This window comes from Barbus barbus (assembly GCF_936440315.1).
Source record: "Barbus barbus genome assembly, chromosome: 35".
NCBI classification, from domain to species: Eukaryota; Metazoa; Chordata; class Actinopteri; order Cypriniformes; family Cyprinidae; genus Barbus; species Barbus barbus.
The window spans coordinates 4628217-4772395 of NC_136763.1; the positions used below are offsets into that span (position 1 = coordinate 4628217).

The 144179-nt window shown below is 36.7% G+C and overlaps 1 protein-coding gene across 1 annotated transcript; it reads right to left on the minus strand.

Annotated features, from left to right (window-relative positions):
* Positions 1-17999: 17999 nt before the first annotated feature.
* LOC306855434 (ephrin type-A receptor 8-like) lies at positions 18000-98499 on the minus strand (the record flags this gene model as incomplete). The annotated part of the gene is made up of 17 exons (XM_079394158.1): positions 18000-18682; positions 21004-21159; positions 21665-21855; positions 22992-23141; positions 23253-23462; positions 23584-23645; positions 24877-25062; positions 25344-25469; positions 25653-25720; positions 26824-26929; positions 28459-28621; positions 29385-29509; positions 31566-32027; positions 32993-33148; positions 50118-50781; positions 75987-76051; positions 98412-98499. The coding sequence occupies 17 exons, from the start codon at positions 98497-98499 to the stop codon at positions 18568-18570; spliced, it is 3093 nt and encodes a 1030-aa protein (XP_079250284.1). The 3' UTR covers positions 18000-18567.
* Between the last annotated feature and the right edge of the window lie 45680 nt (positions 98500-144179).

Below are 144179 nucleotides of genomic sequence, written 5' to 3' on the forward strand. Positions count from 1 at the left end.
AACTAATTCTGGCAAATATTCTGTCATTTATTGCTAACATGACACACCATAAAAAATATATATTCTATCATTACTAGTGTATTTATGGGCTGAAGAGGAACAAGTGAAACTCAAATGAAAGAGTGCAGCAGGAGGGCGAGAGAGAGACAATCTAATTATGAAAAATCCACCTCAGATATACTCCAAATCATTGTTATGGTGCTAATAAGCTGTCAGAGGTGTCAACATAATTGTTATTAGCTAGACTTTTCAAAATAATGGGTTTCCTACCTGAACTTTTCTAAAAGAAATATGTAATTTTGTGTAATCTAAAAATGATCACTGGTTTCAAATGAACACTCCTCCAATCTGCTATTAGTAAGGCAAACAGATAGTCCCACCCCAAACTCACACCATTGGTTGAGTTGTGCTGGAATGCATAAAAGCGTGGAAGCTTGTTTCTGCCAAGTGATACAAAAAAAAAAAAAAAAAAGGTAATTGCGACTTTTTATTTCTCATATTTTTTTCTTGCAATACTGATTTTATATCTCAATTGATAAAATTGTTTATCTCATTGTTTATCCACATTTCGAGGAGAAATTAGTTTAACAGAAGTTTTTTTCCCTCACATCTCTGTGATATTTGAGTCTAGATATGGTATAAGGCCCTCTTTTAACGTCAAGTTTATTGTATTCTAGCTATCTGTTAGCATTCCCATTAACCTCAATGAGATTCTAATTCAGCAAATATAATAAATTCTAATGTATTGTAATATTCTTCCATTTCTTTAAAATATTCTGGCCGTTCTTTTGAGTTGTTTCTATACTTTGTATGGATTCTGGAGCAGTAAAGTCCTTGGTGTGATGATTGCACACAGCCAAGGTTGCTGTGATCTCCTTAAATGTAAGCTGTCAAACACTTTCTGTCCACCCTCACCACTGCTGTGGTTGTTTCTGTGCTGTGAAGGTCGACTGAAGTCTCAGACAGACCCTTCTCGAATAAAACATCTGGGAAAATTCACACTGAAAGTTTAAAGAGTACTGCACAACATTATTCTGGAACAGTGCTCGACTTATTAAATCATGTATATGTTTTCCTACTATAAGCATGTATAGTATACTTAACATGAAATCAGTTTTTTTTTTCTGTTCTGTCTTCTGACAGACTTAATATACAACCTATATTAATTTGCTGAAAGAAACAGTGGTCAGTTCAGCATCACTGCTGGCCATGATTATGTGCTATTAACCTGATTTGACGAGGCTTGAGGCACTGGTTATAAATAATATTTTATTAAAGATTTTAGTTTAAAGCAAATAGTTGCAAGTAAATAAGATGTCTCTGTATATTTACTAAATCACTTTTGATGCACACCAGTTTATTACCCACGCCTAAAAGTAACATAAAAACAAGCAATTAATAGTTTACTATGTGAATTTCATGGCCAATGCTTGTGCACAGTGATGCTGTTCATACTTAATGTGCATTCTCTCAGTCATGTAGGGGGGCGAAATAATTTCCTTTAAATGTATGTGCACCATTAAAGTGGATTGATATTGTTCAGCTAGCTAGCTATAAACATGCTAGCAATTTAGATTAGATTTTCAACTTAAATCCATTACAGTTCCAAAATTGTTTATTGCGTACAATTTAAATTTATCATCAATGCAAATGAACCCGTATTTCATGCAGTCTGGGTTGTATTTCTTTTAATTTGGATAGATTTGTTCATGGTTTTCGAGAATGAAGGTATATCACATGGCATCTGCATTAATTGACTAGACTGACTTAGTTCTAGGTCCAACTAACAGATTCATTTAAAAATAGTTTAATTGTTTAATTGGACTCACAGCAAACAAAGATTTTGTTGCTCACTCTATAAAAGATTTATATTTCAAATAAATGCTGCGTTTGATTTTCTTAACATCAAAGAATCCTAAAAAAAAAAATTGTATTACCATTTCGAACAAAATATTAAGCGGCATGACTGTTTTAAACAACTGATAATGATAATAAATATTTATTGAGCAACAAATCAGCATATTAGAATAATTTCTGCAGGATCATGTGACACTGCAGACTGGGTAATGACGCTGGAAATTTAGCTTTGCATCACAGGAATAAATTACATTTTAAAATATATTCAAATAGAAAATAGTTATTTGAAATTGTAAGAATATTTCACAAATATTACTGTTTTTTTATGGTGGCCCAGTAGTGCAATACACAACAAAACACGATGCAAAGGACTAATTTTGCTGTGTTGCGGCTTGTTTCAGTTGTGTTGTGCTAATTTCACTGTGTTGCGGCTTGTTTCAGTTGTGTTGTGCTAATTTCGCTGTGTTGCAGCTTGTTTCAGTTGTGTTGTGCTAATTTCGCTGTGTTGCGGCTTGTTTCAGTTGTGTTGTGCTAATTTTGCTGTGTTGCGGCTTGTTTCAGTTGTGTTGTGCTAATTTCGCTGTGTTGCGGCTTGTTTCAGTTGTGTTGTGCTAATTTCACTGTGTTGCGGCTTGTTTCAGTTGTGTTGTGCTAATTTCGCTGTGTTGCGGCTTGTTTCAGTTGTGTTATGCTAATTTTGCTGTGTTGCGGCTTGTTTCAATTGTGTTGTGCTAATTTTGCTGTGTTGCGGCTTGTTTCAGTTGTGTTGTGCTAATTTCGCTGTGTTGCGGCTTGTTTCAGTTGTGTTGTGCTAATTTTGCTGTGTTGCGGCTTGTTTCAGTTGTGTTGTGCTAATTTCGCTGTGTTGCGGCTTGTTTCAGTTGTGTTGTGCTATGTTGTGCTAATTTCACTGTGTTGCGGCTTGTTTCCATTGTGTTGTGCTAATTTCGCTGTGTTGCGGCTTGTTTCAGTTGTGTTGTGCTAATTTTGCTGTGTTGCGGCTTGTTTCAGTTGTGTTGTGCTAATTTCGCTGTGTTGCGGCTTGTTTCAGTTGTGTTGTGCTAATTTCGCTGTGTTGCGGCTTGTTTCCATTGTGTTGTGCTAATTTCACTGTGTTGCGGCTTGTTTCCATTGTGTTGTGCTAATTTCACTGTGTTGCGGCGTGTTTCCGTTGTGTTGTACTAATTTCACTGTGTTGCGGCTTGTTTCCGTTGTGTTGTGCTAATTTCACTGTGTTGCGGCTTGTTTCAGTTGTGTTGTACTAATTTCACTGTGTTGCGGCTTGTTTCCGTTGTGTTGTGCTAATTTCACTGTGTTGCGGCTTGTTTCCATTGTGTTGTGCTAATTTCACTGTGTTTCGACTTGTTTCAGTTGTGTTGTGCTAATTTCACTGTGTTGCGGCTTGTTTCCATTGTGTTGTGCTAATTTCTCTGTGTTGCGACTTGTTTCAGTTGTGTTGTGCTAATTTCACTGTGTTGCGGCTTGTTTCCATTGTGTTGTGCTAATTTCTCTGTGTTGCGACTTGTTCCGTTGTGTATTGCTAATTTCGCTGTGTTGTGGCTTGTTTCCATTGTGTTGTGCTAATTTCACTGTGTTGCGGCTTGTTTCCATTGTGTTGTGCTAATTTCACTGTGTTGCGACTTGTTTCAGTTGTGTTGTGCTAATTTCACTGTGTTGCGGCTTGTTTCCATTGTGTTGTGCTAATTTCTCTGTGTTGCGACTTGTTCCGTTGTGTATTGCTAATTTTGCTGTGTTGCGGCTTGTTTCAGTTGTGTTGTGCTAATTTTACTGTGTTGCGGCTTGTTTCCATTGTGTTGTGCTAATTTCTCTGTGTTGCGACTTGTTCCGTTGTGTATTGCTAATTTCGCTGTGTTGCGGCTTGTTTCAGTTGTGTTGTGCTAATTTCACTGTGTTGCGGCTTGTTTCCATTGTGTTGTGCTAATTTCTCTGTGTTGCGACTTGTTCCGTTGTGTTGTACTAATTTCACTGTGTTGCGGCTTGTTTCCATTGTGTTGTGCTAATTTCTCTGTGTTGCGACTTGTTCCGTTGTGTTGTACTAATTTCACTGTGTTGCGGCTTGTTTCCGTTGTGTTGTGCTAATTTCACTGTGTTGCGGCTTGTTTCCGTTGTGTTGTGCTAATTTCGCTGTGTTGCGACTTGTTCCATTGTGTTATGATAAATTTATTGTGTTGCGACTTGTTTCTATTATGTTGTACTAATTTCGCTGTGTTGCGACTTGTTCTGTTGTGTATTGCTAATTTCTCTGTGTTTTGCGGCTTGTTTTTATTATATTGTACTAATTTCATTGTGTTGCGGCTTGTTTCATTCCGTTTTGGGTTATTTCCATTGTGTTGCAGCTTGTTTCCTTTATGCTGTGCTAATAAAAACAACAAAATATGCTAAGGCTGGGTAAAAAAAAAAGAAAAAGATTTCTTTAAATACATTTTAATAGATTATAATTTGTATGACCAATATCTATTTCTTAAATCCCAATTGATGCTGTTTTCATTTGATAAATGGACAGTACATATAGTGCGCCCACATCAGTGATTGTGCCTCCCATCCAATAAATCACACAAGGCTAAGCTTTGTGCTTTGTTACTTTTTATATGAAACAAAGTCTCAGACTTCAAATTCTGTCCATTTTATTAGGAAATTCAAGAAATAGATACCGTTTTGGCGCTCTTTAATCTGGCGTGATAGATTGCTGTAGACACCTCAGATCAAGCGCAGCGGCAATGAACTGATCATCTCTTTCGCTTTACTAGTGGGTACTCGCCTGTGCGCAAAGATTCGTGACAGTTTTATTTTTGTTCTGGAGGCTGATGATCCTGTGCTCTGCTGCATCACTGGAGCGCACTCGCCACCAACTGGACAGGGATGGGAATTACAGTTATAAATTACAATAGATCACCCTTAGTGTAATCTGTCAAAGTGATGGACGGCCTTCAGATTTTTCCGTCACTGCAAAAAAAAATTCCCTCAATGAAGGTGAATTTTTGGTTAACGCGACCTCTGGTTTCGGCTTATTTCCATTGTGTTGCAGCTTTATGTTGTGCTAATTTTGCTGTGTTGCGACTTGTTTCCATTGTGTTATGCTAATTTCACTGTGTTGTGCACTACTTGGCCACCGTAGTTTTTACTTTATTTGTGATCAAATAAATAGACTTTAGAACAGTAGTGTAGTGCATTTTATATATAGCATTGTTTTCCCCAGCCTGCTGTCTATGACCCATTTCAGACCAGAAAACCGCTTGTGACCCATCAGTTAAGTATATTTTGGAAGTAACAGTCTTTGTCTAGCGAGAGCGACAGCTCGACTTGTTCATGAGATGTGAAGAAAACAATGTAAACTCAAAATTGGTTGTTTTCTCAGTGCAAGTACACTTTTCGTCCTTCCCTTGACACCTTCTTCGTCTCATTTGGATAACTATTAATATGACAAAGAGGTGAGAGTCGCCCCCACAAAATAAACATGCAGCACTGCGTGATTTATATCCAGTGCCAACACTCTTTATTAGACTGTCAATACATTACCTGTTGTCTATTTGCAGCTGTCGAGGCTGAATACACAGACAGGCCAAGAGGAGAATAAATGCGTCTGCGGCGGGTGAGAAAAGCCTCCGGTGATGAGACCCATGATGGACAGAGTGGTAATTGTGCGGTGGACTGGATGCGTTCCTGCATCTCGGCATGTCATGAGCGCTCTTTCCTCTGGATCTCTCCGTGTGTCTACACCCTGAGCCGATGTTTACCCTGCTCTGAGCTTGCTTTGCCTGTCGATCGGAGCGGGGAAGATATTGCGTGTCAAGTGCTCTCCTGGGCTAAACTATCATTTCAAAGTGTTATCACACAATCCTGACTCCCAGGGGCCGCCCTCCTGCCAGCCGTACGGAGGCGCTGGAGGAGCTCCAGACTTTTGCCAAGCAAAGCGTATGCTGGGAAGCAGCCAAAGCAATGGCATCTTAGCAAGAGCACAATAATGCAAATGAGGGATGTGCAGGTAACACTTCAATAAACCAAGTGATTAATCAGGCCTTGTATATTTACTGCAAAAAACAAGCTTGTTTCATCAAATTAATGTCTTGTTTTGCATCTCTTTGACAGTGGGAAGAATAGTGGAAGGAAGAGGGGAAATGTTTGGAAGAAGAGGGGGTGAATGAGATTGGTAAATCTTGTTTGATGGATTCAACATGTTGCATTATAAAAGCACACGCATTAAAAACTATGGCTATTATACATGAGTTTAAATTCAACATAAAATCAACAATGGACCACATTTACGGTTCGTCTTCATAATATTATATCAAAATGTAGTTTTCTGAGACAAAAATGTGTCTTTGAAACAGCAAGTCTCTAAAACAATATTTTGGTTGACGTGTCCCAAGCCACATGGGCGCTCAAGATAGCTATATATTTTCAAATATATGTTAAAATATACTTATATTTCTTCATATATTTGCTGACCGTTTTTAAATATATTTTGAATGTCAATATTTAAATTATCCTAAAGCTTTATATTAAAACCATGCTGTTTAAAACATTAAGCATATGCTCTACATACAGTATATTTTGCCACAAATTTTTTTTATTTTTTTTTAATGACACATTATGGAAGTGAAATGGGTTTATTATAAATTAAATTATAAATAATTGATATTGACTTTAAATGCTCAGGTACTGTAGGTGGATTAGATTCCAAAAGTTGACAGCTTGTTACTTATACATTTTAATAATATATTATGATGAAATGTATTATTGTTTATAGTGCAACCTTAAAATTAATTCTTCTATGTGTATCGCTATTGACAGCATAAACTCACTGTGGCTAATGGACCTTCAGGGTCAAAGTGCAAGAGGGCAAAGGTCAGTAAGTTGCATTTTAAATAACTGTTACTAATTGGTTCACCCCTAAATAGGGCAAATTCAAGCAAATTAATTTTGTAATCCTGGTGTCATTTCAAGGACGTCTCCAGCAGTGACATCTGTTGTTCTCAGCAGTCGACTCCAGTCAGTGTGTCTTCTTCACCACATGCTAATATTTGTCAGGCAAGTGTCTCGCTCTAAAACACATTCCTGTCGTCGACTTTGTGGGATCTAAAACTTACTGCCCAGTTAATGATCATATACTACATCAGGCTTAAGTCATAATATTAGTGTCTTGTCCTTTGGATTTTTACATATTATTTCAGATTATAATAAACAGATTTAAAATAAGCTGATTTTTAGAAGTGATAGGTATTGATGAAGATTTCCGGGATTTGAACCTACAACCATTGGGGTATCAGCCAGTATCATCAACCACAAAAGCACATAAAGCCTTTTAACTTGAAAAAAGCATTTGCAACACATTTAGTGTCATGTGAGGTATTACGAAGTAAGGATAAAGAATATTCAGTGAGATATAATGCAGGGCAGGCCTTGATTGGATTTTTTTTTTTTTTTTCAAAGTTTATAAATAAAATTAATAGTGCTGTCAAATGATTACTTGCGATTAATCGCATACAAAATCAAAGTTTTTGTTTACATAATTGTACTGTCTATATTTATTATGCATATATACAAACACAACATGCATGTATATATTTAAGAAAACTGTTGTTTATATATTAAACATATTTATAAATGATATAAATGATATGAGTATAAATATGTAAATATTTTCAAAATATATGCTGTATGTGTGTGTATTTATATATACAATAAATATACACAACACAGACACATATTATGCAAACAAATACTTTTATAGTGGATATGATTCATTGTGATCAGCACTAAAAATTAATTATAATATGTTTCACATGAAAATACTTAATTCAATGTGTAACTTGCCACTTCTTTATAATTAATTGTGAAATTTACTAGCAATTTAGTGAAAACTGTTTCTACATATTTTTTTTTTTATTATTGTAGGCTGTAAATATGGGCCATTTTCCCCATCTATGCAGCCTTCTAAATGTTAACACCTGTATATTTTGACAAAAATCACAAATATATATTTTTATGGACGTTCCTGGTGGTGTTTAGGGCTTGGGTTTCATTGCAGAAACAAAAACATTAAAACACCCAGGCAAAGTTGAGACTGTCAGAGCCCACCCAACATGGGGGCTGTTTCACTACTCTTTCTTAAGTAAAGGATTAGCTTGTCTAATTGCACACCAATAGCCAAACTCTTTTAGCTGATAAGGTGCCGCATAAGTAATGCATTTCTGTCTTCCTCCTAGTGCCGTATACACAGACGGGATTTACTTCTGCCTCAAATCTGTGCGAATAGACTCGAATAGATAGGGAACGTTCTGCCAGCTCTATCTACATAAGCAATCAAATCAAATGGCGCATTCACGTAGCCTCTTCAATTTAGCAGAACTACGCAGATGTGGCACTGCTGAAATTGTTTCTCCTATTCCCTCTTGTTGACTTTCTCATCATTTTGTCTCAGCTTGAAGGAAACAAATGACAAACAACATCTGGAACTTAGATTGTTGACTGAAGAAAGTTGGACGTGGTCACCTTTTAGGTTTGCCAGGTCAATACTTATACACTTTTTAAAATAATGGTCCTTAAAAAAAGGGGGAGTGATGCAATAGAAGAACCATTTTTGCTTCCCCAAAGAATCAAAGTCAGCTCTTTTTGTTTTTTCTTTTGTATTGTTTTTTAGTCAACTTTTTTGGGGGATTAAAATTACATAAATATAATTACATATTTACCAAGTTTAAAATGGTAAAATTCACAACCACAAAAAAATCAAATGCATCATGACTGAAAGGTTTAGTTGAATTGAGAGACTGTACACTGTAAAAAAAAAAAAAAAGATCAGTCATGGCAACTTTGCTTTAACTCATCAAAATAAGTTCAGCAATTTCAACTTCTATTTAAAAAGTTATATGAAATACAAGTAATTTTTTTAAGTTTTTAAGTTCTAATTTACTTATACAACCAAATTGAAATTATGGTAACTGAACTTGTGTTTTTGTTTTGAAATAGGTGACATTTTTTTTTAAAATGACTGTATTATTTACAAACTAAATGCAAAATATTTAATCTGAGACAGGACAGGTTTTAAAGGTATGTATGAATAATTGAATGAAACAAATTATGTATGTGTATGGATTAGAAAAATTACATTACTAAAATAATCAGTGTTATTTTGCTTATGTTTTTTAATTGATTTAATTATAATAATAATGTTCTGATTTGGATGATTACAGTTCATTTATTGTCATTTTGCGTTTTCCCTGTTTTTGGAAAGACTTGAAAATTGTGGTAGCTATGAATCCTGTTTACACGGTTTGTACCATGTGAATAAATGATATCTGTCTTTTAAAACATTCAAAACGTCTAATATTTAGAAAAATCTAATGTTTATAGCAATAATAATACTACAGACGAATGCTCTTCATCATATGGTCCATGAGCAGTCAAGGGAACTGACAGATGATGCTCTGGTCTAACAACATCAGCAAAGCTGTCATGGATTGAAGTGTTGTGTGTCTGAATTCGTTCCTGTTTGCATGTGCAGCTCGTTTCGTGACTCTGAGTCTTGCTGAGTGAAAAGCTCTCTCATGAATGAAACATCACGGCTAATGAAACAAACCGCTTCACTTCCACTGGCTACACACAGACTCAAACACGCTTCGCATGCAGCACAACATGCAAGGGCAGCCCCTCTATATGATGCTGAAAATAGTCATATTTTCTCTATTGCAAGGTGTGGTGGTGGCCAGAATATGGAATTAGTGAGGCTGGATGACAAGACCAGGTGATGGAGTGATGGCACTTGATCGTTTCCATGCAAAACCGGCACGGTCTGAATGTGCGTGCAGCTCCGTCAGTCTCACAGACCGAGCGGCCCATGAGGCCTTGTTGCGTGACTCAGATTGAATAAAGTTTAAAAGAAAAACAGACCATGCATGAGGAACAAACTCCAATCTCTGACCTCCACCTGGATTCATTTTTGAAGTGAATCAGTCCTCCATCTGTGTTTTTCTAATTAGAGACCCGAGCTCAACGGGACCTACATACAAACTGGTGGGTTTGGATCAGGTTTTCTAGGACTGCGTCAGATTCAGGTCTGAAAACTGAAAATAATATTCATATAAATAATTTATGTTTTAATCATTACCTAATACTGTACAAATAGAGAGTGCAAAAACTGTCTTATAATAGGGGTTGTGATGGACCTGCGGGGGTTTGAGAGATTGTAATGAATGGAATGCATTTTAACATTTACAGATTATTTTAATCATTTCAGACACTGAAATAAATCAAATTATTTAATTTTGAAATGTTGTCTTTATAGTGTAACATAGTATTTTTCACATTGCATGCAAGTACATAAAAATATAAATCTATTTTAACATTTCATACATATTTATTATATACACTGAAAATGTGGTTGTAGAAATAATTTTAACTCAGAAATTGCTAGTAAATTTCACAATTGCATAAAATGGCAAGTAACATGTTGAATTAAACATTACATTTAAATTAGAAAGTTTTCTTTTTTTCTTTATTTATCTACGACTTAAAAAAAAAATTTTTTTATATATAGCTGTCTTAACATAAAAAAAAATATTTTATTATTTAAATTAAATTAAAGTTAAAAGTAACCAAAGAATTAATTACATTTAAAATATATTTTATATAATAAAATATACAATATTTTTACTTTTAATGTATATATAAAGAAACCATAAAATCTAGTTAAATTTATTTATTGAAAAGCTAGAACATTACTTGAAATTCTAGGGACAGTTGAAGTAAATTATTTCGATGAAAGGGATTTGGCGGGGAACCCCTGTTTTAATATATACACAGTAAATTTCCTGGTGTTAAATCAACACAGAGCAGTGTTACACTGGGGAATTTAGTGTGTAGGACTACAGTATTCTAATATAAGCAGTATGGACAATAATTGTACAGACACATCAGTACATGCTACCATGCTGCCTAATTTATTTTGCTGCTGTGGTCGTCTATCTTGAGGACGTTTTCAGGTTTTGAAGGTGAGAAAGTTTTAGGGTTCAGACCTCGCACAGTGTGTTTCTAATTTGACTGAAGAACGAGTTTGCGTAAAGACAGAGGCGGTTCTCTTTCATCCAAAGAGCTGAACTTTCATTTCCCTTCAAACAGGCGAAGATGTTATCAGACACAAAGCGCTGATGCTCAAGCACCCATGAGGAAACACGCTGGCCTGTAGGTTGCACACGGGAGAGTCAGACCAGCGGTGAGAGGTTCAGCCAGCGAACACATGCGCCCAGAGGACGGACCGGAGGAGAAAATCAGGCTAGGGCACAACTGAGGCTCCAGGGGTTTGGAGATCAATGCACATAAATTCTGTGCTCCATTTTCACACATGTTTTTTTCATCTCTCTTCCTCATTGGAGTTCTTAATGAGAGCCGGATTGAAACGTGCTGATTCCCTAAAATGTATTTTTGGCATGGATATTAGTGTAATTTGCATAGAGTAATCAGACCGGTAATCAGTCTTGCTTAGTTGTTGTCCACACAAACATGCACGGCGATACAGGTGTGAAATTTTGCCAGCAACTCTCACTTGCCTTCTTTTTATCCATAACTACAGCCATATGTGGATTTACATCTATTAATTTATATTTGGGACACTGGATTGCAGTGTAATTCAACTATGTGGTGTGCATATGACAGTTTTGTCAAAAGCAAGACAAGCATCACTATTACTTTCACTGGTATGGATTTAAAGAGAGGTATGGCACTTTTCTAAGCAATCAAATCAAAGTAAATCAAATTAAAAGTCCCATATCTGACACGGTAAAAGAGGCCCATCATTAGAACACCTTAGAAATGGTATAGCAACACACTGGCTTAATGGCCGCAATGGGCAAGAATGTGTCTATTAACTCAAAAACTGTTCAAATGTCATGTTCTGTTTGATTTTTGAAAGTCTGAAACTTTTAGGTCACATCAATGGATCTGAATTTCAGAAATGTTGGAAGGAATAGACAGACACTGGAGTAACGTACCCATCGCTGCGCCTGCAAACATGCTGCTGCCCCCTTGTACTACAACGGTGGGGGAGCTACGGCATGCTGGGAAAACAAACCACAGGCAAGATCAGTTCCTGATAACTAGGACAGTTCCAAACTTTTCAAATAGTCACACTGCTTTCAAAACACACAGCTTCGGAAGAGAAAAGATGTTACCGAAGGGGACATTGTTAGGGTTTATGCATAAATTGTTATGGCCAAGTTTTTTTTTTAAAGGAAGTGTTTTTAGATTTTGTGGCCTACTACCTTAGATTTAAGAATGGATCTCAAAACCTGTGTGGGTCAAATATCACCCTAAAGCAAAACAAATAAAATAAATTACATTGTGCATTTTTTTATTTAATTATTTTTTTGACATTGTAGTTATTTTCACGACAAAATAACGAAAATCAACATGGAGTAGGCCTATAATATGAATCACAAATTTGAGGAATACCTACATTATATATATATATATATATATAGTCATGGCCAAGCTTCTGCTATGGCCATTCCAGTCATCTGACCTGAACCCTGTAGAAAATGAGTGAGGTGAACTGAAGAGAAGAAGCACCGTCATGGAGCTGGGAATCTGAAGGATCTGGAGTGTTTCTGGATGAAGGAATGGTCTCTGATCTCTTGTCAGGTTTTCTCTAACCTCATCAGGCATTATAGGAGAAAATGTAGATCTGGTAAACTGGCAAATGGAGGTTTCAAAAAGTACTGAATCAAAGGGTGCCGTTAATTGTGGCTAATATGTATTAGAGATAAACATTTATTTCATAATGATATTTACCCCCAATTTAAATTCTTATTATCCAATGAAAGGTTAGATTTTTGTGAATTTTTAAAATAAAAGATCAAAAGGATAATAAATTTTGCTGATAAATTTTCACAGCCTTCTTTGATCATATTTACCAAGGGTGGCGATATTATTGGCCATGACTGTATATATACAAATTATATAGATAGATATCGCTTTTGTACATCAAGAAGATAAAACTGAGTAACTTACTGTACATTTTAGATCCAATATCGCCAGTTATTTGCTCCACGAAAAACAGTTATCGCACCATTTCCTTACATTTACATTACATTTACTCATTTAGCTGACGCTTTTATCCAAAGCGACTTACAATTGCTATATATGTCAGAGGTCGCACGCCTCTGGAGCAAGTAGGGGTTAAGTGTCTTGCTCAGGGACACATTGGTGTCTCACAGTGGATTCGAACCCGGGTCTCTCACACCAAAGGCATGTGTCTTATCCACTGCGCCATCACCACCCCATCCTTCCTGAATGAATCAGCCTTTTGAACGAATCCTTTTAGTGAATGATAAATGACCCACTCACAAAGACTGTCACTAGTTAACCTTGAGAAAGAGCTTAATTGAAAAATCCAAAAATCTCTCAAAAACATAGACTGTCATGATCATTTCTTTATTGTCTGAATATTATATATATATATGATTTTTTATTATCTAAAGACTATATAATAAAAAATGATCTTGACATGTTTTTGAGAGATTTTTTTCTGACTTTATTGGAGCTTTATTGGTCTCTCTCTTTTTTTTTTCTTTTTTTTTTTGACCATGCTGGAATGAATAATATAATTTAGTTTTTGATGTGATGTGTTTTTATGTTGTCTTTTGAATCAACTACTGAGCCAGTTGTTATTTGTGCTTTGCGTGCAGACAGTACCCACAAGAACAATAAATAATTGATAATATCATTTTATTTTAGTGTTCAAAACAATCTCCTAGGATAACGACGACACTGGAATGCGTTCATTACTCATTGAATTAGCCCTCCAGAAAATTCAGCCGCAGTAAATCTGAGAACTGACGGAAACACTTTGAGCTCTATTGTGTGAATCTTTTTTTCGGTAATAAGCTCCGTGAAGTTGAATCTGCGGTCAGGCTTCTCTGTGACTAACAAGGTTTAATCTGGGCCAACAACACCACGGAACCACCTGATTCAGCATGTACCATATGCATTTTCTCGGCCCTTAAAATATCTTATCTTCGGAATTAGAGCTTAATTTCTCCTCTGTCTGGTTGATATCTCTGGGGGCGTGATAATTTGCACGGCACGGATTGTATCAGATTCATGCAAATAAGGATCATTGGTGACAGACTTTGCTTATAACATCAAAGGGAAAATTTGAGTGGTTAGGGTGCACGCCGAGGCCAGCAGAGTAAAGGTTTTGCATTGAAATGATGCCGATTTGCATATATGCTAATGAGGGCGCTATTACATTTTATTAGTAACTTATGAAAATCCTTATTCCACTCGTTCAGGTGATTAGGTCACTCACTGAGAATGTCTTTAATTCTTTATGCATGCAAGTATGAGAGTGTTATGCTATAGTCATGAGATTCATTAGGCTAATTAAGAGCCGCTTACATACAGTACGAATTCACAGAAGCATACAGAATATATTTGTAGCACATACATTTTTTAATTATTTGATCTTTTTCTTTTCTTACATTTATCGTTGCCACAAATTCACCTTTTCCATTGTACAAGTGGGTCATGTGGACTCATATGTAGTTATTCTTCTTTTTGAATGTATGCACTGAGACTACAACAACCCTGATGCAAGCACAACCACAAGCCCAAAAGAGTTTGTATAAATTGCACGTATCGCAATTGTTTGGGAAACAACAAGAACGCCACTGTTTGCATTTTGTTCCTTTGGATAACTGTGGACACTCATATTGAAATGTATTTGTCTTAAACCCAGTTGGTGACAAAAGTAATGTATGCTGTTGTTTACAGTGTCTAAATTAATATTGAATATGCTTTGCATCCTGATTTCTGACATCAGGATTGCAGTTGTGACATCCAAACAAAATATTATTTAGTTGTATTATTTTATTTTCATATATTATTTAACTCAGGGATGATAGGTACATATTAATATATTTATTTAAAGTCTTCTGTGGCATAATCTGACTCTAATAGTTTGTATTATGTTGTGTGGGAGGGCGGCACATTGCGGCACAGCTTGCTTTGTGACCTCCCGGTGTCCTATATGACTGTGCTCACTCAACAGGAATGAGAAAGTGATGGAGGACAAGTTTCGTACGTCGCCACAACACACATCCACGACAGTGAACTCTGTTATCTCCAACAGGCTGAGGCTGGGAAACGAGGCTGTCTTTGAATTGAACGCATCTCATCTAAGAGTTTTGTGGGACAGACTAATATTTGCCATCTAACTGCAGAAGAAAGTCACTTTAGCTGTCTGTGGGAAGTGCAAATCAGTTCAGTGTTGACAATTTGTTTCTTTATAGTCAAACAGAAGGCCTAAATGCATTTGGACACTTAAGTCAGACTTAAAAAGCCTGAAAGTCTATGCATTAAATAGCAAAGATATGTTGTTTACCTAAGTTTGCTTTCTTCATCATTTTACATCAATGACCTCAAAGTCTCCGAACACACATTTCTAACAAAATTTAATATAGTTATTTTATATTTATAAATTGCAAGCTAATCGTACTTAAAAAAGTTATTAAATCCATAAGTACATGACACTGAATGTTGCATGTACTGCAAAAAATATCTTTGAAAATATCTATGACACATTTACTTTAAATGCAAATTAATAATGAAATGAGTTTTTTCTTTGAATTAAGTTGATTTTTCTAAGCCGTTGGCAGGTATTTGTTCTTGTTTTAATGATAAATTCACTTAATTTTGATCAGTTTCTCAAAAAGAAGGCTTTGTATTTTAAGTAATTTTACTTAAATGTATCTTGATTTAAGGATCTTGAAATATTTTCACTGGAAAACAAGACAAAATAGTATTTTAGTTTAATATGTATTTATTTTTTATTAATTAAAATGGAGTTAAAAAGTAATGAAGAGTTGATTTTTTTATTTTCAAATTCTGAAGTGTTGCTATTAATAGGCATTTACATTTAAAACCATATTGACATACCATTCAATTTATTCCTCATATTCTCTTTATAAAGAGAACTTGGTCTTAAAAAGTCTGAAATGTAATCTCATAAAACCTGCAAAAACTTTATATTTTTATGCATTGAAGTGACATTGAGCCATTTTTTTTAACCTAAATTCTCGGACTGGTTTTGCAGTGTAATGACGTTTGTTGTGCATGTACAGGTTCTGTAAATGTGATCATTCACCTGATATGAATTCTGGGTATAATCCGTTTCAAGGTGACATTTGCGCATGGATGGTTTCGGCGTGCAGAGAACCATCCAAATGGGCACGTTATACTCTTGGCAAAGGCTAACACAGACAAAACAGTTGCTAAAATTTGGTCTCCACATAGATGACAACTTTCATAATGTGACAATGCAAGCTGACAGTGTCTTGATATATGCAATGTAGTCATGATAATTTTTAAGACATTAAATTCACAGCTTTATGTTAACGTAATGAAGAAACCTCTCAGAGGAAAGCGCTAAAGCCCAGTGGACATTAAAAGCAATTGCTCTGCTGTCACTGAAGTGCTGTCGGCTTGCAGTTCAGACCTGAGAGATGGGACAGAATATGCACATACACCTGATAATGCATGATAATCTTCCACCAAATACCTGTGGGTGAATGCTACAAAAACTGTCAAGAAGTGTCAAAATTTACCATATGATCAACAGAAAGAAAGAAAAGATGCATACTTAAAAAAATTGATTTTTTGCAATGCATAATTAATTTAATTGATAATTCATATTTATGAATTTAAAACAATGTTTGCGCAGTATTTTTTATTGATTTTTTTGCATTACCATAATTAATAATAATTAATAAAAATACATGAATTTGATAAAAAAAAATACAACAATGTCACAATGGAGAAAATAATAAATTATTAAAATTATTTGAGGTAAAATACTGTATGACTCAGATTCACTCATGTTGTGCTGATTGTTGTGATGACATGGATTATTTTGAATGGGGGGGATTTGATTTTGATGATGACATGCCACATTTAAATGCCTTCTCTGATTGGTTACATTTATTACAATATATGTTTTGTTTTTATTTGCACTCCAGGTTGCATATAGATATTGCTCTTTTTCAAAGAAACAGAGAGAGAGAGAGATATTTTTATTTTATTTTATTAATATTTACATAAATGATTCATGGGAAACTAACTCCATTAATCTTTGTCTTACAAACAAATGCACAATTAGGTAATTGAATAATTAAAACTGAATAATCATAATTTAATAAATAAAGATTAACATACAGACAATACCCTGTTTTCAAAAATTAAATGAGGTCCAGTGTTTTTGTAAAGTCAACATGAAATGGCATTCACGACCCATTTTACTTCTCTGGAAAGGAAATTCAACAAGGGAATGGGATCTTTTCTCCCACAGGATAAAAAATAAATACATAAATAAATAAAAAAAGGTATCTCTCACACTTTTATTTCACAAAGTTTATATCTTGGAATTCCGACGTTCCTTCTCAAAGAAAAGAGCTTATATTTCACAATGCTGACTTTATATACATTTTTAATTCTGAGTTTGTCTCACAATTCTGTCAGAATTATGAGCTACAAGCGTGAAAAAAATTCAAAATTGAGCGATAAAACGTTAATTGCAAATTCGAAGATTTTATTTATTTTTCTAGAAACAAGCTTCCATAGAATCATGAAAACTTGTTGGAGGAAAATGTCCTTTCAGCTGGTGAAAGAGGCAGAGAATATTTAATAATTTAAATATAAATTTATAAACCAGCAACATCTAGCCAAGTAAACAGGGTCAGTTTTGATTTCATGTTAACTTTAAATAAGTCAGTCCCACTATTTCAACATCCATACAATTATGTGCAATATGCCTTTTAGCACAACGCAAGTTCATTACTGTATCTTTAATGTGTTCGCATTTATTTGATGTAAAACATCCCAAACGCTGTTTTCTTAGGGTACCAATAAATATTTTAAAACTGGTCTGAGCTCTGAATCCAGCGGCACAGATTCCATTCAGACCGATTCCAAGAGGAAAAGTTAAAAGTGTTTCTGTTTTCCGCAGACCAACATTTACACATATTTATTCCTCCCATTTCCAGAGGGATCCGCCGCCGCTCTGCACACAATAAATAACAGCAGGTTGAGTTTCAGAGTGTTTAATCAAACACATGACATACATAATTGCCTTTTTCCCTTTTTATGACCACAGAGACAAAACAGAGACTAATTCAGCATTTGTCCGTATTCTTGTGCGCTCTGCAGCTTTTGTCAGGAGCCCAAATGTTTCCTCTTGAGGGTCTCGGTTCGTCGTAGATTATATGCTTGTAGCTTAACACGCATTCTCCTGTGGCGTCTCATTGTTTCGTCTTTTATTCAGCGTCATGTCTCAGCACTTGAGGCACTCGTGAAGTTTCATCCAGGCCGTTGTGCTGCTGCGGTGGGTATGTCGAAACTTGTACACTATGCATATTCATTTCCATCTTTTTAATATTCATGACTAGGTCCACTCTTTACATATTCATGACTCTATTATTCATAAAATCTTTATCCATGTACAACAATATTTAAATAATGTGGCATTTAAGGCAGTCCAAACATTTACAAAAGAAAGTAAAAGAGAAAAGGGATAATTGCAGAAAGTCCCGCCAAAGAAGAAACACCCCATCCTTATCCCAGTAACAATAGTCCATGTCCGGTTACACAAGACCCAAACACGTATCAGATCAATATGTACTTGTGTTCTGATGAGGTCCGTGATTATATGTGCACCGACGGCACACTCTGGTTCAGTACCTGGGCTCTCATCATCTGGACGCTGGTCATGATCTTCTTCTGATGGCCCATTAATGTGACTCCCAACCTCTGGATGTCGCTGAGACGGAAGTGGACAAAGACATGTGATTAGATGCTGGTTTTGGAGATTATGGTTTGTTTCCCTCATAATTGTGATTCATAGAATTTATTATGAATGTAAACATCCAAACGAGCTGAGGAATGTTCAGTGAACTTAAAACAAACTTTCATTATTTGTGGGCTACAGACAAATTTTATGCAGATATGTCTGTTATTTATTGAAGCCTGTTTCTGCCACAGGAAAAAAATATATTATACATACATGCATGTATATATTTAAGAAAAATATGTTATATTTGTATATTAAATAGATTTATAGATAATATAAATATATCTAAATATTTTCAAAAAATATACTGTATGTGTGTGTGTGTGTATTTATATATACATAATAAATATACACAGTACACACACATATATTTACATACAAAATATATTAAATTTTGTATGTGATTTATCGCGATTAATTGTTTGACAGCACATACATATATATATATATATATATATATATATATATATATATATATATAAATGAAAAAAGGTATTTACTTTTTAATCACAAAATTCCAAATTTTTCCCCCTCCGTTTTTGAGAGCAAAAATTACAAGAATAAATTTGCATTTCTGAGAGAAAAAAAAACAATTAAGAGATATTAACAATTTTAGAGTCTACACCCCTTAATTGAATTTTTTGCAAGACAATAAAAAATAAAAGAGGTATTTGCTATTTTTTATCTAACAATTCCGACTTATTTCCCTCCTATTCTGAAAGCAAGAAATGCAAGAAAAAGTCAGAATTTGCAATAAATTAACTATAGATATAAACTACCAATTCTGAGATAAATAAATAAATAAAAATCAGAATTGCAAGATATAAACATATCATTCTGAATTTATATGAATTTAATTTATTCTATGAATTCTGAGTCCACTTATGCTTTTTTTTAATTAAAAAAGTATCAGCAAATTTTTGTCTCAATTATTTTTTTATAAAATTATATATTGCAATTCTGACTTAACTCGGAAATGCAAGAAAAAAATTCTGAAAGGTGAAACAAAAAGTCACAATTACCTTTTTACTTTTTCATATTTAAATTGATCCCATGGCAGAAACAATCTTCCATAGTTACTGGATCCGATCCGTTAAATGCTACACAAACCTTTCTATTGCTGTAATTGACCCTTTTCAAGATTAGTTAATCACGGCCATTGTAACCATAAACATGATTAATTATGCAATTAACTGTGCAGTTCGAATTATAAGCTTTTTATGTTAAAAGATTCATTAAAAACATTTGAAACAAACAAATGATTTGCAAACAGCACGGTTGCAGCTGGTCAAGGAAGAATGCGTTTTATACACAACATAAACCCTGAAGACATTATGGCTGATTTTATGACCACATGTAATAAAGAAACTCTTAACAACATGATTTCCAGAAAGCTAGCTGCATTTTGTTGAGAAAAACGGCATTTGGTTCAAAATTGACCAACGGAGATAGCAAAGACACATTGCATAGTTAAGGAAATGTGGAGAAAATATGAAAAAATAGCCCTAAAAACCACAGAACTGCTTCCAATTAATTACTAATCAGTGTTATTTTATTATTATTTGAATGCTATTGTAGTAATTAATAAATTATGGATATTGTATTAATATTTTGAATTAGCTTTTATCTTTATTTTCTTTATTAAAATATATATATATATCAGTTGTAGCCTTAATTTTTCAATATTTCAACTTTATTCCTAACTCTATTTTCAATTATTTGCCAAGGCAATATTTCTATACTTCATTTAAGTTTTTTATTTTCATTTTTCATTAGACTAAAGTTTACATCTAATATTTTATAATATTCTATTTTAATTTAGTATTAGATAACAGTAACAACACTGAATTACCAAGCTTTTTTCCTCACATAAAGCTTTCAAAAGACTTGGAATATTGTGAAAAAGTAGGAAAATTTTTACATCTGGAACGAATCAAATCAGCAGCAGAGGTTTGAGAATGTGAAATCATCTGTTTAAACTATCGATTGAAGGCTGCAATAGCTACAAATCCACTAAAACTGGACCAATAGGCAGCATCGACTGACCCATTGGACAGGCAATAGACAGACAGTCCTGAAACTGCATCTAGTGCTCATTGATCATCTGACTTGAGGAGATGACGATCAATCAAAGGCTTAAAGCCACCTCCAATCTGTCCTCCATCTACCTCGGCGCTAAAATCCACGTAGCCAGCTGGAACCCTGCGAGGATGCATCTCATAGGCTTCATTTCTGCATTAGCAATCTGGAGCGATCCATGGTGTTACAGAGTAAGAACTCAATCAACTCACTGTTGTTTCATGCTCATCACATGTCCTAGAGTCAAATACCCTCCTGCAGCAAAGTGGTCCTTATAACGGCCCATCTTAATAGTGTTCAACCACTCGTCCACAGATCTGCAGCTGGTGAAATCAGGCATACTTCTGTTCATCAAAGGACTGTTTAGTCTGAAATGAGAGCAGGGGGAGATGTACGAGATGTACCTATGAAATGCGGTGAGCGTGGGCAGAAAATCAATACGAGTTCAAATGATAGAGAAGGGGGTGGGGGGTTGTAGATTTGGCCGGTTTGGGTAGATTAATACAGGGATGAAATCCCTATTTCTTCCCATCAGCGCATCTGGATATGCACCGGCAACTTGACAGGACATGCGCTCCGAGCTGAGCAATTTATACAAGTCCAATTGTGAAAGCAGAAGCATTCTTTTTCGGTTCTCGGCAGATCAATGTCAATATAGCGCAGAGGTCTTTTATTTAACAGCGAACACATCTATTTGAGATGAGCTTATTGGAAAATGTACACTTGCGTCTGCGACCCGCTGTATTCCCAGCCACTCGAATGAAACTTTCTCGTCAACTTTGCGAGAGTTTTAAAACGGATCGTATCTGACGCAGACAAAGTGCATTCGGATAAATCCCACCGAAGGAGGCGTATCGATTGCTGGCCGCTCACCTGCACAATGTGTCCAATGACTTGAGGGTCTCGGGGTTCCGGATCAGCTTGTCTAGGACCGTGACGATCTGGCAGAATCTGGGCCTTTCGTTGCGGTCTTTCTGCCAGCAGTCTAGCATTAGGGTGTGGAGGGCACCGGGGCAGCCCATGGGGGCCGGGAGCCGGTAGCCCTCCTCTACGGACTTGATCACCTGCAAAAAAAACAAACTGGATTAAAAGTTGGGCAATTCGACTGATTTGTCTGTTTGTCTTGCCAAAATGATTCCACTATGGCTGATGTTTCGCTACATTTGGAATATTACTATTACACAGACTGCTTGCTGCATACTGCCAAGTACACTAAATACTGCCTACCTACTATTTACAAAAAGCAGCATTCTGCATTGTGCAATGATAAATAATTAACAAAGAGCAGTACACTACATTGTTATCACATGATTGTATTATGCACATTTAAAAAAAAACAAAAAAAATTATATATATATATATATATATATATATATATATATATATGTGTGTGTGTGTGTTTAATCCAAATGTTATCAACATATGTCTCTAACTGGAAATCTGATCAAATAATGAGTCAAAATGCAATAAATTGCAGCTGATATTACTTCTGGATCATCCATTATTAATATTAATATTAATAATAATAATGATGATGATTTTAAAATTTAAAATTTTAAAATTTTAGTTGAAATATTCTAAAAATGTAAGATAAATTTACTACAACACTTTGCTACTTTACTTTACTACTATAGGATAATATAGTTTTTTTGCAGTTTATTAAGTGTTATTTTAGTATCTTTGAGATGCTATTATAGTTTTTATTCATATTTAATTATATAAATTCATTCTTACTTTCAATAATAATAATAATACATTTTACAAAATTTTTGAATTATAGCTGAAATATAAACAAATATCAACAATTCTAAAAATGTAAGATAAATTTACTTGCTACTTTTGAATTAGTTCTTTCTTTTAAAAGTTTCGTTTACATTTTAAAGTTTTAGTAATTTGTTTTGTCATTTTTAGCTTTTTTTTTGTACGTCTAAAATTTGAAAATGAAAGTTTATACTATATATATATATATATATATATATATATATATATATAGTACAACTTAAACTTATATAAACCTAAAATGACATTTTTTAGCATTCTTTTAAATGTCTAAAACATTTAAGTTTAAAGGCGTAAGTTCTTAGTTTATTTTGTTTCACAAAACTAACCCCCCCCCCCCCCCCCCATGGTTTTAGAATCTTTTTTTTTTTACTATAATGACTATAATGAACATATAGCCAGTAGTGTAGTTTAGACCCACATCTCTGTTGGTCAAGTTCCAATATGGCCGTTCTCCATATGACATCACTTCCCACATCACCACTCCATAACTCCATACATCACTGGAGGAGGAGAACTTCCGATAGGCGATGGCCTCCGGCGCCGTCCAGCGAATCGGGATCTTCCCTCCCTAAAATTCAATGAAGACAGAAGACGACAAAATTAGGGAGAAAACACAACCAAAGCGTGACTGAAAAAACACCAAGCATTGTAGAGTATGTTCCCGGATTCACAAACTCACGCTGGTGGTGTAGGCTGCGTCAGGGTCGTCCTCCAGCACGCGTGACAGACCGAAGTCTGAAATCTTGCACACCAGATTACTGTTTACCAGAACATTCCTGGCAGCCAGGTCCCGGTGGACGTACCCCAGATCAGCCAAGTAAGTCATGCCAGCTGCTATGCCACGCAGAATCCCAACCAGCTGAATCATGGTGAACTGACCGTCATGTCTCTGTTTCGAGGGAAGAAAACCAGAAGAGGGAGAGAAATCTGTGAAGTTTAGCTTCAGCTCACAGGAAGGCAATGCGAAACTACAGAGATATACGAGAACAAACACAAACATGTTTACACACCCTCAGGAAAGAGTCCAAAGAGCCGTTCTCCATGTACTCTGTGATGATCATTACCGGTTTGCCTTGGTAGAAAGATGTCAAGAGATTGGAGAGGTGATGCAAGTGTGAATCAAGAGGTTTTCTTTTCTTTTTATACCCAACTGTGGGTGAATTATTTACTGGGTGAAGTAGTGATGTACATTTATCCGATTGTTATTGTAAAATAAACCTTGACAGGGTGATCAGGACCCCAGTGTGAGGTGAAGTGGTCTATTATCAACTTCAACGGGTAGACTACTTACGAAATAAAGCAAGCAAATACACACAGATAAACTGGCTTGAGTTTGTGAGAATAAATATATATAAAAAAATTATTTAGAATATATATGCAGCATAAATATAATATTTTATATTTTAAACACACACACACATATATATATTATAACATATACTATATCTTATTCTAATAAGAAAATGTAATACAAAATATTCTAAAATTAGCTATTAATGGTATATACTATTGCATTTAATATCTTATAAATGATATAAAAAAATTTAGTTTGTTATTTTTATACATATTATATATGTATAATATATTTTAAATTAATTTGGTAAAAAGATACACTGATTTGAAAAACAAAAAGTATATATATATATATATATATATATAATTCTTATAAAATTTATATTAAAATGTGTATATAAAAAGGATTTCTAATTTTAACATGAATATTATTTGTAGATTATTCAATTTTTAGTAATTGTATATTATAGAATTATATTAAATATTTTAAAACTTTTTACTAATTAAACTTTTAAATCAATAACAAAAACTGAGTTAGTATAAAAATTATATTATATATGTTGGTCACAATTTATTTTAAGGTCCAGTTCTCGCTATTAACAAACCATTAATGATGACTGCTTATTTTTAGTTACTTTGCAACTTATTAATAGTTAGTAAGGTAGTTGTTAAGTTTAGGTATTGGGCAGGATTAGGGATGTAGAATATGGTCATAATATAAATAGAATATGTGCTTTATAAGCACTAATAAACAGCCAACATGTTAATAACAGGCATGCTAATAACCAACTTAATAGTGAGAATTGGTCAATATGCTAAAGTGTTAACCTTTATTCTTATAAAATCTATTTACATTTTATTCAATAATCAAAATCCAATAATGTGTTTGAGATGTAGAGTAAACATTCTGCTATATAAATGGTATGGAATATTTTTGAACACAAAATAATGTATTTCAAATATTTGACAATAATAAGTGCACTTCACTGACAGTCTTGTAAAGTGCTTACTGCGGGTAACGACTCCCTCCAGGTGGATGACGTTGGGGTGATCGAACTGTGCCATGATGCTGGCTTCTCCCAGGAAATCTCTCCTCTGTTTCTCGGTGTAGCCGGCTTTAAGAGTCTTCAGAGCCACCGGGATATCACGTTTCCCCGGGAGCTTCATCCGGCCATAACACACTTCCCCAAACTCTCCTGAAGTGTGCCAGAAAAGAAGATTAGACACTGGACAGTGTCCACTCATGCTGGATTTAAAATTCAAACACTTTCAACCATCACAATGAAATTCACATGATATCTTTAACATTAATACTAAACTGATACGAATAAACACAGTGCTTCTCACAAGATATTAGCATTTTTAAATACATTTTTTTAGCACCTGCAAATATATATAAGCATCTTGTTCCAAGAATTTCTCATGTATTCCCCAGATGCCCAGGTGTATTTCACGCAGTCAATGAGGACAGCTGTACCTGAACCGATGATTTTCTCTATTTTGATCCTGGACGCTTCAATTTCTCTGGCAAATTCGTGGACAGCCTGGCAGGGGTCCTCATATGTGTGGGGATCAATATAAAATCTGGCTTCTGGAAATGATACTAGAATAAACAGAATTAGCATTTGGTCACATATTGCAGCATGAAAGCAATTTTCAGTCACAGCCACAATCTCTGTAGGGCCCAGACAGCAGCTACAGCAAGATATTGGACCAAAAAAGCAATAGTTTCCTGCCTAAAATTCATTAAAAGAGAAATCATGGGGGAAAAGAGTGTCTCTCGTACCATGGCCATTTTGGTAGTGCATTTTCTCCTCGTCTGAGTCCTGGAAAGCTTTGCTGTACCCACAACGTCTGTAACGCAAACCAGAAGAAGAAACAGAAATATTGTGGGGTTTTTTAATGGGCCTTATGATATACAACCCACATGCTAATAATAAAGCATGTAAAACTTAATTAACTCAATGCTTAATTAACAAAGAACTTCAAGACATTTTTGCTTCACATGAGGATAACAAACGTCCTCTGTGTCTTAATCCACTGCCTTATAGATATCAAACAAACTGAGAAAGTGTCTGTTCATTGAAGTAAATTGCTGTCATCAAAAAGCAACAGAAACCACCCACTTTCCATTTTCTCCACTGAGATTCCAGAAACTTCTTCAATAGAGAGTTCAAGTCATGATCCAAATCAAGCAGCTCTGAGATGAATCATACCGAACATTTGTTTTTCGAACCAAAAAAGTTTTTGAAATGATGAAAGAAATGATTAAATCAGAAACAATGGCATAAAACAAAACCACTGAGCATAAGATAGCAAGTATGAAATACATTAGAACTTTACAACAAAATATTCAAACTTACGCAAACATTACTTCGGATCTTTCACAATGCTTCAGGAGTTTCATGATATTTTGCAGCTCTTTCTTTTTATATGGAGTCTTATTAGTCCAAAATCAATTAAATCACATTTCCATCGTGAGGTATGCGTTTCAGGGTGTACCTAAATATAGCCCCTCTTTCATAGATAATTACAGAGTGAGTCATAGAGGGGTTTGAGTGGGATTATTTCAAGAAGAAGCTGGCAAGAATATTCTCTTAAATGAATGATTCACCCAAAATTACATTAGTATTCACACTCATATTGTTCTAAACCTGTATGATCTAAAATCTAAACATCCACCCCTACTCTTCTTGGCACATTTATGATGTTTTATTTGTGAATGAATCATTATTTTGAGTCAAATAATTTTTTTAATGAATCATTTGCTTCAGTTCAGAATAATTCAACAATTCAGTTCATTCAGTCAGCGATTCAGTCACAGAAACAAATAAAGAAAGAAAGTCATACAGGTTTGGAAGATGTGAGAGTGAGTAAATGATGGCAGAATGTATTTATCCCTTTAACATTTGTAAGAGAATAAAGCTGGGAAAATGAATATAGGCAATTCAAAGTACTCCTCTTGCCGTTTTCTGCAGATGGCAACGGCCAGAAATGTCACCAGTCCTGTTACCGAAGCCATGCAGATCCAGATAATCGTCATGTTGGTATTTCGCAGGGGAGCTGGTGAAGAAAAACAGAACCCAAATATCAACACAAACGAGTCATTAAACGCTCTGAATCATCACCACTTTTCTCACTCCAGGAGACTTTCGGCCAGAAATGGCATTTTTGTGTACAACATGTGAAACCATCAGTGTAAGGTGCATCACGAATATGCAAACTGAAGGTATAATGTATTTTTATTTTTCAGATCATTTTTAGTGCCATAGAGATGCCATATACAGGACACTGATTTGAGACACTTTGAGATTAATGAGAGATACTAGGATTTTATTAACACAAATATACCATATAATAATTATAAATACAATTCTGACATTATATTAAAGCTCATTCTTCCAATATATATTCATGCCAAAACATATTTTTTTATATATATTTATATAAAATTCATATTTTTTTAAATATTACAAAAAATATAATTTAAAAATTATATTAAAAATAGTAATTAATTTATACGTGAATATATTTACATTTAGTCATTTTATCCAAAGCGACTTACAAACGAGGACAATGGAAGCAACCAAAATCAACAAAAGAGCAATGATATATATATAACAAGTCTCAGTTAGCTTAACACAGTACACGTAGCAAGGTTTTTTTTATTATGTAATAAATAAAAAGAAAACAGATAGAATAGAAAAAGAATAGAGCATGCTAGTGTTAGAGGCCTTTTTTGCTTTTGTTAATTGTATAATAAATAAAAAGAAAACAAATAGATAGAATACAAAAAGATTAGAAAAGCTAGATTTAGTTTTTTTTTTTTAAGAAAACAAGCAGTTAGTAAATGAATACAGTGCAAGTCTAAAAGTAGCAAGTTTAAAAAAATTATAGAATTAGAATAAATTTTGCTAGAGATAGAGGGTCAAATAATGATGGAAGAGATGTGTTTTTAGCCGATTCTTGAAGATTAAAACATTAAAATATATTAAATGAAAAATAATCGTAAACAAATATAAATAAGTACAAAAACAAATAACGCTGGTTAGGAAGAGATTAAATGTACCAAAATTAAATTAAATGTATTTTATTTGATTTCCTGTTTATTTCAGTAGAATTTGACTTAATTTTTATTATAACTCACTCTTTCTTACTCATTATTTCAAGTTTTCATTTGTCAGGTTTACGCATAAAAATATTAAACACATAATTATTAAGTTAATAAATAATCACTTTTCAAATTATATATACAGATAGATTCATATATATATATATATATATATATATATATACTGTATGTGTTTATATATATATATATATACTGTATGTGTTTATATATATAAACACATATATATTATATATGTGTATACATATATAAACATACATATATATAAATATGTAAAAGAACAAAAAACATCACAATCTTTTGTTTTCTCCTTGTGTTTTATTTACATTAACAACATCACTCTCTCTGGTGAAAATCCAATTGTCCAATCACTTTTGAAAAATAATGGCACGTCTCTCCTCAACACTCCACATGATTTAAGTATTATTCATGTCCGTAGCACTAGTAATAATTTAACACTCACGGGCTTTGCCGGTCTGTATCTCCACTGACTGGCTGAATCGTCCAGAACCAGCCGAGGTTCTGGCCCGAATCTGGAAGATGTAGCTCGTGCCGGGCTTCAGACCTGACACTTTAGCGCTGGTGTTCTTTGACTTCAGCGTAGCATAACTTTGCTGCTCATTCTCCTGTGAAAATGGGCCAATAAGTCAATGAGTGGTTATGTTCAAATAAAGATTCCATTTAAGGTCATTGAATTCACACCAGGACCTGACAAAATCATTGTTTTGAGACCCAGGCTGGAGGATTGGACCGATTAAACTGAAGTGCTCACTAATCTGTTAGCATTCTCTGCTTCACCCCACTGCGTCCGTGAACTCTGTCCCCTCCGAAGCATTCCGCTTTGTTAAAAAGTCTTTGATGCTCCTCTGTCCCTTGAGGAGACGACCATCACCGTATATCCATCAAAAACCACAGTGTGGTCTTTGTTAATCATCATTCCCCAGGAATCAGCACACGGGCAGCGGCTTGGCAAACAGGGAATGCACATAAATCATATTTACATAGCGGCATTGTTGACTAGGCACTGTATACTAATTCTCTGTCACAGCTGAGATCGCTTTTGTGCCATTAGGCATCAAAGCTCCCAGCTCACGCGACAATTAACTTCCCTCCAGTGTTTGGCAGGGCTCACAGTGTTTGCCTTCAATGTCACTTTAAATAATCTCGCCAAATCAGTCTGAGAGCACTATTGGTTGGTAATTTCCTTTCAATTAGCCTGAGCTGCCAATAAACCAAGTGGTTAAACTGAGATATCTGACTCCAGGCTAGTCTATAAAATGTGACCCTTCATTAACCGGTTAAGCCATTCGGTGATGAGACCTTCTCAGTTAATGAATAAATATCATTCTTTTGGGACCTGGAGTGTAATCACTAGGATAAAGAAATTACCTTTTCATAATATTTGATGTCATATTCTAATATGACTCCATTGGGTTGCGCTGGTTCGTGCCAGAAAAGAGTGACGCTGGTCTGACTGGCGTTTTCTTGTCGGATGGCCATCACTTGAGACGGAGCTGTGAAAACAAAGACATGAAGGGCCCTTTAGTAAAACAACCGATTCAATCTACAACAAAAATAATATTTATTATTATTGATATTATATGAGGAACAATAAAATGTACTGTATTATTCTTGCTGGAAAATACATATTACTAGCTTCTAGCTGATCAGAACTGGTTATTTATATTTATTAGCTAGTTAAAGATAGTTTAGGTGGTTGATTAGTAAGTGTGCTTGCTTGTGGAGTCAAGATTAATGTGTTTAGGATTAGCAGATTACCTTTAGATGATCAACTAGTCTAGTTTGCTGATGGCCAGAGGTCAACCTGGTTAGGTCTGGTGCCTAAACTTATACCTAAGCTAAACTGTTTAAAACTGGCTATTTATAGTCATAATGTGATTCAAACTAGTTTAGGTGGTTAATCGGCAAGACTAGCTTGCTGATGGAACATGGGTCATCCTGGTTAGGACTGGTAGACAACCTTGACTAAGCTGTTCAAAACTGTTTTTCAAACCAGCTTTAGATGGTTTCAAAACGAGTTATTTATGCGTATTAGTTGGTTCAAACTAGTTGTCGATCATCTAGACTAGCTGGTGGAATTGAGATTAATGTGTTTAGGGTTAGCAGACCACCTTCAGATGATCAGATAGACTGGTTTGCTGATGGCCAGAGGTTAACCTTGTTAGGGCTGGTGCCTAAACTGGTACCTAAACAAAACTGTTAGGTGGTTCAAACTAGTTTAGGTGGTTCATCAGCTAGACCAGCTTGCTGACAGGCCATAAGTCATTCTGGTTAGGACTGGCAGACAACCTTGACTAAGCTGTTCAAAACTGGTTATTTATCCCAGCTTTAGATGATTTTCTAGCTGTTTTAGATGATTTCAAAACTAGTTATTTATGCTTCTTAGCTGGTTCAGACTAGTTTAGGAGGATGGGCAGCTAGACTGGCTTGCTGATGGAGCAGAGGTCAACCTGCTTAGGGCTGATGCCTAAACTGGTACCTAAACTAAATTGTTTAAAACTTGCTAATTATAGGCATTATGTGATTTAAACTAGTTTAGGTGGTTAGGTGAAAAAAAAAAACAGCATATGCTGGTTAGGTTTGTTTTGAAGCATGTCAGCTGAGTTGAGCTGGTCCTTAATTGGTCATGAGCTGGTTACAGGCAGGTTATGAGGTGGTTCTGAACAAAACCTAGTTGCTAGGACCAGCTCAAACCAACTACCATGCTTCAAAACATACCTAACTAGCATATGCTGTTGTTGTTTTTTTCAACAGGGTAGTCAGCTAGACTAGTTTGCTCATGGACCATAGGTCATTCTGGTTAGGACTGGTAGACAACCTTGATTAAGCGGTTCAAAACTGTTTATTCATACCAGCTTTAGAGCTTTCTAGCTGTTCTTAGACGGTTTGAAAACTAGTGATTTATGCTTATTAGCTGGTTCAAACTACTTTAGGTTCAACGTTGTTAGGGCTGATGTCTAAACTGGTCCCTAAACTAAACTGGTACCTTAAAACTGGTAGACAACCTTGACTAAGCTGTTCAAAACTGGTTATTCATGATCTTTGGCTAGTTCAAACTTGTCTAGCTGGTAGATAAATTAGATGAATAGCTGGTTTAGTGAAGGTCAACCTGGTTAGGACTGGAAGACCACCTAGATTAAGCTGTTCAAAACTGGTCATTTAAGGTAGTTCTAAAAAGGAGGTTCATCAATTAGATTACTATAGCTGGTTTGGCTGAGATCAGCCTTGTTAGATTACATTGTCTATTCTATTTAAAACTGGTCAATATGGTCATTAGCAGGTTCAAATTAGTTTAGGTGGTTAATAAGTTAGATTACTAGCTGGTGGGGCCTATTTGAACCTTTTTAGAAAAATTTGACTGATGTTGACCAAGTTTCAAAAACACACCATGGACTAGTCAGCTAGGTTTTGACTAGGTGAGTAAGCTAAAGCCTAGACTTGACTAGACCTCATAGGCTAGTAAGATCTTGAATTTCAAGCAGCAGTGTTTTAGGAATTATGCGAATAATTAATGGAATAAAATTTTAATGAGCCAGTAGTGTCTCCTACCTGCCTGGTTTGTGGTGATATTGACCGTCACAGACTGTGGCAGCTCGTTGCTCAGGTGTGTGACTGCATTTAGAGCAACAATACGGAAGGTGTAGTTACTGTGAGCGGCAAGATTCAGCGCCGTCACCCATGGTTCTGTAAGTCCTGTCTGCTGAGGGATAAAACGCACTAGGGCCACTCCTGTCCGGGACACCACCACCCCATTCATGATTCCTCCTCCAACTGTCCCGCTAACAGCTCCATTGGTGTCTGCAACACCCCCATTGCCGTTCCCCACCCCGTTACCCCCTCCGGCACCCACCCGACAGTCCTCACACTGCGCCCCGTCTTTGTCACACTTCTGGCAAAGAACGTCATAGATGACATCACTGCGGCCTCCTGTGTCCAGAGGTGAACCCCACTCCAGACTGACCGAGGTGCCGTTCACAGATGAGATGATGTTTACTGGAGCTGACGGAGGTCCTGCGGGGAAGGTGAAGTTAGACAGTTCTTAATTATAGGTTAATTAGTGAGGTTGAGGGAATTGGTGGTTATCAGGCTAGCTGATCAAAAGAGAATGATTGAATTTGCACTTCAGTAACCACACAACCCCGGTTCAACAAGTAATCTTGCCTTATGAATTTTCCACTCACTAAAAGTAAAAAAAAAGTTAGAATTTTGGTACCAGAAAGTATTTGGAATCTTAAAGCAGTTTTAAAAAATACTATTATTTCTAATATTTGAAAATATTTACATTTGTTTTACAGATTCGACAAGAACACATTTGTTATGTAAAATATAAACTTCAAATAAATTAAAAATAAATTAAATTAAATAAAAAATAGGAAAGAAAATATTTTTTAATTCTACTTAATTTTTATCTCATCTATTTTATTTCATCTTATTTATTTTATCAGGCATGCTGATCAAAATTATTTATATAATAAGACATTTATATATTGTATAAAATAAAAGGAAATATAAATAAAAATAAAAGGAGATATATGCTTAATTTCATCTTTTCTATTTTATATCATTTTATTTCTTTGACCAGACATGCTGATAAAAAATATTAAAATGATAAAACATTTATATAATGTATAAAAAAATAACAAACATAATATAAGATAAAAATATTTTTTTATTTTACTTAATTTTATATGATCTATTTATTTCATTTTGTTTCTTTGATCAGGCTGATCAAAATTACGTATATAATATGACATCTATATAATATATAAAATCAAATCAAATAAAAAGTACATAGTTAATCCAATAATCTACACCTGTGGTACATCCTGCAACATCTGAAATGTTTTATAGATTATATATATTATGCATCGACGTCCAGATGTGGATTTCCAAATACTTTTCTAGGCCACGGTCTCTAAAGAAATGTTAAGTTATTAGATTTCTTGATCTAATGATTTGCAAACATGAAGACTCACTTGTGCAGGGAGAAGCAGATGAATCTGTAGAGGAACGGTAGAAGTTGGCATCACATGGGCAGGTTAGAGCTGCTCGTGTCTCAGAGTGACTGTGGAGTGGACATTTCCCACAGAGCTGATCTCCTGCCACGGGCTTGTAGAAACCCACCTCACATGCTAATAGAAACACAAACAACTCAGCACAATCCACAATCTGCTTCTTTGCCACTTAGATATTCATAAAAAAAATTAAAGTCAACATAAAATCAAAATTACAGATTTTCTGTTCCTGGTTTAAAGGATTTGTTCACTTCCAGAATGAAAATTTCCTGATAATTTACTCACCCCCATGCCATCCAAAATGTTCATGTCTGTCTTTCTTCAGTCGAAAAGAAATTAAGGTTTTTAAAGAAAACATTCCAGGACTTTTCTCCATATAGTGGACTTCAACGGGGACCAACGGGTTGAAGGTCCAAATTACAGTTTCATTGGAGCTTCAAAGTGCTCTGCGTGATCCTAGATGAGGAAGGGTCTTATCTAGTGAATAGATCGGTCATTTTCTATAAAAAAATAAAAATGTATATACTTTTTAACCACCAATGCTCATCTTGCACGAGCTAGACCTCACGCATTACATGATCATGTTGAAAACGTTTTGTTAGATAAGACCTTATTCCTCGGCTGGGATCGTGTACAGCCCTTTAAAGCTGCATTGAAATTTGGACCTTCTACCCGCTGGCCACCATTGAAGTCCACTATATGGAGAAAAGTCCTGGAATGTTTTCTTCAAAAACCTTAATTTCTTTTTGACTGAAGAAAGACATGAACATCTTGGATGACATGGGTGAGTAAATTACCAGGAATTTTTCATTCTAGAAGTGAACTAATCCTTTAAATATGCATTCATCAGGAGGTTTTTCACAATTCAACCAATTTTTGGTTAAATAAGTTTTTTAATAGACGTCTGTTTTTCAATAAAGAACCTTTAATATCCATGGAACCTTCTTTGCAAAAGACTATTAAAATGTTTTTACACTAAAACTAAAAACTAGAAATAAAGTCAGAATTGCAAGATATAAACTTGAAAAAAATGGAGAATTGTGAGAAAGTGTCGCAATTGCTTTTTACAATTTTTACTTCATTTAGGGAAATAGGTTTCCTCCTTTATGAACCTTTATTTTTAAGAGTGTACATGATTTCTCATTGAATATCCTGTTTAACCCAGAAATACATAACATTATGGAAGTAAAAATGGTTTGCAAACACCATTTTGAACATTATTTGATCAAAATGAAATGCAACAGGCTGTGAACAAGCAGCGCGACACAGTCTCTCTCAAGTATAGCGGTTCAGAGTTTGCAAAACAAATGTTCAAGTGAGGACAACAAGTACATGGGTGAGGAATCTGAGCTTTGGGGAGGGGAAAAATCGAGAATTAACAGAGTGATAGCAAGTTCTTTATCTCCACTGACAGAAACCACAGGGAGTCCAAAAAGTATTCCTTCTTGCAGTATTTATCCTTGTCTGTTTTTTTTTTCTTTTTGCTTGATGCGATTAATCCTTCCCTCCCTTGATGTTTTTTTGAAAAGCTCCTGAGTTGAAAAGCAGGTCACGATAAACATTGGGGGCGTACGCTCATGGAGTACAGTGACGTCTATGCTCTTTGAAGTTTTTGACAGAATACCTCTGGCAACGCAATCAGAAGCGCACATTCGACATACACACCGACAGACAGACGTGACTTAATCATGATGACCTTTTCTGTTTTGGGCTGAAATCATGCTTTTAAGAGTCTTTCTACTTAGTAACTCACTTTTCAAAGCAGATAAGGGTTGAAAAAAAACACGAAGGGTGAGAAGAGACTCCGGTGTTTACATACGCTACATTAGGGCTGCTGTGTTCTGTTTTTTTTTTTGCACATTGGCACACTGCTTGGTTTGTCAGCACCTGTCAGAGCACCGTTCTCCTCGCATCCACATTTGCATTACAATGAATTTGAATGAATATTTACAGCCATTGTATGCTGACCTTGATTTTTACTCTTTGCATAGATGGTTAAATAAATATAGTTGAAAAGAATAACCAGCAAGGTGTTTTTCATGACCAGACTAAGCAAGGTCTTGTTGGAGAACAAGGTGATTTAAACATTGTCATGAACAAAATGTTTTTATTTACCATAGTGTAACCTCACACGTTCAACTAAATTATTGTGAATGGGCACCTTTCCACAGTAAGTGTCGAAAACAGTGTTGGAATTACATATTTCATAATTACAATTCAACATGAAATAATCATAAGATTGATAGAGAACTACTGAATTAGGTTTTAAGATTAGAAAAACATAATAAGGAAAGGGAAGTGGTGTGTGGCCAAGTATGGTGATCCATACTCAGAATTTGTGCTCTGCATATAACCCATCCAAGTGAACACACAGCAGTGAACATACACCCGGAGCAGTGGGCAGCCAGTGCTGCGGCGCCCAGGGAGTAGTTGGGGGTCCGGTGCCTTGCTCAAGGGTCTCACCTCAGTCATGGTATTGAGGGTGGAGAGAGTGTTGGTTATTCACTCGCTCACCTACAATCCCTGCCGGACCTGAGACTCGAACCCACGACCTTCAGGTTACAAGTCCAGCTCTCTATCCATTAAGCCACGACTGCCACATATAATATAATACACTCACCTAAAGGATTATTAGGAACACCATACTAATACTGTGTTTGACCCCCTTTCGCCTTCAGAACTGCCTTAATTCTACGTGGCATTGATTCAACAAGGTGCTGAAAGCATTCTTTAGAAATGTTGGCCCATATTGATAGGATAGCATCTTGCAGTTGATGGAGATTTGTGGGATGCACATCCAGGGCACGAAGCTCCCGTTCCACCACATCCCAAAGATGCTCTATTGGGTTGAGATCTGGTGACTGTGGGGGCCATTTTAGTACAGTGAACTCATTGTCATGTTCAAGAAACCAATTTGAAATGATTCGTGCTTTGTGACATGGTGCATTATCCTGCTGGAAGTAGCCATCAGAGGATGGGTACATGGTGGTCATAAAGGGATGGACATGGTCAGAAACAATGCTCAGGTAGGCCGTGGCATTTAAACGATGCCCAATTGGCACTAAGGGGCCTAAAATGTGCCAAGAAAACATCCCCCACACCATTACACCACCACCACCAGCCTGCACAGTGGTAACAAGGCATGATGGATCCATGTTCTCATTCTGTTTATGCCAAATTCTGACTCTACCATCTGAATGTCTCAACAGAAATCGAGACTCATCAGACCAGGCAACATTTTTCCAGTCTTCAACCGTCCAATTTTGGTGAGCTCGTGCAAATTGTAGCCTCTTTTTCCTATTTGTAGTGGAGATGAGTGGTACCCGGTGGGGTCTTCTGCTGTTGTAGCCCATCCGCTTCAAGGTTGTGCGTGTTGTGGCTTCACAAATGCTTTGCTGCATACCTCGGTTGTAACGAGTGGTTATTTCAGTCAAAGTTGCTCTTCTATCAGCTTGAATCAGTCGGCCCATTCTCCTCTGACCTCTAATATCAACCAGGCATTTTCGCCCACAGGACTGCCGCATACTGGATGTTTTTCCCTTTTCACACCATTCTTTGTAAACCCTAGAAATGGTTGTGCGTGAAAATCCCACTAACTGAGCAGATTGTGAAATACTCAGACCGGCCTGTCTGGCACCAACAACCATGCCACGCTCAAAATTGCTTAAATCACCTTTCTTTCCCATTCTGACATTCAGTTTGGAGTTCAGGAGATTGTCTTGACCAGGACCACACCCCTAAATGCATTGAAGCAACTGCCATGTGATTGGTTGATTAGATAATTGCATTAATGAGAAATTGAACAGGTGTTCCTAATAATCCTTTAGGTGAGTGTATATTATAATATAACGTAACGCATTTGCTAACATGTCCACAATTATACTGCTGAAATACAATAAAAACCACATAAATTAAAAATGTTGTCCAAAAAAAAAAAACATTGCAAAAACAACAATAATAATAATAATCATTTAGAATAATAATATTTATAGACATTTTAAAATAAACTTTTTGGCCAAAGACTACAAGATGTATGTGGTATTATGGCTCTAAAATTGTGAATTTCCAAATTTAGAGTTGACTATATAATTTTAAAGGCATATAGTTCACCCAAAATGAAAATTCTCTCATCATACTGTATACTAACCCTCATGTTGTTTCAAACTTTCTCTCTTCTGTGGAACACAAAAGCAGTGACACGAGGGTGAGTAAATAATGACAGGATTTTAGTTTGGGCAAACTGTCTCTTTAAGAGACTCACAATGAGTATCCTTGAATACATACAAAAACACACATGGAAACACTCTTCATGCTCGCAAACAGCTCAGAACTCTAATGGGAGCCAAACAACAGCTGCTAATGAGCTGGGAGGATTGTGATGAATGAGTGATGAATGATTCTGTCAGTGAAATCATAGCTGGAAATGGGGCACTCCATCACAGGCCCTCCAAACACACGTGCTGTAAACGTCCCCCTCTCCAGTGAAGGGGTTACTGATTGCTCAGGGTCCGGACGCATCCAGCACACTCATGTTAGTGTCATTTGTCTGGTACTCACTGTCCTGATTTAGATTTGGACCAGCCATACGTGCAGCACAGCGGTTTACCATTTTAAAGATGCATGAAGGCCTGTAATGTTACTGTACAGTGTCACATGATCTTTCAGAAATCATTCTAATATGCTAATATAAATTTCTTATTTATTATCAATGTTGAAAACAGTTGTGCTACTTAATATTTTTGTAAAAAAAAAAAAAAAAAAAAATTTTTTGATGTTCAAAAGGACAGGATTTATTTGAAAATATTTTTTTTCTACCACTATAAATATATTTACTGTCACTTTTGATCAATTAATGCATCCCTGCTGAATAAAAGTATTAAAAAAAATAATATACACAAACTTTTGAATGGCACTGTGCATGTACATCCAAATCCATATTTTAATTTACTTTAAACGTTTAGAATAAACTGAATTCATTACATCTCAAACCCAAGGCAAGAAATGCTCCTCTGAGGCACGTCAGATCACGCTCGTGCCAAGACTAAAATCCTTGAACTGTCTGAATGTTATCATTAAAAAACAATTCTCTCTGGAGCATTTACCATGAAGCTGATTTCTGAAAAACCCATTTCTGCAACCGAGTTTCCTTCTGGACGGACTGAAGAGGAAGCTGCATTGCGATGCACATTATCAAAAAGCAAAGATTTTGCACAGGTTGTGCACCTGCTGTATTATTTCTCTCAAATAATAAAGCATAAGCTTCTGCCATTTTTTTTCATGACAGCACTTTTAGGGGTGACATTAATCAAGGTTAGTGACATTTGGAGTCGGCCAATCCGTCCCCAGGCAAAAATCTCAGCAGCAGCAGCGATACCGAGCATGACTGGCACCGTCCAGATCCCGAAGCCGTGCGGCCACGATAAGACCTAATGCCGACTGGCCCTCAAACCACAAGGGAACGAGTCTCAAGATCGAACAACCAGAGGGTAAAAATAAATAAAGAAATAAATAAGGACGGATAAGAAGGGGAGAAGATGAATTGCTCGCAAGCATTTGGGCCTTCAAGCTTTGGCTTTGACTATCAAAATGCCAATTCATGCATGAAATTCAAGCAGAACCAAGAGTACAATAACAGCCAATACAGACATGACCTTTTGATAGGTCTTTGATTTCAAACAGCATGGATCGTATTTTGCATTACAATACAAGGATTTACCTGCATATTAGACTTCAGTCATAATTAGACTTCAGTCATAATAACGTCTGCGGTTTTGCTAAACATCTCCTCTGTGGATTTAAAGGCACAGTGCACCTAAAAATGTACATTTTTCAATCCACCCTTGTGTCATTCAGACCACATATTATTTTAATAGAATTATGTTTTAATCAAAACAACACAGAGAACCACTTGAAAAACACCCAACTCTGGTCTCTCTCTCATTTACTATCAAAAGACAATTCTAATCTCTTAAGATGAACTCTGGGGCAGGCTATGCAACATTCACATACGCATCAAACAATCTTTAGGCCTAAATTTAGGATTTATGCATTCAAATTTGCATACCCATTTGGATTAGACAGTTTTAACATAAACTAATAAACTTTTTTTGATACATATTTTGAATCTGAATGCACAATAACCGGGTTCATATATTTATCATCAATAAATCACATTTATATAAATCTCATACATTTTAGCTAATTGAATATTGCTTATTGCTAGCCATATTGTTCATACATTTTAACTAAATGTATTTTTTTTCACAATTAACCAATTTTTTATTTAATTTAAATATTATTATTTTTTATTAACCAAATGCATTTTGGAAATATTAATATTTTAAATAGTCAAATAGTTGCAAATGTTTCTTATCTGTTGAAATGGAATGGAAATGGCATAGAAACAATTTTATACTTAGATATTGTTAGTAAATTTCACAAATAATTACAGAAAATTAATTAAATGTGACAAATTAAATTAGAAAGAGTAGAAAACTTAGTTTTATTTATAACTTAAATAACTTTTTTTTTTGCAGTATATGCATAACATTCATTTTTTTCGGTTTGTGTCAATATGGCCAAATAGAAATAAAGTTAGCATGCAATTCAAATACATAAATCTTAAATTTATGTGTATATGTGCGTGTATAAAAAAGGAAATAATGTAGGTTTGGAGTGATATAGGGCTAAATAAGGACAAAACTTTCATTGAACTATTACTTTAAATGATCCCAAGGCTATAAGAAGAAGAAGTGCATGAGTTATAAAGCCCACAAACACAACCCCCCTATGCACAAAATAACCATATACCTTTGACACACAAGCATATCTTAATTTGTGAAAATGGCTTGTGCTGGCCTGAAGAAAGCAGCCTAATTCGAAACCGGCCATGTGTAAAAATGTCTGTTTATCCCAGAGGGAGGCTTTTAATGGATATATAAGAGGGCCGTAAGGAGTTAATTGTTTGTGTCTCACAATCTGATATTAACTACACTGTGTGGCATAGAGCACGAGGGCAGAGGAGTCTATTATCTAGTTTACTCTCAAATACTTGCATTAATATACATATAGATATATGTGTGTGTGTGGTTCCGTGTGGACGTGCATCCAATTTTGCTTCTGTTTTCTATTTTGGCCCTTAATCTTATTGTCTGTAGTTGTGGTTAGGCAGTGTCCTCCAAAGATCTCATCTTAAACTTTTCAAGCGCAGGAGGGTAATTGCTATCAGATCAATTTACTCAAGAAAAGTGGTGCCTGTTTCTAAGTGCTTGATAGATGGAGACCAACTTGTCTAAATTGGGGGCGACCTTGAAGAGTCATTAACAGTAGAAGGATATATGCGGCTGGTGACTTTATTGACTTGGAGAATCCTCGTGATTGCGCAGATAGACTCCACTGCCCATGAAATGGAAAAAGACATGAATAAATGATTAAACAGAATTCAAATGATTTGTTAGAACTTCCTTTCAAATTTATTTCTGAACATTTAACATCCTTTCTGCCGACTAAAGAAAAAAACCTGGATGAGCTGAAAAGACTAGTAAAAGACATGCTTTTGTTTAATTTATGCTAGTTTTGACCGGTCAAGTTGGGTTAATGGAAACAAAATCCATTTTAAAGGAATAGTTCACTCAAAAATGAAAATGGCCATCCAAGAGGTAGATGAGTTGTCCTCTCACATCAAAATATACCAACATATGTGTGCCTATTTCTCTCCTGATTCAGACAAGTTTGAAGTTACAAACTTTAGTTTCTTACAAACATGCAACTTTTAACTTCACGAGACATTAATTGTTGGACTGGAATTGTTACTTGTGCATTATTGTGATTTGTATTTTTTTTTAATCAGCTGTTTGGACTCTCATTCTGACGGCACCCATTCACTGCAGAGGATCCATTGGTGAGCAAATTATGTAATGAATGAAGTCATCTACATCTTAGATGGCCTGAGACAGAGTACATTTTCAAGTAATTTTCTATTCCTTTAAAGCAAAAAACCCCAGGTGAATAAATTTTTTTGTTTTTTTTTACTAATAGAAATTACCATTCTTCCCCGATTGATTGATTGCAATAAGATATTTTTATATTACAAGGTATAAAAACCTTCGCAATTGTCATGAATCAGGTCCATGGACTTCCATTCGCTCGCCACCAGAGGTTACTCCTCCATCACATTGACTCTCACATTGCACAGACTGTTTCACATTTACCCCGAACTACATTTCCCAGCAGCCATTTCACTAATCACACGCTCACAGCTGAGAACTATCACACAATCACACACCCTTAATTTCTAGTGATTATCATCAATTTGATTTCACAGATACTTAGAGATTTAAATTAAACTGATCTAGGCAATGACATCTCTGAATTCGATAATGAAATGCCTTAACTGAAAATTGAGTGTTTAATCTTATTTTTATACATTACTGACACTCTATCCTCCAATTTGATACTGTTAAGTGCTTTGACACAATCTGTATTGTTAAAAGCGCTATAAAAATAAAGGTGACTTGACTTGACACTACATAAACCATGGACTTCCTTTCACAGATGGCCGAGTATTGTTCTGCGTATAGCACTCTCCTAGTGTTAGCTGCCTTACCGAGCCATTCTGTGTTTCTGTTCAGTTCCAGTATTGTTCTCATTTATTACTCTCCTCGTTTTAGCTGCGATACAGAACCTGTTTCTGATTTTCTAGCCTGTGTTTCCTGGATCTACTGTTGTCTCGCCATTTTGACTCTGTTTGTGCTTGTTTCTGGATTGCCCCTCTTGTCAAGCCCTCTGGGTAACGTTCGCCGTTGACTGGCTCGCGCCTGGTTTGGATTATTCTTGTTTCACGTCTGTGCCATACCTGTTTGCTGGTGTTTTGACCCTGCCTGTGCTTTGACCACGTCTCTGTATAATAAAGCTTGCAAATGGATCTGCACGTCTCTCGTCTCGTTCTCCCTGTTACAAAAATACAGAATAAAACTGTAAAGTTTGATGGATGTAAGTACTACTGTGAAGATTTCTGACTCATTTAGAGGAAATTGCTTTTAAAGGTACTGCAATTAAAATTTAAAGATGCAAATACATAAAGTGCAATAAAATAATTAAAAGTCTCTTTTGCATGTTTTCATTTGGTCTGAAAAAACATGCAATGAAAAGCCAGCCTAATATCTCAAAATTGACCATTGCATGGTAAAACGTGTTCCAGTAAACCTGCTGTGAACTGCTTAATCCAGCCTAAGGTGGTTTGCAGGTCTTAACTGATTTTAGCTAGCTGATCTCCCGGTCTGCTCCAAACCCCTATAAAACTATTAAAGGGATAGTTCAACCCAAAAGGACATTTCTTATTTATTTACCCTCATGTTGTTCCAAACCTGTATGAGTTGAACACAAAAGAAGATATTCTGAAGAATGTTGGTAACCAAAAAGTTGCTGGAAGCCACAGATTTATTTATTTTTTTCCCATACTATGAAAATCAAAGGCAACCACCAACTATATGGTTACCAAAATATCTTCTTGTGTGTTAAACAGAAGAAAGAAACTCGAATAGAATTAGCATTTTTGGTTGAAGTAGCCCTTTAAATCAGACCTTTTAAGACCAACAAACCACCTTATGCTTTTTTATTAATTTATTTTTTTATAAATATTAAACAGACCAGCACTGGCCATTTAAAATGCTATAAACTAGTCCAAACTGATTTACAAAGTTAAATCAGTTTACAGCAAGATAATAATTTGCTCAATCGTTGAAACTCTTGCTAACGAGATGCATCTGCACGCGCTGTACGATCCTTGACAGTCGACTCCCAGCAGGGAAGCCCTGTACCTCGGACCACTGCTTCTGTCCGGTGGCTACATCGCACACTTGCTGTAGCATAAAGCTAATGAAGTCGTTTAATCTACCTGAACGCTCCCACAGGGGCGTCCCACTTTAATTATGTTCTTAAATGTCTCTCACACGCACTAATAGGCAGAAATGAAACATGGCACCACATTAACAAATCCTGGTGGAAGAAGGGACATCATCAAGATATTAAAAACTTCACTGCTTTAATTTTAGCAGCTACGGAGGTGCGTAAGCACAGCGAGTCCATGATTAGATGCCGCCCCAGTTGGCACAGAGAGTAAAGAGCATTTATCTCCATTTCTGGTGCAATAGGCTTAGCAAAACTAGTCACTCAGTTGATTTAACTGGCATTTATAATGTCTTAGAAGAGAAAGAATAATGATTTATTTTCATTAAATATACACAGTGGGGTCCAAAAGTCTAAATATTTAGCATTTATTTCTAAATATATATATATATATATATATATATATTTTTTTTTAAATACAAGATGTTCATACACTCTAAAAATGCTGGGTTAAATATGGACAAACCCAGCGATTGGGTTGTTTTCAACCAACAGTTGGGTTAAATGTTTAACCCAACCGCTGGGTCAAAAACAAACGAATCGCTGGGTTTGTCCATATTTTACCGAGTGCTGGGTTGTATTTAACCCAGTGATTTTCTAACAATGCACACATTAAAGAACACAGATGCGACCAGATAAATTCCATAATGACCAGCTCAATCTACCAAGCGCAGCAAAACTTGTCGCCTGCTTTAAGACATGCTATTTTTGGGCATTAAATAACGGCACAAATACCAGTAATTTGACGAGTGCTAACATTAGTAAATTCATTTGAAGACTCTCCTCCCATAAAATTTGCATCTGAAAGGGAAAATCCTACAACTGCTTATTCAATAAGGTCAGGTGCAAAAATAACTGTGTCCACCCCTTTTCAGAGCTAATACGTCACTGCGCGTCTTTAGTAAATCCTGACAGTACTCTTTTAACGCCAAAAAATGGTTTATGCTGGCACAAGCTGTTAGTACATCTGGCCCTATATATTTTTAAATTATATAGTTTTTTATTTGATTATATTAAATATCTAATTTTAATATAATTACATTTGCAAATGATATTTTCTTAAATGTTTATAAATATATATATACGTATATACCAATAGATTGTAAGAATTAACAATCACTGACTTTCACTGTAGCAAGTCTAATTCACCGTAGCAAGTCAAAATTTTTCACATTTTGTGTTTGATGGGAATAACATACTAAAAGTTTGTTCTTCCAAAAGCATTTTCCTTTGGAAATATTGTGCAGCCACATCAAATGAGACAAACGCATCTCTGTTAATGAGCATTAAATGGCTGCTAATTGTTTGATTGAATTGCTGTCACCTATCTAAGCGTGTCTAATTGAAGCGCATGGAGCGAGGCGTTTACAGTGCTTCTGACAAAAAGAAGCCATCTGAATGAGAAACTCTGATGTTTTGTGTGTGGCAATTACCAGAGAAAAGCCGAGCGTGCTTTTCTTATTCTCTAGACTTTACACAGACTTGATCTATCTTATGAAGTTGCTGTGATGCTGCGGCTTTGTGGATTTTTATCACATGGCCCGTTTGTTGCGTGAGAACAATGGCAATGCAAATAGGCTGATAAGGGGAGGCAGGCCTGTTTTTCATGTCTGCAGTTTGGTTTAAATTAACTGCAAAAAACGAGGGTGCGAGAAAGAAATCAGATTATATAACGTGTTTAATAATTTCCCCTCATTATCAACACCACACTGTCATTCACGTCCCTCCAGTGTCATTACATTAGCCAACACATGAATTTGAATCTACAGAGCCCCATAAATTATAATACAAAATATGGATGGCAGCTGCATGGAATAAATGAACGTAGCTTTTGTTTGTCAACTGTTTCTCACTATTTCTGATACAAGTGCCAATATTGATGGTTGGGGAGGGGGCCGGGATTTTGAGTGACACGGTGTAGCTCCGTCTTGCTGAGATAAAATTCATTCCCTTATCAGGAAAAAGCCCTTTCCTCCGCCTTTCTCCCGCACTATTCCTCCATCCACCTGCCTGTGTGGTGGTCTGACAGATTAAACGCCGTCCCCACAATGGCATAGTTGCGTGCAGGGCTTTAATATTGTCCACTGGAGTCCCCCGTTTCCTCATTTAATCCCTGTGTAATATGTTGGCCAGAAAACCCTCATGCTGTACACAATGCACGCCCAGCTAAGACACAAAAAAGGCTAATTAGTCGCCCACCCTACCACTCCGCCCCCTCTCGCAAATCCTCATTCTTTCCATTTACAGCCGCAGTATCTGGTTTTGTTATCAGGGCCACCAATGTGTTGTTGGCTGCTATTGTTTTGCTTTATTTGACATATAATGTGGCTCAAATGAAACAGTAAATTACTACTTGCGTGTTCGATTTTAACTACGAGGCGGCAGACATATAAACACATTCTGGGTTCAATATAAGTTCTGTGGCATGCTGCCAATTGCCACTATTTGGGCTATTCTGTCAATAAAAAAATGGGGGAAAAAATGTGTTTAACAATATGCACTTACTAAGACAGTAAGCAATGTAATGCAATTCAATTTAAAACGTCAGGACCAGGTAACTTGCAAGAATAGTAGAACGAGACCGTTTAGTAGTTTTTAGATAACTAGTTATCTAATAAGTGGATAACAAAGTTCATCCATATAAACGTTTTCCACTTTTTCAATAAAGGAAAAATTTATGTACAGTAAAAAACAGTAATTTTGTGAAATATGATTTCTGTCAGGACCACTATCGTCAATGATAGACACTTAGCATACAGTTTGGTTTGGCGGTATGGTTCTGTTCTGGGCAAAAACTCAGCAGCCTGTCATGAATGAGCAGGGACAGCAGCAATAATACCCCCCAAGGGTTAACAGAACAGAACCGAGCAGATATCATTAATGTACTTAATTACATTTAGTGTAACACATTACTCAAGATTAGGGAGTCTGATTCAACAGGAATGTCAGAAGCCAAGTCCTGACTGTGGCGAAAGGAGGAGATAGGGATGGATGAGGGTAATATGCTCCTGAGCAAGCAAGCTGCTGAATAATACTGAATAGCGCTTATGTAAGGATGCCGTGATATGTGTCGTATTCCTATAGGTAGATGTGATCAGCCTCTGTTCTCAGTGTAATAAAATATATATAAATACACTGTAAAAAAAAAAAAAGTAGAGCCAACTTAAAATTAAGGCAACCAGCTTCAGCAGATTTTTGAGTTCTCTCAATTTATTTTTGCAGGAGATTCTCAACTTGTTGTTGTATAAATAAAAAAAAAAACAAGAAAACTCAAAAATCTGCTGAAGCTGGTTGCCTTAAAATTTTAAGTTGGCTCAACTTTTTTTTTTTTTTACAGTGTATAAATGTCACCTTACCTCTTTTTTAATGTCGTGACAACAAGTCTCCCTGTTAATATATTTATACGGCTGATTATACTGTATGAGCACAGATGGTGTCCTCCTCAACTCTATCATTAATATCCTTTCCTCAACTTCAGAAATATCAAACACTTGCGCAGCATAAAACTGATCTGCAAGCTGTGCATAACAGGGAACAGGGGCCTAAAACAACACAGATGACACATGCAAATAAATAACTTGCAGTATATGCAAAGCCAGTTCATCACATCTCTCGAATGCTTCATATTTTCACCTGGTTGTCAAGTCTGTGAGAAACAAACAGTTTGGAGGTCTATGTGACATAATCGAATCTGTCTGCTTAGTAAATCCATAAACTGATTGGCTGCTTTCAGACGTATGATCTAATGCAATATATTTTAAAACTCTACAGCTTTCTTTATTTCCTTTTCATTCGATTGCATGCTGTCAGAAAATAAATATCATTATCTAAGAGTGACAGACTAAAGCGTTCTGAAATTCCCTTATGCGAGCGGGCTGCTGATGTGTCGCCTCATGAAAGCCAGCGAGACGCCTAACAATCACTAGCACACGCTAGATTGTACGGAGGAGTTTATAATTATAATCTGTGAGAGCAAGAAAAATGGAAATTGGTGGCTTGGATTGTGAAAAACTGGCCTCTTTAACAATGTACAGTAGCTTTTGATTGGCTTAGAAATCATCTAATGTCAGGAAATGTTACGAAGTCAGACTTGCAAGCTTTTTACAAAACTCGATGACGAACAAAAGACTTTAATAAACAACTTTGAACTCTGAGCCCTTCGGTATAAAGAAACGCTATTTCGTCTTGGGCAATGTACGGTATTCTTGTTAAGCTTCGCTTTGTGCCCTCACAATTTCTTCAGCGTGCCAAGTAATGCGTGCCAAAGATGTATTATGTTATGCATTTATTGTAATGTCCAACACTACTTGTTTTATTCAAAATGACTTAAGTAATGTCACACTAATGTCTCACAGTGAGTGAAAACTGCCAATCAACATCATACAATGGTATAGCAATAACAAGCATGGCCACGTAGTACAAACATAAAACGCAATTTTGCAGTGAAATGTACACCTTCAGCAGACGATGTATACCCACTTTAAACAGATTCACACACTTTTACGGTGCTAGCGATGCTGGGTAACCATCAGTGCCATAATAGTGCTTGTTTTCAGTTAACAACAGAGAATCACTTATTCTTTGATGAATAGAAAGTTCAAAAGAACAGAATTGAGTTGAAATTGAAATGTACACACAAACACACACTGGTTTCCATTTTTATTGTGGGGACTCTACATAGGCGTAATGGTTTTTATATTGTACAAACTGTATTTTCTATCACCCTACTACATCAAGCCTAAACCTAAACCTACCCCTCACAGGAAACTTTCTGCTATTTCAGATTTTCAATACACTCCATTCTGTGTGATTTATAAGCTTGTTTCCTCATGGGGACCAAAAAATGCGGGGACATTTTGTCCCCATAACGTGATAAATACCAGGTACACACACACACACACACGTGTATTTTAGCACCACTGACATACTAATAGCTTTTGCTAATAATTTTTTTATTGGGCAGTATTTAAAATACACATTTAAAACACATATGTGAAATATTAAATACTCATGTGTTTTAAAGCCTTTGAAAAAAATCTGGTCAATGCTGCTTAAAATCCCTAATAATCACATATGATCTCTAATACAAATAACTCAAAAGGGGAATAAGAATAGGAAATACAGGCTTTTCAATTCCCGACTGTCAATATGACCTAACCCTAACCCACAGTATTTTCTGATTGTTAACCCCAGCACAGCATCATCATGGCCCTCCAAACACAATAGTTTTGAATAGAAGCCTGTTTACAACGCTCATGAATAAGTTAGCCCACAGCGGAGGCCGAACAGGTGGGGAAGGCACTCTCCCTTGAATCTAAGTAGGTTAAATCAAGTTGCCAAATGGAGTGGATTTGACAAGGCTCCTGCTACCCCAATGAGCATGAACTATCTCATCTCCTCTGAAATGGATATTTTCCCTGCATTTTCACGCTGGACCGGAAGGCCCAGGAGCAACGGCTGCCACTGGAAAGCCAAAATGAAGCTGACAGGAGTGAGACGTGAAGCTAGCGCTCTGTTTTGATCGGCACTTAAAGCCCATCGCTCGGCTCTAGGTCAAAGAAAACGGGAAGCCTTTTGACATTTTCTATTGCGACGACATGCAATCCTTCCACGGTGGTCTGCACCTAAGGCTTTGAGAGTGGAAAACCGGGTTTATTTTGTTTATCGGTGTCCAAGAGTAGCCCAGTTTGCCATGCCGGGTTTGTCCCTGAGATGTGCGTGACTAGAGGAGGCCGCGTTCGCCAAGAGAATTAGCACAGCGACCCAGTTTAAACACCGAAAGCCTGACTCTGCGGCTCAGACACTTAACCTTTACTGACACGCGCAGACAGCGCCAGCACTTTAGAAAAGAGGCAGAGGAAAAGGAAATGGATTGCCGTGAGTGCTATTAGCCACAGATCGAGCAGAAAATTACCTGACAAACTATGAGTTTGTGAAGGCTTGAGTAATATGGTCAAAACAGAATGCCGCAGTATCACCAACACGATGGAAATTGAATTACTAACAATTCCACAGCATTTAGTCATGTGTCCCGTACAATATACAGTGGCTGCTCATTCCAGTGCAATGAGAACGGCAAAAACGAGCTGGTAAATAGAACTGAGAAACTAGATAAAAAAGGCCTTTTTAAAAAATCATATAAATTAGGACCAAAAATTTATATAATATAATATAATATAATATAATATAATATAATATAATATAATATAATATAATATAATATAATATAATATAATATAATATAATTCAACTATAACAATATTATATTATTATATGGGCATCATCTTTGTTCATTTACAAATTATGTTTATAATTTTGAACCTGATGCATTATATTATATTATATTATATTATATTATATTATATTATATTATATTATATTATATTATATTATATTATATTATATTATATTATTTGTCATTGCAGCTAAAACTATTACATCACAAATGCATTATCTTATATATTATACAATACTTTACTAATTTAATAATAAACATATCGTAAAAATAATATTATTAACATTTTAAATTGTGTATCATCCTCTTTACAGCAGCACAGCAAAAAAAAAAAAAACAACAACAAAAAATTTGAAATATGTGAAAGAAAAATATATGCACGTATACACGTATTTAAAAAAAATGTAAAGGAATTTTAATAAATTTTAATCAATTTATATGCAAAAAACTTTTTTAATCTGTAAATATATAAAAAAGAAAAAAAAGAAATTAATTGAAAAATAAATTATATATACACACTTTATTTTAATATTAATTATTTTAATATATTAATATTTTTAAAATATTTTAATCTATCTATCTATCTATATATATATATATATATATATATATATATATATTGTTGGAGACTTATCAACTGCTCTGCCTTCTTATTTCCCTCCCTAATTATTATATCAAGCATTTATGATTAATTACATCTAATGTAATGGTTCTCATTAAGGTTAAGATGACAGATTTTTACAAACCTCTATCCCTAATTATCAAACACATGTAACATCCTCATATCCTAGCATATAATAAAACAGGCAAAAACAATTGCCTTCAGCTGAAGAAGAGACTTGAGCCACATCAAGTGACCAGAACATCATTTGCTGGACTGGGTAATGTAAAAAATCCAGTTGTCCGAAGTATTCAAAATTAATGCAGAATAATATTGTCACTCACCAATGCAGTTGTCTCTGTGCTCCTCAAAGCCGGCGCTGCACACACATCGTCCAATAGGAACGAGCCACTCGCCCTCCGCGCTGCAGTACATCTTAGGAGTGTCCTTCTCCTCGGCGTGGTCCACACACTGACCTCTGACCTCCACCAGCGAGGACGAGTCGGCCCCCGTGACCACATCCGTGAAGACAGCCAGGTTGCGAGCCATTCCCGTGCAGCGCTTGTAATAGACTCGGACGGACACGATAGCGATGCAGGCTCCTATATCCTGGAAGGCCAAGTAGAAGCCGCGTTTGCTGAGTGGCCCGACGCCGCGGATCTCAGTGTTAAGCTTGAGTCTCCTCACCCCCAGGTCCACGTTAGTGAAACTCTCGTCTGCCGCGATGGTGTCGATCTTGGAGAACTGACTCTCCCAGATGCTGGTGCCGACGTCGCGGTCGGTCTCATAGTAGTAGAGGTTAAAGGTCTCCTTGCAGGTACCGAGCACGCCTGGCATGCTGTTGCAGTCTCGCAGCGTGAACTTTATCTCGATGTAGATCCGCCGTGCGCCGTCTCGCTGGATCCAGTTGGTCCGGAGCCAGTTGTTCTGACTCGGGCTCATAACGTTGCACACCTGGTACGTGTGGATGGGGCTGAAATACTCGTCCATTTCGTTGATTGCATCCCACTGGCAAAGACAGAACAAGAATCAGGGTCAGTTTTCGCTAACTAAAACTAAAAACATTAAATATATATTTTTTTAAATCATTACTTTACATGAAATAAACATTCATTTAAATAACAGATTTTTTAAAAGTATTTTACTTCAGCTAGTTGGCTTTGCAACATTTCCCATTTTTGTTAATTTAAGTTCTCAAATAACTTTAAATAATAATTAAAAAAATAATAATAATAAAAATGCCAAAAACACAAAACAAAATTACTAAAACTTTAAATAAAAACAGAAAATATCAAAGTAAAATATAATACAAAATATTAACAATAATAGTATAGTATAATAACATATAAATGGCGATAGTATAGTATAATAGCATTTAAATAAATAAATGAATAAATAAAATTAAAATCAATTAAAATTCGATTTGATTTTAATTTGAATTAATTTTTTTATTTATATATATTTTTAAATTCATTAATAAAATGTGTTTTTGATTATTAAAATTTAATATTTTTAAGATTTTTTATTTTTTTTTACATGGAGTTGCTATGTTGAGATCACCTGGCCAGACAATAATAATAATAATATTTATTTATTCATATTTTATTATTTATTATATCACATTATATATATATATATATATATATAGTGCTGTGAAAAAAGTTTTTTCCCCTTTCCTGTTTTTTTATTTTTTGCATATTTGTCACATTTGAATGATTCCGATCATCAAACAAATTGTAATATTACACAAAGATAACCCGAGTAAATACAAAATGCAGATTTGAAACAATTATTTCATTTATTAAGGGAAAAAATCTGTCCAAATCTGCCTGGCCCTACGTGAAAAAGTAATTGCCTCCAAAATCTAATAACTGGTTGTGCCACCCTTGGTAGCAACAACTGCAATCAAGCCTTTGTGATAACTGGCAATGAGTCTTTCACATCGCTGTGGAGGAATATTGGCCCACTCTTCTTTGTAGAATTGTTCTAATTCAGCCACATTGGAGGGTTTTCAAACATGAAAGGACTGTTTAAGGTCATGCCACAGCATCTCAATTGGATTTAAGTCCGGACTTTGATTTGGCCACTCCAAAACCTTACTTTTGTTTTTCTTGAGCCATTCAGAGGTGGACTTGCTGGTGAGTTTGGGATCATTGTCGTGCTGCATAACCCAAGTGCGCATGAGCTTGAGGTCACAAACTGACGGCCGGGCATTCTCCTTCAGGATTTTCTGATAGAGTGCAGAATTCATGGTTCCATCAATTATGACAAGTTGTCCAGGTCCTGAAGCTGCAAAGCAGCCCCAGACCATCACACTACCACCACCATGTTTGACTGTTGGTATGATGTTCTTTTTATGAAATGCTGTGTTGGTTTTACGTCAGATGTAACGGGACACACACCTTCCAAAAAGTTCAACTTTTGTCTCATCAGTCCACAGAATATTTGCCTAAAAGTTTTGGGGATAAGATATTTTTGGCAAATGTGAGATGAGCCTTTGTGTTCTTTTTGGTCAACAGTGGCTTTTGCCTTGGAACTCTCCCATGGATGTCGTTTTTGCCCAGTTTATTTGTTATTGTTGAATCATGAACACTGACCTTAATTGAGGCAAGTGAGGCCTGCAGTTATTTAGATGTTGTTCTGGGTTCTTTTATGAGCTCCTGGATGAGTCGTCATTGCGCTCTTGGAGTAATTTTGGTAGGCCAGCCACTCCTGGGAAGGTTCACCACTGTTACAAGTTTTCTCCATTTGTGGATAATGGCTCTGACCATTGTTCACTGGAGACTCACAGTCTTAGAAATGGCTTTATAACCTTTTCCAGACTGATACATGACTATTTTGTTTCTCATCTGTTCTTGAATTTCTTTAGATCGCAGCATGATGTGTTGCTCTTTAAGCATGCTTCACTTTGTCAGACAGGTTCTATTTAAGTGATTTCTTCATTCAACAGGCAGTAATCAGGCTTGGGTGTGGCTAGTGAAATTTAACTCCGCTTTCTAAAATAATGTGGCTAATCACAGTTCTTTCATGATTTTTCACGTAGGGCCAGGCAGGTTTGGACAGCTTTTTTCCCTTAATAAATGAAATCATCATTTAAAAACTGCATTTTGTATTTACTTGCATTATCTTTGTGTAAGATTAACATTTGTTTGATGATCTGAATCTTTTAAGTGTGACAAATATATATATATATATATAGATAAAGTAAAATAGCAAATAAAATAAAATAAAATAAAATAAAGCCAGAGGAATGTGAACAAAAGGTGAACCTACAAACTCAAAATGTGCTGTTGCAAACACCTTGTTAATGCAATAGAGATTTTATTTGTGAATTTACATATTTACAGTGTGAAGATTCTTATAAATCAGTCCATTATTATTTGAGCAGCATATCACTTTTCACAGCAATGAAGGCTTCTTTAAAACATTTACATATGCATTGCGGTGCATAAGATTAATATCATGATGAATGTGGCCTGCATTTCCTTAATAATGTTCAGAATCCCTCGTTATTCATGGGTGGTTTTGTGCGATTTAAGCAGTTTCTTTGCAATGCAAATAATCAGGCATGAATAAATATTTTATTATGAGTTGCAAATGAACTTAAAGATTCATATCATGAGCCTGAAGCAAAAAATGAAAATGCTGATCAATGTGAATGAAGCCATCCACAACCATCAACTGCATTGATCACAGAACACCAAACCAATGAACAGGTAAACAATATTGCAAAATAACTAACTTAAAGTTGTTGCTACTCATTTTTAACTACACTTTTCAGTAGCATGAGCTGTTTTCAAAATACTAAAATTCAAAATCCAGTTATTTTACCAAAAAACAGTCTGTTTTTTATATTGCAGACTTGTATTTTTCATATTATTTTAATGTAATGTCATAATCATACTGGTTTGTAGAACAAAGAGTGCTTACTTGAAACTAACTACAATGAAGCTATTTAAGAAAGCAAAATATTATAAGTCTATAACTTATAAAGAGCTGCATAGTTCTGGTTCAAAAACAATAAGGGTTATTGAATAAATAAATAGCAGGTGACAGAATTTACGGAAACGTATTGCATTCACTTGAGGAAAAAAATCTACTCTGTTTTTCTGAATTAACGAGTTAATTATCTCAGAATTGCGAGATAAGTTTTCATTAAAAAAAAAAGTTTTTGCTCTGTTTTTCTGAATTAACGAGTTAATTATCTCAGAATTACGAGATAATTTTTAATGAAAAAAAAAGTTTTTGCTCTGTTTTTCTGAATTAATGACTTAATTATCTCGTAATTCTGAGATAATTAACTCGTTAATTCAGAAAAACAGAGCAAAAACTTTTTTTTTTAATGAAAACTTATCTCGCAATTCTGAGATAATTAACTCGTTAATTCAGAAAAACAGAGTAGATTTTTTTTCCTCAAGTGAATGCAATACGCTTCCGTAAGAATTAAACTCACAATTAAATTTACAATAAATGCTGTAAAAAGACAATACAGTAGTATACAGAATATACAACAGCAAATGCAAAGCTAAACAGCAGCATTTACCAAAATATGTTATTATTATTATGATAGAGATGCAAAATATATGTGGTTTCACCCCTGTTTGAAAAATCAAAAATAAATAATTAATTCTTAATTAAGAAAATATAGTACTATGTAAAATAAAAACAGTAGCATGTAACAGAATATTTTAGAGGAAAAAGTATATTAAAAAAATGATGCAATATATATATATATATATTGTGTTTGCATCATTGCTAAAATAAAAAAAATAAAAAATAAAAGTTTATTTCCCATAAATTTCAAATATTTGCTTTTGCAAATAAATTTGGTGCTAAAAAAAATAAATAATAATAATAATAAAATATTAAAACATAAAATTCAAACTGAAATAGCACTGAAATAAAATATAAATAATTTTATTTAAAAAAATAAAAGTGAAAACTGTCAATTGGTCAACACCTTAGCTACCAAATGAAAAATATGAAAATGATGCAATATATATATATATATTTATATATACATATATATATATATATAGTGTTTGCATCGTCGTTTGAAATAACAACAATGGAACACACAACACTATTATACATTATTTATTTAACACACATACTTATTTACATTTCAAATTTGCACATATCATACCTGTACATACAGAATTGTCTATATTAGATGTTGTGTTTTTGCTTTTTTGTACATTGTCTATTTTGTATATGTGTATATTAATCTTTTATTATCTGTGTCCTGTCCTGTTGCTGTCTTTCTGTTGCACTGTGGAGCTTCTGTCACTACAACAAATTCCTCGTATGTGTAAACATACCTGGCAATAAAGCTCATTCTCATTCTCTCATTCTCATAATAATAAAAAAAATTATTAAAATTAAATTAAATATAAAATTAAATTAGATAAGAAAACACAGTACAAGAATTAATAAGAAAATATACCACTTCACAGAGTCAAAAACAGCAGCATGCAACTAAACTCTGTCCCTGCTTGAAATAAATACAGGAGCTTTCCACTCATAAAGCAGCTTCCTCAACACTGATGATAAATAATTCAAATCTGGGTTCCTCAAGACTTCTAGAAACACTGATGAAATATGCTATACAACTTTCATCAGCGTGAACACTGAGTGACTTTCAAGTAGACGGTCAAGAACAACAGCACTCTGTCTTAAAGGGAAACACCTCTTCTCTCCTCAGCGTAAGCGGAACATATGGACGGCCGTCCTCTGTGAAGGCCTTATTTTGATAGAGCTATCTGTGGCCAATTAGCTCTTCTCTTTGGTCCTGCTCATGAAATAGTGAAGCAGGGAGTTGAAGGCTAGCGGCAATGTGAAAGACGTCCAGTTGACTGCATAGAGCCTTGCGAGGAGGAGCCACTACGTGCCGCCACACAGGGCCACTTTCATCTCTGGAGCTCTGCGAGCCAGCTCTGACCATTCACTGCTAATAACAAGCGGAGGGCTGCCGGATAAGCAGAATGGACAGATGATGAAGCTCAGGAAACTATATGGGAAAACTGTCAATAATGAATGTTGCTGTATTATGATGTACAAACAATATACTATATTTGCCATTAGCGTAAACTGATATCTTCTGTGGTTAGGTTTCTGATTAGTTCAACAGGTAAAACTAAATATTTATAGCTAGCAACTTGAATTAAAATGCATCCATGTATACAAAAGTAAAATACTCTTAAATGTACAGTTTTTGGAAGCGAAAAAGAGCGAGTCATCTTATAATGTACAGTGAAAATTCCCAGAACAGCCCATGTGACAGCTCACAATTGTAGATTGTTTTTAATTGAAATAAATGTTTTTAATGTACATGAGGTTTTTGTGTTACATCTTTTTGCTGTCAGTTTAACTGTTTAAGTAAAAAAAAATGTAAATTTAAGTTAAATCTGTAATATTTTAAATATTGCTACTGTATTTTTTACAGTAAAGTTCTGACACTGACAGCTGCCAGTTTGTTTAACATCAATTTGTTTGTTTGTAAAGTTTGGTGCTAAAAAAAATAATTAAAATAATAAAACATAAAATGGAAATTGAAATAACACTGAAATGAAATATAAATATATAAAAAAAATTTAAATTGTCATTGTCAAATGCCTTGGCTACCAACTGAAATAAAATAAGTTGAAGTTTAAGTACTAAAATAACTAAAACTTAAAAAAAAAATTAAATCAAAATAAATTAGTGTTGTCAAACGATTAATCGTATCCAAAATAAAAAGTTTTTGTTTACATAATATACTAATAATATAATATACTGGTGTGTGTACTGTGTATATTTATTATGTATATATAAATACACACATGCACGCATATAAACTTTTTCACGATATTCTAATTTATTGAGATGCACCTGTATACATGTAAACAAAAACGTTCATTTTGGATGCAATTAATCGAGATAAATAATAGCACTAAAATAAATAAATAAATACATACATACATAAATTAGTTAACTTAAAAACAAAAAATAAAACAAAAACTGAAAATAGAAAAAAATCTGTAATTCTAAAAATGAATACATTAAAAAAAAGAAAAAGCTAAATCAAAATCAAAATATTAATAAATATTATGATACAATATAAACAATACTAAAATAATGCTGCTGCAATGCATGTTGCTTCGCATAAAAGGTTTCGCATCTGTACACTTATGACATTAGTCGTAGCAGCAAAATAGCATCACGTAGCATTATGTTGTTATGGAACAAAATATGGTTTTGTGGCCTGTGGAGAGCCTCGGGATGTTTTGTTATTAGCCTGATACTCTTAAAGGCTAATCTCACATCTATTTTTTCCTCTATAGATATTATTACAAACTCTTACATGATATACGGCGAGATAAACAACAGGAGGATATGAAAACAAGACTGGGATGTGCTTAGAGAACAGATACTACAAGTTGTGAAGGCATCATAATACAATATTAAAAGTAGTTTGGTTCATTAAAATAAAGCTGAAATCAAATAAAATATAAATATTAGATTAAAAACACTAAAAACAAAAAAAAAACAAAAGAGGAAAATGAGTTATTGGTAAACACCTTGGCAACCAACAGGGGGAAAAAAAGATGAAGTACTAAAATTACAAAATGAAAACTAAAAGGAAGAAAGAAAAATAGAAATATATATATATATATATATATATATATATATATATATATATATATATATATATATATAAAAAATAATAAATAATAAAATGGAAAAAGGACATTACTAAAATGACTAAAGCTTAAACAAAAAACACAATAAAAACTGCAAACAAAAAAAAGAATAAAAATCATGCTGTCAACCAACAACAACAAATAAATAAATATTTTTTTTATAAACCAATAAATAAATAATAAAATAAATAAAGTTAAATAATAAATACTTAAGTACTAAAATGACTACAACTAACAATGAAATAAAAACACTTTAAATATAACAGAATAAAAAACAATCAAATGGCAAAAGCATATTAAATGTTAAAAAAAAAAACTAAAAAAGATCAAAATCGCACATTTACAACCAAATGAAATAAAATACTAAAACTACAAAAATGTTAGTAAAGCAAAGGTACTAAAAAAATGAAAACTAAAAAAAAAAAAAAAAAAAGCAAAATAAAATAAAATAAATCTACAAAAACTAATAAAAATTATAAAAACAAACTAAAAAAAAAAAAAAGATATATATGATATGATATAAAAACGGCCCTGGCAACCAACTGAAATCAAATAAGTCAACTTAAATAGCATCACAAAACTAATTAGCAGCACTTTCTAAGGCAAGCACACTTATGTTTTCTGCAGAAAATGTAAATATCATGTATTCCTCAGTCAAAAAGTGTTTTACTAAATCTTTTCATTGCTAACAAGGGCAAAAGTGCTAACTTATAAACAGCGGTTGGAAAAGCACAAGTTTAAGGCCGTCACAGCAAAGCCAGTACACTTGCATTCAGCTCCCACCGGCCTTGGGTAGATCCCCTCCTCTGAATACATTACGGACACGACCGGCCTAATTGAAAGGGAAAACGCTGACCTCAGAGGAGCCTTGAGCTCAGCCACCATGAACTTGGCCTCTTCTCACAAGTACATCTTCCAAAGCAGCAGATTTCCTCACTTCCCTGGCCTCACCTCGGCCCGCGCTTCCCATGGGGAAGCTACAAAAAGCCTGATGCGGTAATTAAAATGTTGGATTCGAGCGAACACCGTAACCGGCCTCCCACTTTGAGTCTTTAGCGGTTAAATTGAATTTGTCCCTGCACTAATGATTAGATTAGAGAGTCTGTTCAAATCTAAGACTTCGCAGGTTGGCTCGAGGGCTGTGAGTAATTCATTTAGTTCTTTCATCAGGTAAAAGTCTGCGTTTTGTTTTAGCTACATCTCATATTAGACGATCAATGAGAGAAAATGATTGAAATTAATCAAAGTGACGATACAATGAGCCGCAATGAAATTTTTCATCTAATAGAGACACTTTTTATGTAAACTAATCTACATAATCTCCATATCGATATAAAAGATCCATGGCTTCTCAGATCATGCCGAGAAACTTTTATTCAATTAAATGATATAACTCAGTGACAGCTTTATTGAAGCACATTATTATAAGAATTACAAAACAATAATAATGAATAAAATGATGGTCATTATAAATTAATGCGATATATATTTAAATGAATATATTAAATGTGTTGAATTATATACTGTATTATTAATATAATAATGTAATGTAAACTTTTATTCACTAAATAATTACATTATAAATAAATTCCTTACAGCTTCATGACAGCTTTACAGAAGATATAAACACCCATCATTTCAAATTATATTAATAATAAAACAAAATACAATTATAATAATAAAATAATTCTTAATTAAACTAATATTTTAAAGATATTTGAATTTTTATAAATTAATTCATGTTTTACTGATCCAAAACACCTCTATTAATTTCATTTCCTTGTGGTAATCAATAAATATTCATGGACTATAAACATTTATTTATTTAATGCTGCTTTATTGAAAATAAACAGATTATTTCAGATTTAAATTAGTAAATGTTTGAATTATAATAATCAGAAATTCAACAATAATTCTAAATTAATTAAATGAATATTTGAAACATAAATAAAAAATAATAATAGCTTTTAATAACTACATTTTAATAAAGTAATTGTTTAGTGAGTGATATAGCTGTATATAACACGTCTCTATAGGTCCAAATTCCCTCATGCAGGAGCCCTCATGAACTCACTTTTAGCATCTTTGTTTGAATAAAATATTGAAGTGTCTCATTTTTTTATTTTTGGTTTATTTTTATGGGACGTGTCAAACCTGTCAGTGCAGAACCAGGGGAGAACATTCTCCTGAATACATCCATCCATAATTCGCGCCGTTATTCCTGGAAAGAGCGCGACACAAAACAAGCAGCTGCAAACATGCATGCAGTCATCACAGAGAATTAAAGCGATTCTGAAACACACCCCAAGAGTCATTCATGGAAGATGTCACTAAAAATACACACAAAACAGCATTTGTTCCCACTTCGTCTGTACAAATCTGCAATAAGCATTTTCCCCAAATAATGTGCAAATAACACTAACAGAAAAGTACCAAGGTGTCAGGGTTTGGTTATCTTAAAGGCATAGGTCACCCAAAAACTCAACTCAACCTCATGTCATCCCACAATGAGGACACTTTCAAAAAATATTTTTTAGTGTCTTTTGCACACAATTAAAGTCAATGAGGTTCAAAATACCAACATAGCTCTTTGTGTGCTCTACATATAAAATAAATTCATACAGGCTTGAAGTCACATTTAGTCCAAAAATGAAGACGGTGGTGAAATTCAAATGAGGTTTAGTAAATAAATCCACAGATAGCCAAATTGCGAGACAGCTGTGTATAACACAGACAATACCAGATCACTGAAAAGTCAAACAGCAGCAACTTAAATACAAGAAAAATAAAGGCAGTAATGATGAACACCTGAGTTGATTAAATGAACTGATATGACAACTAAACAGTGGCAGGAAAAGTGAACAAAGGAAGACAGGAAATTGCAGAGAACAAACTAAAAGTCCAAGATAATCAAACTAACTAAACAGAAATGTAACAAAATTAGTAAATTATGTCAAAAATTATTTTTTGGGGGGGTGAACTATCCCTTTAAGCCCATGCTGGTAGATGGTCGTAACTACAACAAGTTGGAGGCAAGTTGGAGCTAAACTCTGCAGTGTGGTGACTCCTGGTTTAAACTAAATTTATGAAAATGTAAATGTAAAAAAATTATATCACTGCAAATGCTCTACAGTTTTAGTGAAGTGAAATGAAGTGACGTGTGGCCAAGTATGGTGACCCATACTCGGAATTTGTGCTCTGCATTTAACCCATCCAAAGTGCACACACACAGTAGTGAACACACACACACACAGCAGTGAACACACACACAGCAGTGAACACACACACACCAGTGGGCAGCCAATGCTGCAGCGCCAGGGGAGCAGTTGGGGGTTCGGTACCTTGCTCAAGGGTCTCACCTCAGTCGTGGTATTGAGTGTGGAGAGAGCGCTGGTTATTCACTCCCCCACCAATAATTCCTGGCGGACCTGAGACTCGGACCCGTGACCAAGTCTGTAACCACTGACCAGTTTGAAACAATGGGCTGACAGGGATAAGAATAGTGTGAAAAGCCATAAATGCTGCTGAAAAAAAAAAAACTGGCAGGGAAAAGTCTTGGTGATCCAATTTCAGATTAGCAGAGGATTAAAAAACCCTTTGAATCTGATTTGACAAAAGCAACACAGAAAAAAACGGCCGTGCTGGGCTGTATTTTCAGTGACACAATCATGTAGCTTCATCTTGGAATCCCGCTTCGCTCAAGTGTGAGCAATCTTGATTTGGCTTTAATTCTCTGCCTGCAGATCGGAATACAGTCTTTGACAGCAGTAACCTTTGTGGAACGTGTTTGTTAATTGCGTATGTCGGCCGAATGCTCGCACGCAGAGTTATGCTCCATCCACAGCCATATGGATTAAGAACATCTCCCTCTGTCATCCACTGTTAGCATGTGTTCAGTGCTTTAGAGCCCAGCAAGAATACACAAACTTTTGAAGGTATTAAACGCATAATGACTACTCTACTGAAACATCAACCTACAAATGAGCAAATAAAAATAAGTTGCTCAGATTTGCAAGGACAAGTCTGCAATCAAAAGTCTCTCAATATGAATTCAAACATCTCATCAAATTTGTGCAAACATTAAATAATTTAAGCTGCAATTTATTCACATCGCATGTCAACTTTTCACTCATTTCGGACTGTTTTTATTTCTATACGTTGTAACAAATGAATTGCTCACCAATGGATCCTCTGTAGTGAATGGGTGCCGTCAGAAGGAGAGTCCAAACAGCTGATAAAAACATCACAATAATCCACACCCCTCCAGTCCATCAGTTAATGTCTTGTGAAGTGAAAATCTACACATTTGTAATAAATCATTAAGGCATTTAAAGATTAAACTGTCACTACTGGCCAAAATATAAGTCCATGATTAATAATAATGCTTCCTCCAGAGAAAAAGTCCATCCCATCCTGTTTTCATCGTCAAATCCTCATCAAAATCCACCAACATATTTGTTTAGAGCTGTTTTGAATGGTTTTGTCTTGTAAATGGTGATTGATCTGTGTATATTTCTCGCCTGATTCAGACTAGCCAGCTTATTCCCTGAATAAAGCAGTATTATAGATAGAGAACTTGTATTTTAGCAGGAAGCAATGGTTTAAAGTTAAAACATCTTAATGATGCAAAGACAGACCTTTTCACTTCATGAGACATTAAGTGTTGGATTCATGTGGATTAGTTATGGATTATTGTGATGTTTTATCAGCTGTTTGTATTGTCATTCTGACGGCACCCATTCACTGCAGGGGATCCAGTAGGTGAAGTAATGCTACATTTCTCCAAATCTGTTTTGATGAAGAAACAAACTCATCTACATCTTGGATTGCCTGAGGGTGAATACATTTTAAGCAAATTTTATTTTGGGGTGAACTATTATTTTAAACGGAGAACTCAGTAAGTCTCCTGTGCTATAAAAGAACAATACAATTTTCCTCTGAGCAGATGTCTTCACTGACCACTGATATAATGCTCTTGTACAAACACATTTTCTTGCCAGCAAACCTTCAATATTTGCTGAAGACCTTTGCTTTTCCTTCTCTACTTTAGAGATGATGAAATGCCAGTATTTATTCAAGCGCCTGTGTTCCTGAGCAGACGTAAGGGAGTAGAGAGAGAGGACATCCTGCTGTTCTTAATAAGACGAAGCTGATTGGCTGTGTATTGGCATGGCTGTAATTCAGCCATAGCTAATCACAGCACGCCGATATACAGCCATATCTCACGGCTACAAGTGTGATATTGCGTTTATACAACAGTTCAACGGCACAAGTGTATAGATATATAAGAAACAAAAACAGAGTGTCTTTAAAAACGCTCTTTTGTGCAGAACTACTTTCTTCCACCACGGATTCAAATGTAAATTTGACAGTTTAACAGCCCAAGCCTCCATTACTAATTCCAAAACTTCTCTTTAGAATTAATAACGAAAGAACGTTAAGTTGCTTCAATAAAAGCTTATTGTATTATTAAAAGCTCAGTGTGTTATGTAGAGCAGAGTATTATGAGAAAGAGATTGACTGAGTGATAGTGTTTTTAGCTGCATCTGATACAGCATTCATTCTTCAGATCAATCTCATATTCACAATAAAATATTCGTTTGAATATCCGCTGAGGAAAGCGATAGGCTCTTTGTCGTACTATTCTTTCATCTTGTTAAGAGTGATTTGTGATGACAGTGCTGCTCAGTGCATTTGTTGGCTGTGTCTTAGGCCTTGTCCCAAATAGCACACTTCTTGTGGTCTTGTGGACTTACAATGGCTGCCGTGTGCGTGTGTCCGCTGAGTCCACGAGACCGTAGGGTGTCCCATTTGACATTTCAGCTTTCAGAAGGGTGATCGTGAGCGCCCTCTTTGTGGCTGCTGTGCATCCTCAATGCGCACCCTGCACCCCGCAAGCTCCACAGCAGAGTTCTACCCGACAGTCAAAGCAGCATTACATCCCGAAAGTGAGGAATACCACGAGGGTTTAGGGTAGCAATCTGGGACAGAGCCTCTGGTATTCGTAAACGCTAATTGATATAATTACAAACGGTGAAACAGTTGGAGTTTTGTTATCACTAGAATATCTCACTCCTCTCAGCCAATCAGATTCAAGGACCAGAAAGAACTGTTGTAAAAATGTGTGCGTGTGTATCTATATCTATCTGTCTCTCTCTCTCTCTCTATATATATATATACATACATATATATATATATATATATATATATATATATATATATATATATATATATATATACTGTATACATACAATTATTAGTTGATTTAAATATGACAATTCATGCCTTGTGAATGAACAATTATAATATTGAAAATTTGAAAATTATGAATTTGAATATGATGGCCACGTTTACGCTATTATTTTTATTTATTTATTTGTTTGTTTGTTTATTTATTTATTTATTTATTTATTTATTCATTCATTCATTATAGTTTAATTAATTTACTTTTACCTTTGGTTGTTATAAAATATTTATACACTTATTTATTTATACAAATATTTTTTTAAAATGTAAATAAAACAAACATTTATGTAAAATGTTGCATCATTCAAACTAAGTAAAAAGACTTTGAGACTGAACTATTTTAATATTCTTAAGAAAAATGATGATAATATTTCTTAAGAATATTAAAAAATTTCTGTTATTGTGTACAACTTCATTGTGTGTGTGCATATTATATATATATATATATATATATCAGGGGTGTAATGGTTCACAAAATTCACAGTTCGGTTTGATATGACACAGTGGTGTCACGGTTCGGGTTCGGTACGTTCAGTACAGGGGTAATTGGTTACGTCGCAATGTTGGAAATATTTCTGTTTTAAACCATGAAGGCGAGCCAATGGATATCACACAAGCAACATGCAAACTTTGTACAAAAGAGTTATGCCAGTGAACGTCTCAGTCAATTCACTATGCAGAAAGGGAAAGAAAAAATGGAATAACGGAGCTTTCGGCATCTGACGCCACATATTCTCTCACTAACGAATCTACTTCATTTATTCCCTAAATTTTTCTCTTGTGGCCCGTACATACTGAAAAAAAAAAAAAGTGAAGAAGCGTACTTCGTGTTAAAAAAAAGCTTCTATTTCAAGCACCGACTTCGTGTTTGAAAGTCGGTGCTTGAAATAAAAGCTTTTTATTTAATTGATTTTTATTGATGACTGCAGTGTTAATATTTTGATTATAGGCCTGTAATTTAATGTATAATAGATGTTTTAAAAGACATTTTTTAAAAACAGTAAATAGCCTAGGCTAATCTATTGTTATCCTCGCAGCGCGTCAATTATGCTGTAATATTGTGGGGCAAATTAATTGTAATTTTAATTTAATAAAAGTAACTTCATAATAATAATAGGCCTAATAAAAATAAGAATGTAACAGGTCTACATTAATTGGAAATGACACATTTTCTTAATAGTGCTAATAATTGATGTTTTTGACAATATTTCTATCGTCGATACAAGATCATCGTCTTTCTACGCACCCCAGCAAGAGGAGGTTATCACGGGACAGACAGCACGTTGCCTGTTATGTCTTTTGGGCTGCCTTGTTGAGCGCAGTGGCACTGAGAACATTATATTTCACATACTTTAAGCTCTTTTAATTTCCAAATGTAATAGGATTAGTCCAACGAATCGTTCAGTTTATAATGTGTACCGAACCGAAAGCCTCTTACTGATCGGTTCAATACGAACACGTGTATCGTTACACCCCTAATATATATATATATACAGGCCTATACACAAACACATAATAATAGAATCCATTACAACTTGGGTAGTTTTAATATACTTTTTACTATTAATTCTTGAGTTTTAAATGTTGGTTGATTTAGTATTTACATATTTTTAAATCTATTTTTGCATAATATCTTCAAAAAACAAGATTTTCTCTTAATCATATGATATTTTACCATTTATTATTATCTGAGACTATTGCTTGCTTAGTTTGAATGCTGGTCACGTATTTACCCAACATTCATTTATTCACTTTTAATGCATTAAGTTTACTGTGTGGCACCCGAGGGTGTTTCTCTGCCGTTTGCAAGCGGTCTTGACGTGAATACAGCATGATGCAATCATTGCACGTCTGTGACAGCGAAACACGCATGACCGTTCAGATAGCACTCAGGTGCTGCATTCACTCCCAAAGTAATGCTCTGCATCCATGTGACAGCGCAGGGTGACATCTGGAGACGTGTTTGGCGGTAACGGGGGAGTGGGCGGACATCTGGAAACATCCATATCATCTCCCTCTCAAAGTCCATTTGTCATCGTCTCCATCTGCCTTATCACTGCTATCGATTGTGGTGGATGGGCGAAAAAGGAGGTGGGTGTCAATAGACGTGTCACGGCAAACATGAGCCAGATAGGAGCATAATGAAGTCATCGGACAGCAGCTGTCAAGGCCTGACTGATTTGGCTTAGTGACAGCCGATGGCGACTGGAGGCCTGCAGGAATGTGCGGAAGGCTGAGATATCTGCCAGGGGTCGGCCCGGGGTCAGCCGTCTCACTGCCAGCTTCAATTGGACTGTAAAAAGACATCTCACTATGAGTTCATGAAGGCCATAAATGATTCAGGACCGGCTGACTGTGGTGAGGATCCATAACAATGCATTCAGACACAAACCCTGCATCAGGCATCTATCATTAGCACCACATTTATGTAAGTAAGCCCGGATTAAATATTTAAGACTTTGATTGACCTAGCGACTGAGCTAATGTCGGCAAAGGCAAGCATAACTATCTATCTATTGATGATCAGCGCTGAATTTCAGTTGAATTAAACTTTTCTACCTTCTGCATTCTGAAATTCTGCATTATGTCTGCTAGGAATCAATTCCAATTTAATTAGAATTCTGGAAATTAACTGAAATTTAAAAGGCATCCTCGATTCAGTTCGGAACGATGCACAACCCTCCTAGCAACTGGTGTTATTATTGAAATAAAGCTCAAATACAATAAAATATAAACATTAGATTGAAAAGCATTAATTTGATCATCACAAAAATTTGAAATGTTGTCTTGAAAACTAACTGAAGTAAAATTAAAGTACTAACGTTATTCAAACTAAAAATGAAATAGATGTAAATAAAAAACAATAAAATCAAATATAAAAACTAATTAAAATTACAAAAGCGCATAACAAAATGGCTAAAATGAAAATGAAATACTGAAGATATAAAAATAAAAGCTAATTAAAAAATATTATAGAAATTAGTTATATTCTTATATTTTATAAGAATTTTTATTACAAATTTTATAAAAAATTAAATGAAAACCAGAATTGTTGCCTAATTACTAACATAAAACAAACTAAACTAAGTAAACTAAAATTACTTAAACTATAACTGAAATAAATAAATAAAAAATATTTAAAATATGATTATTGCAAAATTACTACAACCTAAAATTAAAATTAAAATGAAAACTAAAAATATAAAATCTAATTTATTAATAAATTAAATAATATAGGCTAAATAATATAATTGTACACTATAGCCACAGCCATATCATCCTGTAGCCCAAGACTGGTTGCCCACTGAAGCTAAGCAGGGTTGAGCCTGGTCAGTACCTGGATGGGAAACCTCCGGTGAAAACTAGGTTGCTGTTGGAAGAGGTGTTAGTGAGGCCAGCAGGGGGTGCTCACCCTGTGGTCTGTGTGGGTCCTAACGCCCCGGTATAGTGACGGGGACACTATACTGTCAAAAAGCACCGTCTTTCGGATGAGACGTTAAACCGAGGTCCTGACCCTCTGTGGTCATTAAAAATCCCATGGCACTTCTCGTAAAGAGTAGGGGTGTAACCCCAGTGTCCTGGCCAAATTCCCTCTACTGGCCCTTGTCTATCATGGCCTCCTAATAATCCCCATACACTTGATTGGCTCTATGACTCTCTCTCCTCTCCACCTGTAGCTGGTGTGTGGTGAGCGCACTGGTGCCGTTGTACTGTGGCTGCCATTGCATCATCCAAGTGGATGCTGCACACTGGTGGTGGTTGAGGAGAGACCCCCCCACATGATTGTAAAGCGCTTTGGGTGTACAGCAATACACAATAAAGCGCTATATAAATGCATCATTCATTCATTCATTCATTCATTCACTATAGAAACTACATAGCAACACCCTGAAAACCAGCCAGAACAACCTGGCAACCACACAGAACACCCTCTTATTGTGGCAAGAATAACTCATATTTACTTTTAGTAAATGTATAATATTACTTTTTTTTTTTTTTTTTATTGCTGTATTTTTTATTTATGATGTAATTTTCCTGGTCTGATCCATGTCAAAAAAAAATTATACACACATGGAACAGGTGTGAACTGCACACACAAGATGAGGTTAAAAAAGAGCACCGATTCTTCACTTTCCAATCCATGTCAGCTCCTCATCACTCCTTTCTGCTCGCGCAAACTTCCATAAGCCTCCTGCTTGCATGAGGGAACGTGATGGATTTCATAGTCAAGGTGCTGGTTTAATCCAATTTTAATCCATCTCCCCGGGCCGGAGTTTGAGATGGCTTTTATTTCTTTTGTCAGGTTACTGCTGAGAATGCAGCCCATTCTCATTTTTCATTCATACTAAAGTGTACAAAAGAGTTGTGCGCACACAAAAGCGCATTAAAAGAAACGCAATAATTCGTTTAAGAAGGATATTATATATATATATATATATATATATATATATATATATATATATATATATATATATATATATATATATATATCAAGCCACATGCTGTATATATTTAATCTATATTTAAACAAATTTGTTTTATATAATTGTTGAAAATAAAATAGATTTTAAGTAATATTTAAATATATTTAAATAATATAAAACCCTATATAAATTTGATATGTTATTATATTTATTTTATAATTTTATTACAATTTTATTTAAATATTAACATTTTATAAATTATATTTAAATAATATACTAAACTTTGTATACATAATTCATTCATTAATTTATTTATATACATGTTTTATTAAATAAATAAAAACATTTATATGATTATTAAATAATTATTAAAAAATTGTATTTATTTATTTATTAGTTTGATGTTTAAATGTATTTAAATGATATACTAAGCTTTATATACATTTTATTTATTTACATAAATTTGTATATTAAATAAAGAAAAAGAACATATGTAAATCATATAAAACTTTACATCAATTTTAAGTACTTATATTTTTATATACATTTTATTTTTATTTGTTTCATATCTAAATTTATGTAAATCAATATTATTTAAATATTAAAATTGTATTAAATTATATTTAAATCATACTAAACTTTGTATACATTATTTATTATATACATTTACATATTAAATAAAGAAAAATTAATAAAAACATTTTTATAACTATTAAATATATTTAAACACATCAAAATTATAATAATTATATTTAGGTATTTTATTTCATATATTATTTTGATATATTTAAATATATTTGTATATTAAATAAATAAAAATACGTTAAATTTATGTAACGTTAGATTATAAACTATTTCAAATAATAATAATAATCATCATTGTTGTTGTTATTTAAATATATAAATTACAAATATTTATATATGTATATATTTACAAATAAATAAATAAATAAATGAATTAATAAATAAATAAATATAAACTGCATGTACAATTTCTTGCAAGAAAAAGTACAGAATAAGGCAGACGGTTTATTTCATTTGAAACAGCTTTATTTTGTTGGATGTCTATCAGGAGCTACAAAGGCATTCACGTATTCAGTGGCAATTCTTCATTAATAAAATAATTTCTAAAACATTTCGCCTACCACTAAAACTGCTTTGAAATATGGCCCGCTAAAGTGAGATATGACAAGCTTCTAGACCTCCCAAGAGCCAAGATGCAGATATAAATGAAATGTGTTGAACAGCTGTCAGAGAGAGTACAACATGGTATTAGTTACTATCACAAATGAGATAAAGCTTTCAGTACATGCTAGTCAAAGACCTACTTACGATTAGTAGTTCAAGACATCATTTTGCATAATGCGCCAGAGAATATGAATATGGTCTCTAAGACTCTAATCAGGTCCAAACAAGCATCAACTCCAACTTACATGATAAGACACATGACAGATTTGCTACATTTACTTCTAGCTGTGCTCAACGAGTGTGTAAAGCGACCCGGAGTTACAAAAGTCCTCCTTGCGAGACGCAATCTGCCACGGCAAACGTTATATCATCAAACCCACGAGACACACACGGCGCGGCGGCCCATCCGCGGTGACAATGAATACGTCACAAGCACACGCCAGGAAAAAAAATGTCAAATAGAAAGTGCAATCTCTTTGTGCTCTGCTCTTTTTTTGTCCCTGACGCTAACATGCATTGTGAGGCACGGCACACATCTCCGAAGTCACGTAGCATTCAGAAGAAGAAGGAAATGGAAGTGGCGAATCCTGGAAAAAGACGAATGGATACAGAAGAAAGTGTCCATGCAGCAAATCCTTCTGTAAATGGGAATCAGAGGCACAATGCAGGCTGAAGTATTTAATCCATCAATAGCGATTCCAGCAGACAGCGGCGTAGCGCTTTAACATGAGGGTCAGGCCTGTGACTACCAAACAAACTGTATTTACCATCTACGTGATCGGCATGCATGAGCATTTTGTTCGGACCAACAACAGCAACTGTCTGTCGAGTCGCAGAGGAATCACGTATCGCTCAGATGTTGCCCAGCAGACTCAGTGGAGATCTCAACATGTGTGTTTCACCGAGCAGAAAAGGCAGCTATACAATTTAAGAGTATAGAGTGAAAGTGTAGAGCTAGAAAATGACTCCATGTCTCAGATCATTCATTCATTCATAATGGTTAGGACCAATACAAATTCATTCAGGACTAAATTATAAGATCTCATTAATATTTTTTTCTTTTTCAAGTTATAATGCCCTATGAATATTCCTCATCAAATTATTTCAAGACTAAATTATCTAGGAAAGATAAATTGAACAATTGTGAAATTGTACCAATGAGCTATATATATATATATATATATATATATATATATTCCTTATCAGATTCTATGAGGGCTAAATTATCTCGAACATTATAATTTATAAACAGCACTGACATTAGATAAAGAACAAATTGAGATGTTTCCTTAAACCTATCATCAAATTATTTCCAGAATAATTTATCTAGGATATTTTAATATGAAATTACTGATGGGATCGTTTTAATATTATCTTAATTGTTTTTGCTTAAAAGAAATTATGAGATTAAACTGAACAAATTTGCTAAAACACCAAAGCAATCTCAATCTGATTTATTTATATTTATAAATATAAAAGTATTACTTTCTTTAAAAAAAAAGGGAAAAAAAGAAAGACAAAAAAAAAATTGACCCTTGTTTATAACTTTGGTAAAATAAAATATATATAATATAAATCAAATAAAATAAAACATTGCATAATTCATCCTTGAATATGAATAAAAGTATTAATTTCTTTATTTAAAAAAACCTGAAGCATTATTATATTAATAATATGAATAGTACTATTTATTATTAATATTATAATATTATTATACAGTGTTATTATATTATATGGATATTTTTGAATATTCCTCATTCATTCAAGACTAAATGACCGGGGCCAGTATAATTTAAAGACCTACCGATGAGATCTTTTTAATATCTCAACTGTTTAAATGAGTTTAAATGGAGGAGTCCTGCTTCTCATATAATATGCCAAAATCATAAGATCTCAATATGAAGGCCTTGTTATCTTGACAAACCTGAGCACAGTTAGAGACGTGTCTGAGGTTTTGTTTTGTTTTGTGTTTTCCTGAAACTGTGCATGTGAATTTAGCTCTTTTACATAGAAATAAAACTCTCCACTTAATCTCATTGCCGTCCAGTTTATAAGAAGTGAGATATTAAAGAGATTGCATTTGTTCATTTTCTTTTGTCTTTGCTGACTTTGTGTTTGGAGTCGACTAATTTGAAGTTGAATGCATACACAAAAAAGCAAAGTACAGCTATTAGAGAAGCAAACATCTAGCAGAGCGTTGCGGCGTGTAAATGAGATGCATTCGTCGGGGCTCATTTCAGCGGGGACCGCCGCAGTCACATCAGACAGGTACACTAACTAATGTCGAGCTGTTAAAGTACGCCACTAATTTTTGCGAGCTGTCAAGTAATAATTGGGGAGGAGGTGTTCGCTGTGCCAGTGCGAATATGTACGCTAACATAATCTATTTGCGGAAATTATTTTTACAGTTGAGAGAAGAAGAAATAACTGCCTTCTTTCCCGCAAGAGACGGTTTAATCGCTGTTCCAGGCCTTCGCTGTTTATGTGATTGAGTGGATGAGAACAGAAAAAGGTGGCAAAGTTCAAGTAAATAGCTTGCGTTATTCGCTGAGAATACATTTAACAAACAGTAATTAGAGGGCAAATGCAAACGGGCATGCTCGTTATCTGGCAGTTTTACTGCGGTACGGCTTGTTGACTTGCATTGAAAGCACACTTCAGTGAATTATGTATGTCCCATTTTCTAGCTTTCAGGTCGTAGTAAATGTGCTCTCTGTACAGGAGGAAATCCATTTCATTTGAGCACCTTTATGACTGTATAGTCATTCAGAAACTCTCTCTCTCTCTCTCTGTCTTGCGCTTTCTTTCTCACAGAGGAAACAGACTTAACACCTACTAAGTGCCAAATTGGAGTAAAAATAGTTCTGCAGGTAACTTTATTAGCAACTGCAACATAATACATTTAGACTGACTTCTAAAAATTGCATTCTCAACCATACCTGTAAATAATTATAGAAATATATACTACCGTGCAAGTTTGAGGTCACTAAAATGTTTATTAAAAAAGTCTCTTATGCTCATTAAGGTTCCATTTATTTGATCCGAAATACTGCAAAACCAGTCTAACCGTTTTCTATTTGAATATATTTAAAACTCTATTTAATGCCTGTGATTCAAAGGTGAATTTTCAGCATCATTACACCAGTATTCATATTAATTCATTATTTACCAAGTCATTTTAATATATTAAATGCATATTAAGAATTATTTTTTTTAAACCCATAATGACCCAAAAACTTTGATGATATGTATGATGTTTATTAAACAGATATAGTGCATTCTTGAATAAAAGTATTACTATTTTTTTAACCCCTGAGAAATATAGAATTAAATATAAATACAAATTAAATTAAATTAAACATTTGATAGTACACCATTGAATAAAAGTATTGCTTTCTTTAAAAATAATAATAAATAATAATGATAATTTTTAACCCCTGACATAATGCATCCTTGATTAAAACTAATGATTAATTAAAAAAAATTAAAAAAACTAATTTTTGACCCTTGACTATAACAATAGTGATCAAACTTTCGATTTTCACTTAGTCCCACAGCCCAATAGAGTAAGTGGAGGAGGGACTTGAGCTATATTTAGAAGTGCAGAATATTGTACCAACCATCCAGAACAACAAAACAACACACTAAAAACACTTAAACGCCCGAAAATAATCTCCAGATAACTATCCACGACAAGATCTAAAAGCTGATTATTATAAACCTTTTGATTTCCAGTTGAAAGACTATACCGCTTTGATTTGAGGAATTTACTTGCGTTCTGCCAGTGTTAAACATGTGAGCTGATAATGGAGGGATTGTTACATCATGCAAAACCGATGTGTCGCCTTGCTCTGAGGGACATCACACCGCTGTCAGTCTCTGACAGCCACCCGTGCTAATTGTGACAGTTCAACGCTTAGATCACTTTGGGCTCCGCTAATTCAATACCCCATGCATCATTTTCTCCATTAGAATATGCAAATGCACCCAACTCTGAACATCGCCTTGCTTTTTTCTTCTCCTGCTCTGTCCTCTCCCCCCCCACACACACACACACACACACACACACCTCTGTCACTCTCTCTCTTTTATGGTAGTGGTTGAATAATGTGTCAACAGAACAAGTGGGACAGAGTAGTTTGAGATTAGGGAAAGTGTGTGTGTGTGTGTGTGTGTGTGTGTGTGTGTGAGTGTGTGTGTGTGAGAGAGAACAAAGCATATGGCAGCAATCAGTTTTTTTTCAAACAGCTGTGACTGTTTGAAACTATTTTCCTTTACGAAATAGACAATATTGTTAAATTCATACAATGTACATCACTTTATATTAACTTATTGTTTATTGAACTGTTGTACATTTAATACCACATTTGCAAACTCCCTTATAATCTTCAAAAGTATTTTGAGCAGTGAGTGGATTCTGATTAACATTGCATTCAAGGAATCAACATGTCTGCGATACATTACTCAACGCTGCACAAACACGCAAGTAGAAATCTTTGAAGCTCCCCTCAGCGCAAACACAAATATGCTGATCGGGTATGTTTTGATAGTCGCACGCAGTACTTTTCAGTTGCACTGTAGAGCCCTGGCTATGTGCCGTGATATCTTCTCTTTTTTAATTTACGTTTCGCACACTGGAACTGACTGGGGGGAGGCCGCAATTACACTGTGACCTGACCCAATCGTAGTTCTTTATGTGTGCATATATTTTATATTCTCTCTGTATACATTGTATCATTAACTGTTCATTTTCTATGCATCTGCATCTCTTCCAGCAAAATAATATATATATACAAAACATGAAAAAGGTCTAGTCATTATCACTTGGTGCCCTATTGGCTGGTGCCCCAGGGTACTCGCCCAATCCTGTCTATGGATAATCCGGCCCTGCACTTTTGCCTTCAGAACTGCCTTAATTCTTCGTGGAATAGATTCAACAAGGTGTTGGAAACATTCCTCAGAGATTTTGGTCCATATTGACATGATAGCATCACGCAGTTGTCGGCTGCACATCCATGATGCGAATCTCCCGTTCCACCACATGTTGGATTGAGATCTGGTGACTGTGGAGGCCATTTGAGTAAAGTGAACTCATTGTCTGAGATGATTTGAGCTTTGTGACATGGTGCATTATCCTGCTGGAAGTAGCCATCAGAAGATGGGTACACTGTAGTCATGAAGAGATGGACATGGTCAGCAACAATACTCAGGTAGGCTGTGGCGTTTAAACAATGCTCAATTGGTACTAACGGGCCCAAAGTGTGCCAAGAAAATATCCCCCACACCATTACACCACCACCACCAGCCTGAACCGTTGAGACAAGGCAGGATGGATCCATGCTTCCATGTTCTTTACGCCAAATTCTGACCCTACCATCTGAATGTCGCAGCAGAAATCGAGACTCATCAGACCAGGCAACTTTTTCCAATCTTCTATTGTCCAATTTTGGTGAACCTGTGTGAATTGTAGCCTCCGTTTCCTGTTCTTAGCTGACAGGAGCGGCACCCGGTGTGGTCTTCTGCTGCTGTAGCCCATCTGCTTCAGGGTTCGACGTGTTGTGCGTTCAGAGATGGTATTCTGCATACCTTGGTTGTAATGAGTGGTTATTTGAGTTACTGTTGCCTTTCTATCATCTCTAACCAGTCTGCCCATTCTCCTCTGACCTCAGACATCAACAAGGCATTTTCGTCACACAAGTGCTGCTCGCTGGATATTTTCACTTTTTCGGACCATTCTCTGTAAACCCTAGAGATGGTTGTGCGTGAAAATCCCAGTAGATCAGCAGTTTTTGAAATACTCAGACCAGCCCGTCTGGCACCAACAACCATTCCACGTTCAAAGTCACTTAAATCCCCTTTCTTCCCCATTCTGATGCTCGGTTTGAACTTCAGCAAGTCGTCTTCACCACATCTAGATACCTAAATGCATTGAGTTGCTGCCGTGTGATTGGCTGATTAGCAATTTGTGTTACCAAGCAATTGAACAGGTGTACCTAATAAAGTGGCCGGTGAGTGTATTTTTATGCACAAATAGACACATTCATATACACAATCTGTCCCAATTTAACCCCTGTTTCACAGGTGAATCAAATGATTAGATTTTGATGAATGATTACAAGGACTTTTGAAATTATTATTTGTTCTTCTTCTTTGGGATAATATGCACCAGCTGTTCACAATAAGACCAGCAGTGTGAACTGAGAATGTAAACAGGTCATTTTTTATTTCATGCCGACTTTAAACTGCTTTATGTAATTTCTGTGCCACCGGCTCTAACACTGCCAATAAGACAGTTTTGAAAACATAGCCTACTCATCATAAAACTACAAACACTTACAGCAAATCGTGCAACAGAATGCAGGTTTAGTGCCAGCGAGAAATGGACTAAGGGAAACAAATGAAAATGAAAATGACTAAAGAAGCCGATTTGAAAGCCAGTCGGCTAGAGCTGGAAGAGCAAGTTCATTCACAAGTGGCATTCAAAGGAACTCTGATTGCAAACACTTCATCTGCCAATCTTACACCACAGCCTGAAGCACAAGTTGACACGCTGGAGAGTTGAATGTTTACATTTTTCACTTGCATCTCATCTTAAATAACTACACACTTCACTTTTAAAACAACTTAAAATTTCACAACACACACACAATATAAAGGAGCACACGTTTCTTACCCCATGTGAAGGATATGTGAGCCACCCCCAGTCTCCTGATATTCTGGTTGTGTCCAGGAGACTCACTGTAAATTGAACATAAAACATGTTACAACAGCTTTCAAAAGAACTTTTCATCATAATTACTGGAACTCCATTATCTTGAAGCACATCCAATTACATGAGCTGATGCACATCTGAGTTATTTTGATAGACTGCAAGGATACACTTCTCATTCTAAAACACTGAGAAAACTCTAAAACACTTTTTGTCTGTTACAGGACAAAATGGGTCACAAGGATCATCCTCTCAATGCAAGAGTCAGCTCCATTACAAATATTTTCCTCAATGAGTTTGAACCACTTAACGGCTGGATCAATTCGTTTAACCCAGCTCTTAACACTAACGTCTACTGAATAAGAAACGCACAAGATGGACTGCTTTGTTTTATTTTTCTGATAGTTGCAATTACATAAAATAATAATAATAATAATTGTTCTAGCATTTTTATGGTTCAGTAACATTACTGTAATTGTTTGTTGTATTACTTTTAATATTTATTTAATTTTTTAATTACTGTAACAAATTACTTTTTATTTGAACACTACTAACATATATTTTATTAATCATGTATGTCTTGTTTTTTGTGAAAAATATAATTATACTGTACATATAATTATTGTATATATTAAATATTTATATGTATATATATATATATATATATATATATATATATATATATATATATATATATATATATATATATACAGTTGAAGTCAAAACTTTACATACACCTTTCAGAATCTGTAAAATGTTAATTATTTTACCAAAATAAGAGGGATCATACAAAATGCATGTTATTGTTTATTTAGTACTGACCTGAATAAGATATTATATGAAAACAACAGTTAGTTTGTTTACAGATAATATAGTTTTTCCTAAGTAGGTTTGTCTTGTTTTAAAGGACATTAACTATAATAATAAAAAAAATCAACAAGACAAAATAACAATTAAGAAAATTATTTCTTGTAACTTATAAAGGGCTCAAATGTAGCATGATGAAGCATGTAAAGCCGTAGCATTGGCGTATGCAATGGGCCGTCCCTTATTTATGACCAGACACCTATAGCCTGTTTTTCAGTATGAATCAAGGTCACCAAAAAACAAGCATTTTTTCCTCCGTGAGTGTAGCCGAGGGCCAAAATCATGCTAGATTTTTTTTCACAAATAAACACGGTAAACTGTATCTTCCTGCTCCCATCCATCTGGGAAACACGAGAGGTCCTGTGCGTCTGGCCCTGAGCTGCCGGCGTGACACTTGACGCGGGAAGCTGTGACAGATGCGCCCATCTGTGCGAGGAGGAACCGGCATGAGCCACTCACCTGACCCAGTTACCCCCCATAAGCCCCGAGACCCTGAATGCTGCTTTACATTCTGAGCACCCATCTAGTTGGAAATGGGTAAACAAGAAGTCACCTTCAATTTGAAAAAATGCCAGCTGCCACATGGACGTGTGTCGGGTAGCGTGCTAACAGATAACACAAACCGGCCTCAGTGTCCCATAGGTACCACAAAACAACAAATTAAGCTTGCAGTTACCTTCACATTCGACTCATTACACCTATACGCGGCTAAAGCGCAATGCTTTTTTTGGACAATGTCGCAGAGGTCACATTCAGGTTATCATTACGATCGGTTCAGGTTTAACTGAGAGCTCGTTTTTTATGTTTAATGTTAAACTTTCACAATACACGCACCTGCTTGACAACAAGACTATGTCATCAAATCTATCCAGACAGTCATCAAAAAACATTTCCACAGACCAGTGCTCTGTCTGACTACTTCTGTGTCTGTCATTATGGAGTGAAACACACATAACTTCAAAATTGTTACAAGCCAAGCAATCCCCAAAGTCAGCAAAAACATACTTCCACTGACAAATGTCATAGGAGAAGTCTTCATTACTTGACCACTGGAGTCTCCAAATAGTTATAAATAAATAAACAACTAAATTAATATATATATATATATATATTAATAACTCTCAAATGCTGACCAGTTTGGTGATATTTAAAAATATCTTAATTACATTTTTGATATTTCCAAAGAAAGAAAGAAAGAAATATTTAAAAATGTAAATAGAATATATTATATAAAGGTTTAATATTTCTATAAAAATTTAATGACATTTATGATTTTTATTCCCAATAATGCATTATTCAGTAACCCACAAGGGTGAGTTAGAGTTTCTTTAGATTTTTTTTAATAACACTTCTATTTTTTTAAATAAATAAAATATTTATTTAAATATAAAGTATTGCATAAATATATAAATGCTTAATATTTAATGAAAATAAAAATGAATGTATTATATGAAATTGAATATTTTAAGACATTAAATATATTTTGAGATAAATCTCTCATTCTTAACGTCATACATTTATTCAGTTTCACATTTAGTTCTGTGCTGGTAAAAACTGAAATCTAGAATTGTTCAGAATGGCAAGTTGGCAACACATGTGTATTGCGCGCGCACACACACACACACACACACACACACACACACACACACATTATCATTACAAAATACGAAAACTGGTAACCAAATGGTTGGATGCCAGTTCCCATTGGCGTCCATGGAAGAAAGTACCATGGAAGTCAATGGGACCCAAAATGATTTGCTTAGACATTCTAGAAAGTCATGATGGAAGGGCTCATTTTGGGGTGGACTATCCCTTTATTTAAGGTCAACAGTTATCTGCCATTACAAACGGAACTGTATGCATGAACATGAATTTACCGTACTAACAGAAGGACCACCCGTGTACATCAGGTCCCAGGTGAGCTCTTCTTTTTCTTCTTCTTCTACAGTACTCTAGTGAACCTTTCACATTCTGTTCATTAACAGGTTGTCTGTGCAATTTTTTTCAGTTTCTTTTAAATGTCATCACTTTGGTTAATTTTCTACTTAGAGAACTTTATTTTAGCTCTCTCTGATCTCTTTCTGTGTCTGTCCCTCGCTCGCAGGCTGTAATCAGCAGTATTAGTGCACTTGTGATTGGACTTCTAATTTGGAAAGCCTGTTTCTGATGAGAGCACTGGGTCAGAAAGTAGGAACAGATGGCCTCTCTCACTCTCTCCTTCTTGGTTTCCTTTCCTCTCGCTCTTTGGCTCCTTCCTAGAAACCAGTACTAACTAAAAGTAGCGCTGCTACTAACTTAACATTTATCCGTAGTGTGACAGTAGCACAGCTGCTTTCAAAATAGCGATGCCAAGTACACACTACAGGACAGAAGCTCTAGCATCTGCATGTCAACATGTTGCATACACTGGAAGTGCACTGGCAATGACACTGTGCAAGTTAACTACATTCTGGGGCTTTTTGTTACAGACAAAAACTGAGGGTGACAAGCTTCTCTGTGTGTGTGTGTGTGTGTGTGGCAGTGTAGAATGACAAAACCTTGCTTTTTTTGTCACTCTGCTTTATGCACATGCAGCTTTGCAGCCGAGCAATCTAACATGCTAATCAAACACATCCTCCTCAAATTCTGGGAGTCTGGTTTGTTTAAGCAAACTGGTTTGTCATACACACTGTATAAATATAGAGTCACCTCCAAAAGTCCGGAAATACCATAGACAAAATGGGATTTATGAAGTGGGACAAAATCAGCATAAATCCTTGTCATTTTGTTATGATATTGAATTGATAAGGGACAAAAAAAAAAAAAGATTTAATAAAAATGTATGAATACGTAACATAAAACACTAGAGCTAGAACCACCTAAAGACTGGTCTAATTGGTCTGTCTAACCTGACTTTGTAATTAAAATATGATGGACCAATAATCTCCCAAAAAAAGGAATCTGTTTTGATTGTGAAATGTATATAAAATGCGATTATTATGCAAAATCATTATAACTGATGTTCAAAGATAGCTGCCAGTTATTTTAATACATATTTACATTTTACATTTATTCATTTAGCTGACGCTTTTATCCAAAGCGACTTACAATTGCTATATATGTCAGAGGTCGCACGCCTCTGGAGCAAGTAAGGTTTAAGTGTCTTGCTCAGGGACACATTGGTGTTTATATATTAGTGTTATAGTGTCATACACATTGGTGTTTATATATTAGTTTCACAGGGGATTCGAACCCGGGTCTCTCACACCAAAGGCATGTGTCTTATCCACTGCGCCACCACCACCACCACATATATGCAATATAGCTGATATATATTTATGCAATACAGTTGATATAGTTTTTTGCATATTCTAACCTTTAGAGATATACTGTCATTACCAAAAATATCGGCACCCTTGGAAAATATGATCAAAGAAGGCTGTGAAAATTAATCTGCATTGTTAATCCTTTCGATCTTTTATTTTAAAAAATGACAAAAATCTAACCTTTCATTGGATAATACGAATTTTATATAATTATTTAATTATGAAATAAATGTTTTTATCTAATAAACATTGGTCACAATTAACAGCACCCTTTTATTCAGTACTTTTTGAAACCTCCATTTGCCAGTTTAACAGCTCTACATTTTCTCCTACAATACCTGATGAGGTTAGAGAACACCTGACAAGAGATCAGAGACCATTCCTTCATCCAGAATCACTCCAGATCCTTCAGATTCTCAGCTTCATGTTGGTGCTTTTCAGTTCACCTCACTCATTTTCTACAGGGTTCAGGTCAGAGGACTGGAATGGCCAGCAGAAGCTTGGTTTTGTGCCCAGTGACCTATTTTTGTGTTGTTTTTTAAGTTTGTGTTTGGATTATTGTCCGGTTGGAAGATCCAAACATGATGCATTATAAGATTTCTAACAGAGTCAGTCACTTATTGATTTTTTATCTGTTGGTATTTGATAGAATCCATGATGCCATGTGTCTGAACAAGATGTCCAGGACCTCCAGCAGAAATATAGGCCCACAACATTAAAAATACAGCAGTATATTTCATAGTACACATGGGGTACTTTTTATCCCTGTGTTCACCAAACCCATCTTGAGTGTTTACTGCTAAAAAGCTATTTTTTTTGTTTCATCTGACCATAGAAGCCAGTCCCATTTGAAGTTCCAGTCGTGTCTGATAACTGAATATGCTGGAGTTTGTTTTTGGATAGGTTATTGTTCTTGAAACCCTCCCAAACAACATGTGGTGATGTAGGTGCTGTTTGACTATTTTTTTAAAGGTTTTCTGACCCCAAGACTCAACTATTTTCTGCAATTCTCCAACGGTGGTCCTTGGAGAGTCTTTAGCCGCTCAAACTCTCCTTCTCACCGTGCATTAGGATGATATAGACACACACATCCTCTTCCAGGCAGTTTCGTAACATTTTATGTTGATTGGAAATTTTTAATTATTGCCCTGATGGTGGAAATGGGAATTTTCACTGCTCTAGCTTTTTTCTTTAAGCCACTTCACTAATTTGTGAAGCTCAATTATCTGTTGCTGCACATCAGAAATATATTAAAGGCTTTCCTGTAGCCTTTATTAACTATATATATATTAACTTTTATATTTTTATAAAATATAAAAACTGTAACTTGAATGCAATGTAAGTTGCTTTGGATAAAAGCGTCTGCTAAATGCATAAATGTAAATATTCTTTGGTTTTTCTCATTGTGATTGTCGATTAAGGGAATTTGGGCTTTGTTTTCCCTCCTATTTATATTTCTGTGAAACAGGAAGCCATGGCTAGATAATTTCATGTTCATAATCACCCTAGAATGCTCAAAATTGTGAATATGAATGGGAATATATATACTCCAGAGATATTTTACTCATAAGAATTTCTAAGGGTGCCAATAATTGATTGAAAAAGTGATTTCTACAGGTATTTTAGACCACCCTGATTGCTTTACCAATACTAATATCAATGTCCTGCTGTTTACTATACAGCCAATTTCAGAAGCCCGTGTCACATTTACACTTAGAGATGCCTGTCAGCGGTGACGAATGCCTTTCCTCAACAATAGCATCTCTGCAGGGAATTAGGTGTACACTTTTAAAACAATTTTTAATCTTTTGCCCCCTCAGAAAATATAATTTTAAAGAGTCTATCCATCAAAACCAGAAAAGTCAAAGACCTGTTGAGAAATAAATTTACAGTTGTTAACTTGCAGACGTCCAGCAGGTAGTGGTTAACTTTTCCATCTTTTCCTTTTACACTCCAAAAACTGTTCTCAATTTTCAGTTCTTCTGCTTTTCAGACGGAAGCGTCTATCAGACCTGAGGATTGATGGAGGGCCGCTGTGGCCCGAACACTCGGGGTCACTGACGGAGAAATTACGGTGTCTAACACGACACAGGGTGAAGCATTCGTCTTGCCGAGTTCAGAAAATGCACCACCATAGTCTCAGAACGACTGAGCACAATGCATTTTGGGAGAGAAATGTAAAGCTTTTCCTAATGAGTCAGGAATATGTAGACTATGCCGTCCTGATGGGAATAGGAACATAATGTTTATCATTAGTATAGAATGTATTTTTAATGAACAGACGTGTGAATAATGCAAACGGAGGAGGATTCTACAATATATACCTGTGTTTGTTTGTTTTCTTTTGAATATTTAATTACCCAAAGCACATTTTCAAATGCTCAAAGTAGGGCAGTGCGTTTATAATGGAGTTTTCTAAGCACTAATCGCTAATATTATCGCTTACGCTTAAGGTTAGGGATTTGAACAAAGTTTAATGCTAAATATTAAACTTTGGCACATAACTCATGTGGCTCAAGTGATCAGACTTGCAATGTTATTCAGAAGTATCTAGTAAATCTTTCTTCAAATAAATCGTAGATAAATAAGATGAGCAAAAATTATTCTAGAAATGTAATTACGAACCAACTTTCTGTTCCTTCTGTGTCTGTTCCAGATGGAGCAACATCAACAGATGCAGTTTTGCGAAGTTCTGATGGTTTTCAGATGGCTTTTGATAGGCAGGACGTCCATATGACTGTAATTCCACAGCTGACTGATTCCATTCTGATCAGTCAAATCACTGATCTATCTCTTCTTCCTTTGCTCTTCTATTCTATGAAAGGAACACAAAGCAAAGTCCTCCAAAACACACAAAGATGTAGTTTTATCCCTTCTTGTGGATAACGTGTGGAAAATATCATTATTTCTTCCTTTCTAATTGACCATGTTCATGGCTAGATACAATGGTCACTTCTTCTGAGCGCAGTTCAGTTATTTACAACCACATCTCACTTCTAATCAATTCCCTATGAATAAAATCAATTTCAGGCCTACATTGTATGGTTTGTCATGATGTGTGTACTAATGCTGGTGAAATGTAATTTTTCCGCAACACAAATTTTAGCACCACAGCAAAAACGAGTAATACAAATTTTAATACTACGGCAAAGACTAATATGATATTGAACACAATACTTAATTTAAAAAGTTAAATATTATTTAAATAAATTAGCAATGTTTAATTAAATATATACATCACAGATAAAATAAAATAAAATGTTTTATAAAATAAAACATTCAAGTGTTTACAAATAGAACAAATAAAAACATTAAAAGACAGATTATAATGTAAACTGATCTTCACATTATTAGGAATCTAACAGCAATAAAATGAAATAAAATTTACATTTACATTACATTTAGTCATTTAGCAGATGCTTTTATCCAAAGTGACTTACAAATGAGGACAATGGAAGCAATCAAAATCAACAAAAGAGCATGCAATATGCAAGTGCTACATCAAGTCTCAGTTAGTTTAACGCAGTACACGTAGCAAGGGTTTTAATTATATAATGCATCAAAAGAAAAACACATCGAATAGAAAAAGAATAGAGCAAGCACGTGTTAGAGGCCTTTTTTGTTTTTGTTAATTGTATAATAAATAAAAAGAAAAGAAATAGATAAAAAGAATACAAAAAGAATAGTTTTTTTATGTTTCTAAATTAATAAAACATTAGTTTAAAAATAGAACAAATAAAAGGAAAGAACACAGACTTGAAGTAAACATTAAATGATCAGTAAGTCATGGCAACTACTTTTTAGAAGTTATATGAAATTCAACTTTATCTTTTAAGTCGGTTTAATATAATTTAAGTTGAAATGACTACAACCAAGTTGATTATACTTACAAATTTAAGACAGCAACTGAACTTAAGTTTTTAAGTTGATTTTTTTTACAGTGTTCAGAAGACCCTAGTTACTGGTCACAAACTAAACAAGCTTAACTAGTCCAGGCCTTTGTATTCAGCTGATAAATTAAATAAAAATATAAAAATAAAACAAAACATTTCTCAATTAATCAAATTATTTAAAGTAAGCATTCAGAATCTGGAGAAAACCCTGACTTTGTTACCAACTAAACAGGCTTACCCAGCATAACCAGGCCGTTGTTTTCAACTGCCTAGTTATCTATCCTCTCAGCATGCTGCGACTGATTAAGGCAAATTTCACATTAGGACTCCTAACCAGGAAGCTGATCTGACAAATATTGTTTTCCATTATAATTAAGTTGACTTTGGATTTCACACAGCGACTATGTGCTAGTGCTTTTGTTTCTCAGCCGGAAAACCGTCCATCTCGCTCCGTTTGAAATGACAGATCCTTTCAACACTTTAGAAGGAAAACAACAAAGGTAGGACGTCTAAACACCCTCACGCTCGACAGAGAGCTGCTGCGGGGAGTCTGCGAGCGACGCGACGCGTGCATTTAAAACAACGTTCTGTTTCAGCATATCATCTGAAGCTGAGAAATCCTTGAGGACTCATTTCATGATCTTTTCTCAAGGCCCCAAAGCTGAAAAACATCACGCTTGTAGGACACGGTCATTCGATTACCACTATTTGTCTGATATGCGGCTGCTTTTAGTTGCAGGACTACTTCAGTGAGCTGTAATTAATTGTTGATTGTGTTCAGAAACAGAGATAAATTCTCCCGCTGTACGAAATGCGCCTGTCTGTTCTGCTCACACTTCAATTATATCAGGAGACTGTCTGTCTGACGGATCGGTTCATGCCAGCACTTCATGTTCTCCTCGGCCTGAGGTGAGCGGAGACCTGAAGATACATGAACACAAGCGCCGTCGCTCCCTGGAGGACACGGTGGCACAAACGGCCACGCGGCATTAAAGCTGGACGGTCCCTGAGGAGTGTTTGCGCACTTGTTTGCTGGAGGGATGGAAAGACCTGCAAAGCTATTTTTGGACGAGGGAAAGAACAGCAGAACTACTATGTGGAACACAGTTCAGTTATTATCACTTGAGTTAGTTAGCAGCAGTGATGAGATGAGGATTAATGTTCACTAGTGTTCAAAGGGGTTTTAATGGTACAGACCACTCACAGTCTCATGTTCAATTTGAGGGAAAATAAAAAATAAAAAATACTGAGTTTTAGTGTGTAATACCCACTTTTCAAGCCAATCAATTCTCAATGGAAAAAACTAAATCCCAGCCTACACTGTTCCAAAACTACTGATCAGACCAAGAAAAAAAAAAAAAAAAATCACAATTTCTATACATTTCTATACTAATGTCAGTAAAATATACACTACGGTATCGAACACTACTTTATTTACAAAGTTTTAAAAAAGTAAATCTTAATAAATGTATTAATTTTAACAAACATTTTGAAGGATGCATCATTAAATATATAAATAAATCTTAATAAAAGTGGAATTTAATTAAAATGTAAAAAATACAAATGAAAGACGACAAAAAGTAAACAGCAGTTTTTTCAGATAAAAACAAAAAAAGTACAATTAAATAAAAAAATCACAATGATAGAAAACAGAAACATGTAAACAGAAGTTTCTTACAGGTAAATTATAAATAAAATAAAATAAAATAAAATAAAATAAAATAAAATAAAATAAAATAAAATAAAATAAAATAAAATAAAATAAAATAAAATAATGACATGGGTATGACAGAGGTATTACAATATGAAGGTGGTTTATGAGGACACTGCCTATGTCCCCGTAATTCAAAAGGCTTAAAAAACATACTAAATGGTGTTTTTTTGAAAATCTAAAAATGCACAAAGTCTCCTGTGAGGGCTAAGTTTAGGTGTAGGGTTGGTGTAGGGCAATAGCACACACAGTTTGTTCAGTATAAAAACCATTACGCCTATGGAGAGCCCCCATAAACCACAAAAACCAACGTGTGTGTGTGTGTGTGTGTGTGTGTGTGTGCATGTTGACATATTGTATTGTTTTTTCTATGTGAAACGCGTTGAAACTCACTGAAACAGAATTTCCCCAAGGGGATAATAAAAGGAACTACTACTACCAGAGTAGTTAAAACACTGCATCAGGTTTATACTGTATAATAGAAATAAATCATATTTCTATAATACAGAAATAAACAACAACAATCTAACTCAAAAGTTGTACTTTTGCACACTTAGCATCTACCAAATTACTATTAGAAAGAACCACATTATGAATTAAAGAGTTTTTTTTTTTTTTTTTTTTGACATTTGATGAAAGTTATTTGTGAAATGAACGTTTCTGGAAAAAAAATTTCTTGAAAATTAAATGTTTTAAATTAAAAAGCTGATAAAAATTACACTTGTAACACATACAGTAACTCTGTTTAATGCCCACATTAAACCAAAACACTCAAATTGTATTACCAGGTCACTGGCTCCTGATCGTCCCTCAAATAATTGATCCCGCCAAGCTCTCTGATAATTAATGTGTCCGTCTGTTTCTAAAAGTTACACCTCAAAGTCACAGAAAGATCATCTTTACACTCTTTCACGGGCCTGCGGCGTCTCTGCGGGGGACAGACTTCTGCATTGCTTATAAATTCATAAGCAAGCCTCTTTATTTTGATTTCCTTTATACTTCACTTCTCACAGTTTCCAAACATAAGCCCGATTCGTGTTTGCATTCAACACGTCAGACAAAATCATTTGACTAAATCAGTAAATCCTTCACAGCAATGTATGATTTCTCATATAGCATTATGCCAGGATAAGACACGAGTCTTTCTCAGATGAACAACGATAAGTCTTTTTTGACAGTCACAGATAGACATATTTTAATCCATATAAAAGGCTTTAGTGTTGGGCTGCCATTCATCGGAAGCACTGAGGTGAATCTATACACTCTGATAGCATTTAATGGAAATAAGTCCAGTACAATAGAGCAGATACTAAACGATCTCTCGCTGTGTGTGAAATGACAAGACACGCTCGACTGAAAATGGCCAATGCATTTCAAAACCACTGATATGACATTATGACTCTACGCTTCTCAATAAAACGTCTAAAAATAAAACTCGCCGCTTGGAAAAAGAGATTATTTCTTTCATCACCGAACTATAATTTGATTTTCCCCAAGTCTACGGCCTCGGAAAAGCGTGTTGTTTAAGTAAACAGGTGATTATTTAACATACGTTCGCTTGTGAGAAATATCAAGCCTCGCTCAGACCTCTATTAAACCTTTAGAGCGCAAGCTACATAATTTCCCCAATAATCTGGGCCGCAGCCTAAAAAAACTTGTTGTACGCTGATGCAACGGGTTGAAAGAGATATTAAATAAATCTTTTTCCTCAGAATGAGCTCTGTTTGCTGCTCTTCTCTCCTTCAAATAATCTTTATTAATTTTTCTACCTTCTGTAGCATCTGCGCTTGCTTTAAATGATGAATTTATTCGTCACTTTTTAATGTGATGAATGTGCGAGCGCGAAGCATCGATATTGCGGCGCGTGTGTTGGTTGTGGAGATCTCACTGTAGACTTCCACCACGTTCACACCGTCACTGAATTAGGTTAAACCTTTGATTTATGTGCAGATTATGAGGTTTAAAATACATTTCCACCATGTAAAGAGAGGGAGAAATCCATCACCGAGGATCAGAGAGAGTTTCAGGAACGCTGCATCACACTGTTTGGCGTCGTGACGCAGAGCGAGGTGGAACACAGAAGAATCTTCCAGACTCTAAATATTCCCCAATTCAATCTCAGACAGCAGAGAGCACCTGAAGAGCCCCCCCCCCCCCCCCCCCCCCCCCCCAAAAAAAAGACTGAATAGGACTTGATGTCACAATAAATACGAATTTAAACTCAAATCTCGTTTCATGCATCTGCAAATCTTTATAAACGCATCAATGACGTCAAAGATGATGAAAAGAAAAATGTACATAGAAATTAGTTTTTAGAAGTTAAATATTTGTATTCATGTTGATCTCATACGGTTATGAAACACTTTTGGAATTAAGAACTCAAAAAATGCCAAATTGTAAATGTCATGATGTAAAAAGTAATTACAATTTTTAACATATAAATCATTTTATGATGCTTTTTCCATATATATATATATATATATATATATATATTAGGTTTATATATATATATATATATATATATATATATATATATATATAGATTCGGTCATAGGTAATCACAGCCGTGTGATAAAATGGCTCAAATTATTAAAATAACCCCATTCAAAAGTTTGTGAACCCTTGGTTCTTAATACTGTGTGTGGTTACCTGGATCCATCTTTTCACACTGAGGACAATTGATGGACTCAAACACAACTATTAAAAAAAGTTTCAAACATTCACTGATGCTCCTGAAGGAAATACGCTGCATTTTGAATTTGAAGATCAAGGTAAATTGTACTTAATTTGTCTTCTGGGAAACATGCAAGCATCTTCTGTTGCTTCCGAAGGGCAGTACTAAATGGAAAAAAATATATATATTTCTACAAAATAAGAAAAATTTGGACATCTTCATCCTGTTCAAAAGTTTTCAATGCATCGTGTTTCCTTCTGGAGCATCAGTGAATGTTTGAACCTTTTTTAATTGTTGTGTTTGAGTCCCTCAATCATCCTCAGTGTGAAAAGATGGATCTCAAAATCATACAGTCACTGCTGGAAAGGGTTCAAATATGCAAAAGATGCTGGAAAACTGAAGATTCTGCAGGACCTGGAGGATTTTTCTGAAGAACAGTGCTCAGTTTAACTCTTCAGAACAAACAAGGGACTCATGAACAACCATCAAAAACAGTCGTGGATCAGCCAGGTAACCACATACAGTACTAAGAGCCAAGGGTTCACAAACTTTTGAATGAGGTTATTTTAATAATTTGAGCTTTTTTTTTTTGTCTTATGGACTAAATGTAAACATCTTTTATGTAAAATATCTTACTCAGGAGAGTAATAAAAAACAACATGTATTTTGTATGATCTCTATTATTTTGTTAAAATTACTCACATTTTCACCGATTCTGCAAGGGGTTCACAAACTTTCAAGCAATACTGCATATAGTATACACACACACACAAACATACACATATATATATATATATATATATATATATATATATATATATATTTTTTTTTTTTTTTTTTTTTTTTCCAACATGGAAAAATTGAACAACCTCAAGAAAACATCTTAAAATGATTTCAAAATAATATTTTAATACGTGTGTGTGTGTGTGTGTGTGTTTGTGTGCGTGTGTGTGCGTGTGTGACATTTTTAAGAAAAGTACCAAACATTAACACTATCATGAGCTTCTATATATTACAATAATAATATTTTAATACTATTTTATGTAGAGAATTATTTAACAATACTGTAAAAGTGTTGTATTAATAAATACCAATATTATATACAAAAATAAATTGTGTATATTTTGTATTCTATTTATTTACATACTATTGTATAGATAATAATTAAAATAGTAACGTTAAAATATTAAAATATTATAATATTAAAATTATATCTATATAGCTAAATGTGTGTGTGTGTGTGTGTGTGTGTGTGTGTGTGTGTGTGTATTATTGTTATATATTACATGCTCTAAATTTATAAAATAGTATAAAATATAAAAAAAAAAAACCCATGAAAAGGAATCCTATCTGTTTATTTCTCTTTTTTTAAGAATGTCAGCCTTTTCAAACTTTTCTCTTAATTATGAGAAATAAATCTCTTTGATATGACATTTTTTATTAATTAAATATAAGAATGAAGGGCACACTTTATATTAGGTGGCTTGTATTAGATTAGATTGTATTTTAAAACACTTTTGCTGCTGTTGAGGTGGGATACAGGTAAGGTTAAGGACAGGTTTGGTGGTATGGGTAGGTTTAAGGGTGGGTTAAGGTGTGAGGGATGGGTCAACAGTGTAATTATAAATGTAATTACAGAAATTAATTACAGATGTAATTACAAATAGGTATTTTAAAAAATATAAGTACAATGTAAAAACATGTATGTACACAATAAGTGCATTGTACCAAATTATTAATTTAAATGCAAGTACACAGTTAAGGCCACCTAATATAAAGTGGGACCAGAATTAAATAAATTTAATACAATAAACATATACATTGTATTTATGTTCTTATTGTAAATCACTTTACATAAAACAATGCATTCTTAAAGTTTTCAATCATTTTTTTAAATCAATATAAAAATGTGTAACAATGAGATTCTGCACAAAACAAAACTTTAAAAGGTGTCTGTTCAGATAAAGCCTAATCCTGGTCTGGCACAATTAATGGCGACTGTCGGTTTAATAAATGTTTGGGACTAAACATAATCCAATTACTTCAAACCAGATTAGTTCCTTCATCGAAGAGCGGGCTGATCTCTAGTTTGAGGAAGCATCTCTGCGGGGTGTAAAATCACTATTTGAGGGCTCCTGCAGCACAAGCACACAGTGGAGTTTGAGCTCTCCATCACACAGAGAGACTGAGGTGCATGTGGTCAGCGTGACAGAAGCGGGCCCTCCGGCTGGAGCAGTAGATTGTCACGGCGCAAGCACTGCCATAAAGTTCAACACGGGCATACATTTATGTCTGCTGTGGGCCACTCCATTTTCCACCACACCGAAACGCCATCTATCTCCTTTCGTTCTCGTGCTCTCACTCTCTCTATCGCCTTCCCTTCCTCCTAAAAAACAGCAGCAAGTGGCTCTCTCTTTCTCTCTGTCAGGCATCAGGTCTGTTACAGCTGGCAGAGAGCAAATTGCACGGACTGACACATCATTTCATTATAGGGCCGGGAACAAATGCAAAATACATTCAGCAACATCAAATAAGGTATGCTATTTCTGTGAATCCAGTCTCCAAACTGGAGTCTTCTCATTGTTTAGCGATCCGAAGCCCTGGCTGCACTAAACACGAGCACCGAACTGCCTGTATTGATTTCGAAATCCTTGTAGCACAAGTTCAGTACTGCAAACACACAGCTGCAAACCCAGACAGTCAACACTGTTGTCTGATAAAGATGCTCTATCGTTTGATGGTGCACAGATAACATTGTGCCTTAGACAAACATTTCAGCAAAGCAACCTGGAATGGCTGGTGAACTTTAAGTAAATATATACTGTAATTGCTCAGCTTTACCCAAAGAACATACGTACAAGTCATGCAAAGAGAACTAACATACATTTCCAGTCAGATGTTTGAGTAAAGTTGGGTTTGTCATTAACTTAAACTATGCTTAAATGCTTGTCTTTGCAAATGTTGTGGACAAGCATAAACTGCCTATTTAGATGTTCCTACTTGAATAGTGTTAAAAAGGGTTACACTTTATTTTAAGGCGTACTTGTAATTATACATTTGAGTAATACTAATTAACTACATGTACTTACTATAAGGTTAGGGTTACTTAATTGTCCAACATTTATTCTTATTATAATAGTACGTGCATGTAATGTGTAACAAGGAAACCTTAAAATAAAGTGTTTACTAAAAAAGCATCCCAGAATCCCACAGCATGAAGGAAGTTGAGAAAATGTACAGAATAAAAAGCCATCTAGAAAAAATAAGATCATAAGAGAATCTTTATCATTTTGACATGATTTAGTCACTGAATAACTCCATGTTTTTTTCATAGTTTTTATGACTTATTAAAAATATTAATAATAACAAATGATAGATGTGCCCAAATTCATGCCAAATAGCATGTCACTTTACTACACATATAGCTTTTTCCCCATTACATTTATTTTCTTATATTCAATTCAGTAATATTTCTCTTTTTATATCTTATGTTAAAAAACATCTTCTTTTCAGTGATCTATACACTTCTTTTCAAAAGCATTCTACTGGTTAGATTATATTTTTTATAAAAACATTAAATATACGCTCACCAAGGCTGCATTTATATGATCCAAAATACAGTATTATTTTTGAAATAATATTAAAACTTAAAATAACTGTTTTCTATTATAATATATTGTAAAAGGTCATTTATTTATCTGATGCAAAGCTGAATTTTCAGCATCATTACTCCAGTCTTCAGTATCACATGATCCTTCAGAAATCATTCCAATATGCAGATTTGCTCAAGAAACATTTGTGACCCTGGACCACATAACCAGGTCTTAAGTGTAATTGAATAAATGAATAAATAAGCTTTCCATTGATGTATGGTTTGTTAGGATCAGACAATATTTGGCCGAGTTATTGAGTTATATTGAGAAAATCACCTTTAAAGTTGTCCAAATAAATGCTTAGCAATGCATATTACTAATCAAAAATTAAGTTTTGATATATTTACGGTAAGAAATTTACAAAATATCTTCATGGAACATGATGTTTACTTAATATCCTAATGATTTTTGGAATAAAAGAAAAATTGATAATTTTGACCCATACAATGTATTTTTGGCTATTGTTACAAATATACCCCAGCGACTTAAGACTGCTTTTGTGGTCCAGGGTCACATATGTGATTATTATTATTAATGTTAATTTTTTTTTTTTTTTTTTTTGTAGAAACCATGATACTGTAAGCATTAAGCAATAATTTACTGCATTAAAATTACTATCCCCAAACTTTGGAGCAACAGCAACCAAAACCAAGGCTGAGTATGATGATTAAATGCAGCGCAAATCTTAACAGGATCTCAGTGTCCCTCTTGTTCTCCTCTGGGAACTGAACCCACAGCCTTTTGTGATGTCAGTCTGATGCTAAGGCACTACAGCTTCCCTTGAAAAGCCTAGTGTCTCTCACCCATTGCCGAATTCCCACTTATCAAATTCACAAACGGACTGCAATCAATATCAGATTCCCTAGATGGCGAGAGCCACATGGAGGTTTTCGGCTCTGCTTTTTCTCAATCCAGAGGACGGACATGTAAGAAATCATAATGCTTCTCACACACTGCCTTCCTGTCATTTTATCAACACAAGACGCTTGGTAAAAAAACGCTAAATATATCAGAGCAAATGCATCCTGCAAAAGCAAGGCAGTGTGAGGCCTCAAAACAGCAGGACACGTCAGGGAAATTGTGCGTAACCCACCTGAAATCGAGCATGAACCCTGTGATGCTGAGACCCCAATTACAGAGCAGGACTGCCGTCTCTTTCCTCAGCCTCCCGCATGGATATAAAGAGACGAAAGGGATTTGACAGCCTTGTTCGTGAGTTATTGTTTCCTTCGTGGGAAGATAAGGATTTGCTTCGGGATCTTTTTTTTCCACTGTCACACTTCAGCAGTCACTTTTCTTCCCTCTTTTAAAGGCATCGAAGCTTTGATGTAACTTACATGCAGAAATGCAAGCGTGTAGAATTTAGATCGCATACTGCACAAGTACAAAATATAAAGTGGAATGTTCTGTTGAATGCTGGAAAATCAGCAGTTTAGTTTGTTGCACTGAAGTCTAATCAGAAAACAGCACTATACACAATTTTCATGTTTTTTACAAAATTCTCAGATTTTACAAACATAATACATCAACTATGATTTGATTAATTAATATAATTTAAGAATTAATTTGATTAATTTAATTCTATGAATGAAACACTTTTTTTATGTATAAAAAATGTATAATCTTGACTTTAACTCATGAAATGTGATATTTACTATAATTATTTTTAGTTAACTAAAATGGAAACTAAAACTAAATCCATTAAAAACATTTTCATTACTTGAAATAAAATAAAATAAATAAAAACAATGTTAAAAATACATAGCAAACCAAAACCAAATACTAAACTAAAATTATAATGAAAACCGTAAATATGAACAGATTCAATATATTAATACAAACGATAATAGTATCTCAGTGCTGCTAAAATATCATAATAGTACTAAATGATGTCTGAAACTCGTGAGCACTTGTTATATTCATCATTTGTAAGTTGATGTGGATAAAAGATAATATGAACTGTTATGTTGTTCATATTATGCTCATAAATATATGATTGGACACAGTTCCATCCAAATGAAATTCAGTTTATTTCTACAGTAGGAATTAGCTCATTTACACTGAAAAAAGTAAACAATTCAATTAAACGTGTAATATTGAAATTATCTTTTATTAAGATTCCAATAATCTTTTTACAGTGTATGAACTTGTACTGTCAAACTCTTAATAGAGCATTAAGATGACTACATCATGTAACAGGATGAATGAAGTAATAATATCATTTTATAAGAGAAAGAGACTTGTTTAGGATGAACTTTGAAAGCCCTTTAACGCATTTAAGAGAAGATTCTTACTAAAGCCATTCCTATATGGACCTTGAGGGTTTCCCTACATCTGCAAACCCCTAAAAACCCCCAAAGGTTGATGTTCAACACTCGAGTGTGCTGTAAAATCATCAGAGCGGAGCAGAGCATTAATATTTGACAAAACAACATTCACACTAATCTTTTCTAATCAGAGAGGTGCCAATCATGTAGGGAAAAAAGTCAATCTTCAAACATGACTTCATTCATTTATCATCATGCAAAGGGTCTTTGAGAAACTGTCTGACTAAAATTGATTTGGTTTCTAATATGGATTGCACAGATCCACTGATGAGTATTCCAATGATGTTCTGGATTAAGGGCCAATCTAGAAAATAACACAGCGGAGAACTAAATTATAGACAAGAAGGCACTTAACAAAACTTTTTTTTCTCTTAATAATGTTTTTCCTTGCACTTTTCCTCCAGTCAACAGAAATCTGAAATTAATTGGGTTCATCTTACTCAATCTTTTTCAGCATAAAATAAAAATAAAAAGACTTTGAACTATAAAATTAACCAAATCTATAGTTACAAGTATGTTTGATTGGATGCCTGATGATAAAAAATTATTCTTACTATTATCGTGCTACTTCTTCAAAATCACTCATCTCCCTCTCTTTGTTAGTGCATTTGATAACAACATTTTCTAATATCCTTTTAAATAATGACAAAACATGCATTGCGTTTTAGCGTCTCTGGCAAAACGATTCATCTTTAACACAAGAATATGCACAAGACAGAGAAACATCGCTTGGATGCTTTATGCACTGCACAACTCCAGCTTAATTCTGCACTCGCACAAAAGCTACAGTACTTTATAGGGCAGGTAAAAATGTTTTCCAACAGGGATTTTCAAAGGACTTTTGTGCAGGTTAATGGAACAATTCTGAAAAACAGTAAATGCATCAGCAGAAATGCACCGAACAGCATTAAAGAACACAGTTATTTTGAATTTCAAACATGCGTCTCATCAAGTGAGAGCTCAAAATAGGTGCCTTGTTTTCTTTTGTCACTGCAACTCAAATTTCGGCAGAGAAGTCTTTGAAAGCATCGGGTGTTAAATTAGAGGTGAAATTGAAAGGTTTATTTGTTTTTATACTGCATAGGGAAGACCGGGGCTAGTTGTCACACGTCTTACTTCAGTGGATATTTCTCAAGGAGGGGTTGTTTCTAAAAGCCAGTTCCTGTAAAGTCACAAACCTTAAAGTCTTGATATTAAATATAATTTAACTTGGATTTTTGTCTCAAAAATTGTGAGATAAAGACACTGTGAGAAGTTTCCTGCGTGATAACTAACCCCGGTCTCCTTCAGTCTCTCGTCTGGGTTCTTTCCAGACTGCCTCTCTAGCTCTCTCTCACTTCAGCAGTCTTTACGCTGTATTGAACCGTTTGTGACAGTGACTGGAGAGGCAGAAATATCACGCAAACCGTGTGTTCACTTAGTGTGTCTGAGCGGAACATCCGTGTCAAGCTGCAGCCTCCGCCGCACGCAAACCCTCTCCCTGAGATCAAAAACATGCAATGGCTGGAAACAGGGGAAAACAGTCACGTATCCAGAGGCTGGATAAGGTCACGAGGTCAAAACTGTTTCCTGTCCTCATAGTAAACAAATATGATATGACAATAAAAACAGAAATCAACCATTGACGACTGCAATATTCCACAGCCTGGGTTTTCAATACTGCTAGACAATAATGTTGCTAGTCTGTGGACTGATATTTAAAACAGTTATTTATTTGGAAAAAGAAAAAAAAAGAACAAAACGTCAAAATCTATTTACTGATCGCAAAAATCTGGAGATGAACCAGATACTTTAAGGTCTCTGATTATAGATTATATTCTATTATAGAATAGAATAGAATAGATGGAATTCATAGGATGAATTCATAAAATATTTGTAATATATTTAAATTTATAATATATTTAATAATAAATTACATTTATTAAATATTAAATAAAGAATATTTAAAAGCAACTAAAACTTTATGTATTCATTTAAATAAATAATTTAATTAATTTTAAATTAAATTAATACATAGTGTTTTAAACTAAATAAATATGTAAGTGTAAATATGTAAAGAAATTAATTATTGACAAATTTAAAAAATATATATATTTAAAGAAATCAATAGAAATTAGAAATATAGAAATAATCTATTTTAAGTAAAAGGTGAATTTGCTTTGCCAAAGATATCCATGAATCTGATTCAGAGGCAGGTTCACAGAAAAGTAATAGAGTAGAATAGGACATATAATCTAATAGAATTCATAGGATGAATTTATAGCATATTTGTAATATGTGTAATTATATATATATATATATATATATATATATATAATTAATATATCAATATAATAAATATATATTATATTTTATAATAAATTAGATTAATTAAATAGGTAAATATATTGATAATGAATGTTTTAGTGTCTATCCAAATATACTAAAACATAAATGCACATTTTATGAGAAAACACCTACAATTATGCATGAGATTAGCAAGATGACATCACCAGACTGTAAAGCCATTGTTAAATCATTTTAAATGTAACTGTATGAAACCAGAAAATTACAGCAATACTTGATTAACACACTGTGATGCTTGTTAATATAATGAATTACTGAAATAAAGGAGGAAATAGTCTGGTGGAGAAGAGGTTGATAACCTCTGCTCTAGACAAATAACACAGGATTATTAATTTTGAAAAATCAGTTATAATGAGGGAACATCCACACAGCCGGACAGAGTACACAGGATACTGACAACAATGCACGCGTGTGTGTGTGTGTCTGTGTGTCTGTGTGTGTGTGTGTGTGTGTGTGTGTGTGTGTGTGTGTGTGTGTGTGTGTGTGTGTAAAAGAACAACTCAAGCAATGATCTGATGCGCTGTACATCATTAATACACAATCTAATGTATTCCCGAAAGTGCTCTTTTTGGCAATATAATGCTAAAAAATATAGGATCACTGCTATTAAGAATCACATAAGTGTGTGATATGATGGTAGACTTCTATCAGCAACCCTAACAAGAATCAGAAACGTTCTCTTTGTGTATGTTATCGCACCGATGAGCCCAGCAGAACTCTGAAAAAGTGACGGCGCCAGTTCAATCACAATGACAGATCCGAACAGTTCCCTCTTTCACAGCAACAGATCAGCCCACACACACTCACATCTATATGATTATACGATTTACAAGGACTTTCCATGAGCAGAATTGTTTTGTTGTTGTTGTTGTTTACACACACACATGCACGTCTCTTTCTTAAATAAAGTTTTTATGGCTTTTGCACTGATGCATACAAATACTTCCATAATCACCAAGTGTTACTAAGAAGAGACCGGGGCTAGTTGTCACACTTTGAATATTTCTCAAAGAAGGTTAATTTTTTGAAAGTCAATATTTTGTAAACATAAAAAGTTATTTAAACCACTATTGGGCAGTTTGCTGAACACAGATTTACCTTTAGTGATAGCGGGGCATGTTGTCACACTATATAGGCTATATAGTAAAAATGGAAATCTACAATTAAACAGCCTATTATAGGCTTTCCAGTGGAAAAAAATTTTAGTATAAATGTAGTATACAAAAATATTAAACTATTGCAACATTTAAACAACTTGGGACAACCTGCCCCAATTAGATACTTATGAAAAATAGCCTTGTCCTAAAAAGCATAATTCAAATCTATGCTCATTATATAGCTGGCTTTGATCTTAATGTACGTCACTCTTGTTTTACCGCATTTATCTAACAGCTGTAACAAAAATATGATGATAAAGGAATTTTAGTTTGGAGGACAGAATAAAACACATTTGATTAACTTTACACTCACAATCATATAGTTAGCTTGTGACAACTTCCCCCTGTGACAACTAGCCCCAGTCTCCCTATATATATCACCCTGTCATCTGAAAGGAAGAGAACATAAATTCCCATCCATATGATGCACACTCACACACACACATCCACACTTACCTTCATTATTAGATGTTCCTCTGGAGCCCAGGACCTGCATTGATATAGTCCACACTAAGAGGGGCAGCAGCCCTGGATCTGATGCCATCGTGCAAATGTGGACCCGGCGCACGGGGAGAAAGCTCTCTCTCTCTCTCCCTCTGTCTCTCTCTCGCTCGCTCTCCCCTCTCCCTCCCTCTCTCGTTCTCTGCCAGTGTAGAATCGGAGCAGTAGTCTCTATCAGGAACTGCTTTCAAAACTGCCTGCCTGCACTTGGGCACATGCAACACCACCAGGCGCAGCATGGAGGCATGTCCAGCACTGTCTGTCAAAGAGAGCAGCCAATCAGAAAAGAGGGTTTGGAACATGCACATCCCTTCACATCCAGCATACCTCCTATGTCTAATCTCTGGCCACATTCCCATGCATATATTAATTAATAATAAAAAAATAAAAAAAAACGTCATACTTGTTTGGATATAAAACATATAAATGTAAATTGTGTAATATATATATATATAATTTGATGCTTAAAATTCATATTTTCTGCATACTTTAATTAAGACTTTAATTAAGTTTAATAAGGTGCCAGAAATAATTATTTCCTTTCCAAGGGGTATTTCTTTTTATCTTTATGACAGCATATGATTTCCTTAAAACATAGCACTGCAAATAATGTCAAATAGTTAAATTAAACTCACTACTAAAATACACTATACACCATGCACCATCTAATCCTTCAATATCTAGATCAGTTCCTGTGTAATTTTTTTCATTCTTTCCGAATACTCCTAAAATACAGTGCTATTTGATTTATTCTGTATTTATTCAATACTGGATTACTGAGTGATAGTACTGTAAATAATAATATAAATAGTACAACTTTATCAGAATCTTTACAATCTCAAAGTGATGCTGCTTATTAGATGTGTTTATCAAATATCCTTCCTCATTTTAGCAGATAAAAAAAGCAGGACATTCAATTTCAGATCAGTGTTATTATTTATGAACAAGAGGCAGCCTCCGTCGCCATCTTCTGATGGATTTTCTGATTAAGTGCTTCAGGTGCAGATAAAATTATGTCTGCGTATCGCCTTGCAGCTTCATCTCTTCTCAGTGCATTTCTCATGGCAATATCTGATTCAGGTATAGACCTCCAACCTCCAATCTGGAGTCACTATTTGCTTTGCTGACATTGATTCAACTTAATCCATAAAAAAAATCTCAATTTCTCACTACAGAACACTGCTTTTCTGCTAGTATCACTCAGCTAAAATGGCATCAACACATTTTGCATAACTGATTTCTGATTTCTTGCTGAAATGCACAAACTTTTTAGCCATGGAAAAATATATTTTTACATATTATGCTAATTTGCAGTATATTTACTTCATGCATATAGCTGATTTTCTCAAATGTAAACAATCCGTTAACCAATATGTTTGATTGTACAAATACAGTATGGCTTATACAGAAAATTGGTAACAAAAAAAAAAACAGTTTCATTAAATCATTAAAACCCCCAAAATCATGGTTTCATGACATTCCTAAGTGACGGACTACCTGTTAATTATTATCACGAATATTTATTGAATATTTTGCATAATTGAAATCAACTCAATAGCCTATTTTTTGCAATAACAACCAGCTGACAATTATAAACCAAATAAACATAAATATTGATTTGAGTTATTGGTAATGTTAATGGATTAGCATGCATTGCATACAATATTAATTTGTTCAGAATCTATTAGTTAATAAAAATACAATCATTCAATGTTTATTTGTGTTAGCTTACAGTGCGTTAACTATTTTTTATAGAACTTTTGATTTGAAAATGTATAGCTTTTAAAAAATTAACGTTAATAATTAATAAATGATGTAGAAGTTCATGATACCTAATGTAATTAACTAATGTTAATAAATGGAACCTTAAAGGGGTCATCAGATGCTAAATTCCCTTTACAAGTTGTTTGAACATAAATGTGTGTTGCAAGAGTGTGTACACATCCATCCTATTTTGATAAAAATCCACCCAGTGTATTTTTTATTTTTTTTAAATCCCTACTTTAAAATCTCCTTTCTCAAATCAGGTTGTTCTGAGATTCCTGTCAGAATGATGTAGTTCTGCACAGGCCCCTCCCACGAGAGTTGATTGACAAGGGTGTCTTACCTTAGACCCGCCCTGAGTGAACTGAGAGCTGTCCGCCTCCGGTGCAGGGGAAGACAAGAATGTCTTCGATTAGCGACTGAGGTGTTTTGTTGTTGAATGTAATAATGAATATAGCAGTCATCATTTACTCCCGACATCTGAGCCGCTGAAGATGTAGAGGATAAACGTTACTTTCATTTTTGAAGGGAATGCGCCAATCCCAATCTGCCTAAATGCGTCTATGTTTGCGCAAATCATTCTTGATCCAGCTTCATCTAGAAGTGAGTATAAGTGTTTTTTATGAATCTTTGAAAATCGTCTTTCCTAATAATGTGCTTGTTAGCCAGTTTTGCGGCTGAAGTTTACAGTCTGCTCATCACCCCATGGAAGAGAGGGGCGGGGTCAGCAGAGCTCATTAGCATTTAAAGCAACATGGACTAGAATGGCTTGCTGAAAACAGAGCTGATCTTGACCAGATAAAAAGGGTGTTTTTTTACACTACCATTGAGAAATTTTAACCAAAGTATGTCATAGACGTTTCATTAAGACCCTAAAGAATCATATCAACTTGTGGAAAATGGGCATCCGATGACCCCTTTAATGTAAAGTAGGGGTGGGAATCTTTCGGCACTTCACGGTTAAATTCATATCAATTCTTGGGGTCACAAAACGATTCGCGACTTTTAATCACGATTCACATTTTTTCATCCAATAATTTTGTACACACTGGACATTAAACGCACCAGAATTTTGATACAAAAACACACCAGTCTATAGCACAGGTATAGTCCTTACTCAAGAAATCAGTGTTTCCTATTAACTTCCTAATAAATCAAAAATATTTTAAACTTCTCATTATGGATCAACCCTAACCCTAACCCTAAACCTACATTTCACTGCTGGTTATACTCTGTATAATTGTGTATGTGACAAATAAAACTCTTGAATCTTGAAAGGGATGTGTCCAAATACGAATACCGTGTTCAGAAAGGACGTGTACAACGGAACCTCTAAAGGGAATAAATACAAGATGGGAGGAAAACAATTTCAATGCTTTCTCTCGCAATTATATCACTGGGTAATTATACTGTAGGCCTATATAAATTGGGCACGAGGAAGCCTTTATTAATAAGGCGCTGAAATCGCTTTTGAATGCATGCTCGCTTTTTACTTTTACTTTCGAGATTTGTGATCACACGTACTCTATGTATACTACAGAGCAACAGTACTTACTACACATTTTACAAGATTAGATGTTTGTCAGTGGTGCTCAGGATCTGCAAATCATTCGCCATCGTCCTATCAGTCATCTCTCCTTACTCTGTTTACGTGATGTGAAATTGTATGTACTGTAATGTAACAGGCAACCCGCAAGCAAGCAGCTAGCCATGTCCCTTTAGTGGCTTCGTATAACACGTTCGTTTTCCATGCCTTTCCGAATACGGATTCACTATCCGGGCACATCCCTACTTCCCATAATAACAAAAGATCAATAAGTAATATAATATTTTTCCAAACAGTTGCCCTCGCTGAAAATGGGGCAGGATGTCTTAGTTTTTTCTCCTCCATTGTTGTAACTTTTTTTGTTCCGACAACATCAAGTTATTATTATTATTATTATATTAATTAGAAAATCGATTTTTGACATTTGTGATTCGCTAGAAGACTGAATCGCATATCTTATGTGAATCGATTTACCCCCCCCCCCCCCCCCCCCCTTATTGTAAAGTATTACCAAATTATTTCACAATGCAAAAAGAAAGTGCATGAGTCACATGAGAGGTATGAAACTTAAAAATCTGTTGCCAGAACAACAGTCATTATATAAAAATATCTGACCAAAGAATGCTGCGATTGACCGATCAATGTCAAGTATTACATAGGGTCATGTAAGTAGAATTATACAGTTCTTCTAAACAGAACTAGAATGATTTGTTTTACAATAAACATTTTAACTTGTAAAAATGTTTGTCAAATGTCATTAATAAAAGTTTAAAGTAAAGCAGTGCTACCACAAATCGGTCTAGCTCCATCTCTGGCTTTGCAGCTGGGTGGGAGAAACTGACAGAAGATGAGAGGAAGAGGGAAGGAGAGACACTGGGGGGATTCGGAGCCAAAGCGAGGGTCTGCGTTTTGCCTGCCAATGTCTTTCCTGCTCAGGCTGAGAACACAGGAAAGATGTTGTGCTGGGTCACAGCTAGCGCTGTTCAGACCCTCCTGTGAGCAAGATGCCTACGTGCAAGAGGGCCAAGACATTTGGATGAGTCTATGAGCCTCTGTTTATAACTTATATGTTTAGATCTTATATGTTGTTCAAATGCTATTACTACTCAGTTATGGAACAGATCACCAAAAAATTTAAATTTGCTGAAAATGTACTCATCCTCACACCATCCATGATGTAGATAAGTTTCTTCGTTGAAACAGAATTGGAGAAATGTAGCATTACATCACTTGTTCACTTATAGATGGAATGGGTGCCTTCAGAATGAGAGTCCAAACAACTGATAAAAACAGAACAGTAATCCACACGACTACAGGCAACACCTTGTGAAAAGCGGTGTTTGCAATAAACAAACTCATCATTAAGATGTTTTTAACGTTAATAGTTAAAAACAGCTGTTTGGACTTTCATTCTGACGGCACCCATTCACTGCAGAGGATCCATTGGTGAGCAAGCGATATGATGCTCAATTTCTCAACAGCAAACAAACTCATCTACATCTTAGATAGCCTGAAGATGAGTAAATTTTGATTTGTGCTTGAACTATTCCATAATGATTTGAATAAACATCTAGCTTAAAGTATTAAACATCTGTGCTGCAGACATCGTGATTTCTCAAATCATGCCGTTTTAAGATTTGGTTTGCTGTTCATTTTTAGCAATCAGACTTCAATGATCTTTGCCTGGCAGACAATAAACCTTCCCAAAGATATTATAAAAATGTCATGTTGCTTGGCAACAAGGAAAAAATAGCTGAGCATGTAGCCTTCAACTTTAAACCAGATGGTAATGTCTGCAATGTGCAATAAGTGGCGCTAGTCAAACAGTTATTTAGCAAAATGAGGTACAACTACTAGTAAATGTCACATAAGGTAATTAATATACATGAGTCAAGATGGTAATTGTTATAAAATAAGGACTATGTGTGCAGAAAGCATGTTTTTCCAGATACAGTATCAGTTAAAAGCCTTTAAAAAAATTATTTTATGCAGCAAGGATGCATTTAATTAATCAAAACCAACAGTAAAGACTTTTACATTATTAAAAAATGATAAATGCTGATTTTAACATTAATGAAAAAAGCCATTCTTGAGCAGCAAATCATCATATTAGAATGATTTCCAAAGGATCATGTGACACTGAAGACTGGACCAATGATGCTGAACATTCAGCTTTGCATCACAGGAATAAATTACATTTTAAAATATAGTAAAACAGAAAACAATTATTTTAACAACATTTTCATCAAATAAATGCAGCCTTGGTGAACATAAGAGACTTCCTTCATAAATCTTACCAACCTCAAACGTTTAAATGGTTGCGTACTTTCATTTAAAACTGTGTATTGTGACAAAGAAAAAAAAATTGCAAACAACATTATTACATAATACACTATCTTCCAGGCCAAAGCTCTAACAAGGAACAGTACTTTTTGCTGTGTTTATGGCTCCTTCCTCTATACATGCCTATTTTAAGGCCAAGAACATCTATTGTGCCTCTGCTGCGTGGAAAAGAGACTAGAACATTTTAAGGATGGGTGACTAAATCATATGGATTGATTTTATACTTTCAAATACATTCCTTTATGCATTTAGCACCTAGAATATCCAGATAGTGTTTAGATTAACAGAGGCACACAAAATGATTTCATTTCTTCAGCAATGTGCTTTTAGACGCACTAGCGTTAGCGTTTTACCTTCTTAAGCACTTCAGTTACTAATCCTCAGGAGGAGACGAGAGCAGCCCGGCATCTGAGCTTTACAGCTGTTCGCCAGACATGGAGAAACACCCACACAAATGATGCTCCCTAAAAACTCAGACGTGCCACAAGAACAATCGCATGATTAAAGCTTATAACTACATTTCAACATTAAAGCTGCTTTAGCGTTTACTGCATTTTGAAGTAGTTTAATGGTGGTTTGATATATAAATACACATTTGAATGAATGAATGATGCATTTTCATAGCGCTTTATTGTGCATTGCTGTACACCCAAAGCGCTTTTACAATCATGTGGGGGGGTCTCTCCTCTACCACCACCATATTTCTACACTATTAATGCTTTAATGAGCAATCATTGAAGTTAAACATCACTTGCATGATTCCTGAGTTCACAGCAAAAACAAAAACACTGAAAAAATGTTAGAAAACCACAGATGTTCCCAAATCTGTACATACGCTGGTTCATTATGATTTCTGGTTCTGCCTGGCTTTAGTTCAACAAAGAAAAAAATAAAGATAAAAATAAAACAGCCATTTTGTTCCATTTCAACTGCTGAACATAAACAACGCATATATGACAGGCATTCTCAGAGAGAGAGAGAGAGAGAGAGAGAGAGATAATGTGATAGAACTGTAAACCATACGTCTCACAGCTCATAAGCAAGAATATTTCATTTCTCTTCGAGTGCAGCTCTTTGTTTCCTAAGAAATTGTCAATGGAACATCATTAAAGCACGATCAAAATAACATACGATAAGTGATATTTTGTGGAAGAAACACTGTGTGCTTCTGTGAGAAGGAGCTGAGGAGAACAGAGAAAGAAGAAGTGATCACACATCGACGTATAGTGCTGGACTGAAACGTCTCTCATCAACACCGCCACAACATGGAGTCTCTTTTTCTTCATAAAGCTACTGTAGTTTCCCTGGCACAACAAATCTCCAAAACAAATGTCCAGATATATATGTGTATATAATTATATCCTCTGACATAAATGAGACAAAAACTCAGGGAGATTTTTGCACCAATATCTTGAATTTTAGACCATAACTGCATTAATGGAGTTGTTGTCCTACATCATATTTGTCAACAGTCAAGTTTATGTAAGATGATGAACAGGTTTGGGGGCGGGGCCAGTGCATTAACTTTGTTAAAATATTTTAATTGCATTATTTTTCATAACTAATTAATTGACAAAACTGACAGACCTAATATATATATATATATATATATATATATATATATATATATAATGTTTGAAAGTCATGCAAATATATCCATTTTGCTGTCAGGAGTGGGCTTACGTGAGTGGACGAACGCTGTGGCACGCTAAACAGACGGAGTGCAATAATTCTGAGTCATATGCATTTTATGATAGCAGTAACTATAAACGGACTACTGTAATGGGTAAATAAAATGTAAGCTAATACAGTCCTATTACTAAGCTCAGATGAGTTAATGTGTGTTTCTTATAGCAGTTAAAATGTAGTTTTAATTTAGTGATTTTAACCTTTAGTTCAGTGATTGTCAATGCTTTAAAGAGCAATGTTAGATTGTAATGTTCAAATGCTATCTGTTCTAACTATACTGAGCAAAATTCTAAACGCAACACTTTTGTTTTTGCCCCCATTTTTCATGAGCTGAACTCAAAGATCTAAGACTTTTTCTATGTACACAAAAGGCCTATTTCTATAATATTGTTCACAAATAACTGCACATTTTAGAGTGGCCTTTTATTGTGGCCAGCCTAAGGCACACCTGTGCAATAATCATGTTGTCTAATCAGCATGTTGATATGCCACACCTGTGAGATGGATGGATTATCTCAGCAAAGGAGAAGCGCTCACTAACACAGATTTAGACAGATTTATGAATAATATTTGAGAGAAATAGGCCTTTGGTGTACATAGAAAAAGTCTTAGATCTTTGAGTTCATGAAAAATGGGGGCAAAATCAAAAGTGTTGCGTTTAGAATTTTGTTCAGTGTATAAAGGTGCAGCTGTTATAAAACCAGATAGAATCGAATCGCATTGTGTTGAATCAAATCGCACTGCATCATAAAAAGGGGTGAATTTTATCACATCGCATTGGTACCTGCTTCATATGTATCTTCAATGTTTCGTATCGTTGGCTATGCATCGAGATGCGTATCACATTGGCCTCAGTAAAGGAGATGCACATACCTAGTACACATCCAGCCTATAAGAATAAAAATCCACTCAGTGCTTTTTTTTTAAATCCCTATTTTAAAATCCCCTTTCTCAAATCTGTTCTGAGATTCCTGTCAGAATGACGTAGTTCTGTACAGGCCGCTCCCACGATAGTTGATTGACAAGACCGTCTTACCTTAGACCTGCCCTGAGTGAGCTGAGAGCTGTCCACCATTGAGTCGACTCCGGTGCAGGGGAAGACAAGATGTATAATGTCCGCCCATGGGCTGTCATTCGCGCTGTACGCAGTAAACCAAACCCAAAGTACTGCGCCATCTGACCAATCACAGCAGAGAGGGCTCACGGAAATGAGGGGTTTAGAGAGACTGATTCTTTGAACTGCTTTGCACGAGTTGTTTAGGAATAATTTAGAAATTAGGTAAAATTAAAGCTATTTTTTGAGAAATCTATAGTGTTTTTTGACCTTGGATGCATGTAAACCTGTTTTAGGAGACTCACAAAACAATATTAGCAACCTTAAAAATGGTATAATGGGGCACTTTAAAGCAACATGGACTAAGAAACGGCTTGATGAAAACAGAGCTGATTTTGACAGGGTAAAGAAGGTGTTTTTTACACTACCATTTAGAAATTTTAACCAAAGTATGCTATAGACTTTTCATTAAGACCCTAAAGAATCATATCAAATTGTGGAAAATGGGCATCGGATGACCCCTTTAAAATATCTTTAAAAGAACAGTTCACCCCAAAATGAAAATGTTGTCATCATTTAATCACTCTCATGTAGTTCCAAAGCTCTATACACTTCTTTCTTATGTTTAACACAATAAGAAGATATTTTAAAGAATTTCAAAGAGCCAACATAATTACCATAACTGTTGGTCCCCATTGACTTCCACAGTAGGGAAAGAAATATTATGAAAGTCAATGGCGACCAATAACTGTTTGATTACTAGCAGTAATCAAAATCTCTTATTTTGTGTTCAGCATAGAAAGAAAAGGATTTGGAACGACATGAGGATGAGTAAATGATGACAATTTTCATTTTGGGGTGAATTATCCCTTTCTGTCACGATGCAACAAAAGTAGCGACAGATCTTTTCTTCCATACTGTGATGTACCAAAGGATTATCAAAAAGAAACAAAAAGGAAAATGTAGCGCAGGTTGTTGCTTGGATGCATAAAGTCATTTTACCAGAAGATCAGTTAATGACAGTCTGATTAAAAATGACAAGGTCAAAAAAAATGTAATAATTAAACAGAATGTTCACAGTAAGATCAGCAACATGCAATAAGAAAACAGGAGGGGTGAATTTCCATTTCATACCGACTATAATGGTCTTAAAAATGAACTTAATTTTCTCTAATGAGAATCTAATTCCTTATCTACATAGTTTTTTCACACGGCCTATTCTAGACAGTTTTAGCAACATTCACCCACTAAAATTAAGATTTAGTTTGTTCGCATCCCTAAAGCAACAAGCAGCCAAACGTCCCGTCTCATCCTGATGCACTGTGATGCGGGACGGCCCGCACTAACCAGCCGTGTGTCTGCCTCCAAGTGTTTCATAAACTCCAACATACTGCAGCTTGAGAAACACTGCTGAGGAGCTTGATGGACGCTCTGGCGCCGCACTTGGCACGTGGCAGCCTTGAATTACCTGCCTGGCTACCCCGCGGCCTGCCATTTTGTGGCACTGTGTGGCAGCAGATGGTGCGGATCACTATGCGGGTCTATATATAAACCTGCAGCAGCACGTGCATGTAGTCTAATGGATTCACCTATTTATGGAGAAAACGCAATAAATGTAATTAGTATTGCGATGAATCATGCTCATGCCTAGAAAACAGATAAGATGAATGTAGTTTACAGAAAAATACTGTATTAACAAAATGCTGCTTTGTATTATCACATCATGGCATGCATTGTCTTACGTCATCTGTTTTTGGCAGGACTTGTTGTTCTCTTGCCATTACATCATCGCTTAGCTCTTTTTTTCTGAAACAAACTTGCAGACATGCACTTATCAAAGACTTTTCCTGGTGTTTGGAAACTTGAAAAGTCATATAACCATAAGACTTCAAATTTAATGTATAAGATATATGGACTACTTTTATTCTGCTTTTGTGTCTTTTTTGAAGCGCAAAAGCTCTAGTGTTGCACAGAAAAGAGCAGCCATATACATCAATCTTTGTTGCAAAAAATATTATATTATATTATATTATTCAAATGTTTGCATTCAGGGAATTTGAAGGTTAAATGTGTATATTTGTAATAAGTTTCAGAAGATCCCTCTGCAAAACATATGATTGTTATCTCATTGCCATAAAAAAAAAAATATATATATATATATATATATATATATATATATATATATATATATATATATAAATAAAATATAGTAATATAAAATTGTTTTATATATTACATTAATTTTAATGGAATGTTGCTATATACGTTTATTTAAAAAATATATACAATTTGTTAAATATAAAAAAAGCAGTCATAATCTTCAAAATGTCTTCCTTGAAACATAAAAGATGCTATATATTAAATATGGAAACACATGATCTAAACTACTGTAATAATAATAATAATAATAATAAATAATAATAATTATTATTATTATTTTTTTTAATTTTATTATGTTTGAATTAAGTGAATTTGGGGTAAAATATGCATATTTGACAATTTACGGAAGCTTCCTCTGCAAAACATTTGCTATATTAAAAAAAAATGTCCAGGTCAAATTTCATACTAAACTCAATATAATATAAAATTATATATATATATATATATATATATATATATATATATATATATATATATATATATATATATATATATAATTTTATATTATATTAGTTTAGTATTTTAGTATTTATGTGTGTATTATTTAAAAAATACACATTTAGAAAATTATATATTTATTATACAATTATATATAATGTATTATAAAAATATTCATAAAAACAAAATTATATATATATATATATATATATATATATATATATTCATTTATTTATTTTTAATGAATATTTTATTATAAAATTATTTATTAAAAAAAGAATATATATATGTATAAATGTAAATATATATATAAATGTATAATTATTATATATTTATTATAACTATCAGTAGTAGTTGAAGTAGTAAATATAGAGTAAAAGGAACAGCCATATTCTTAAATCTTTCTTCCTTAAAAATAAAAATAATGCTAATGATTAAAAAAGAAAAAGAAATAAAGAGAATGAGATTGACACCAGATTTTTGGCCGAACTCCCCTTTAACAGTGGCTGGAGGGCAGGGCATGTGAACATGTCACAATGAAGATGGCAGCCGTATGGTGGCCGGAGCTCCAGATGGAGTGTGTGCTACAAAGGAGAAGCATGTTCTTATCAAAGGCTAATGTGAAGTTTTAATCAAACACCATCCGGACACCAGACCAAACACTGAAAGTATGGAACGGACAGGTCAAATGCAGTTCAAACAGCCACCCAAAGGCTTCCTAAAATTGCCGGCAACTTCAAACGCACCAGCAAATCACTTTCTCCATGGCAGGATTCAGAGCCAATTTTAAGCTAATCACATTGGGAAACCCTGCAGCTCTGCTAACCATGACGAAGTTACAAAAATCACCAGAATTCGCTATGACACACAAAACAAGCTAGTGCTAGACATGCAAAGTTAGTGGAAAAATAACATGCTCAGTCACATTTTTGCCAAATGGCTTTAACAAAGAAGTAAATAAGATGATATACTGTAAAAGTCTTTTATTTTTGTTAATTTCAGTGCTGAAAAAAAAAAAAAAAAATTCATGCAAAGTTCAACTTGTTTGTTGGAAGCATGGGAAAACCACATGTTTAAAAGAAGCAGTCTTTATATAGGTCCCACGTTATCTCCTGGCCTGGTCAAGCATGTTTGTTAGCTGGATTTAGAGGGGTTTTCCAGCAACAGAACTGGTCAGGCTGGGAGACCAGAGTAAACCAGCTAAAATCAGCAGAACTGCTTATATATACTTGAAAATACAGTCATGCTTTAAAATATTTAATTGATTAGAAGTCATTATTGTTCAATTTTGTTACATTACTTCTTAAAAATAATTTATTGTTTGATTATGTTGATCAAATTTTAATATACTAAGTGAATATATATATTTTTTTAAATCCTTGTTTTATAATTTGCTGTACATAAGCAATATTTCAAAGACACAATACACTGTTTAATTTGTGAATTTCCTATTAAAATATAGAATTTGTGTATTTAAAATAAAAAATATGTAACTGATTAGAAATCATTATTATTTCATCATAATTTTTATATAATTTTATATATTTGATTTATGAGTCATTTATTTTCATAATTTTGCCGTACATGAGCATTATTAATATACTCTTCAATCTTTGTATTTACAACAAAATGCACTTAAAATAGTCATATTTTAAATTATGTAACTGTTCAGAAGTCACTATTGTTTAATTGTATTATTTTTCATATTTTGTTTAATCTATTAGATTTCTAATGTTTCTTTTATAATTTGCTGACCATAAGAAATATTTCAAAGACATTAATACACTGTTGAATATGTGAATTTACTATTAAAATATATAATTTGTGTTTTTACTAAAAAAAAAATATGTAACTGATGTAAAGTCATTATTGTTTATATTTTTATATCATTTGCTGTACATAAGCAATATTAATATATTCTTCAATGTGTGCATGTACGGTAAAATTCAGTTTAAAATACATTTTTCTTTTAATGATCTAACTGTTTAGAAGTCACTATTATTTAATTTTATTATTTTTTATACTTTTTAGTATAATCTATACGATTTATCATTTTTATTTAATAATTTGCAATATCTCAATATTAGTGATTTTAATCCCCATTTCTACAAGACCTCAGTTTTTCACTTCTCATAACTCATAATTGGGAACCAAGTATCAATGTGCGTAGAATAAAATGCTAATATGACTGTCTACTGCCCTTTAAAACATGAATGGCACTGTGGCAAAAATAGACCGCAAGTCACAGATCTGATGCAGAACATCTGTACTCTTACCAGCGATGACAGTTTGAGAACATCGAAAACGACATTAATTACAATCCTGACAGCCGAATCAGCAAGTGTGATCAATGTGACATTCAAAGTTTAGCCCTCTGTGAAAATCACACACCTCTAGCATCTCACATTAGAGGCCAAGCATGAAGTGTGTCGACGGTCGTGACAGGTTACCGCCCGCTGATCTTATTATGTTGTCTTCAGCTCTGGAACGACAGCAAGAGGACTTTGCTTATTCAGTCAGAAATGAATCATAATAAGACAGTCTTTGTTTCTCATTAACGGGTGATTCTTTAATATTTGACTATACTTCAAAACGTCTTCAAACTATGTTTCATCTGTGTTAAAAATTATCATAAGTGTAAAGTTAAAGACCATGGTTCATTTTTATTCTGTGTGGTATATAACCTTTTAACAGTCTTTTTTTTAATAATAAAAAAAAGCAATTAAAGAGGCACAAAACAAAACTATGTAATCTATCTTTTAAAACACAATGCATGTTGCTTCAATCCTATCTAAACTGTTTGCTGAAGGCTTGTTCACACCTGTCTATGAAAATAAGCTGAATTCTGTGGCTTTATTAAGGTTTCTCTTTGATACATAGTAATGAGTATTTCAACTGTACGTTTCAGTTATAAAAGAGAAACGTTTTGTTGTTGAATTGTGAATAAACATCACAGCAAATGAGTCTTTCTTTCCAGCTAAGCTGTCAGTGGGAAAGTTATAAAGTGGCTTATCTCTCCGAGTTCGGAGATTTTCTCTTATGTATTTTTTTTTATCTTATTGTCTTGTACATTTGCATAGAGTCGTTTTTCGCCAAGTCTGTCGAAGCACTTAAGGTTGCTTTTATGAGTAATATACATTGTTAGCTATTTTGTAAATCAATGGTCCACTAGGCTGATTGGATCAAATCAAGGGTGGACAAACTCCTCACCCACCCTCGCCCTCTTTTTTCGATCTGCTTCATCCTCTCTCTTTTTTTCCTTCTATTAGAGATGGTGAAAGATTGCCTTATCTCCCTCAAAGGCATGGAAAGCCGCCTTGCATGAAAGTGCCAGGATTCAAAATTCAAAGTAGTGATTAATGTGGTCGTCCTCCTCATAGACTGTGAAAATTAGCTCCCGGCTCTATTGAACGTGACACTGCACTCGGGAAGAATCCTCACAAACTGTAAATATGGCGTAGTCATGTGTGCTCGTCTGCGAGCTCCGTTCCCCTCATGGATTCAGCTGACACACCTGGGAATTTAATATTCAGTGCAGCTGAAGACTTTCAGGCAAAAGGTTCAAAATTAACACCTAAGAGCCAAATATGAGTAAAAGCCTATTTCTTTGTGCTCAGTGAGTTCATTTGGACAATTTATGAACAGGTTAAAAAAATAATCAGATTAATGTAAATTCCTTTATTTTTTTCCAAATCAATCTTTATTCAAAAATAATATTTAGATGAACGCTGGTATCCATTTGTTTTATATGCATGTATATATTTATATCATGACAACTCTTGGAAGATTTTAGCATGGTAATGTTACATGACAATGTTAATGTATTTGTTGGAATAGATCTGCTGGGATGCTGCTGCTGTTGGTTATAGCTGTAGTTGTAGATTATTGCTGCTGCTGCTATAAATAAGTACAGGAACTTACTGCCAAAGCGTATGGCGATACGGTGCTGTGAGTATTTAAGACATACTGCTGCTGCACAAATAGCAGATAAAATAACTCGTAGCATATCTATACAGGTGGAGCTGGGGAAGGTGGAGGGTTTCAGAGGAACTCTGGAAGCGCGCTGCAAAATGCTCAAGTGGATGCTGACCAGACATTTAAGTTCAAGTTCATTTTATTTGTATAGCACATTTACAACAGCCACCAGGCTGACCAAAGTGCTTTACAGATTATACCACATTCACAGAAAACAGACCCGACAAAAATTCAATACAACCCCTTTAAAAATGAAAAATGCCCATATCACAGTAGTCAATACACTAAGGAAAACAAATACATTTTTAGCAGGGACTTAAAATCAGACAGCGAAGGGGCCATTCTAATCTCTAGAGTCAGGGCATTCCAAAGCCGAGGCCCTGCCACTGCAAATGCACGCTCACCTCTACGCTTAAGCCTAACGTGAGGGACTACCAACAAAGCCTGGTCACAGGATCGTAGGCTTCTGGACTGAGTGTAGAGATGAAGAAGTTCAGAGATGTAGACAGGGGCTATGTTGTGTAGAGATTTATATACAAATAGGAGAATTTTTTAGTCTATTCTCTGACAAACCGGCAAAGAGTGTAAGGATTTAAGAACTGGGGTGATGTGTTCATGTTTACGACACAGAAGTCTGGCCGCAGCATTTTGAACAAGCTGAAGAAGTGCAATTTGACACTTAGATATACCGCAGTATAAAGAATTGCAGTAATATAGACGAGACGTAACAAAAGCGTGAACAGCCAGTTTTCTAGAGTTTTAGAAGTGAGAAAATATTTAATTTTAGACAGTAAGCGAAGCTGATAAAAACTGGATCCGATAACAGAAGAGATATGTTTATCAAATTTTAAATGCTGGTCAACAAGAACTCCTAGGTCCCGAACCAGTGAGGATCTAAAAATGGATAAACTTTCTAACTCAGGGCTTATACACAGAGTTCTCATTGGGACAATTACCTCGGTCTTGTCTTCATTTAGGAAGAGGAAATTTTGGGCTAGCCATGATTTAACCTCCTCTAGACATTGCAGAAGAGAAGTAATCGCAGTGGAATTGTTTCTTTTGATTGGTAAATAGATCTGAGTATCATCCGCGTAGAAATGAAAAGACACACCATGTTTACGCAGAATAGAGCCCAGAGGTAGCATGTAGAGAGAGAATAGAGAGGGAGCTAAAATAGAGCCTTGTGGAAGGCCACAGGTCAGAGGTGCAGGGGAAGAGGTAAAATTACCCAGCTTCACTAAAAACTTTGTCAGACAGGTATGACTGAAACCATTTCAGGACGTTAGCTTTTAGACCTACCCAAGTCTCCAATCTAGTTAATAGTGAGGAGTGGTCTACGGTACCAAAAGCGGCCAATAAATCTAGAAGATTAAGAACCACAGAGTCTCCGGAATCAGTAGAGAGGTAAATATCATTTAACGCTCTCAACAGGGCGGACTCAAAAGCAGACTTAAAACCAGATTGAAAAACCTCATAAATACAATTACTTGACAGAAAACATTGAAGTTGATTCAGCACAATTTTCTCCAAAACTTTTGAAATGAAATGTAAGACAGAAATTGGCCGAAACTTTTTAGGACAGAGGAATCCAGTGAAGCAGAGGAGTGACCGTAGTGACTTTAAGACTGGCAGGAACAGAGCCTGTTTGGAGACACTTATTGATAAGAGACACCAATTGATAATTAATTTAAAAAATCTCAGGTGAATGATATCGCTAGAACAAAATGAAGGTTTAAGCTTGCCAATCACCTCCTTCAATTCCTGGAGATTGATAGGTTCAAAAGCATCGAAAACGGCAGAGGCAGATGACATGATTGGAGAGACAGTTAAAGTAGGGCAGACGCTAAGTTAAGTCTTAAGTTAGTAATTTTGTCACTGAAATATCTCAAGAAGCTTTCACAGAGAGCAACAGGCAAAGTGTTAACGGAAGGATTAGTAACAGATTGAATAATTGAAAACAAAACCTTAGGTTTAGAGTGATTAGTTTCAATTAAGTCAGATAATGGTTGATCCAAATGCTGTGAGCAGCATTCAGCGAAACACAAGTGGAAATTTGTAGTAGAACCGAGACAGAATTACAGGTGTAGTAGAAAAATGAGAGAGATCTGGAAGAGTCAGTGAAAATAATATGGGCTTATGGTCAGAGATCATAAAATCTGAGAGCACAATATCATTCACATCAAGCCCATATGACAGTACAAGATCCAACGTATGGCCCTGAATATGAGTAGAGTCACTGATCCACTGAGATAGATTAAAAGCGTCAATAAGATTAAGAAAGTCATGTGATCGGGGGTTTGACGGACAGCAGACATGGATATTAAAATCGCCCACCAATAGACAGCGATCGTAATTAATGGCAATATTGCCGTCCAGTTCAGTGAAATGCTGTATAAAGTCCTTAGAAGAGTGCGGTGGATGGTAGATCACCCCTAAACATACAGGACCATTCCAGTCTAACTGAAGAAACTAAGCTTCAAAAAAAGCCGTTACAGGGACCAATCGACAGTGTGCAGAGACAGTTCTTTAAAATTGTTACTATCCCACCCCTGCACGAGGAGAGTTAAAAAATGTACAGTCAGAAGGGTTCAGATCAGCAAAAGGAGTTAGATCACCAACCTTTCCAATCCAGGATTCCGTGATGAACATAAAATCCAAGTTGTGAGATGAGTAAAAGTAAATGCTTTAAATATAAAGCAGCAAGCTCATTGGCTGTGTATGATACAAGAACCAATCAACTTGAGTGTTTAACGCTATGAATATCATCAGTTACGTTAAAAACCCATCAGCCTGTGCCATCTAGAGTTTTATGAAAGAACTAGGCATGTATATATACACACACGCACACAAATTTTATAAATTTAATTTAAAAAAAAAGTTATATATACACAGTATATATAATTAAAATAGTTTGCAATTTAAAACTAATATAAGCTCTATTATATATTAGTGCTGGGCAACAATTTATCGTGATTAATCGCGTCCAAAATAAACGCTTTTGTTTATATAACGTGTGTGTGTACTGTGTATATTTATTATGTATATAAAAAGACACACACATACAGTATTAATTTTGCAAATATTTACATATATTTATATTCCTATAATTTACATAATATATAAAATATTTAATATACACTGAACAAAATTACAAACGCAACACTTATGTTTTTGCCCCCATTTTTTCATGAGCTGAACTCAAAGATCTAAGACTTTTTCTATGTACACAAAAGGCCTATTTCTCTCAAATATTATTCACAAATCTGTCTAAATCTGTGTTAGTGAGCACTTCTCCTTTGCCGAGATAATCCATCCACCTCACAGGTGTGGCATATCAACATGCTGATTAGACAGCATGATTATTGCACAGGTGTGCCTTAGGCTGGCCACAATAAAAGGCCACTCTAAAATGTGCAGTTTTACTGTATTGGGGGTTCCGGGGGGGTCCGAAAACCAGTCAATATCTGGTGTGACCACCATTTTCCTCATGCAGTGCAACACATCTCCTTCGCATAGAGTTGATCAGGTTGTCCACTCCTCTTCAATGGCTGTGCGAAGTTGCTGGATATTGGCAGGAACTGGAACACGCTGTCGTATACGCCGAACCAGAGCACCCCAAACATGCTCAATGGGTGACATGTCTGGTGAGTATGCTGGCCATGCAAGAACTGGGATGTTTTCAGCTTCCAGGAATTGTGTACCGATCCTTGCAATATGGGGCCGTGCATTATCATGCTGCAACATGAGGTGATGGTCGTGGATGAATTGGATGAATGGCATAACCAGGATACTATAGGACAATACTTTAACTTTTTTAGTGCTGTCAAACGATTAATCGCAATTTAATCACATCCAAAATGAAAGTTTTTGTTTACATAATATATGTGTGTGCTGTGTATATTTATTATGTATATATACACACATACAGTATATATTTTGAAAATATTTACATGTATTTACATATATATATATATATATATACATATATATATATATATATATAATTTATATTATATAAAAATACATTTACTATATAAACATATCATATTGTTCTTAAATATATACTTGCACGTGTGTATTTATATATACATGATAAATATGCACAATACACACACATATATAATGTGAACAAAAACTTTTATTTTGGATGCGATTAATTGTTTAACAGCACTACTTATTATAATAATTATACACACACACACAGTTCCCCTTGTATTTATTGCATTTTATATATTTATATCATTTAGGGTGACCTGCTCAGTTAGGCACTAATGTGGAAGGCACAATACAATGCAATGGTGACAAAACTATATTTTGGGGCAAAAATATCATTTAGGATATTTACATAGTACTGGTGCTTCTCTTACCTTCTGCTGTTTTTTTTGTTTTTGGATTCAATCCCCAGTTGTCCACTTCCTCATATTCGTCATCATAAAGGTGAAACACCTTGAGAGAGAAGATGATTAGGGGTTAATTATCACTTTATCAGAGGCAGAGACATGAGGTCTTGCTATGAAGTATGACCACTAAATAGCTTCCTAATTATGATTAATCACTCTGAGATGACACACAGCTTTCATATTCAGTCATCCAGGTTAAGAAAGACAGTTTCAATTAGCTTTTTTAGGACAGAATCACACTTTTACTTTAACTAGTTATTCTGATTAAATTAACTTGGAAACTTTTGGTTCTTGGGAATAATGAAGAAACAGTGCTGCATGCTAAAGCCTCTCGCTAGTGAACAAACAATTAACTCTAAGGCCAGATATATACTCTCTTCAAATAAGCAAACTTGTGCTCTATGTAATTTTATGATCGTACTAAAAGCATAAAAAATTACCATAATATATTTGCAGAAATTTTGGAAACATGCTAAGCTCACGTGTTTGTTTCTGTGACAAACAATGCTACAGTTATTCGGTTTTAAAATGTGTGATCGCAGTCAAAATGTCTGTTTTTGTTTCGGTTTGTGTGACTCCGCCCACTGCCAGTTTATTCAATAGTGTTTTGACACCCTCGGTTACCAGTTATTGGAAAACAGTGTTTTGCAGCCATGGAAGAGATCAGAGATCACAGATTCTACCGGACCTAAAGCCTGGGCGACTATCTAAAAAACTCTATGACCAGAGACATTAAAATGCAAATAAATCGACTCATCAACTTACAACATAAGGCTCATCACCTTCCATTGTCTGCGCTCATTCCTGTTGCAAGTCCTCAATCTGGCAACCCATGTGAGCATTAAAAAAATGTCCGAACAAGAAAAATGTCAAAATTGCGATTTCATCTCGCAATTTTGATTTGAAAACTCTCAATTATAAATTTATCTCTCGCAATTTTGAGAAAAGGAGTCAGAATTGCCAGATATAAACTCACATTTGCGAGTCAGAATTGTGAGATTTACCTTACCCTGTGGATCAGAGATATCAGAAGCATCAACATGTTAGCACAGTTCATGTTTAAGCCATTGACGGGTGTATGTGAGGTCATCTGACTTGTTTCCTATCGATTACAGCTCTCTAAAGCCCATGAGAGGATCTTAAGCATGTGAACTCTTCAATAATGAGTCAACCTAATGAAGCAGATGGGGAGGCATGATGTTTGTGTTGTCTGAGCTAATTAGTCACTTGTTGCTTATGTCGTTAGCAGCTGTAGACTCCACAAGTACAGTTTTACAATTTCTGAAGGTAATGTCAGTGGTTTTTGCTACGCAAAAAGTTGCCAACCAGAATACTCAAGTGTTGTGAGCGGCTACCTGAGCGTTGCTAAGTGGTTGCTATTAAGTTGCTAAGGTGTTCCAAATGGTTTTCATGGAGTTGCTATGAAAATATTGTTCTGAGTGTTTCTTACGGTGTTGCTATGTAGTTGCTAAGGTGTTCCAAATGGTTTCCAAGGCGTTGCTATGAAAACATTGTTCTGAGTGTTTATTAGGGTGTCGCTATGCAGATGCTATTGTGTTTCAAATGGTTTCCATGGCGTTGCTATGTGGTTACTAAGGTGCTGAGTGTCTATTAGAGTATTGCTATGCAGTTGCTAAGGAGTTAATGGTTTATGGTTAATGGTTTTCATGGTATTAAAGTCTTCAGAATGTTTTCATGTTATTTCTATGTGGTTACTAAGGTGTTCTAAATGTTTATTAGGGCGTTGCTATGTAGTTACTAAGGTGTTCTAAACATTTATGGGTGCTGTTCTATGGTCACTAATGCATTTTCTTGTAATTAATAAGCTTATCTGAGTGTTTTAGGACAATTACTATGCAGTTGCTAAGGTGTTCTGAGTGTTTTTAGAGCACTGTTAAGCGGTTGCTAAGGTGTTTTTGTGTGCAGTTCAGCTATTGCTATGGTGTTTTCATGTCATTACTAAGTGGTTGCTAAGATGTTCTTAGTGTTTTTAGGGTGTTGATATGCAGGTGCTAGAGTGTTCTAGTGGTTTCCAAGTCAAAGAATCTCCATTACATTTTTGTTTCTATAACTCGGTCCCTCCTCCAATGAAAGTATGAGTTGTTGTTTTTTAATAAGTCAAGTAAAAAATAATCCGGTGTCATTCGTGTCCATAATCACCAGGGGCACCATCAGGATTTCCTCTTAGGGTACAGCAGGCATCCTCAAATCTGGCCCACTCCTGCAGAGTTTAGCTCGAACGCTAATCAAACACACCTGAGCATGCTAATCAGAGTCTTCAAGATCATTAGAAAATCACAGGTAAGTGAGTTTGATCAGGGTTGGAGCTAAACTCTGCAGCAGATTGGCCCTCCAGGGAAAGATCTGAAGAACCCTGGGGTACAGAAACCAGATCAAGCACTAGCCGAAAAATTCACAAAATATTTCTTAAAGGTGCAACAGGAGACCTCAGAAAATGCTAACTTTAGCCTGACAGCACTGAAAGCGAACGTCCCACCTGCCCTGCAATCGCCACCATCCAAAGCCACAGCCCCTGAACACACATACGCTCAAAGAGCAGAATACCAGAGACTACATTAAATTACAACAATAGGCTACATCAAAGGTTTCCAATTACAGTCCTCGCGCCCTCCCCGCTCTGCTCATTTCATATGTACTGTATATCTTATCACGTCCAATGGTTGTTCTGGTCGACCGTAAGTCATTAAGTGCCCTGCGAAGTGGGCATCACCAGATATTCCGCCATGATTCCAGTTCAAAGGGAGTGTATATGTTCCATACACAGGGCATTAAAGTGTGCGAGACGTGAATTTAAATTGTATTTATTTACAGAGGTATATTATGTCACACTTCACACTTCTCTAGTAAGTTTTGTCTGTGTGTGAAGACGTTACTTAGCGCAAATCCGTTAATGAAAGTTCCGAAGTGAAATAAACTTCAACGGATTTCCCCTGCTCAGGGAGTAGGGAGCAATGAACGCTGTGTAGGGAGCATGTCAATCGGAACACAGTTCATGTACGTAGCTCTCTTCTAAAGCCAAATTTATACTTCTGCATCGAACCTACGCCGTAGCCTACGCAGAGACGCACAGGCCTACGCCGTAGCCTACGCCATACCTGACGTGCACCTCTCCAAAAATCTAACAGCGTGTCAATTCTACGCGGACCGCAAGCGCTGTGATTGGTCTGCAAGAACCCCTCCCTACATATGTACTTGAGTTTTGTGTGCATTTATGAGCACTGTAATATAGTTTAATGTTACACCTTCTTATTTAAAAAAAACAAAGGAAAGAACAAGTGTCTTATTATACTACATAGCTTTATACATTACATTTCTTGGTCCTACACCTTCCACAGAATATATAAATACAGATAAATACTGTGACGAGCGTCCCGGCGATCTATCAGCGTTGCCCTGGAAACGCACAAGGAACACCTGCGCTCGCTCATTAAGGCCAGAGCGATCGCACCTGTCCCTAGTTTGGCCGCGGCCAGATAAGCCGCGTGAGCCCCACACTAAGAGAGCCTCGTCTCCGAAGCACAGGAAGACTAACACGTTGTACTCTCTTTTACGTCCACAGAAACGAGCGACTGATCGACCCAGCCTGCACAGAGCACAGAGCCGGTCCATCTCGCCACGGACTCACACCGGAGAGCACGCCAACCACCATCACCACTCTACCTTGCACTTCCCCTGCACGAACCTTTAAATAAATCCACCCTCTGGGGTAATTGTCTGAGCTCTCCTTGTCGTGTGATCCTTCCACCCCGCCACACTGGTGGAGAATGCGGGTCTGTTAGTGGAAGTTTACACCGACGAGTGATCTCCAACGTACTCACGTCACCAGTTTTTTTTGTTTTTTGTGTTTCCCTCAGGCGGCGCCTCCTCCTTCGGGCATGGAAGAGCTCCTCCGGCAACTCACCGAGGTCAGTCTGCGCCAACATCAAATTGTGGAGCACCTCGCCGCTCGGCAGGGCCAGACTGACCAGGAAATCACGGAACCCCGCATGGCCGCCCGCCAGCATGTTCCGTTACCTGACCCACGAAAACAGGCGACCCAGCTACTGCCAAAGATGTCAGCGCACGATGACGTTGAGGCGTACCTCCAACTGTTTGAGAACACGGCCGTCGTGGAAGGCTGGGATCCCGACGATTGGGCGAGCGCGCTGGCCCCGCTCCTCACCGGCGAAGCTCAGCGGGCTTTCGTTAGCCTCCCCGCCGACCCTGGAAGACAGTATGAGGATGTGAAACGGGAGATCCTGGCCCGCGTGGGCCTTTCGCCGATTTGTGCCGCCCAGCAGTTCCATGACTGGGTGTACCAGCCCCGAGTCCCGGCCCGTACACAAGCGGCCGACCTCACGCGCCTCGCCCAGCATTGGCTCTTGGAGGGAGCCCCAACGGCAGCTCAGGTAACGGAACGCATAGTCATCGATCGCCTCCTGCGTGCTCTGCCCCGCGCGTTCCGTCAGGCTGTGGGGATGCGGAACCCAACCACCACCTTGGAGTTAGTTGAGGCGATCGAGCTGGCGGAGGCGGCCCAACGCCGTGATGCCGGGGAGCGAGGGCCGCCTTTTCCCCGGAGGGTGGTCCAGGAGCAACGCGCGCCGGAGGGCATCGCGCGACCATTGAGCAGAGCGGCGACCCCTGGGATACGAGACGAGTCTATGCCAACCGCTTCTCCCACTCCAAGATCTCAACCTTGGCTGGCGGGCTGTGTTGTACACCAGGAGCCCCCTCGAGGCGCCCCGGAAACGGAGGTGAAGATCAATGGCCGGCCCCACAGAGCGCTACTCGACTCAGGCAGCGCCGTCACCCTTGTCCACGCTAGAGTGCTCCCTCCCCGCAGCGAAACGAAAACCCGGTTGCCCATAGCCTGCGTCCATGGCGATACCCGCGAGGTACCAACGAGACGAGTGGCGGTCTCCGCGGGCCCCGGTTCTTGGCCCATCGAGGTGGGCATTGTACGAAAGCTGCCCGTCGACGTGCTGCTAGGGAGGGACTGGCCAGGATTCGACGCGCTGCTAACAGCCACCACACAGCCTGCCAGCACAAGAGGGGGCCGCCGCGGCTGGCGACCGCGCCCTGGACCCCGTCGCCGCCCCGTTCTCCTGGCCACCGACAGTGGGAGAGAAGGTGAGTCCCCCTCCCATGATGCTAACCTTTTTTTTGATGTGTATCAACAGGTTCAGGGAGGGGGCTCCTTCGGACGGGCCCAGCGAGAGGATGAAAGGTTGAAGCAGTGTTGGCCTCAAGTTCGGGTGTTGGAAGGGAAGGACTGCCAACCAAAACCACATCCCTCTCCCCACTTTGTCGTGGAGAACGGTCTGCTCTATTGCGTCGCCCAGCGGAGGGGGGAGAAAAAACGCCTGCTAGTGGTGCCCCGCTCCAAGACAGAGGCGGTTCTGCAGTTGGCTCATGCTCATCCCACAGCGGGGCACCTGGGCGTGCAGAATACCACGCAACGGATCCGTGACCGTTTTCATTGGCCGGGCCTGGAGGCTGAAGTTCGGCGGTTCTGTCAAGCCTGTCCGGCCTGTCAGAAGACGGCCCCGAGATCTCCTCCCCCCTCGCCGCTCATTCCACTACCCATCATAGAGGTGCCCTTCGAGCGCATCGGGATGGATCTGGTAGGGCCGTTGCCGAAGTCGGCCCGGGGACACGAACACATCCTTGTGATCGTCGATTATGCCACCCGGTACCCGGAAGCGGTTCCGCTGAGGAAAGCCACCGCCAAGAACATCGCCAGCGAGCTGTTCCTTCTGTTTAGCCGGGTTGGCCTACCGGCAGAGATCTTGACCGACCAGGGAACTCCCTTTATGTCCCGCCTAATGGCTGACCTCTGCCGCCTGCTCCGGGTGAAGCAGCTGTGGACCACCGTGTACCACCCCCAAACGGATGGCCTGGTAGAGCGGTTTAATCAGACCCTGAAACAGATGCTACGGCGCGTGGCAGCCGAGGATAGACGAGACTGGGACCAAATGCTGCCGTACGTCCTCTTCGGGATACGGGAGGTACCGCAGGCTTCCACCGGCTTCACCCCGTTTGAGCTTCTCTTTGGGCGGCAACCCCGCGGCCTGCTGGACGTGGCCAAGGAAGCATGGGAGCACCAACGGCCCAGCCCACACCGGTCCCTCGTCGAGCACGTCACGGAGGTGCGGCAGCGGATCGACCGAGTCATGCCGTTAGTGCGGGAACACATGGCCAAGGCCCAACAAGCCCAACAACGCCACTACGACCGGCCAGCTCAGCCCCGAGAGTTCCAGACAGGTGACCGGGTAATGCTCCGCCTGCAAGTTTTTAGCGACGTGGCAAGGGCCCTATACAGTGGTCGAGCGCGTGGGGCCGGTCACCTACCGTGTCCGCCAGCCGGGACGACGCAACGCCGAACAGCTCTATCACGTCAATTTGCTTAAGAAGTGGGTGGGGACCAGGGAGCAGACAGTCGCCCTGGCCACCGTGGATCCCGTCCCCGTCGATGTCAACCCGGACCTCTCGGCCTCCCAAAAGGCTGAGCTCCAGCACCTGGTCGGTCAGTTCTCGGATGTGTTCTCCCCGGTGCCCGGACGCACCCACATCCTTCAACACGACATCAGGACGCCCCCAGGAGTAGTGGTAAAACAACGGCCCTACCGAATCCCTGAGGCTCGTCGGCGTGCTATTGAGGAAGAGGTCCAGCACATGCTAAGGTTGGGGGTAATTGAGCCATCACACAGCCCATGGTCGAGCCCTATCGTCCTAGTACCGAAGCCGGACGGCACCCTCCGCTTCTGTAATGACTTCAGACGTCTCAATGAAGTGTCAGAGTTCGACGGGTACCCAATGCCCCGAGTGGATGAGCTGTTGGACCGCCTCGGAAGAGCCCGCTACATCACCACCTTGGACTTGACAAAAGGGTATTGGCAGGTGCCCCTCACCGATGCAGCCAAGGCGAAGACGGCCTTCACGACCCCAGGTGGACACTGGCAATATCGGACCCTCCCCTTCGGCCTGCACGGGGCACCGGCCACCTTCCAGAGGCTTATGGACATCCTCCTCCGCCCTCACCAGCAGTATGCAGCAGCTTACCTGGATGACGTGGTGATCCACTCGGAGCGTTGGGAGGACCATCTGGACCGTCTGCGGAGGGTGCTGATGGAGCTGCGACGGGCTGGGCTCACCGCCAACCCCGCCAAGTGCCATCTGGCGAGGCATGAGGCGAAGTACCTGGGATACCAGGTTGGACGGGGGCTTATCCGTCCCCAAGACAAGAAAGTCGAAGCCGTCCGTACCGCCCCGAGACCTCGCACGAAATCCCAGGTACGGGCATTCTTAGGGTTGGCGGGTTATTATCGTTGTTTTATCCCCAACTTCTCCTCCCTAGCCGCCCCTCTGACAGACCTGACCAGGAAGGGGCAGCCAGAACAGGTCCCCTGGGGACCGGAAGAGGAGAAGGCGTTCAGGCAGATCCAGCAGGCCCTCACGGACAAACCAGTGCTGCGAGCCCCCGACTTTGGCTGCCCCTTCCTGCTGCAAACGGACGCGTCCGAGACGGGGTTGGGAGCCGTCCTGTCGCAAATCCAGGAAGGTGAGGAACACCCCGTCTTGTTCATTAGCAGGAAGCTGACACCAGCCGAGCGGAACTATGCCACGGTGGAGAAGGAGGCCCTGGCCATAAAGTGGGCAGTCCTGGAGTTGCGGTACTACCTCCTGGGCCGTAAGTTCACCCTCTACACCGACCACGCACCCCTGCAGTGGATGGCGAGGGCCAAGGATACTAACGCTAGGGTGACGCGGTGGTTTCTCGCACTCCAAGACTTCTGCTTTGAAGTCCGCCATCGAGCCGGAGCCTCTAATGCCAACGCGGATGGACTTTCACGGATCTGGACAGCTTACGCAGGTCTGTCAGGGGTCACTCCCCGCCCACCCCAATTTTCCCCCTTGGTAATACCCGCTGTTTCCACCAGGACCAGAGCAACGCTTAGGGGGGGGGAGTGTGACGAGCGTCCCGGCGATCTATCAGCGTTGCCCTGGAAACGCACAAGGAACACCTGCGCTCGCTCATTAAGGCAGGAGCGATCGTACCTGTCCCTAGTTTGGCCGCGGCCAGATAAGCCGCGTGAGCCCCACACTAAGAGAGCCTCGTCTCCGAAGCACAGGAAGACTAACACGTTGTACTCTCTTTTACGTCCACAGAAACGAGCGACTGATCGACCCAGCCTGCACAGAGCACAGAGCCGGTCCATCTCGCCACGGACTCACACCGGAGAGCACGCCAACCACCATCACCACTCTACCTTGCACTTCCCCTGCACGAACCTTTAAATAAATCCACCCTCTGGGGTAATTGTCTGAGCTCTCCTTGTCGTGTGATCCTTCCACCCCGCCACACTACATTTAGTAGTTGTCCGCGACAAACAATGTTTATCTGCCATGGTACACGTCCTTGTGGAGATTGAAAGAATGCCATCTTCTCCTGTTCCGTTGTTGTCTCCTTTTTATCGTTTTAAATAATGATTTAATGATTTGAAATTTATTTGCCGCCATCACGGCTTCTCCGACGAGCCGCTTCTTCTTCTGCTTTGGTACTGCGGGTTACACCAGCAACATGCCTGTGGACACTGCAGACTAGCGGTCCGCATGTGTACTGCACGTCGACGCGGACGACAACGCAGAAGTATAAATGAAAACCGACGCACAGCTTACGGCATAGAGGCTACGGTGTAGGTCCGACGCAGAATTGTAAATCAGCCTTAACGAGCTGGTTATCTGAACCGGGTGTGTTAACTAAGCGAGATATGCAAAATATGCAGAGCGGGGGGCGCGAGGACTGGAATTGGGAACCGCTGGGCTACATCATGTGTCATTCACCGGTGAGAAAACTTTATAGCACAGTTAGTAAAAGTACAACAATACCAGTAAGGACGATTGGGTTGTTGATGTTTGCCTACCATTCTCGCGCTGTCTGCACAGCGTGCATGAATGTGCTGATGACGTAATCCTGTCTGCGTGAACAGGGTGCGCAGAGGTATGCAAATACATACGTTGACAGGCAGGTAGGAAAGCCAATTAAAATGCTCGGACTGAGCATTTTGATTGGACGAACATTTCTTGGTCCTACACCTTCCACAGAATATATAAATCAGAATCAGAATGCGCTTTATTGCCAGGTATATTTGCACATACGAGGAATTTGTTTTAGTGACAGTAGCTCCACAGTGCGACAGAATGACAGCAACAGGACAGCACACAGATAATAAAAAATAAAAATACAAAATAAATAAAATGTACAAATATACAAAAATGGACAATGTGACAAATAGCACAAACACAATATACAAAATAGACAATTTGGTATGTACAGGTATGTTAGGTGCAAATTTGAAATGTAATAAGTGTGTGTGTAAAATAAAATAAAAAGTATGATAGTGTTGTGTGTTTCATGTTTATCGTTAAGAGTTCAAGTGTTCATGAGATGGATTGCCTGAGGGAAGAAACTGTTCCTGTGTCTGGTCGTTCTGGTGCACAGAGTTCTGTAGCGTCGACCAGACGGCAACAGTTCAAAGAGGGATTGTGCTGGATGTGAGGGGTCCAGAGTGATTTTACCAGCCCTTTTGCTCACTCTGGATAAGTACAGCTCTTGGAGAGTGGGAAGGGTTGTACCAATGATTCGCTCAGCAGTCCGGACTACCCTCTGTAGTCTTCTGAGTTCAGATTTGGTAGCTGAGCTGAACCAGACAGTCATTGAAGTGCAGAGGATGGATTCAATGATGGCAGAGTAGAACTGTTTCAGCAGCTCCTATGGCAGGTTGAACTTCCTCAGCTGGCGAAGGAAGTACAACCTCTGCTGGCCCTTTTTCACAATAGAGTCAGTGTGAATGTCCCACTTCAGGTCCTGAGAAATAGTGGTGCCCAGGAACATGAATGACTCCACTGCAGTCACAGTGCTGTTCATGATGGTGAGTGGGGGGAGAACAGGAGGGGTTTCTCCTGAAGTCCACAATCATCTCCACAGTTTTGAGCGTGTTGAGCTCCAGGTTGTTAAGACTTCACCAGACAGCCAGCTCCTTAACCTCCTGTCTGTAAGCAGACTCGTCACCGTCCTGAATGAGGCCAATCAGTGTGGTGTCGTCTGCAAATTTCAGGAGCTTGACAGAGGGGTCTTTAGATGTGCAGTCGTTGGTGTAGAGGGAGAAGAGCACTGGGGAGAGAACGCAGCCCTGAGGAGCTCCAGTGCTGATGGTGCGGGTGCTGGATGTGTATTTTCCCAGCCTCACTAGCTGCTGCATGTCTGTTAGAAGGCTGTTGATCCACTGACAGACGGAGGTGGACATGGAAAGCTGAGTTAGTTTGGGCAGGAGGAGGTCTGGAATGATAATGTTAAAGGCAGAGCTGAAGTCCACAAACTGGATCCTCACATAAGTCCCTGGTCTGTCTAGGTGTTGCAGTGTGTAATGCAGTCCCATGTTGACTGCATCATCCACAGACCTGTTTGCTCTGTAGGCAAACTGCAGGGGGTCCAGTGATATCCTTCAGATAAGCCAAAACCAATTTTTCAAATGACTTCATGACCACAGATGTTAGAGCCACAGGTCTGTAGTCATTAAGTCCTGTAATCTTGGGTTTCTTTGGGACGGGGATGATGGTGGAGCGTTTGGAGCATGAGGGGACTTCACACAGCTCCAGTGATCTGTTGAATGTATGTGTGAAGATGGGGGCCAGCTGGTCAGCAAAGGATTTCAGACAGGCTGGTGTCACACCGTCTGGGCCTGGTGCCTTCCTTCTCTTGTTCTTTTTGAAGACCTGGCGCACGTCATCTTCTCTTATCTGCAGTTCAGGTGTGGGGGAGAGGGGGGTTGCAGGAGGTGTGAATGGTGTTTTTTCAAACCTACAATAGAACTCATTAAGATCGTCTGCCAGTGGTTGATTCTCCACAGTGCTGGGGGATGGTGTCTTGTAATTGATGTCTTTCAGACCTTTCCACACTGAAGCCATGTCACTGGAAGAGAATTGGATCCTTAACTTATCTGAATAATTCCTCTTTGCCACTCTGATCTCCTTTTCCAGTGTGTATTTGGCTTGTTTATACAAGACTCTGTCCCCATTCCTGTAAGCATCTTCTTTAGCCTGACGGAGCTGTCTGAGTTTTGCAGTGAACCACGGTCTGTCGTTGTTATAAGTTAGATGAGTCCTGGTAGGAATGCACATATCCTCACAGAAACTGATATATGATGTTACAGTCTCTGTGAGCTCATCCAGATCATCAGCAGCTTCAAAAACACTCCAATCAGTAAGGTCAAAACAGGCTTGTAAAACCCACTCCGTCTCATTAGTCCATCTCTTTACAGTCCTTAATACAGGTTTAACAGATTTAAGTTTCTGCATGTAGGTTGGAATAAGATGAACCAAACAGTGATCAGAGAGTCCTAAAGCTGCTCGTGGAACAGAGTGATATGCGTCCTTTATCGCTGTGTAACAGTGATCCAATATATTATACTGTCTCTGGTGGGACATGTAACATGCTGTCTGTATTTTGGCAGTTTGCGCGAGAGATTTGCTTTATTAAAGTCCCCGAGAATGATTAAAACAGAGTCTGGGTGTTGTTGTTCTGTGTCTGTGATCAGATCAGTGAGTTTCTGTAAAGCTGTGCTCACGTGCGCTTGCGGTGGAATGTAGACACTCACAAGAATGAACGAGCAGAACTCCCGCGGCGAGTAGAAAGGCTTACAGTTGATGAAAAGCGTTTCTAGATCTGAACAGCACATCTTCTTTAACACTGTAACATCTGTACACCACCTCTCATTGATGTAAAAGCATGTCCCGTTGCCGCACAATTTCCCCGTTGATTCCGTGTCACGATCTGCTCTGATCAGCTGGAAATTAGGCAGATGTAAGGCGCTGTCTGGAATGGTGTTGTTCAGCCAGGTTTCTGTGAAACACAGAGTAGCAGAGTTTGAAAAGTCCTTATTAAACCGGGAGAGCAGAAGGAGTTTGTCCGTTTTGTTGGGTAGAGAGCGGAGATTCGCCAGATGGATGCTAGGCAACGGCATTTGAAATCCACGCTGTCTGAGCTTCACGAGCATGCCGGCTCGCTTCCCCCGTCTGCGCGTCCTGAAGTGTCTAAACAGTGCCACAGCTCCGCCGACTACTATGTTCAGCAAAACATCCGAATAATCAAAAACCAGTTGGAGATGAATGTTCAGCAGTTCTTCCTTGGTGATCGTGTTAGACAAACAAAAAACAGGAAAAACTAACAAAAACACGAAAACAACTGGAGAGCCAAACACAATGGCTGCCATGCGTGGCGCCATCTTATTTAGAACAGATAAATACAGATTTAATACAAATAAATACATTTAGACCACTTTACTTAATGATTGCTATCAGGACGTGAAGAGACTTTCAACCAGAATAACAAAAAAATGTTTCATAAGACAATCACCTATTGCATCTTTAATATAATGCAATATTCAGGAAGCCAAACACTTAAACACGCAGACTATATGATATGAACTTAGCATGGCTCCAAAAATCTGTTTACGACAGCATCATTAATTTATGGAACTTGTTATCTCAGTCACATATGGCTGGAGCCGAGACACACTCAAACGCGCGCTCAAACAAGCCTATATGCACATATATTATGCAAAATAAAGGAAGAACAAAGTAAACAGACACTATAGGTGACAGGAAGGACTTCATTAGGGAGGGATTTCTGCTGAGCTGACAGAGACACCCTGCTCTCTCTCATTCTCTCTTTCGCTGTCTTAAACACACACACACTCTTATGCTTCCCATCTTGTGAGAGAAACAGTGGGAATGGGAAATGGGGGTGGACAAGGAGACAGACAGAACAAGGCCCGTCACCACACAGCAGAGGCTTTTTGTCACTTTCAGAGGAGGCCTGTAAGCGAGCTAGTGGCAGTCACAGCGGTTGTGGGAGGCAGGGTGAGGGAAAGTTCATCTGGAGGTGCTCGGCTCCGAAAGCAGCTCCAGAGACACGCGTTGACTCCAGCCATTTGGCAGTACGACAGCAGTTAGCGCGTAGCGGGCTAATGCCGCATGGTGCTTTTCACAGACTTAATCTTCACAACAACAGCGGTTAGGACAAAACAACAGCAATATGAGTCATGTTTATACATAGCCGTGCTGGTTTTGTTGCTTTGTTGCGCATTTGGGGTTATTTTTCATGCCTGTTTGATGGTGGGTAGGGAGGAAACCTGGAGCACTAACCGCATGTCACGGCCAATTAGATCGCGGCACTTTTGAATGGTGAAACACTCGGCAGTCAATTTGAGTTCACTGCAAACTAGCTAGAATTTACTTTTGCTTTATACAACACAGTAAGGTGGTCGTCCGTCCACCGCTAGTGTCCGAAATTAATTAACCCTTCTGATGGGGGGTAAATTGAGAAAAATTACCATTCAAACACATTTGTGACGATAGAGTGTTTGAATTAACTTTCTTCCTGTGAACTGATTCTTATTTTATAGTATTCTATACCATGATAAATGTTGATTATCATTGCAATATAAACAAACATAGTCCATATGAAAATACCTGAGATGGCTTGAAGAACACAGATAAACGATATACTGTAATAATTGTGTGCTGATTCTCATCACATTTAATCATACAAAACATTTCTTTCCGCATTTTTTTTTTCAGCTACAGTGACAGCTGGATGTCTTTGTCCATATAAGGGATTTTCTGGAAAGTCATTTATTTTATTACTTCTATGAGTCTCGCTTGTGGTCTTCCTGCACGAGGGCACCCTCTGATGTCGAGTATGAATTAAACTATTCACAAATGAAAATTCTGTCATTATTTACTCACCCTCGTGCTATTCCAAACCTGTAAGACCTTCATTTCATCTTCAGAACACAAATTATCTTTGACCTTGCATTGAAAGCAACACAACTGACATGTTCAAGGCCCAGAAAGGTAGTAAAAACATTGTTAAAATAGTCCTTGTGAAATCAGTGGTTCAACCTTAAATTTATGAAGCTACAAGAATACTTTGTGCGCAAAGAACGTTTCAGTTGCGTTGCGGTCTATATGGTCAGGCTCTTGGATTTCCTAAAAAATACTTACCTAAAAAATACCTTAAAAAAAAAAGTCTTACAGGTTTGGAACAACATGAGGGTGAGTAATTAATGACAGAATTGTCTTTTTTGGGTGAACTAATTACTAAAAAAAATTAAATCTTACAGACCCCAAAAATCTGAACAGTAATGTCTAATATTAGGACATAAAATTATTTTGTTCCACATACTGTCTTTTTGGTGGCTTAATGCAAGGAATATCCCACAAACATGTCAACACATTCAGTTCTGTAGGAGGGGGAACTAAATTAGGCATCCCAGATACAAAAATTGGCAATTAAAACCTGCAATGTTCGCAACCTCAAATAAAGTCACCAGCCAACATGCGAGTAAATAACAGCTGTTTCACAGGCCAGCATTTCTTAGCGCCTACAGCTATAACTATCGCCGCAAAGAGGTTTGCTAAACAGCCCCAGAGTTAAAAATGAAGTTGAGATGTTGACACGCAGGGAATTCTCAAAGGGCCGGTCATTTAAAATACCGTTTCACACGACTCAAAGTTTGCCATCATCCTTCATCAAAAACAAATTATTAACCTTTAGAAACTAGCACGGCTGGCAGACATTCCCGAGTTCACTCCAGGCTGCTATATCTGCCAAAACTCGGCTGAAAATACACACAGGGACCATTTTCTTAACAGCTGGGAGTTCAATTAGCAGCTGATAAGCGAGCAGGGGTTGGACCCTCCAGTTTCCGATTCCTCATGAAAAGAGGAGCAGAGCGGGCCGACTCGGCACCGCGGGCCAGAATAGAAGAGTAATGTTCCTCCGCGCACAGCTGCTAACTGACAACAAAGGACTTGTCATCATGATTAATGGCTTGAGGAAGCCTCTCTTTGTTACCAGGGCAGCACTGTACCATGTTAAAGGCTATTAATGTGGGGAAAAGATGGGGAAATATATAAAAACCAAAGAGGGAGGGGAAATTTATATATAAAATGGGTACAAGAGGTGAATAAAGGAGTAAAAGTGGCTGGGTTGGAGTAAAGGGGAATCCGTGATGTAGTACGCCGGGATTTTACCATGCTGGCAGGTATAATGTGGGGCATATGACAAAGAGCTATTTGTTGAAATCACTTCGTGGTGATAAATACTTAAGGCTGGAGATTTGACGTCTGCAGCGCTGGATTTAGGAGTGGCCAACGTTCTTTCTTTTGCCCTACGTTCCATCAGCTCTAAATGAAAATAATTATTTATGGAGGCCATGACATGATGCACCGTCAGGTAGGAAAGAGTGAGAGAAGCAACTTTTCACATTGATTTTCATGTCAGCTGAAAACAAAAAGGTTTTGGATCTGATGCTGCCATGGCAACTAGAGGCAAAAATGATTTTAGATTCAACTTCGGTGATTGAGTTCCTCCTCACACAAAAGTTGGGTGGGTCTTTTGGTGGACAAAGAGAACGGGCAGTCTTGGGCTGGGTTTCCCAAAAGCATCTTAAGCCTAAGGTGATCGTAGCTCCATTGGTTTCAATGGGTCTACGATGTACTTAAACGTACGATGCTTTTGGGAAATGCAGCCCTGATTGGTTAGCTTTTAAACTTGCAAAATATTTTGGACCTCAAAAAGAATATGTAAAACATAATATGATACAGTGTAAATGTTTACATTTTTATTTATTATTTTCTTTTGTAGTTTCACTTTTTTTAAATAGTATTTGTTATGCCATGTTGAATTCAGTCCATTTTACTCAGACTGAAATTACATACAATTTTAGTCAACAAAAATATTCAACAACAGTATGTTTAAAATTGTTTACTTCCATGATGCATATTTACTCTTATCTTTTCATTATCAACTTTTTTCTCATCATTACTCAACACTTTTGTTAGCAATTTCAGTCCCGAGATTAAGATGTTATGATAAATGTTTTGCAATTTTTAATGTTTAGAGTTTCTTTTGGTCAAATGTAAACTAAAACTCACAGGTCAACCTGAACTTCAGAATGCAGCGAAATACTGACTCTTACTTTTCACATGCATATGAATGGAGCACAAAGTCTAGTGTGACGGCACCTCAAATTTGTATTTTCACAATGAATAATTTTCTCTCATGCAACAAGTGCACCAGATTTTACCTTTAAGCACCCAGCACAATCAGACATCTCTGTTTTTGTCGCAGGAGACCTTTCTATAAAAAAAAGAAGGTCTTTAATTGTTTCTCCTACACAATAAGAGAAAATGAAGAGTGAACAAGCATACATTTTCCTTACGTCTTCTGCTGTAACTGTTAGCTGATCCAAACAGCAGGAAGACGAAGGTTTCAGAATAAACAGGAGTTTAATAACATAAATGAGATCAATAGAACTGAATACAGCATTAACCTAAATTATGTTAAGACATGACAAAGGTAACAACAGAACTGAAGGCTTATAAAGAAGCCAAACTAATGAGCAAACGAGATGATTAACACAAAACAGGTCAAAAGGACTAAACGATGATTAACTAATGGCTGGAAACAAGAACAGGAAATACCAAATAAGGGCAAAACAGAACTAAAAGGAAACCAACACGTGACATATCGCCCCCCCCCCCCCCTCCCCTCCCCTCCCGGAAGGTGCGTCCCAGCTCCCTGGAGGGCGGATCAGGTTATTCCGGAAGCCATGGCGGGACAGGAGACACTGGGAGCCATGGCGGATCTGGGAGCTTGGAAGGCCATGGCGGATCTGGAAGCTTGGATGGCCATGGCGGATCCTGGGACTCGGGGATCCATGGCCTTATTTTTTTCGGGCGGCCAAGGTGGATCAAGGGGTTCCGTGGCCTTGGCTCTAGGCCCGGCCACACAGGCAGAGGGTTTATGACCCCCCCCCCCCCCCCCCCCCCCCCTATTTTCTTGGGGAAGTTCCCCTCTGGGAGAGCGGACACTTGAGGGCGCTCTGGAGGAGCGGGTACTAGGGGGCGCTCTGGAAGCGCGAACTCTTGGAGAAGCGGGCACTGGAGAAACTGGCCCTGGAGTAGCGGGCACTGGGGAATGCTGACTAGGAGCGGTTTATGCAAATTTATACAGTCCGTGCCCGACACGTGACATCAGCTTTACAGCATCTTCTCCTACAAAAAAAAAAAAAAAAACACTGAAAATGCTACTGTGAAAAACAGTTGACATTCCCAGAAATATCTGTGTGACAACTCACATTCAATGGTTTTCATTGGTTTCATTCAAAACTAAGTTTCTTAGTTTTTTTCTCAGTTTATCAGTTATGTGCATTAGGGTTTTATGTTAATCTTATGTTGTCAAATAAATCCTTATAGTGTCACATGAGTTAACTTGATTGTGCTTTGTATTTGTATAGCAATATACACCATATATCTATTAGTATAAAATACTTATTGTGATCAACTTTGATTTATGATGGCTTTCTCTTTATCGCCCGTGTTTAAAGGTGTTTGAAACAGACTTTAGTATATTATTTCAGTTAATAAAAATAAGTTTTTTCCTTTTTCTTTGCACTCTAGGTTAAATCTGTAAAACCTACAACTTTGATGGTAAAGTTCTGCCAAAAACAGATGCAAGTTTGTTTTTTTTGCAACAGTGAACCTATGCTATAGACCAGGGTTCCTTAAATCTTGCCCTGGATGGCCAATGCACTGCAGAGTTTAGCTCCAACCCTGATCAAACTCACCTATCTGTGATTTCCTAATGATCCTGAAGACTTTGATTTGCGTGCTCAGGTGTGTTTTATTAGGGTTAGAGATAAAGTCTGCAGGAAAGTGGATCTTGTGGGCCAGATTTGAGGATCCCTGCTATAGACCTTCGTCTTCGCAATATGTCAGTTTGGTCACACTTTATTTTACGGTCCAATTTTAGCTATTAATAAACTATTTTAACTACGATTTTGCCTCAGTAACCTCCTAATTTGCTGCTTGTTAATAGTTTGTAAAGTAGTTGTTAAGTTTAGGCACTGGGTAGGATTAGGGATGTAGAATATGGTCATGCAGAATATGTGCTTCCTAAGCCAATGTTATGCTAATAAGCAACTAGTTAATGGTGAGAATTGCTCGCTATACTAAAGTGTTACCGTAAGTTTTAATAGTGCTGAAAATGAGGTTTTGATGGATAGAAGTACACGTGTTCAATGGATTGTACTTATGCTTAACAACATACAGATTGTTCAGTTAATGAAGCATCTTTGTAAATGTCTTCCAGTAGGCAAAAACTCCATCGGTCTTGAAAGTTGTGAAAATGACATGATTTATACAGTCCGTGCCCTCACAGCCTCGTTTTCCTCCACATAAAACTCAATACGGCATCTACTGTTTACCTTTAGAGCTCTACAGAATTGTGTCCATTATTAAATCTCAGCATTTATACTTGAATAAAACTCCTTGAGCAACCCATGAGCAATGCCATTTCTCTCTGGGTTAAGAGCCCAACTTTTCCTCGCAACTTCTAACATACATCACGCTCTCTCTAGGGATCTGCGCTTTTTTTAGTCGTGTCAGGATTGAGCGTTAATTCTACTTCCTTAACGTCAAAAAATCCCTTTACTCATTTATAAGTAAATCTCATCACGTCCGATCAGTCTTTACTGGCGTAATCAGTCAAATTCAGCCGGCTTGTTTTTAACATCCCCAAATATCTGACATATATGTCTTTCTCACAGCCTTCTTCATTGCGTATTCAGTCGGGCATGCGTCTGGGTTGCCATTTCCCTATTGCGTTCTGGCAGATGTGGTCTGAAGGAGCTGCCGACCCCGGCCTTGGAGCAGACAGCTTTCCCCTGACTGGACCCACCAGGGACATCACTGCTGCGCTGCTTTAAGTGAGAGGAAAATGAGAACCTTAGACACAGTGTCACACGGCCCATGAACTGTGGAATAGCCTCTGCACCGATAAGACAACCCTTTCCGACATGGGAATATTTGAGGAGTCTTTCATATGACAGGTCTAGTGGAACGCGGCCTTGAAGGGTCAAATGGAAAGATTTCACGCATGTTTATGCCGGACGGGTCAGAGCGCCATGCTAGAGGAACTCTGGGAAAGAACACAGGCTATATTTCTGTTCTTCAAATCAAGTCTTTGACAGAATGCGAGTTCGAACTTTAGCATGCACACTAGTCCAAAACAATTAGTTGGTTCAGAAACATTGTTTCTGCATGGGCTGCTCCTCCTCGGTGGCACACGCATGTCAGGATGGAGCAGAGCTGTCAGGGTTATTCTGAGAAACACGGCTTGCGTCAGCTGGCACAGCTGAGACAGATGCGAGACTCATCCGTGTGATATCCATCTCGAGCGCCCAAAGCGCCATCCTCCAAATCGCTCACGAAAGCCTTTGAAGCAAGTCTTTGATGTCTCATCATTCTCTAATTACTTGCATTGTCATGGTTATCCCTCATTAGACTCAACTGGGGTTGCTGAAGATTTGAGTCTTTAACGGATGCTTGCGGTCATGTGGCTTATTGGTTAAAACTTCAGGACTGTAACCTATACGCTGCAGGTTCAAATCACGGAAGGGAGGTTTCGTTAAGAGGCAATCTTGTCAACAAAACTGACAAAGAAATTGTGTTGACGAAGGGCTTCTGTCAATCATAAAGAATGAAAGAAAGAAATATGCTTCTTCCAGAACAACATACTGAATCATAGACAGAAAGCATTTTCATATTTGTTAAAAAATAATGTTTAAATTACTGCAAAAAAAGTGTTTGAGTATTAGCTTTTTTATACTTAATTTTGTATTAAACATTGTTCGTTAACTGAAATTAGGCTATAGACTAAAATGAATGAATATGACAAAATATTGACTCATATGATATTAAACCAGTCTAATTTATATATATAATGTGACGAGTCGGCTGCCTCCCCCCTGTCCATCATCACCACCCCGTCCCATATTCGCCGCCCTTCACCAGGCTCCCGACAGGAGTGGGTGTGTGAGAGAGGAGGGGCGCTGAAACAGCCAGGGCTGGCGCCGTGTGATGAGGCGCACCTGACGTGAATAGAGCCTCATCACCGCCGCCGTTAAATGCCGAACGCGCCTCTCCTCGGGAGACCGGTCTCTCCCCCGTGCATGCACGCTGGTGTCCTCGTGGGTCCAGGAAGGGAGCGTCGAGGAGGACTGCCGCACCCGTTAGGCGGCTGACGGGCCAGGATGCCGGGCCGCCGAATCCCCCAGAAGCGCCGGGATTTCCGGAGATGGACGAAGCCGCGCAAGAGACGCCGCCGCCACTCGCTCCCGGCCCCGAGAGGGGAGCGCGTGCGGCCACCGGATTCCGCCCCTTCCCTGGACCACTCCCTTCTGAACACTGCCCTCCTTCACTAGCCCCGCAGCACGACGAGGACACCAGATCCCTGTTTATTTTGGACACTTTTCCCCCTTTGGACACTTTATTTTAAATATTTTGTTTAATAAAAACCTCTCCGAGGCTTGACGCCACGCCCACTGTGTCTGTCGTTGGCTCCTCCCGCCACAATATATATATATATATATATATACACACACATATACTGCTTCCACAACAATGCACTGACATATGGACAGTAAATACAGCAAAAAAAGAAAATCAAAAAATCTAAATACATTCTCATTTAAAATGTCTTCAACCAAAACTATCAACTAAGATTAGAGTAAAACACACTACTATTTAAACACTAAACAATAATGACTCAATTTAAAATATATTTTTGAGATATGACCAAAAGTATGACTAAAACCCACCCAAAAAAAATAAAAAATAATGCAAAAGTCAATCATTTACTCAACCTTTTGTTCCAAACCGCTATGATGTTTATTTCTTCATTGGATCTCAAAGGGAGATACTTTGAAGAATATCCAGATCCAAAAAATCTCTTTTGATCCTCTTTTTACATGCCGAAAATAATAGCACAAGTAAAGATCCCATGGAAACATGTCAAAATGTAACAAGCACATATGCAATATGTTTTAGTTGCACAACACCATAAAAGTAGTCTATATGAAGTCTTCTGAAGCCACACCAAAGAACAGACCAAACTATGTTCTTCAAATTCACTGAAAAGCTTTGAAATCTCAGTCAAGTTTGCTCTTATTCAAACTTGGCACATCAGTTATGAAACCTGCAAGAACCAATGGTGTGATGCGTATTCATGCAACATGGCTAAATTATACTTTATATGAACTATTATGTCTGCTAAAAGAACTAGCAGACTTATTAAACACATACTAATAATAATTCCTTTAATTGGCTCCAGCAAGATCACCTGTAACTTTCAGGAGCTGAAGTAACTTAAGCATAATATCCAAGAAGGACAGAAGCTGACAAACATCTTAGCTAAATTAATTTTGGAGGGGAGGCAGCCACAAAGCTGCTGATCTGAGACGGCGCCAAGCACTCATAAATACTGGTATGTACGTAAACAGAGGAAGACAGAATAATGCCCAAGGTCTAGTGGGCAGGAATAGCGGTAGCCAGCATCATTTGGCAGATGGAGCAAGGTGATATGGCCAGCTGTTGCTGGCCCATAAGCTGGTGTGGAGACAAAACATTAGATTACAGTCTGTTGGGGAGAATAAAGCTTAGATGCAGCCCTCATGTTGAGTAATTGTAGCATACCAGGTGTGAAAGTTAAGAAAGCTTTAATATCAACGTCTTATGATTTCTAATGCAGTGAGAGATCGTATTATTCAAGGTTGAAAGGAATAAAATTGACCATTTCTGAATATCTGTTCTGTATCTTGAGGATCAAATTGCATTTTGCGCTGTAGGTGTGGATATTATGAATGTGGATCGCTAATGAATACGCTTCGCCACTCGGAAAACAATTAAACAGGAATCCTTGTTTTCATTGTTGAAACCTTGAAAAGGAAAAGACCGAGGCATGTTATGAATTCTCTGCCAAACGTTCTGCCGTAATTAAAGAGCCGAGTTGCAATTATTAGGACCTTTCTTCCCATCCTTCCCATGCTGCAGAAGCAAAAAGATAAAGAAAAACCCTGTGCAGCTATAATCAGAACTTTTCTCAAATGTTGAAATTGCAAGTGGGAGAAAGGGGCCCTGGTCGAGCGCAACGGACAAATGAAAGCTTTGCCCGGCTCTGAGGATGGGTGTTCCTAATCTTTCACAACAACGAGCAGCTCTGACGATCTGTCTCTGCGTTTTAGAGCAGCTTATCTCTGTTCCCAGCTCTGAAGATAGGAGTCCGACGGCTTCCACAACTGTAAGAGAAGGAACGCAAAACCTCAGAGAGTGTACAAACACGCCGTGCACCGACTGGAAATTTGAATAGGTGACGTATATGTTACTAGACACGGCGAAGGCTGGAGAAGAAAGGGGAACAGATGATATGCTAAACTGTTTCTATGTTTGGGACAGAAGAGGCCAAAACCCAACACTGACCCAACAACGATTAAGTCAACATAAAATCAAAATGAATCAGTTTACGGTCTTATTTTTTTAACCGAATATTCTGTTTCACTTGAGTAAACAGAAGTATTTGGACTATAAAGATTATTTTTTTATATATTTTTTTTTTATTGTCTATGCATATGTATTTATCTATGTATCTGTCTATCTATACATGTATATTACATGCATTTATTCTTATTCACTGTTTATATATAATCGCTAGAAAAAATGGTGAAGGATTACTTTAAAACACTTTTTCACTCATATCATATCATAAATTTCTAGTAAATTTCAGAAAGAATTACAAAGAAATGACAACATTATATTAAAAGGTGAAATTTACGAAGTCAAAAAATAGTATTTTCTTGTGAAAATTACTCCAAAAAGTAATTTTATACTTAAACTTCCATAAATCCTAAATTTCAAGGTCATTGCTTAGTCCTATTTTAAGTTATCCTAACAGGAGTAGAAGAGCAGTTTTTAAGCATATTTTATAAATTAAATGTATTCTGATGCACAGTACAAAAAACTAAAATGAGATATTTGAAAAAGAGCTCTGATCAAGAACACTTGGATTCCTCCAAGTTATTGGGTATTAATCTGGCACCTGATGCTATTTTCCCTAATTATATGACAAACCCTATTTAACTGGCAGCATTCCTCTAATTTTCACTGAGATTGTAAGATTGAGGGCTGCTCTAAGGTGACTGAAACCCTGCAACAGGAGGTTGTCTAGATGAAGGCCAAAGGGATGGCCCTTTTAGCCATCACAAGTGAAGCTGGTCATTCCTGTGATTTTGCGAATATTGCAGCTTTACAATGACACTAATTCATTCAAGTCCCCCAAAAAGGCTGGTTGTCCATGTAAGACAAATGCTCAAAAAGACAGGATAATGCAGAGACTCTCAACAGGGAATCGGTTCAACACTGCAGCTGGAATTGCTCAGTTCGGCACTGAACAGGGTAAGGATCTGCCTCAACATGTTTAAGAGAATTTGGACTGAAAGCACACTCTGTAGTAAACAAACCTCTCGTCAGCAGAAATAATCAAAAGAATAGACACCTTCGATGAGGAGCATGTTTTGAGGAGAGGAGAACTGGTCCAAAGTTCACTTCAGTGATGAGAGCAAGTTTAATGTATTTGCGTCTGAAATATTTTGTTCGCCATCAAACTGGGGAAAAATTTTAAGCCCAAGTGTGTAAAAAAAAGTCAGTGAGAGGTGGATGAAGTGTCATGGTTTAGGGCAGGGGTGTCCAAACTACGGCCCGCGGGCCATCTGCGGCAGCCCACGAGGGATTTTTTAAAAATATGATACGAATCTGCAAAGGTGGGCAAACTACTTTTAGTAACACCCAAAATTGACATATTGGAACATATTGGAACAATATGATATTGCATATTGTTCCAATATGCAATATCAGTAAAATCCAATAGATGGCGCTGTAGCCTGTAGTGCAGTATATAACCCCTGATTTACACTGTCCCACCGCTCCAGTCGATCCGCGGCACGTTTCAGAAGCAGCTCTCTGCGCGGCTTCGCCAAAGATAGGCGCCTAGTCTATTTTTGACGGACGCCGCATTCAAGCGGTAACAGAAAATTCAAAATAAAAATTCTAAATAGTACAAAATAATACACTACAAAACTGGCACAATAGTAAATAAGTTACTGTTTTAAAAATGTGAAAGTCTTCATTTGTTTTGAAAAATGCCTTGCTTAAAAGACTTTCCAGTATCAGAACAAATGCCAGCGTTATCCCGTTATCCTCCTGCTCACGGGTGCTGTCATTTTGTGGGGAAAACATGGACATAATTTGTCCTTTTATCTTGCAAAGATGCTTTCTTCTGTTTTCCACACACATTTGTATGAAAATGGATATAGTACTGTTTTTCTGGATTATAAATTGTGTTTTTTCATCTGAAATGTGCTGCGATTTCCAAGGTGACTTATATAAAGTAATCAAGGTCAAGTGCAAAGCGCGCACATTAGGATTGATGATGAATGAGAAAAGGCAAGTGAGTTTGTTTTGAGTTTGTATTGTGCATTTTCCAGCAACAACGCTGCTAGTTTCAGTTTCGCTTTAAATATTTAGGCTGGGCGATTATAATATATGTTTATGGTGAATGCCACTATAATTTGTGTTTGAATTTTACTTATGTGTTCGTTCTTTTTTCTATTCTGAACACTCCTAAATTTACAGGATTGTTTGTGGAGTGTAGGGAATATAAATACATGTTTCTAATGTTGGTAAACGTTTCGTTTATTTTACATTATTTCTGAATGAAATGATAAAATGTGTCTTGTACATTAATTGATTTGTACACCAATGCAACTTATCTGTGTGTCATAAAGTGCTCATAAAAAGGTAGAGATGGTACAAGAATAGAACTGCCATGTAGGTATATAATACAGTAGTAAGTGAGTGTCAATTTAGAAAAAAAATAAAAATAAATCATAAATAAAGCTTCATATTATGCGGCCCCTCACTTAATGTGGAAAACTTGATGTGGCCCTCGAGTCAAAAGGTTTGCCCACCCCTGGTTTAGGGGATGTTTTCTGCAACATATCAAATAATCAAAATAACCCAACTGCAGATTGATTGAGATTAATTGTAAAGTACAATGAAAAGACTGGTTAGAGATGATAGAAAGGCAACAGTAACTCAAATAACCACTCGTTACAACCAAGGTATGCAGAATACCATCTCTGAACGCACAACACGTCGAACCCTGAAGCAGATGGGCTACAGCAGCAGAAGACCACACCGGGTGCCGCTCCTGTCAGCTAAGAACAGGAAACGGAGGCTACAATTCGCACAGGTTCACCAAAATTGGACAATAGAAGATTGGAAAAACGTTGCCTGGTCTGATGAGTCATTCAGATGGTAGGGTCAGAATTTGGCGTAAAGAACATGAAAACATGGATCCATCCTGCCTTGTCTCAACGGTTCAGGCTTGTGGTGGTGGTGTAATGGTGTGGGGGATATTTTCTTGGCACACTTTGGGCCCCTTAGTACCAATTGAGCATTGTTTAAACGCCACAGCCTACCTGAGTATTGTTGCTGACCATGTCCATCCCTTTATGACTACAGTGTACCCATCTTCTGATGGCTTCTTCCAGCAGGATAATGCACCATGTCACAAAGCTCAAATCATCTCAGACTGGTTTCTTGAACATGACAATGAGTTCACTTTACTCAAATGGCCTCCACAGTCACCAGATCTCAATCCAATAGAGCACCTTTGGGATGTGGTGGAACGGGAGATTCGCATCATGGATGTGCAGCAGACAAATCTGCAGCAACTGCGTGATGCTATCATGTCAATATGGACCAAAATCTCTGAGGAATGTTTCCAACACCTTGTTAAATCTATGCCACGAAGAATTAAGGCAGTTCTGAAGGCAAAAGGGGGTCCAACCCGGTACTAGCAAGGTGTACCTAATAAAGTGGCCGGTGAGTGTATATAAAATAAAATATATATAGATAATCTAGTAACATTTAGTAAACTAATTAAATGTGCATCATACATGATTAAGCATCCAAAAGTGTCCAAATACTTTTTAGAGCCACTGTGCATCAGATTATGGAAGCAAAGAGTCTTTTGTTTTGACTCTAAAAAACTATTGTTCATCATACATCTCATTGGCCGCAATTCGTTGCACAACTTGTGTCCTGTGTTTAAGCTGCTTGGCAAATTCACCATGACAGTGTCTGGGGTGCAGGCAGCAAGCACATCTCATGGATAGTGTTGGTTTCTCTGCCTGTGCGTTCTTATCCCCAGCGCCACATAACTGACAAGACCTGACACCCAGCTGATCAGGGTGCCAGACAGTGACACACCAATGCTGTGAGTGCCACGGGTTTTTATTCCAGATGGGGGTCGTCCATTCGAGTGTTAAGGACTGTCAGAAGCACAGAACGACAATGACAGGCCACTGCTTTTCTCTACGTCTGTA